Raw genomic sequence first — 128,992 nt, forward strand, 5'->3', positions numbered from 1 at the left:
GGATGTGTGTCCATCCCAAATTCAACATTAACCGCAGCACCAAGACCACATGCAGTAAGCAGTTTGTATATGCTCCGATCAGATACAATAGTGACAGAGTACGAAGGGTCATTAACCGGTGTACTCGACACAGAAACAATCAGAAACAATATAACTCATAATGTTTCATACATTGGAAACGTTCATAATAAAATTAACGTTTCTTTCTTCAAAATCGTTCCAGGTTCGTCAGGGAACTCATGTAGTGAGTCCTTGCTTACCATGCTTTAGGAAATCGTTAAACACAACGGACAGTTTTCTGCACAAAAATATAAAATATTCAACGAATCAAAACTTTCAGTACGTGACATTATAGCAGTCAAAACACCCGTCGTGTCAAAACACCAATCTGAGTCAAAACACTCATCGTGTCGCAACATCTATCGTGTCAAAACATACATCCCTTTATAAACGTGCATAAAGTCAAAACGTCCATAGAATCAGAATATTCATACGAGTCACAACGTCCAACGCATCAATTAATCCATCGAGAGAGAACATCCACGAATGAATGTTTTGACTCGATGGATGTTTTGACACGTTGGATGCTGTGATTCGAAATAGTACAGGAAGTGCATCGTGGCAGTGCAATTTTTCTCAGTATGAATGTGTTTGCGTGTCTTTGAGTCTCCAACGGCGCTATGACTTGCGATAAAGCCAATTGTGGAAATGCCGCCTCCTGTTATGAGAGGATGATAATGGCGGCGGATGCGAAATGGCGAAAACTAAGGTTTAAACGTATGTCTTCCAGATGGGCAAGGCGTATGTCTTATTTATTATTTAATATTTCCTTTCTTGTCATGAACATTTCTCAATCACGCAGCTTTAGCTCAAGTACGTATCTTAATTTTAGGTATATTCAAACGATTTTAATCTTTTTTACCCAATTACTTGAGAGTTGAAATTAAAGTCATCCTTTAGCATCTGAAGAACAAATTTAGTCATATGGGAAAAGAAAAAAAAACAAACAAATCAGTTGGAAACAGAACAACCACATTGACACCTTTATTATTCGTGATGAGTTCCATTATCTTTTTAACTTGAAACAGGTCGATTTATAGCGTGACGCATATTGCAGATAGGCACACCTGAAAAAATATAAAAATAAGTAGTCAATTTCTATCACAAAGGCCTTAGAATGAGGCATAATCAGACATGCGCGTAAGGCGTTACTAGAAACGAGTCACCTCAGGCTACTTACGTTTTTCTCTAACGAGTAAAGAATTGAGTTACCTTGTTTAGAAAAAAAAAACGAGTAACGTATTTAATTACTTTCAAGGTGAACTACCCATTAACGGTTATTTCGTTACTCTTGAGAAGTCACGTTTTCAACCCTTTTAAACAGCCTCGTTTTAATTCTAACCTGAGCATGCTTCTCTTGTGTCGGTAGACAGATGGTCAACCTGAGAGGCAGCTAAACGGTATGGCAGTAGACACATATTATCGGTGAACATGTCAGTTGATCTCTACAAATGGAAATGTCCTTCACCCAGCGAACACAATAAGCCTCGTTCGTTGAAATTTCTAGAATTGTGTACAGACCGAATGTAAACCCGGAGGTTACCATTACTGGACGTCACGGAACCCACTGTCAATTTCAAACTTTAGAGTCAAAGAAAACAAAAAAGGGGGCATTTCCTTATTTACTAGCTCTTCCAAAAGCACAGCAGCGCAGGTCCTTGGAGCGGTTCAGTGGAGCGACTGTTTAGCGTCGCCGGGGATGTATTCTCAAGCAATCGGGGAAACATAACTGATGAAAACTTGGAGAGGCAGCTGCTGCTTGAGTGCAACGACAACATTAAAGAAGACAATAAATTATAAAACAAACGCAGTTGTGTATTCGATCGCCAAAGTAACGAGAAAGGTAGCTCGTTACATTTGAGGTGAAGTAACTTGTTCTTCTTGAGGATCAGAAACGAGTAACGTATTTTGTTACTTTATGACCGCGTAACGGGTAATGGTATTAAATTACTTTTTGTTCTGGTAACGTGTACATATAGTGGATTAGTTAACTCTGTCATATTGCTATTTATATAATATGTAATAAAATTGTTCCAACCAACACAGCTCAAATATTAGTCCCACTTTCGTTTCTCTTTGTGACATATATTTTCTACAATATTACGGTTGGTTGGCAGCATGAGTTTAGTGATTCGTCTTTAATATTTGTATTTAGGTTTGGTTCGAAGGACTTCTATTTTCTAGTTTTAGCGGCGTCAAATACGCACGAATTAAAACACAGCGAAAGACGAGAGATAGGATGAAGAAAAAGAGAGACACTGGCGCTGAGTCAAAACTAATTTTATTGATCGTTAGTCCGCAATTTATGCTTGAGCTGTCAAGCACACTCTTGAAGGTAAAAATCACCCTAAGAATAGAGAGCTTAATATCCAATACATTTTCTCTTACATAAAGTTCCCACAAGACAAGCAAGTAAGTAATCAAGAATATAATACTCTTGGCCTGACGAGGCAATCGAATGACTGCTGGCGCAAACTGCGCCTAATCTTGCTATATCTTAGACCTGAAGAATTTCACGTGTGAGCTGAAAACATGTCGCCGGGACCGGCTGACCTATTAAATTTTTGAGGCCTTAGAAATACCAAGGATAGGCGCTGCCTGTGTCAGCAGTCCTTCGATTGTCTTGTCAAGCAAATGGATTGATTGCCTTTCTTTACGACTGTCTTCGTTTGTGCGAGGGCGGTGTGTAAGGCTGTTTGTGGGCGTTTCTTAAAGTTGTTTTTTTAGTCTGATCTTTAATTTTTTTTTGTTCTTGACTCCGCAATCATATATTGTTTTGTTTATATCAATAAACAATTCTTGTGTCAGCACTGCGCCTGTGTCTTGCTTCACCCGGTTTCTCGTCAGTTTCGATGTTTTATTTCTGAAGTCTGTAGCAACCCGCACATGCTTGCACTAAAATATGAAAGTAAATAATTCATACTAGAAATAATCTCTAGCGCTCATGTGTAGTTTTCTATGTTGTGATTGTACGCGTCTGTGTGTGTGCCAGGGTTACCCTCGTAACCCTCATGAGAGTAACTCTGGTAACCTTCGTAACCCTCGTGAGATTAACCCTCGTAACCGTCATAAACCTCACGAGGGTTACGAGGGTCACTCACACGAGGATTAAGAGGGTTACCAGGGTTACTCTCACGAGGGTTACGAGGGTTACTCTCACGAGGGTTACGAGGGTTACTCTTACGAGGGTTACCCTCACGAGCATCACGAGGGTTACCCCCGTAACCCTCGTGAGAGTAACGCTAGTCACCCACGTAAACCTCACGAGTTACGAGGGTTAGTTACCCACAAAAGGGGTTACCTTCACGAAGGTTACTCCTACGAGAGTCACGAGGGTTATAAGAGCTACCCTCACGAAGGTTGCCCTCACAAGGGTTACTAGGGTTACCCTCACAAGGGTTACCCTCACGGGGGTCACGAGCATTACCCCCACAAGGATTACTGGAGTTACCGTCACGTGGGTTACCCTCACGAGGGTCACGAGGGTTACCTTCTCGGGGCTCACGAGAGTTACCCTCACAAGGGTCATGAAGGTTACCCCTGAGGTCACGTGACCACCTGATGTCAGCTGACCCCCTGAGGTCACATGATCGCCCCTGATGTCACGTGTCCCCCCCTGAGTTCACGTGACCTCAGGGAGTCACCTATCCCTCAGTACCCTTCCATTCTATCTTTCAGTACCCTTCCAACCTTCTTTTCAAGAGCTGCACTTTAATCCGGCGTTACAAGGAGCTGTAAACGGCTTTTATTCTTTTTTTTCTTCATATCAGACAGGCGTGATGTGTTTTTACCAGTGCAAAATTCTTCAAGTTCATAAAGGACATACAAAATTTACGGGCTGAAACGTTTAGAAGCAAGGTGCTATCGCATGCAGATCCACTCATTTCACTGTTTCGCTAACGAACGACTGCATTGGTCCGCAGTTGGTGGTAAGCCGTCCCAGAAGTCTTAAAAACGGGCATAACGAAAATAAACCCTGATGACGAAGAACAAGGGGGCTAAAGGAAGAACACAAACCTCCAAACAGAGCTATGTGAATGGTGCGCAACTTAAAAAAAAACAAAAAAACACTGCCTCCGTGTGATAATGCGAAAGCATTCGTATACGTAGCCTATTCCTACAAGCTGCGCGCCGCGCTTAGCCCGGCCAAGCGCCCTCTGCGGAGGCTGCCCTGGCGGGCTCTGACGCCGGCCGCCAAGGCCGCTCTGCAGAGCCCGGCCTCCTCCTCCCTCTTACCGGTGGCCGGGCCGCTGCGCAACTTAGAAGACTTCACTGTGGGGTGGCGTTCCTTGGAACTATGCCGCGCGCCAGCCAAAGGAAGGTTATGCACCAATTCGGTGCTACGTACTACAGGCTTCGCTCCTTGAGGCAGGGGAATTCAGGTGCTGTTTGACCTGGCTTTAAGAGATGATAACGATTGTTTGCTCCATGGTACAGTAAAAGTTTTGAGATTAAAAATCGCCCTGGTCTTGGTATCGAGCCAGCAACCTCTCCAATTCCAGTGGTGCTTAATACCAAATGAGCTGCCCAGGAGTAAGACGCCAGCAGAGGAAACGGGTTTTAACAGCTGCCACCGGTCTAACCGCTCGTTCACACTGGAAGCGGATTCGCTTTCGCAAAGCGGCTGCGAACGCGGTTGTATAAAGATACAGTACAATTGCACGCGCACTCGATGACATCAAGTGCGCGTGCAATTGTACTGGATCTTTATACAACCGTGTTCGCAACCGCTTTGCGAACGAGGATCCGCTTCCAGTGAGAATAAGCGGTAACACCAACAAGGGTTCACGGCCTGCATTTTAAAGCTATGATGATAATCCAATTCATACAATGGTGAAAGCGAGCTGGAGAAGAATACAAAAATAATCCCTGGAGAAGGAATACCGCGGGGACAAACGACAAACAGAAATCTTCGAACACAGCTATGTGGCCGGTGCGCGACTGAAAAAAATTGTCTGGTCTTGGAACCAGTGACCTCTCCATTTCTCGTACAGCGCTTTACTAATTGAGCTAACCAGGAGTTCGACGTCAGTAAAGTAAACGGGTTTGAACAGCTGTCACGAATCTAACACCAACAACGGATAATGATTTTGTATTTTAAGGTTATACTGATAATCCAAATAATGCAAAGGTGCAAGCGAGCTGGCGAAGAATAACGAAATTGATTTCTGGAGAAAGGGAAAAAAGGGGCCGGCCTTGCATCATGGGTCGTGGTGAAGCGTTAATGGGCGCGCAGGTTCGGTTGCTCTGCAGCAACCATACCCGCGCGCACATTTACGTGCAGCACATACACGCTTCGTGTGTGCTTCTTTGTAAACAGCACGTTGGTCTCTACACTAGGGCACGCTCTTTAGCTCATGAGTACGTTTTTGAAAGTCATAGACGCCACTTTTACAAGGGCGCAGCCATTTTAAATTCCGTCACTTTTGTTGTGAGTTCAAGCACCGTTTTGATATTTCTACGCCGGTGGAAGGTGTTCACAAAAAATGCGTGATTATCACACATTCTTGTTTTATCTCCACTATATTTTCTCGCCTATTACTGGTTGAAATGTTTCATTATTTTTCGTCCCACATACCAGATAGGGAACACATGTGACTGAGAATGACAGGAAACGAAACAGATCAATAGACCGGTCTCACCAAATGTTCGGTGCATGCGTGCCGCCATAACTTTAGTTTGTGGTAGGCAGGCGGTAGTAAAGTGCCACTTGTGAAGAAATACTAAAGTTACCTTGGATGCGATGGGGCAGCTTCGTCGTATACAAAAGGGCTTGTAGGATCGGTATATTCTTTACAGGAATACACCTTATCCACGGTATAAGGCAGCCTTTGCTACCAGGGTAGAAACAGGACGCAAAACGACCCAGATGGACAGCGTCAAAATTGTCAATTGCAATCTTCATGTCTGGCCTGGAGGTTACCATGGTATCCGAGCTTCTGGCGGCTTCTTGCAACCTCTTTATTAGTATGGCTCATATCATCTCTTTATTTGTTCATTAAGCGTGGTAAATGTCGTAAAAAGTGAGTTAACGACACGGAAAAAACGGGGTTGGCATAGCTGCATGATCATATTTAAAGTTATGAGCGCCTCATCCACCGTTTGTCGTGCTTCGCGCTATTCGAGAAGCAAGAGAAACAAACAATATGTACGCCGGCGGCGCTTCGAGATATCCGAACGCTACATTTCCCAACGACGGCCGTATTCGCCCCTTTCGGTTGTCATGGAAATCGAGCCTGGCCAGCCCGTTGCTATGGTAACGCGCGAAATGAATCCAGCAGAGAGGCAGCACGGGGAAAAACATAGGGCTACACTGGGAGATAAAACTGCTACATAAAGTGGCTGTACATTCTGCTACATAGCTTGCACGTGACGTTTTTTGCGGCCATGCCACTATTTTACGTGCCCCGAGCATTCGGTTCACCGCGATTTTTTCACACTGCATAAGTGGTAGTTCAAAAAAACCTGTAGGTATAAAATAACCGCCCGTAGCCACCAACGGTGACTTCTTGCAAGCTATGCATTGGGAGTGTTCACTGTCGAACATAGCTGTGTCAATTAAACGTGTTAAATGTCGTAAAAAGTGAGTTAACGATACGGAAAAAAGCGGGGTTGGCATAGCGGCATGATCATATTTAAAGTTATGAGCGCCTCATCCACCGTTTGTCGTGCTTCGCGCTATTCGAGAAGCAAGAGAAACAAACAATATGTACGCCGGTGGCGCTTCGAGATATCCGAACGCTACATTTCCCAACGACGTCCGTATTCGCCCCTTTCGGGTATCATGAAAATCGAGCCTGGCCAGCCCGTTGCTATGGTAACGCGCGAAATGAATCCAGCAGAGAGGCAGCACGGGGAAAAACATAGGGCTACACTGGGAGCTAAAACTGCTACATAAAGTGGCTGTACATTCTGCTACATAGCTTGCGCGTGAAGTTTTTTTGCGGCCATGCCGCTATTTTACGTGCCCCGAGCATTCGGTTCACCGCGTTTTTTTTCACACTGCATAAGTGGTAGTTCGAAAAAGCTGTAGGTATAAAATAACCGCCCGTAGCCACCAACGGTGACACTTGCAAGCTATGCATTGGGAGTGTTCACTGTCGAACATAGCTGTGTGCACGACTGCTAAGTACATTCTGACGCCAAGATTCGATAGTTTTTTTCGGTTGTTGTTTTTCATCGTGCATTCCGCACCATTACGATTTCCGGTCTTCTCAGCCTATAATTGCAAACTCTTTCTGAAAATACGTTGTGAAATGTGCAATCAATTATGGCGTCTATTGCATGCTCGTCGTACATCAGTCTCAATGGCCAGTTTGGCAATTCAACGGTTACCTCAATGCATGGAGTGAACTTCAGTCTTTCTGCCACCGTGCTTTCTGCGCCGAGAACCTCGGTAATATTTGCGCGTTAGAAGCACGAGACGGCAGGAGCCGACTTGTGCACTTCCATCACTACACTCTACGTGCTACCTGCCTCGTGTGAGCTAAAGTTAGGGGGGGGGGGGGGGGGGGGGGGTGTCACGCAAGCGCCGAATACGGGACGATATTATTGTTGTCAACCGGCTCTCACTAGCCGCGTATGTCGCTAACTATACTCTGTTTCACCTTGTGTCGTACTGCAGGAAAGGCTACAAGCGCGAGCTCCTTGCTCTAGGGCACACCTCGGCGACACACGCTCTCGTGCACCAAGGGCAGGTGCCGCCGCTATGAGCTCGCGCTTCTAGCCTTCGCTGCGGTACAACGTAGGGTGAAACGGAGTATAGAGAAATCAAAACCAATGACAATATATAGAAATTTGCCAGCGCTGGGGACCAGTAGAACGTCACTGAGACCGTGGTTCGTCACAACGAACCACGGTCTCAGGAAAGTACCAAAACAGTTTCACGCACTAAAATATTTTGGCCTCACAGGTTTATAAGCGAATATAAAAAAAACGTGAAAAATATTTAAAAATATAGGGGATAATCTGAAGCATCGAACGGGCGTCTCAACTGCTTTACCTCACCTTTTCGCCATCTCCACCTGTGCAATTCGTGCCATCGGGTGATGAACGGTAGGGTCCTCTGTAAGTTGTATCGTTCTTGCAACATGGAAGCTTGCAGACCGGAGCAGATTGCCACTTCGTATGATTAGCCTTAAAAAAAAAAAAAAAAAAAAAAGATAGTTTCAAAAATTAGTGACCTCTAAAATGCCCAATGCAAGGTAAGGCCAGTCAAAGCCTGCAATTAATAATATAGTTGGGTCGAGTTACAAATAGGGTCCGGTGTGATCGCTGAAAAGCGGTCGATCAAGAAAGTAACCACCAAGCCTGTTTAATCAAAACCGCTAAAAAAACAAAACAAAAAACTCAATATAGAGTTTAAGCTTAAGCTTACGCTCAAAATCGAGAGAAAAACGTAGGTTTCACGCATAGATTTATTTCGTTACAGCTTTATTTTGCGTGGACTCAAAACAGAGCCCGCAAGGATGCAGATTTTTTTGGGGACCAGATTATTGAATTTGTTTCCCTCTAGCATCGGCATCGGGACGATTTCCCAGTCTTCAGATCACGCGCATGTTCAGTGGAGGGAGGGAAATCCTACATACGTGCTTCTTCAGCGTAAGACCTGAAAAACTACCATTTATATTCTCAAACCGAAAATTTAAACTCTAAGACAGCAACATATGCGTAAGAAAATAAACTTTGTGGGCGCCCAGCGGGTCACCACGCGTCAGGTGCCGCATTCTGCGGCAGGGCTTGCCATAGGGTTGCGGGACGTCGACACAAAAACAGCTATAGAAGAAGTGGGCATAGGCTGCCCGGACACTTCGTCAACTGGCGCCCAACCGTGAGACGGTAATAAGTCTATAAAAGGGTATATGGGGCTTACCAATTTTTAATATTTTTTGACGTAAAGTATGAAATTTGAGAAATCAGGTATGTTTTTTTTAAGTTTTCTAAGCGCCATGGCGTACCACATAAGAATTCCTAAAGGGTGTAAGAGACTCGTAATAGTTCCTTAGATGCCTGTGGGATATCTACCAATCTTCTTGTTAGAGAACGGAACCAATCAAAAAACGTTTTAAAGGCTCTGTGGGAGAAACCACTTGACCCTTCAGGATAGATGCGTCGGGGAAGACGCTTCCCCATTGTTGGGCAATCGCAAAGAACGGACACTCGGTGTCGACTACCCGCAACATGCATTGGACCTTTATTTTGGAGAAGGCCAGTTTGTGGATCAAGGATTTGTCTCAGTGCACTGTTTGTTGGGCATCTTTGTCCGCTCGGCTTTAGAAGTTCATCCAGCGTGTGGAAAAGCCTCCTGACTTGAAATCGCGATGGCACCGGAGACGACACCTTGACCGTGCTAACGACTTCTCAACGCCGCAAACGTTGGTTTTGCGTTTGTGGTTTTTGCTAAACGTGCTACTGAGAGGGTGCCTGTCTGCGTGTGATGCACAAGGTGAGTTTTATCAGTTACGCTACAGCACACCTCATAAATTTACACAGCAGCATTGTGAGTACAACGAAATATAGATTTTATCGTCAAAAAACACGCTTGTCACTATTTGGTCTGTCAGATTTGAAAACTGCTGCTTGCGCCCGGGTTTGAGTACATGTTGGTTCTTATGGCCTTTTTGAATTACAACATGCATGTAAAACTCAATATCTAAATTAATCATGCAATAACGTTTAAAACTGTATCTTTCGTTCATGGTTCACAGACATTTGGGCCTGTCAGGGGTTGAAGGTCTGAGGGGGTCAGAGAAAATAGAGGTCTAAAGGGCTGATGGGCTGAAGGAATTTCTAATGCTGAAGGGGTTTGGATGGTTGAAGGGTTTGATGGGATAAGAATTTACATGGGTTGAAGTACTGAGGGATTATTGATACGTTGTTTCTCCTGGAACAAGTGAGGTCGTCCTCTGGATCACCACGGCCGGCGGAGGGAGGGGGGCAAAGCCCTTAACCCTGAAACAGCAGTCCCAATTCGGAAGAAAAGAAACCCCCAAAACAAGAGATTCTAGCTAAAACAATGAACTTTTTAGTCTATAACTTTGATGAATACAGTCTCGGCGAATTCCACAGACAATTCTCGTTGCAGGAGCTGAACCTCACTGTCTTTCAACGTTCTTCACCAGTTCACCAGGCTCCGCATTTTATTGCACGCTACTCCTTCTCCCTGAGCATTCGTGCAATTGTGATTTAGATTCTGCGTGATGTAAGACACTTTATTAAACTTGCTACCGAAATCAGAGGGAAGTGAGAAAACGCAGTATATGTATTTTTTTCTAAACTTAGTTAATTTAGAATCGTAGCAATATTTATGATGTTGAGTAATTTAGCAGTGCAATATTTTCTAAATATATTTGTTTAGAGTTATAATTAATGCTCCACGAGATTGTGCTGGGTAGCTGCATAGAAAGCGTTGGCCGATTTTTGGTCGAGCGCATGCATTAAAATAACGCATTTTTAGGAGCACAAGGAAATTTCTTTCTATTAAATACTTATCGAATCCACGGGACGTTCGTAATGTTGAGGATAAAGTTCTTCATTTTAAATAAAAGGCACCAGTTAAGTATTTTTTCAGTTGTACCAGAATGCAATACATAAACAAACTTATGAGTTCGTATGATTTGTGTGTTTGCTTTCCCGTGCTTATTATTTGCCCAATATGTCGCGCGATCAATACCCTCGTAAGTAGGAGTGTTTCATTATTTTGCCATATAGCTAAAATAAGGTCATTGTAATTTTTTTTTCTTGCAATGCAATGTTAATTTGGTTGAGTGTTACACGCATCACTGAAATAACCGAATACACATTTTTGTATAAACTCAAGAAAAGCCAACTGCGGCAGTCTGTGTGCTTTCTAGAGTCCCATCGATATTCATTGAAGAGCCACCTGCGCGACGGTTCACGTTTCAGAGGGCACATAGCGGTCGAGAACAGAAAAACAAACTTGAGCATGCTACTTCTTCCCAAAACTTGTGCTTTTTCATGCACATTGGCTGTCGGCACTTGTTTGCCTAAGCAGGGCGGGGCTTTTGAGAGATTGAGCAAAACATAAAAAAGTCGGCTGAATTTTTTGGGGCGAATTAGTTTCTCGGTATCTACATTTGCGGCAGACTTTCACTTTGTGCGTAGCACGAGAAAGGAGATTCAAGACCCTTCCAAACAATTTATTTGCAAGGACCTTAAACCCTTCCAAATACATTATAATAACATAAGACAGTGAGATTTAACAAGTTAGATTTTAAAAGATTTAAAATTTTTCCAATTCTAACTTATATTCTATTTTAATGATACTTGAGTCTGGTTGCTAGTAACGAATGACCTCTACCTGTAAAATTAAAAGTATGTGGTAATAGAGACGATTTTTTGTTACATATTGGTGGCTAACACGTTTACATTTTGAATTTGAAATGAAGGCCGGTTGACAAAGTAATTAATGAAAATACGCGTGTGTGGCTCGGGATGTCATACGTCTTTGTTATCATCCACATTTTCATCATGATTATGATTAGTGGGAAATAAACCAGATCATAATGAGGACGAGTGTATTGCTTCGTAATACTAAAATGCTCTTCATACCATCCTCAGGCTACCTGCAAATCACCTAAAAAGTAACCTGTCAAGACAGAAAAGGTAAGCAAATATCCTGGATTTTAAGCTCAAGATTATGTGGTAGAAATTAAAAAAAAATTGCTGGCCACGGTTTAAAGTGATCTTTAATAAAAGATTCAAGTGATTCGTTATATCAGCTTAACGATTCAAGCGATCCGCTCTATCATTTTTATCGCATTTTAGCTTACGTGCGACAGACCTATCAAGCGTCACAAAATTGGTGAAAATGTATACTCACTGGGCAATATGTATCGTAAGGAAAGATAGGACGATTCGCCTTGCAGAAGTCCTCTAGACCAAAATAGTCTACCGGTAACTCTTTCGTTCTCTCTATAATCGGGGTTGGTGTGTCCATCCAGCATTGCTCGGTATCTCTGGAAAGCATATAAATAATAAATAAATATATCTATGGGTTATCAATCAGAAAATACGTTTATGAAGCGTCATAATATATGCCTCAATATCATTGTATGGTTGGTTGGTTGGTGGCATATTTGGTTCAGTGATATCATACTTCGTATCACGAAATTTCAGTGTCAGTGAAACGGCACGCCCTGACAGTTGTCATGAGACGAAAGTCGGAAAACTGGTAATTCTTTGAAAGTAATAAAGCAAGGCGCTTCCTGTCGGCATCTACATGAGGTTAGCCGACATTCATCAATGCTTGGTCAAACCAGAAGAAAATCTGGAATTGTAGTAAGTTCGGCAAGGCATTCTCAGGCAACTTCTCCATGGGTTTTATCCAATCACATTTTTTAATATAGAAAGAAAACTAAAAATATATATTTTGATCACTCTCTGTGCGCTTTCAAAGTCTTCAGAACTTTTCGCTACAAACATTGATAGTACTCGTCTTAAAGGAGGATTTGTAAACTCTAATATTTTGACCACCTTCCAGTCTTTTTACGCGGATGGTTTTGTATATCAAAGTTCCCAGACTTCTAGACAGTTTCAAAACATCATGCATAAGTATATATGGGCATTTTGTTGTAACACAGAAAACTCAATCTGATCATATTTTCTTAGATGAACAGATTATGATGTATCTACGATAAGCTTATGCGAAAACCTCAAAATAATATACATTTTTTAAGACATTTCAAATATTCAGAAAAAAATTGGAAGCCATGAATGCCATTTTAACATCCCCTAAAATTAAGATAGAATATACTAATTCAAAATTTTAAGAAAACAAGAAGATATGAAAATAAACAAAGCTTTGAAACATATCCAAACGAGCATACGAAAAGTTTCCAAATGCTCGGGAGCGGTTTTATCAAAACAATTTCAGTGGTCACTTGGACGCTACGGTGTTATATGAAGAAAACTATATTTGGCTTTGAAGGACAATTAATATCAAGACTAATAAGAAAAGGCAAATATTAACTGCAAAAAAATTCGAAATAAGGCTAGAAACATTTAAGAAACATTTTGTAAATTTAGTAATACTATCTTGTAAAAGTGGCTCGTATGTTGGTGCATTATACAAAAAAAATTGAATAACATCTATTTGCATCCTGTAAGTGATTCCGGGGTATTTATGGTCTTTAATAAACTTTGATGACTTAATAAAATAAAGGAATCAACGGAAACAATTCTTTCTCGCGAGCCGTTGCGAAAAGCACTTTTTGAATCAATCCTGGACCTCAGCAAAATTACTGGCGATGTTTCTTAATTTCTTTAATTAAGCACCTACTTCAAGGTGAGCCATTATGGTGCACTAAGTTGAAGACAGCATTTCCTTTCTACTCATTTTCACACGTGTGCGTCGATAGCGACTTGGATGAAGTGATGCACAAACTTAATGTCGGGCCCGAGGGTCGCATCTTCCATGAGTTTTTCTGAAAATTGAATAACTTTCGAGCATTGCGGCTGAACATTCTCAAAATGAACAGAGTATTAAGATCTTACTGTCCAAGCACGCGCGGTCTGCGAACTCAGACTGACGAATTCCTGTGTAACGTTTTTAATTCTGGTGTGCTTAAAAGGATTTGCTTAACAAAAACGTATCTTTTAAATGGAATCTTGAGCAAAAAATATTTTACTCTTTCTTACACTATTTATCGGAAAGATGGAATTGCGGTTGACGACCCTGTGTCCAGCTGTGGGAGACACGACCTACAAACGTACTGCACGGACAAAACGGCGCTTTCTCCGTGCACTTCTTTCACCCTTCCTTTGTTCAATTTTTTGCGCTGTTTTCACGTTTGACTACAAACGTACTCGGAATGTGTTTGGATTGAGCTTTTATAAAGTATTGGTTTAAGCCATTCAATTTGAAAATACAAGTTTTCACCTCTTTCAAATGAAATAAAGTTTAATCGTTATAATAAAAGCGTGGAGGAGGAGATTGATTTCTTGAAGTTTAGTGTCCAGGTTTAGGTCGAATCTAACCAGCCTGGTGTAGACTGATCCTTTGGACAAATTGTGGATGATCAGAAGCAAGTAACACAGTACATTTTTTACCTGCTTTTTTCTAATCTTAGAGGTCTTGTTGACGTAGACACGCTAGAAAACCGAGCCGCGAACGTACTTGATATTTTTTCTCAAAACTGTGTTATTGATGATCTAACTGTAGTTAGAGATACGGTTGTTCGTGTTGATGATTTTTACTTGTCTTTGCATTATCTTTCCCTTTCCTAAAAAGGATGTGTGCTCGGGAGAGATTCGCCCGGTTGTTTTCTGAATAACGGTTGACTACCGAGGCTTCTATAAATATTTTCAATCTTTCGATTGGTCGACGGTTCTAAATGGCAACTGTGCTTACACTGCTACTGAAAATGTTTATTTGGTTGTCAGAAAAGATATTGATATTTTAAACATCAGCGTAATATTAAGTAAGAGGTACCCGAGGTGGTCTACGAAGCAATTACGTTCTTTTTTTTTCTGCACAGAATGGCGCAGTTCTAAAAACCTTTTAAAGCTACAGCCGCAAATTTACGTAACATAAAGTTCAAAATTTATAGAAAGCTCGTGAAACAGCTGTAAGCTCGTGACAAGCGTGCTCATTAACTACAAGTAAAAAAGAGCCTTTTCCGGACACCAGACGAGCTCTATCGATTAGTTAAACAGCTTACGAAAGGCCGAAGAAACTGAGGACATAGCCTTTAGAAGTTGCAGATGCTTTCTCAGATCACTTTCGTGAATGTTATTGCAGATATATTTTTCAAGTCACTTCCTCGTACGATAGCTTTGATGTACAATACTTTCTATTTAGCTTACCCTATAGATACAATCAAACTTCGGAGGCGAAAAAAAAAGCAACTAAAACCGGTATTATCGGCGGACTTTGATTGCGTACCAAGTTTCATCGTCAAGGGCAGTGCCGAATTATTTTGCCGGTTCGGAAACACATTGTTACTCTTTCTCTGCGACTGGGTGCCTTCCGTTTTCTTGGAAAACGTCTGTCTAGTACCTCTAAACAAATGCGGGGTTTCTTGTGCGGTTGACATGATTAGACTAGTTTCTAACAGTGTGTGTTAATCTTGAACTGCTCCTCACGACCCTTTGTTTCCTCGCCCAGTGACCCCAGTGTTCTAATTTAGGTAACTAGTGTTTATTATTTGATTAAAGACATTAAAATATGTCTTCAAAGTTCCAAGTTATTAGTTATTCGTTGATAATTTCAAGCTGCCTTTAGGCGTCCAGTCACTCGCTCACTGAGCATGCTTAGAGGACGATGTGCCACGTGTGCATGCGTGATGTTCGTTCAATCATTTAATAATCAATCCTAATAAAACCAAGGTGTTATCAATATATTTAGCACGGCAACCAATTTTTAACGACTACGTTATTGATACAAGCGTGGTCTTACGCATCTTCACAGTTCGTGACCTTGGTTGTTGATTTTGCAAGCGATCTTCATTTTTTTTCCATGTATCGCAAGTGTTTAGGTCTGCTTTTAAATTGTTGCGCATGATTTATTATTTTACAATGTAGTTTAGGAATTGTTGTTGTATTATTCGTTGAGTTGTAGCTTCATTAGTTCAAGGATTGAGTTCGCCAGTACTGTTTGGAACCAGAGGCTCGTATGTATAATTTATGACGGGTATTTTCATAGAAAGTGCCTTTATGATTATGCCTATATTCTTAGAAATATAAACCTACAAACACTATCAACGAGAAGAGTAGTGCTAAACGTACTATTTTTATATATTATAATTAACGCTCAACTTGATCATCGTGTTATATTCCGTGATTTCCCACGCACCTATCCATGTTAGAGACATTCCTCTCCATTTTTTTATTGTGATAACATATGTCTAATTACCCGCATTTAACTTCGGCTAATGACATGTCCACCAACTCTGTGGATAGTTTTGTTAATTAAGAACAGTTAAAGCGTGAATTTCAGTAGCTTTTGTACATGCATCTACTATGCCGCTTGGAAATCTTTTCTATAAAATTGTATGCGTGTTTGTATGCATGTTTTTATGGACGTAGAGCTATTTCTGAGCATGATATATTTTGTAATTAAGTGCCTTAAACAGACTTCGATCGGTATGAAGCACGAGGAAACAAATAAATAAAGAAAAAATATACGGCATGTAAAATAGTAGGGCATAGTAAAACTTATAAATATGAATAAAATTTGCTTTGACCCCACACGCGATTTCGATGAATTTACGGTATTTACAAAACCGAATAACAGTTGTAGTGGGCATATAGACGACATCCAGATTCGATCAGTAAAATGTTTAAACTTAGTTATACCCTGTATAGCTATCATATTTAACTGGTGCATGCCATAGCTAAACCATATCTTTAAGCGCATGAATATGGCTCAAATGTTTCTACTTTGTTCCCCGCAGCAGACGAGGTCTGGCGATTTGTTAAACAGCATACTAAATCCAGCTTCAGAAAGAGCAGGGAATGCCCATCTAGCCAGTCAGTGAGAAACGCATTGAGCAAAACTAAAACTCCCTCTCTCATTTTACGTTTTGAAATTGATCACGGCACGCATCACTCCCTCTTTCTAGGACACCCTACCCACCCTGTTGTTACCCATTTTATACCGTTGTTACACGGGCAGACTTAACTGTAGTTACATTACGTCACACTCAGCGCACAATACTTGCGGACAATAACCTGTGGCTATTTATTTATTTATTTATTTATTCTTATTTTCAGTGACCCACCAACAGCTTAACTCCTCCTTAGTGGTGCACATATTCCTTCAGAAATCCAACGTTAAACAGGATACAAGCGAAACATTAAGCATTCCTTCAGAAATGCAGTTAAAGCTCTGGGCGAACGTGCGCTGGAGCATCTCGAGCATCCTTCAAAGCAGTGCACGCGCGCTCTTCACTTCTGAAATAGCTCTCCGTGAGTATATTGCTGCAACTGTGGTGCGGCATAGCAGTAGTTAAAGCTGAGTTAACCGCCGTTGAGGGCATCGGCGTAACAGGGGTGTTAACATACTCCGACCCAGACAACTCTAGTCAGGAGGGCTTAATGTAACTGTCTGCCACAACCATTTGTTGTTTGATCGATTTCACTCGTGTTCTTCCACGTGCCAGTACATCATCAATTGGAGGTGCCATTTTCGAATGACACATCACAGTTTATGCTATTATCTCACCAAATATGCTGTATTTCACGAATACGTTTCTCAACGTAAGGGCCCGCTTCTACATGTCTTGTTTCAATCATGTTAGGAACAATTTATAGAGAGAGAAATATAGTCGATTTAATTACATGTCTTTTTGGAAGAAGCAGACAAAATGGAGGACGCTGAAGCTTCGCCTTTAAGAGTGGAATAGGATAGCGTTATCGGGTACCGTTTGCAAAGCCTTCATATTGCCGCGCGCAGGGTCACGGACTTGTAGAAAGTTCTCGTTTATTCTTGCTGCGGGCATAACTACCGTTTATCCCTGCTTTTGTTGTTCTAGAAAGTGCTTGTTCATTCTCGCCCCGAGCGCGCTACGCTCGAACCTTCTCCGCCGAATGTTCGAGATAGTGACTCACTCTAGATAAGAGGCCGCCCGCGACCTTGTCGAGTCAGTCTCGCCCCTGCGCTCGATACTGCGGTTTCGCCGACATCGATGCCCACGATGCTCTGCTGTTTTCTTTTGTACCCTTTTATTTTTGGCACAAGTTCGCCTCATTAAACGTTTATTTTTTCCTATTTCTTTATTGTTTTTTTTGGTCACCACCTGTGACAATATAAACTCGTCCTCGTTCCCAAGCAATGCAGATGTGTGTGCTTGGTCTAGTCGGTAGCGTCACGTGTCACGTGACGTCACACGTAGCTTTGACGTTCTTATCTTTCGCTAAATATGGCGAGACATGTTTCCTCTAAGTTTTGGCGGGAAACGTTTCAGCTAGATTTGGTGGAAAACATTTTAGCAAAACTTGGCGGGAAACTTTGCCTGACAAATTTAGCGGGTAAACCTTATAATGCAACGCGCGCAGCCATATGTCACGTAACTTATGACATACGTAGCTGCGTGCATTCCATTATGGAACTTTTTGATCCCAGAGATGCTGACGACGGTGCCGACGCCGGATTTTTCGCGACACGAGCTGCTACACGCGATCGCGTTAAAAATTGTGAGCAGTAGCACAGGCGTTATTGTCTACATTTCGAGCGGAACCTGCTCTGCTCGTAAGAGCAGGCTCTGCTCGGTGCGTCGAAAATATAAACACGCCGAAGACGCTCACGATTGCATGCGTGTAGGAATGCGAAAACATTATAGCATCGTGTGTGAAATGTTCTCAAGTAATAGTAATATTAAAATAATAATAATAATAATAATATTAATAACAGTCTTGTTTCTACACGTATTAAGTTATTTTTGTCGGTATTGCATTCGTTGTGTGTTTGCGCATGCTGCCGATGTCGAGGCCGTAGATGAAGACGCAGTCGCCTCACAGTCCATCGCACGCAGCACACAAGGAGCACACATGAAGACCCAAGCGCTACTGAGGCACCGGAGATAGCACGCCACATCATCATTTTGCACACGGCGCTCCGGTGGTGATATCACGCTCCTCAACCAGGCATAACGAAGCATCTGCGTTGCTGTGCTTTTCTTTGTTTTATTCCTGAGGCTCGTCCGCTTTTGCCTTAAGCGGCGCTTGCTTGATGACATATTTGTATGGCCATCTTTCGGGTACGACGCTCCCGCCACCTTTTCCCGCAATGGGACATATAAAGGCCCGTTCACACTCTTGCAACCGAGTACGACCGAGAGAGACGAGACCTGTTGAAGCGTCTTAAATTTTTTTAGGACGAGAGAACACACTGGCGCTCTGGCGCCATCTGTGCGGTGATCCTGGAGCTACATTACACAAGAGCGAACGTTTTGCGGGATTTCCGAGGTCAAATGGGCGTAATACATATAAGAAAGGCTCGTTTATAACATTGACAAAAGTTTTTCGAGCCAAGAAATAAAAGATAATGCGCCAGAGAAATAGAAAATATGCCGTACCGCCAAGTTTACACTGCTACCCAATAGATGGCGCCAGTTTGTCCTCTTGTTGTAAGAAGTTTCAAGGCACCCAGTTCTAAGAGGTCGCAAGAGTGCGAACGGGCTTTAAGTCTTTAGTCTTAAGAGGCTCGGCTGCTGATCACAATAGACCGATTTCACAAGGCAGCTTCACCACGCCACCGCTGACGCAATGCATCGAGGGAACTTTAATATTTCTGCAAGCGCGAAAATCTCGCTTTAGCTCTGAGCGTGTTGAACATGAGACGGCACGAGCCTTCACATAAACGGCCGTCTGCCTCCAGTGAACTAAAGTTTTGGCGGCGTCACGCATGCGCCGAATGCTTACTGAGACCGGTCTATTCTTTCTACGTCTGAAACTCTCTCGTTGAAAAATTGTTTAACACATTGGCTCTTTTGGAAAGTGAAGGGCAGCCCGCTCAACGTCACAGGTCTGCAGATGTCTTTGACCGCTATCCTCTGTGCGAGCAAATAAAGGACCAATATAGCACTTTCTTCACGCCCATTGAACACAGCCTAATACCCTTGAGATATAGTTTATGATTTAACAAGTTGCTACTTTAATACACATATACCGTCGTCTGTGGCTTCATTATTACAAGGCTGGAAATACCGGATCAAACATAATAATAGAATAGACACAAAATCTCGGAAAAATCGGGATAAATCGGGGCTCTATCCAGGTCAAGGTGCGCAACCGCACATATGCTTGAAGTGCATTTATTAGCCTTCGATAGAATGGTCGTCTTATAAAAAATACTAACACGATCAATTGGCACCGATTATTTGATTAATGAATGGATTTATTGGGCACGTGCATTTTCATACAAAATTTTGTATTTTCACTCGTGTTCCTGGCTCCGCCGTTTTTTGACTTTCGGCGGGTTCCTGGAAACTTGGATTCTTTAATTCATTGGACTAAGTACGGTTCATTCATCTGCACAAATTCGTTTATATCCTCCTCGGAGACCACGTACGATGGTGTGAAGTGCCCGTGTTGTATATTCAATAACGTGGCTCTTGATTCTCGCAGATGATGATAATACTGTGTCTCTAAAAGCTCATAAACAAAGAGTACTACATGTACACGGGGCGAGACAAACAGTGGGAGGATTTCTGGAGCACAAACGAGCACGTACCACGTGACACTAAGCGTCGTACCGCGTTCCACGCGGCGGCGTGTGTTTCCAGAACACCTCCGATTGGATACATTTCGTTTCTTGTGCATTAATAAGACAGGTAGGAAACGCCAGAAAGCCAAGGTGGAGTGGTGTAGTGGTTAGCACACCCGACCGGACATTGGGAGGCCCAGAGTTCATATCCTGGCTCCGCCGTTTTTTGGCTTTCGGCGGGTTCCTGGAAACTTGGATTCTTTAATTCATTGGATTAAGTACGGTTCATTCATCTGCACAAATTCGCTTATATATATATATATGTATATATATATATATATACGGTTCATTCATCTGCACATAATCGTTTATATATATATATATAGATTGTTTTTTTTGTTTTGTTTTGTTTTCTTTCGCTCAATACCCGGAACGGTGCAATATACAATTTTTGGATTGAATTAGCCTTGAAAATTTTTAACCTAAAGTCCTTCTCGTTCCACTCGCACCCGCACTACTTTCGGCATTCACACTGCCTGTAAACCGTCTCCTCTGTCACAGATGCAATTTCTGTTTCTCAATGTTGAAAATGCCGAACTTGATATATACAGTGACATTAAGGTGTTCAGGAACCAAGTGAAAGTGCTTGTTGCCGAACTTCAAATATTGTGTTTTTTGCTTTGTGTTTGAAACCTACAATTATGTTTTCATTTTTTTCTGTTCATATTTATATTTTTACGCACCAGAGAGGGGAGGGGGGAGACCTGCATGGGAGTTTTTGGGCACGTAAAATAAAATAAATAAATAAATAAATAAATAAGTAAAACCCTTCATTCATTAATCGGTAGGTTAATTGATCGACTGCACATCATCACCATTAACATATCAAGCTGCTTTATCGCCTAAACGCGTATTTAAATATTTCAGCGTTGAAGACGCCAGTCAGGAGCACCTCAAGTGTGTTTATTTTTAGGCTGTATCTTTTCTCTGTGAACAAATATTTAATTTCGGGGAACGATTGCTTCAATTCTACCGAGACGATGGGCCCAAAATTGTGAGCGCCATTTTGAGTTCTGGGAATGGTGCCCACATTAGTATGTTAGGATTTTGTATTGGGACGGGGGGGGGGGGGGGGGGAGGAGGGAGGAGAGCTTTTAAGCTTTGTCTTTTGCTGGAGAGTACTACCAGAAATCCAATAATTTCAATAAAACGAATTTTTTCACAAAGAAAATACAATCAATCGTTGAAAGTCTACTGTGTACAGGCGTGCCACTTAAATAACGCGTCACTTATTAAGATCTCTGGACAATCCAGACAATCGCGACTATCTACGGTCCTCCGAGGAAACTGAACGTAAATTTGGGCAAATTCGAGGCAATTAATTTGATGAAAACATAAAGGAAAATGCTTAGGATAAATATTTGTCTTCTTGTTCCAGAAACTGATATTGCGACTCTTTTCAAGATCTGGACTTGGCCAAAAAGAGGTTCCAGCCCTCAGCATAAATAACTCAGAGCGCAGTCAAATGTCCGAAAAAAAATATTGAATGACATACTAAAAGTGGAAGGGTATATTGGATTCGCTGCACCACGGCCAGGCTACACAGCGGCATTGCATACGGCCTTCGCTTCTCCATATAGGAACAAGGAAAGTTTTTCTACCACGGGAGAGGGGGGGGGGGGGGGGAGGGGGGCGTGAGAACGTTACCGTTTCTAAAGCCCTTTGATGAGTTTGAGTTTGTCTTGGATGTAGTGTCAAATGCGCCAGTGCACGAGGCCCGTGTCTCCAGCGTTCCTTAGAAGCAAATCCCTAGCAAAAATAACGGTTTGAAATCAGTCCGGAAAGTGAAATCAGGACTAAGATCAAACCGGAGTCACACCGGAGAGGCGGCTTCCGGTTCGCACAAACCGTGAATTTTCAAATCCGGTTCAAAGTCAAATTGGAGGAATTCCGGAGAGGCGAATCCCGGTTCGCTCATACCGTGATTTTCCTAATCCGGTTCAAAGTCAAAGTGGAGGAATTCCAGACAGGCAAATTCCGGTTCGCTCTAACCGTGAATTTCCTAATCCGGTTCAAAGTCAAATTGGAGGAATTCCGGACAGACAGATTCCAGTTCGCACAAAGTGTGATTTTCCCAAACCGCTTCAAAGTCAAATTGGAGGAATTCCAGATCGTCAAATTCCGGTTCACACAAACCGTGATTTTCCTAATAGGTTCGAAAAAACCGTGATTTTTGGAGTCCGGTTCAAAGTACAATTGAAGGAATTCCAGACACACAATATGCGGTTCGAACAAACCATTCCTTGTCAAATTCAGTTAAAAGGCAAATTGGACAAAGTGTAGACTGTAAATATTCGCTTTGCACAAACCATACTTTGCCATATCTTGTTCGAAAGAAAATCTGATCAGCCGCCTGATGCCGAAGACTTTCAAGCGTATGGTTGAAATATCAAGTTGCAAACAATCCATCCCGATACCGTACGTACGGACTACTGCGTCGATCAAAGCTCAGACCGCAGAAGACAGCCAGCTGATATGCGGCGCCAAAAAGGCGACATTACGGCGATTTTTGTGCAAGTCATCGCCATCTGATTCCATCTAGCATTTTTATGCATTCTGCAATACTTGTTCATTATTATGCTTAAACTACGTTTTGTTATTTTTTAATTATTTTTTAAATAATTGCTTGATAACTGTCAAATAACCTTTTTTATATAATTTTTTCCACATAAAAACAAACAAAAACAAGAACTAATTCGATGCCACAGCTAGATGTACACACAATCGGAAAGTGTCATTTCAGTATCTTTGAGAGCTTTCCTGCGCTCTCCTTGTTTATGCCTGCATGCTGAACATTCTATTATGGTGCACATGCAGGTAATTTCAGGGGCTTTTATCAATATAGGTACGCAAAGCAGGGATTTAAACCGTAACCGAAACCGAAAACCATTTAGGAACGAAAATTGTCAGTAGCCGTAACATTAACGAAATAGTTATTTGAAATTAAAAAAAAACAAAAAAAAACGTAACCGTAGGCGTAACCGTAAAGTATTTACCGGTAACTGGTTTTAACCAATATTAGCCGAAAAATAAAAAGAAATTTTTTCTCAGGTATGACTTGGAGGACGGATCTTGAAATATTGTGGCAATTTGACAGAGTTACTTTCAGCGAGTGGTGCATCTGGTAATACAATTTCCGTTCAATCTAACTTTAGGATTAAGGGTACTTGGTTGGAATCAGTGGTCGTACTTATAATAAAAAAGTATATTTCTAAATCTATCACACTCCTTCATCGCTACATGTGTCAGTACGTGTCGCCTTCAATGTAATAACTATTAAGTTAGAATTCTCAGATGTCCATCCAATTCGGTTCTATCAAAACCACCAATGTTCCTGACATGCAGTAGCCAGTATGAAGAAACGAGGTAAATTGACTGTCATGCAGAGGTGGCGGAAAATAAAACCTGGTATTCATTTAGTCTGAAACGTCGCCAGTGACGATTTTGAGACAACACAGAAAGAAAAAACAATGTCACAGGTTTGACATTGGCGTTAGGTGTATGTTTCATATTAACCGTGATCCAGAATTTATCTGAACAGAAAACAATCACAAAAATTAAAATTATTTTGTGAAGTGAAAGCTAATATTGTCACGGGTGGTGACCAATAAACAAGAAATAAACAGAAATAAATAAACGTTTAATGTGGCGAACTTGTGCCAAAAATAAAGAAGGAAACAGAAGAAAGCAGAGCGTCGCGGGCGTCGAAGTCGGCGTGTCAGCAGAATCGAGCGCTGGGGCGAGACTGACTCGACTAGGTCGTGGGCGGCCTCTTATCAAGAGTGATTCACTATCTCGAAGATTCGGCGGAGAAGGTTCGAGTGTAGCGCACTCAGGGCGAGAATGAACACGCAATTTCTAGAAAAAGAAAGCAGGAATAAAGGATGGAAGTTGCACCTGGAACAAGAATTAACGAGAACGTTCTAGAGCTCCGTGACCGAGCGTTGATTTCCCGGCACCAGCGCGCGGCATTATCCCCCCCTTTAAAAGTGCATCGTCCCGATGCAGCACAAACGGAAACAAACAAAAAACAAAAGGACAGCAGAATTGCGAGCCGCAGTTCACAGTTCACAGTTCACTCGTCGACGAGAATGGAAAGCTCTATCGTTCGTAATACGGCTTCAGCCGGACGACGTGCACCACCTCGGGTCTCGGCTGACGTCTTGCAGATGGGCGCGTTCCGTCGGGTAGAACTTCGTAGTTCAGATCGCCGAGGCGTCGGATGATCTTGTAGGGTTCGAAATAGCGTTTCAGAAGCTTCTCGCTGAGACCGCGGCGCCGTATTGGTGTCCAAACCCATACCCGGTCTCCGGGTTGAAAGTGGACGTCTCGGTGACGAAGGTTATACCGGCGAGCGTCGACTCGCTGTTGGTCTTGAATCTTGATTCTTGCCAGCTGACGAGCTTCCTCCGCGCGCTGGGAGATCAGTTGAGCTTCGTCGTTGCCATCGTCGGCTGGCACGTGAGGCAGCATGGCGTCGAGCATTGTGGTAACCGTCCGGCCGTGCACCAGTTGGAACGGTGTCATTCCCGTGGTTTCTTGAGCCGCTGTGTTGTACGCAAACGTGACGTACGGCAACACCTCGTCCCATGTCTTGTGCTCTACGTCGACGTACACGGAGATCATGTCGGCGATGGTCTTGTTGAGCCGCTCCGTTAGCCCGTTGGTCTGTGGGTGATAAGCGGTTGTTCGTCGATGGCTGGTGTGACTGAGCCGAAGAACTTCTTGGGTCAGCTGTGCCATGAAGGATGACCCGCGATCTGTGATCAGCACTTCCGGGGTGCCGTGTCGAAGGAGAATGGATTCGACGAAAAACTTGGCGACTTCGACTGCTGTTCCCGATGGCAGGGCTTTCGTCTCGGCGTATCGTGTAAGATAATCGGTCGCGACGATAATCCACCGATTTCCTTGAGTCGATGTTGGAAACGGCCCAAGTAAATCCATCCCGATCTGCTGGAAGGGCGTAGTCGGGGCAGGTATCGGCTGTAGGAGTCCTGCTGGCTTCGTCGGAGGCCTCTTACGACGTTGGCACTCATGGCATGACCGTGTGTACAGGTGGACTGCTTTCGGGAGTCTCGGCCAGTAGTACTTGTCACGAATCCGGGCGAGCGTCCTGCTGTATCCAAGGTGTCCAGCCGTCGGGTCGTCATGGCATGCTTGAAAGATTTCCTCTCGCAGACTGGCCGGAACAACTAGCAGCCAGGCAGTGTTGCTCGTTCCGAAGATCTTCTTGAAGAGCACGCCTCGCCGCAGAACGAAGCTTTGCAGGTCTCGGGCCAAGACTCGCGGAACTGAACTTCCTTGACCTTCGAGGTGGTCCATCACGGCGCGAAGTTCGGGGTCGTCTCGTTGAAGTGCTCCCATGTGTCCAAACCCATACCCGGTCTCCATCCGTAAGTGCTCCGAGAAAACGGGCGTCATCGTCGTCGTCGGTGCTGTCGGGTGGAGATTCGATTGGGGCCGTAGACAAACAATCGGCGTCATTATGCTTGCGGCCAGACTTATGCGCAATGGTTACGTCAAATTCTTGCAGTCGAAGGCTCCAGCGAGCGAGGCGTCCTGACGGGTCCTTAAGGTTGGCGAGCCAACAGAGAGCGTGGTGGTCCGTAACAACGCGGAACGGGATCCCGTACAGGTACGAACGGAACTTGGTTAACGCCCAGACGACAGCGAGACATTCCTTGTCGGTTGTTGAGTAATTTTTCTCTGCCTTGGACAGTGCCCGGATTGCGTAAGCGATCACCCTCTCTGCTCCGTCTTGTCTTTGGACGAGTACCGCGCCGAGTCCGGCGTTGCTGGCGTCCGTGTGAACTTGCGTTTCCGCTGATGGATCGAAGTGTCCGAGAATGGGGGGAGACTGGAGTCTTTCCTTCAGTTCGTTGAATGCCTGTTCTTGCTCCTCCCCCCACTGGAAGTTCACGTCGTCCTTCGTCAGATGTGTGAGCGGTGCCGAAATCTTGGCGAAATCGCGAACGAAACGCCTGTAGTATGCGCACAGCCCAAGAAATCTTCGCGCGGCCTTCTTGTCTGATGGCTTCGGAAATTCGGCGACAGCGGATGTCTTTGCAGGGTCAGGATTTACACCTTGAGCACTCACGACATGGCCCAGGAATTTGAGCTCGCCGTAAGCGAACCGACATTTTGACGGCTTCAGTGTCAGTCCGGCATTCTGAATAGCCTGTAGCACGGCTAGCAGGCGTCTCAGATGCTCGTAAAAGTTGGTGGCGAATACCACGACGTCGTCGAGATAGACGAGACAACTTTGCTACGTCAAGCCGGAAAGAACGGTGTCCATTACGCGCTGGAACATCGCCGGTGCTGTGCATAGTCCGAACGGCATAACTTTAAATTTGTACAGCCCGTCCGGCGTGACGAAGGCAGTCTTTTCACGATCTCGTTCGTCCACCTCGATCTGCCAGTACCCACTCTTCAGGTCCATCGACGAAAAGTATCGGGCGTGGCGCAGCCGGTCCAAGGTGTCGTCGATGCGTGGCAGCGGGTAGACGTCCTTTTTTGTTACGGCGTTAAGTCGGCGATAGTCCACGCAGAACCGAAGGGTCCCGTCTTTCTTTTTCACCAGGACTACCGGGGAAGCCCACGGACTCCTTGAGGGCTGAACAATGTCGTCATCGAGCATTCCTTGGACCTGCTTCTGGATGACTTCTCTCTCTTTGACAGAGACACGGTACGGCGACCGATGAACAGGAAGCGCGTTGTCTTCAGTGGCAATTCGGTGTTTCGCAACGGTCGTTTGGCGCACCTTTGACGACGTGGAGAAGCACTCGTTGAACTCGGCGAGTAGGTCACTGAGTTGTCGTCGTTGTGGGGTAGGCAGGGTTGGATCGATGTCAAACTGCGAAGGCGGCGTTGTCTTGGGTGGCCACGAAGAGAGGTCTTCTGATATTCTGGCGATTGCGGCTGAGTCCGGGAGTTCCTCCGCGTGACCCACGGCGGTGCCTCTCGTAAGGTGCTGGGCCTCCCGTCGGAAGTTCGTTACGAGTGCGACAGTGTGTCCGTCTTGGAGCTCCGTGACGCCTCTTGCGATGCCGATCCATCTTCCTAGAAGCAACTGGAGGCTTCCTTCAAGCAAAACGTCGCCGCAGAAAGTCTCATCGACCCCGACGGGTACGAAAACACTTGACCGCGGTGGTAGGTTCACGTGGTTTGCGAGGACTCGTACCGGGGATGACGTCGCTTTGGGGTCATCCTGTGGTGGAGCAGGTTTTCGTAGCGTCAGCCGGTTTGCTCCGAGGTCGATGACGGCGCCATACTCGCAGAGAAAGTCAATTCCGAGGATAATGTCCCTCGAACAGTCTTGCAGAACGACGAACTTGACAGGGCACGTCTCACCGTGGATCTCGACGCGAGCAGTGCATCTCCCAACCAGCGTGATAAGGTGCCCTTCGGCGGTTCGTATTTGAGGTCCATCCCACGGCGTCGTGACTTTTCGAAGACGGCGGGAGAGCCTCCCACTCCAGACTGAGTAGTCTGCTCCGGTGTCCACGAGTGCTGATGCGTCATGGCCGTCGATAACAACGTTTAGGTTGTTAGACACCGATGCAGAAGCTTCGTTGCGATGCGTGGCGTCGGGAGAGTGGTAGAGCTCCGTCGTTCTTGGAGGCTCTTTACGTCGGTCGTCTTCGGCAACTCCACCTCCAGGGGTTGCCGCGCCTAGTTTCCCCGGCGAGGAGCGAGGGGTGACAGGCTTTCACGTCGGGGTCGGTGCATCGGCGAAGCCGGACGTCGTGGCGATGGCGACCGGAACTCTCGGCGGGAGGCAGGCTCGGTAGACTGAGGTCGTCCAAGGTACTCGTCGATCTCCCGAGGGCGCTCACCGTAACGGGGGCGTGGGTCATTCGGGTGGAACCCCCGCAGCCCGAGTCGCCGGTATGGGCATTGGCGGTAGGTGTGGTTCGCTTCCCCGCAGTGGAAACACAAAGGCCGTCGGTCGGGTGTCCGCCACACGTCGGTCTTCCGAGGTGCGCGGGGCTCCTGGCCGGCGTACTGGACCTGGTCGTCGCGGTGGCGGTCGTGCTGCGGCGCAGGAGATCGACGTCGGGGCGGAGCGACATAGGCTCGAGGAGGAGGTGGTGGCCTTCGGGCCACTGCGGCGTAGGTCAGGCTGGGCTCCTCGGGTGCTGCTACGATGACAGGAGTCTCCGCCTGGAAGGCTCGGTGGACGTCCTCTCGTACGACTTCGGCGAGTGAGAGAGAAGACGGGCTATCTGCAGCAGGTAGGATCTTGCGGAGCTCTACCCGGACGATATCCCGGACGATCTCCCGGAGGTCGTCGACACCGTTGGTATTCGGGTCCAGTAGGGAAGCTGTGACGGTTGGAGCTGTAGGCGCGCCGGCGAGTCGGTGGTAGTGGCTTGCTCGGGCCGTCAGTGCGCGCTCGATGTTGGTGGCTTCACTGACAAATGCATCGACGGTCGTCGGGGGATTCCGAACCAGGCCTCCGAAAATTTCTGCCTTGACGCCTCGCATGAGGATTCGAAGTTTCTTTTCCTCTGTGGCCTCCGGGTCGGCTCGGGCGCTTAGACGCAGGACATCCTCCACGAAGCCGGTGATGCTCTCGTTGGGGCCTTGAGTCCTGGCACGCAGTAAGTCTTCGGCTCTCTCTCGGCGGTGCTGGTTGACAAATGTTGCCTTCAGCTTGCTCTTGAAAATGTCCCAGGATGTCAATGAAGACTCGTGATTTTCGTACCAGCTTCTGGCAGTCTCCTCGAGCGAGAAATACACGGTTTGCAGCCGTTGCTCGTTGGTCCAGCTATCGTGGCGGGCGACGCGTTCGAATTGGTCGATCCAATCTTCAACGTCTTCGTGGAGTTCGCCGTGGAACGGAGCCGGTGTCCGAGGAGCGACGGGTAGGTAGACGACGGCAGGAGCGGCGGGGGTCTGCGACTGGTTGGCCATCGTCGGCTGCCTGATCCTGGGTGGTAAAAGTCCGTATTCCGGGTGTAGCCCTTGGGTGCGGCGACTTGATCGAGTCTCGATCTGGTCTTCGTTGGGTCCTCGGGAGCTTGGGTTCGGACTCGTACTGCGGGAACTCGGAGGGCTGCGCTGCACGGACATGCGGTACCCCGCTCGTCCACCAGAATGTCACGGGTGGTGACCAATTAACAAGAAATAAACAGAAATAAATGAACGTTTAATGTGGCGAACTTGTGCCAAAAATAAAGAAGGAAACAGAAGAAAGCAGAGCGTCGCGGGCGTCGAAGTCGGCGTGTCAGCAGAATCGAGCGCTGGGGCGAGACTGACTCGACTAGGTCGAGTCAGTCACTATCTCGAAGATTCGGCGGAGAAGGTTGGAGTGTAGCGCGCTCAGGGCGAGAATGAACACACACTTTCTAGAACAAGAAAGCAGGAATAAAGGATGGAGGTTGCACCTGGAACAAGAATAAACGAGAACGTTCTAGAGCTCCGTGACCGAGCGTTGATTTCCCGGCACCAGCGCGCGGCAATATGTCCTTTGATGGCCAGTGTTTACATGGAAGTTCAGTGACTGGCCAGCATCGGCGCTTTGCTGTTCAAGCTGGCGAGCCCCGTCATGGAAGATTCGTTTACTGACCGGCATCGTTTTATTTTTTTCGCCTTTTCCCTATGAAGTCAAGTCATTGAGATTCTGACAAACTGTGGCAATTCATGGATAGCGAGTGGAAATGTTTGCGTTGATCAATCCTTCATAAATGACTGCCGACGCTAGGGTATTTTATCCCACCATGGCAAGGCTGCAGAGAATTTGAGAATATGACCGCCTACGCCACGAAAAATAAATTTTACGACGCCGAACATTACTTTTTTCAGGAAGCTAGTTTAATTTGATGCACTATACTTAAGGTCCGGTGGTATACGCAGGTGTTTGGCCCGGATAAAAATAAAAATGGTATAACGGAGCCCAAAAATGAAGAAAAAAAAAAGTGGTATGATTGGGCACGCGCTTTAAGTTACAAAAACAATAATAAACATTACTTTCCAGAGACGAGAAAATAAGAGATGTGTTTATTGCTGATGACGCTACGAAATTGAGTGCGAAAATATGCTATTTCAGGCAGGAATCAACTGCTTTCTGTGGTAGTTACGATTATCTAACAGAAATATTTCGAATGTTCCCATAGCCAAACGATACCTGTCGCTTTCATAACTTATGTTATACGACATACCGTTCCAGAGGAACGCGAATATAAAAACTTTTTTAACGCAAAAAAAGCGAGAAACACCACTGCGTTGTGGATGTTCACACTGCCGGGTTTGTGAATGTGACCCCTTGACGCTACGAAAAATAATTGTTACAACGTTGAACGATGCCATTTCTGAAAGATAGTTTAATTATCCGTGCTGCACTTGAATCTCAGGAATAAAAACGTGTCTGGGCCTAATAAAAAAGTAAAACTGCGGATCGCAACCTGTATATATATAAATAAAACCTGGCGGCACACGGGGGATAGCACTGATCTACCAAAACAAATTAAATACTACTTTCCGGAAGTCAGAATATTAAGAGATGTGCTTAATACGTAGCGCGCTATGAGCTCAGCTAAATTACTTCCTTAAAATGACGATATTTTTTATTCGACAGTGGGTGAAGATGGCCGCTTTCAGACAAACTTCGGCTGCATTACTGTGTCAGTTTTACCACTTACACATTTTCCCATTTCGCTCGCAATATGCTCATTATTATTACATTTCTTTCTTCTTTGAAAGAACTTGTACTGTTTGCCTACGGTTATGAATTAGCCCGGCAAAACAAGAGGGCCACGGTTTGTGCTTTGCACCGATTCGAACTTAGGCTCGCACTTTTTGTTTTCACCTTCTCCGTGATTATTACCCTAAGGAACGGTGCCGACGACTGCAAAAACATAGAAAATATTTAAAATAATAAAATCTACTACAGAAAGGTAAGAAAAAATATTAAAAAAATATAAAAACTAATACAAGAAGGGGAGAAAAAATATTTTAAATAATAAAAACTAATACAAAAAGGCGAGAAGAAAATATTAGAAATATTAAAAACTTACACAAGTAGGCGAGAAAAAAATATTTAAAGTAATAAAAACTAATACAAAAGGTAAAAAAAATATTTAAAATAATAAAAACTAATACAAAAAAAACATAAGAAAAGAGTGTTTCCCGGGGATTCGAACCGATGGCCGCAAGCTCAGCAAAATAGCGCGTTAGCAAACTAGGCTAAAGTCGCCCATTTTTCCCAGTGTGTTTTCTGGAAGGATACATGTCTGCTGAATTCTTTTCGAACCGTTGTAAACTTAGTTTCGTATTTAATATTTTGCTACGTATTCAGGACTTATTCATAATATTATGGAAATAATGACGTCTGCAATAATTTATTATTGCTGTGTCTTTTATGAGTTTTATAATGCGGTTTGCTTATCCTTTTATTTGAAACGTTTTGAAGATACGAAAACAATCTCATCAAATCAACAGCCTATGTTTCGCACGGTTTGCCGGCCGTATCGGCCGTGTGCGTTTGAATGCTTACGTTCACGACCGGCTAACGGTTAAATTTCCCGATTATTCGTGATGCGTGGAGTAGGCCTGAGTTTCAAACGTGTCCGAAAAAGACGGAAGCGACTGTGAGACGTGGAACTTTGTCAAATCGGCTCAACAGCCAAGATCATGGCACGGGAACCGAAGTAAGTTTGTTTCTTTGTTCGTTAGGGCTAGCTTATTTCCTGCGTTCAGAAAGCTTGTTATTGTCTGTAGATCGCTTGCTTTTACCAGTATTACTAATTGTGCGCGAATGGTGTTATGCGAGGCTGTTTTTCTTCTTTTTTCCCCGATGCAGAGACTGTACTCGCTCAAGGTTCATCAGTAGCGGCGGAACTCTTTGGGAGACGGGGGGTGCGGGGGTGGGGGTCAAAGCGGATGGGGGAGGATTGCCTCTCCAAAGACCTCCCTCTGCCGTATTGTCTACTGGTAAACTGGAATGTCTGGAAGCGCGCGGTGCGGTGCCCCTCCATCGCCGACGCCATTGCATGCGGAGAGCTGGACCCGACAAAAAGCAGCGATTGATTGATCGAACAAGCCCGTAGCTTCCACCGCCCAGTCGTCTCTAAACGATTTCATTTTCGCGATTCGTAATCAAAAAAGAATTGCCAAAAATCGGTGCCGCAATGAATTCACCCCATGGTTATTAATGCATAGCATACCACTTCCGATCGCAAAAATGTGTGCCCGCGAACTAATTTTTGACGCCGGCACTTATTCCTCGCGAAATGTTGAGCTCTAAATATCATTTGCTGTACACGTGTTTTGTATGATCCAAGGCACGTGCAACGAATTTCACAGCTCCAGAAACACTCAGCTAGGCTGCTTTAAATGGTGAAGCATTGCCTTTAGCGGACGGTGCAAGTTGTAATAGTTTTTAGTTGTTGCATCATTGTAGTAATGGAACATCTTGAAAAATAGTTCGCAAAAAAATCAAGGAGACAGGGAAAGTAACACATAGACCTCATGGAAGCGCAAACTGAACTCGCATAAATCAGAGAAGGGAGAAATATAAATGCGGAAGGGCTCGAGCACAGGCCCAAGTGGAACGCGCTGATTTACCTGTTAGCAAGAGCCGATTAAAAAACAAAAAAACACATAATTTTCATGTCATTGAAGGTAACAGATAGATGGCTAGTACATAAAGAGAGCTCAATCTCTCTCTAAAATCTACGATGGATTGTCACATACCTATGCACTGTTTACACTACTCGTGTATGTCATTCTTAGGAAAAACGTCAATAATTAGCAGATACTATAAAAACATAGAATATAATTATTTTAGGCCTTTCTTATTCGTAGTATGGGCAACCAATGGTGTCCGCACATTCGTCGGTTACCTGAGCTGCCGAGGAAATTGTTTTTACAGTATTATGCATATGGGTGGAATTAGCACGGCCCACTTGGACCTGTTCGAACTTTTGTTAAAGCTCCTAACGCATTCTTTTTTTTTCTTTTCTAATGTATGTGTGTTGGGAGTCTGCACTCGTATGTAGTGTATGTATTCCTAGCCTTTATTCCTTGTTTTTTGGGTACTATATTTCAAGATGTTCAATCAGAATGAACTCACCACTTTACTACATGGAAAGGCTGTTCTAGTTCTAGAGTGTCTGTAAAACAATCTACCTGACATCTTTGCCTCACATCCCGGTTCCTGAAGCTCACATTCTCCGAGTACAGCCTTTCTGATTTCTCTCATCCTCTTATTTTCTTTTGTGTACAATCAATCGAGTTGCGAATGTACACCAGTCTGCGTCTTACGTATTCCTGTCTTTTTGTCCTTGTCTTTTTGTGCACCTTTTTCAAGTTGGTCCATGATATTTTTTATCATATATTCTAATCTGTGTTTTCATCTTTGTACTTACTGCTGCCTTTCCCAATTAGATGTTGGCATTCACTTTCGCCATCCTGATGTGAGTGACCTGAGACGACACGAAATGACAGTCCCCCCTGCTGAAGTCCTGGCTTCATGGAAGACTGCCAAGGCCGTTCATGGTAAGGTGCTCTATATATTTATCAATATAATAGCAACTTATTGCTGCTAGGATTGTTTTTGACACAGACTGCATTTATGGGCTGGCCTTTAGCAATTCCGTTGCCACTCACGTGGAATGAAAGCCTTTAGGGAAACTGCGCATTTCATTCGTAAGCGGAATGCTGAGTTTACAACAGAACTGCATTGCGTTGCCTTGCGTTGGGGGATCGGTGGCCTACTGAGCTAGCGCACACCAGCTCGGAGCACGTGGAGCGAAAGCTTGCGCTGCAGAACCCTGGGATCCTGGGTTCAGTCCGAACCCCTGCCCATTTCGATCTAGAAAGCATCGTACTGGCTTGCGTATCACTACGGCGTGGTGCAGGTTGTAGATTCCAGGCTAGCAGTCATACTGCACTGGCTAAATTGCTCGCCTACAGCGAGCAACTCATCGCAACTTTGAAATGGCTCACCAACTACACGCTGTAAATATATCCACAGAACCCCAACAGAAGTGCGTCAATAATTGCATCCAGTATTGCTGTGTGTTGTATCTGTATTTTGTATTTGTTTATTTAGTGTTCCCAATAATGGCTGAAGCCTTCCCATTGGTGCGCTTGTTAGTAGCAACACACAAAAACAAACAAACGGCGAGAGTGGTGAACACCACCACTTTTACCGCTCGCCGCCGCGCCCATTGGTTTTCGGAGAAGTTTGCAGTGTTAGTCCTTGTGGTATTTGGTCATATACCGCACATGGACACAACCAGGGCACTGTACCTACAACTCAACACTTGCAAGACTTGCGTGAATACACCCTGTAGGTTCTCGCACTTTCAGAGTCATTTTAATGTTGCAGAAAGGATAGAATGGATGCTTGGGCGAGTTGATGAACCATATTCTATGGAGACAGTGCAGAAAAACATTCGCACACCAGATACTCAGGAAGACAAGCACACGGGCTGTACTTACAACTCTCGTGTATTCGACTACTTCGTTCTTCTCTTCAACGTCTAGATTGACTTTTCAGAGTGTGATAAGGAGAATAGCACAAATACAAGGAAAGAAGCAAAGAACAGAAAGAAAAAAGAAACGGAGGAAAAACAAAAATAGGAAGCCCTTACAAGTCATCCCTCTCCCTCACTACTATTCTTAAGATAGAAATTGGAGCTTTTTGGTCGACAACACAATAGAAGGACTACTTACACACTTGTTCTTCAGATGCTCTATTCTTTGCGCTTCCATTATTTCTCTTGGCAAGAAATAATGAAACGCAAAGAATAGAGCATCTGAAGGACAAGTGTGTAAGTAGTCCTTCTATAGCGCTGTCGACCGAAGAGCTTCAATTTCTATCTAAACAATAGCGGTGAGAGAGAATGATGATTTGTAAGGTTTTTTTTCTTCTTTTGTCTTGTCTTCTGCATTTTTCCTTGTATTTTGTGCTATTCCTTCTGCTTATCACGTTCTGGAAAGTCAATCCCGACGTTGAAGAGAAGATTGAAGTAGTCGAATACACAAGAGCTATAAGTTTAGCGCGTGTGCTTGTCTTTCTTAGTATCTGTTGTGTGATTGTTTCCCTTCACCTGTCACCGTAGAATATACAAAAATGAATAATGCCATTGGCATATTTGTCATGCCAAAGCCCGTCAAACTTGTTCCGAACTTTGATCTCCACGAGATCACAATACCATCGTTTCTGTTGTAGTGACACTGCAGACTCTATGCTTGTTTTGCTTCAGTCTTTGTAAGGGGGACGCTGTAGTCCGATTCTACACATCTATGGTGTACTAGACAGCACCATATTTGCAGAGCTAGCCTTCGGTTTTTGTAGTTCCATCGAAATATATTTCAGCTAAGTTATTTGTTATTTGGCATGTAAATTTACAAGCTTATCTAGATTGAAGGCAGCAAATATTTTGCCAGCAGTCATGGTACGCGTTTGAAGTATATCGCGTTAGCATAATTGACCCAACCTCTGACTTTTATTTGTCAGTGCCTCTAGCGAATTATGCATGCTAGGATTGCTTTTGTTTCTTTGTTTCACATAATCTACGGCACATTTTTCACCTTTCTACTCAGTGCAGCCCTCGCCGAACAGAAGCTAGCATCGACCAGGCCGAGGTTGAGTCCACGGCAGTGTGCAAAAGTTGTTGATGGGTAAACTGCCTTATATATACAACTGTGTAAGAGCAGCTTGTCTTGGGTGACAATTTGAAATGCATTTTTATGTTCTAGAAAGTGAAATTTGCATGGGTATACTTATGTCGAACCTTACCGAGCCTGTTCTGAACTTTCATCCTCTTGAGATTTCAATACAGCCGTTTGTGCTGCACACACACTGGCTACTTCGGCCAGACAGAGACTTGATCCATATGAAGGTAAACAGGCGAGTATCAACGGCTCAGTTCCGTGTGTGGTGACGTTCTCTCCTTATCAGACGACTTACCACACTTGGTTCGCAAGGCATTTGAAAAGGACAGCAAGTAAGCGGCTGCATGATGCTCCCAGTACTGAGCAGTCGACGATTGCTTGTTCACCTTTGTATAGATCACGACTGTACTTCAAGCTCGGCAAGTGTGACACTTATCTGATTCAGCCTAGCAGTGGTGTGCTGAGCGGTATGTGTAGAGCTAGTTGACTTGTGTATAGACAGTGGCTGTGCGGTATAAAACAGACCCAATTGGGAACTTTAATGCAATTTTTTGTACTCCCATTGATGTTATGATTATGAGTAGACAACGTTTTATCGTGCAAAAAAAAACGCGATGTAATCGTTTTTTGAGACTGCGTGTGCGACCTCCAAGCTTGTGTTTGTACGTTCGGTGCGGTGAAATGCCCTGTATAAGCAAAATTATAGAATCCTTGAGCTATATGCTGCAAGGAGTGAAAACAGCAGTCCGCCCGCATTCTTCCCTCTTCTGTATACTGTGCAAATGCAGACGGACGGGCACTTTGGATGCTTTGCTCTTAAAGGCCCCACATAAAGCACACTGCTTAATACGCATCAATTATTGTGAAGTGTTCGCGGATTTGGCCTTTAAATGTCATGCACATAGGAAGCACAATGGTGATGTAAAGTATGCCGAAATCGTAATGGTGCACTTTAAGGTTTTACAGGGTATGTTGTGCAAAATGCGGGCCAAATTGTTTGTGTCAAAACTTTACATCGCCCAAAAAGAGGTCTTGTGTTGTCCTAGGCCAGGGGCCTATTTAGAAAAATTATTACAAAACAATGTAGCTAATAATGTGTATATCTGCTGATTATTTTTTTTTCTCTTCCAATTACAGCATACACGGAGGGTATCTCCAAGGAGAAGGGGTCGGATTATGTAGAGAAGCTAGTGCTTCTCTCTATGGGTACAAAGCTGTCCGAAATAAAGTCGGAATGGAAAAAGCACCACCAAGTACTGCCTGGTCCTAGCAGCCACAATAATGAACACAGAATTCAGAAAAACCTAGGCAGGCAGCTACACGTTTTGAGTTCGCAGTGACATTTGATTATGATCACAAATATTCCTGCTTTGCTCAAAGTCGCATAGTTTACACACCATATTGGTTATGGTTAGCGCAGCAGGAATATTTTTTTATCATACTTAAACGTCATTGTTAATTGAACAAATGTGGCTTTCTGTGTAAGTCCTTTGTGTTTTTACTCTTCTTTATTTGTGTGTTCGTTATTTCATTTTTTTCTTATGATTTAGTCCGGGTTTCTGTTACTTATGTGTTCATTATTTATTTATTTTCTCTTTTATTAAGTTTTAGTTAAAAATATGATGCCCTCGTCATTTTCCAGTCCGGGAAACGGTGGTGACCTCGTCGTGTTCAAGGAGCAGTAATGAACTTTTCATCTTGTATTGCTTCCGGCGAACAATGGTGTCTGTGCGTGTGTGTTGGTCACAAGGGATGATTTCGGGACTGAACGGAAAAACAAGGCCAGCGAGGAGCGACTGGGGGACTTTGAACATCGCACGGTGCAAGGAAGGACTTCAACGACGAGGCTAGCAAGCAAGCCCATGTCAAAACTGCTGTGCTCGACCGGAGAGTTGAATCAGAACTTTACCCTGTGAGTAAGGATCAACGACTTTGGAACTTTCGTATAGTTTACAGCTTAATTGTCGCCTTCCTTTTGTTTTATTTTAATAGGAGTCTGTGTGGTATTACATTTTTAGTTTATTTTAATGGTTTTTAGTGTGAAAGGCGGAAACGGCGGAAGTGCTTGTTTAGAATTTTTGCGCTTTTATGTATAAAACTTTTTTTGCAAACCATATTATCTGTCTGCTCCCTCGACAACCAATCCCGCCAAAGGGCTGTGACTTTCAGACGTCGAATGATATGTTACAATGTTTGCTAACTAGCGATCGCCTGCATTTTATTTTTGTAGCATACATACTTGTCGGAATTACAAATTTCGAACCAGGCCAATAAAGATTGGTCAGTGGCCCATTCTGCCGATGTATCTACGTAAACACAGGTTTGGCAGTGTGGGATAGCAGTAAAATGTATATTTTGTAGATATTCATAGAAATGCATTATATGATCCCATGTCTGGACCTGAAAGTATGGTACCTGCCCCATGGCAATAATTTTAATGTGATGCTAGGAGCCTCACATGAAAATTGCTTTATATGAGGTGGGTACCCTATTTGCCAGGCCCAAAGACGGAATCATATAAAGCAGTCTATATATGGTATAAAAGGAATTGGGCAGATATGGCTATATCTATCCATATACGGCCTGATTATGCATATGTGGGCATATCTGCCCAATTCCTTATATATCAATATCTGTATTTTCATTATAACTCTAGATATGACATTTTTGTAAGGGATGGCTCGTAGCATCAGCTGCAGTACATCGGAAGGTGAAACAGTAGGTGTGTCACTCTATTAAACTATTTCTATTATATTCAGGTGTTGCCTGATACGGTTTAATATACGGTTGGACCCACTCCGGTGAAGCTCTACGGATTGGCCGGATACGGTTCAGCTTCCGCTTCGACCAATTACGGTTGGGTTTCCGGACTGGGTATTTCCGGATCATTTACGGTTTCTAGAAATCCGGTTTGCTTAGGGGCCCATATGACGAATTAAAATTCCGGATTCATTCCGGTTTATTTTTAAACCGTTTTTTTTTTTGTAGGGATGATGGCAGAGCACCGTTTTTACTCGAGTAAGAGCCGCACTATTTATGAACAGGGCTTTTCGTGTCTGCTATCTCACATGACACAAATACAGCCCATCATTGCGTTGCGCATAAATAACATAACGAATAACCAGATCGAGAACACGATTCTCCATACAGATGCAATCTATACAAATGGTATCTTCGCACGAAAACATTATCTCTGTCTTGTAAACAGCTGAACTCATGCTGTAGATGGCGGTGATTGGCTATCTGCGTGCTCCGCGGAAAGGCGAACACTCGGGTTTTCTCCTTAAACAGTGCGGCTACTACTCGAGTAAATACGGAACTGACATGAGCGGCCCTTGGGAGCTAATCGCGATAGACTACCAGCTCGTGGCACGTATCTTGAGCGTTTTCACAACCGTGTTTGCCTGCACTTCTAAGCATGAACTTAATCAAGGGAATTGAACCCCTCTGTGTACTGCCTTAACCACCCTGAACAAGCGTTACGACCACTGTCATTGAAACTGCGTGCCAATGTACCAATATGGAACCACTGCGGTTCGCTGATTTAAAAACGTTTAGCTTACGATAAGTAGACGCTTGCTTATAGAAATGTGTTTCTTGAGAAGACAAAGAAGTTTTCTGCGTAAGTCCCTGAAGGCAGGGGACTTCAAGTCTTCTAGTTCCAACTAACCTGGAAATTGCTGAACTCCAGTTTAGAAGGGCGGTGAGTTGAGCCAGTTGCTACGGGTTCAGCATGATTAAAATCAGCTTTTCAGCTACTTTCCTGTCTTCTGTTTTCTTCAACAGTTTTGTTACGTTGTTCGCTGATTTTAATCATGTTGAATACTTAAATTCAACCCCGAAGCCAACAGGTCAACGCGGTCATATTCTTGCTAAAACGAGTAAAAACGCTGTAGGAGGGTTGAGGTTGCAGCAACTCCACCGAGCTGAGATGGAAGAGAGAAACTACAGCCTAATGTGAAGGCCGTGAGAACGCGCACCTTTTCTTTCTAGCTTGGCCGTGGCTGCTATTTATCGGTTTTGTCAATGATAACACACGCAGATATAGGTAAGGAACTCCATGAGTTCGCTCTCGTGAGACCTATTGAGTGACCCTCTTGGACCTTAGTCTGGGCTGCGCTTTGACTTAAATTTAAAACAAATTATAGCTGAAAAAAATATGAGCGAAGAAAAGCACAGTCAGCATTTTATGTAATTGAAAGGCTCATTTGGTACAAGGTTATAGTTCGAAGAACCATTTAAAACAATAAAGTGTACTGCTTTTGAATGCAATGCTTGAGTTATTAGCGAAAGAGCACCGATTCCTTTTTGTTGCTAACTCTTTCGGGCAGTAGGCATCTATTCCTTTTTCTGTCATTGAATTTTGCCCTGTCTTAGCATCGTATGTTGGTTCGTGCAATTATTACGAATTTGATTGCGTAGAGGTCAAGTTGACCCAATTTTTTTATTTTTTTCTGGCAGGATTAAATTTGTAATGTTGCATCATCATGAAAGCACATCATCAAACCTACATATCGTTGAGCGCCTCATTCACACTGGACGAATCGCATGATTAGGAGTATTTCGAATTTAGTTCCTTTTGTGAATCCTTCCTATTGTTATTACTAGGCTAAAAAGTTTAACTGCCATTACTTCCCAGAAACGTTTATGTTATGTGAAGCCTTCTTGTCTTCGTTGTTTTAATGACGCAAGTTCCTGTTCTGCTGTACTTTACCTCGGTCGTCGAAGTTTTCAAAGCTGCCCAATGTTACATAAATATTTCGGATAATTCTTTAACGTGCCTGTATTAAGCAATCCCAATGCACATGACAGGCTACGTGTTGTTTTAAACACAAAAGGAAGCGCCACACGTAGTGTTCTCTCGCGACTAGTACAAGTTCGTCAAACGAAAATTGACGACAGAAGCGAAAACTCAATCAGCTGAGGAAGACAATCTCTGCCTTGTTGAGATATTTACTATTTGATCCCTGGTTTTGCATAAGACCGTGCTTTCATGTATTAGGAATTCAGCTGGTAGGTTAAAATATTGCGCATTTTTACGTCCATTGTGATTCCGATTTTACCAGATTAATCCATACATAAACAGTGAGTTACCACGAGTGTTAAAACAAACCGCTTACAAGTTGTCTTGGTACTTGTCGAAAATATAGTCTTTTGTGCAGTTCGAAAGCATGGGAAGAGGCTTCTCTGAAGTGTCAAGGCTCACGAGATATCCATCTTCGCCAAGACATTGTGGTGCTTCGTGACCCTCGTCCCAGGGTGTGCCTAGACTGAATAAAAATGACCTTTTTGAAGAAAATGCAACACCACATCGACTATACAAGACGGAAAGCGAACTTGATTACTTTTTATAAATCAACTGTGCAGAGACTTTCGTGCCCTCAATCACTGCTCCCGATTGGAGTTTCGGTTAAATTGAGTTATGGTTAGAATCACCAAGAAAGCGCGTGTTCGTTTCAAACAAAACAGAAAGTAACAAAAACATAAAACCTATGTTCTAAATATCAACGGTTAGTACCGCCATCCTTGTAAACCTTTTCCGAATCACCGATTGACTCTCTCGGAATCGCTACCTCTGTTAGCGAAAAATCATTAAAAAATAACAGAAACTTCATTGAACATCACATAAAGCGCGAGACTGCAGGTTAACCCTGATCACAATGTTTTGTCTGCGTAGTAGGGTGGCTTCATTTTAATTCGACCAACCTTATCAGGCTGGGTCTTCAAAATTATGTGTAAAAAAATAATTGTGAAATGCCCAACACTGTGATTAACAAAACGCTTTAAAAAATTAAAAATATGCAGTTTGAGAAAAACAAAATATGGAATGCTGCCGGGTGGAGTCCGTGAAATTCGCGATTGTATTTTTGGTCGTGTTTAGAGGGTCTTTGCAAAATGCTGAATTTTCACTTGATCATAATACTTTTTACACTATAGGTATGCAATGCGGGTTGTTTTTTAAAGAATAAAGTGTTTCTTTTACAGTTTTTATTAAGCAAACATGCCACCCAGAGAAATTTTGACTAACATTGGGATAACTATACCGAACGAACGGTATGAAGCTACGTATCGATATATGTCATGAGACATATATCGATACGTACCTATTTAGTTGAGCTATCGATTGATATGCGCTTCTTTTTATTAATATTATTGTAAAAATTCGATTTTGTCCCAAATATGTACAAAAATTTAAAATATGGAAATTTTGAGATTAATTTACTCAAAAAGATCAAGTTTTTTTCTTTGATTTTTTGTACTTTATAGCCCATAAGCTTTAGGAGTACTGTAGATAAGCCTTGGGTGTAATATTTTAGTTGTATTTTGGTGAAAACTAGTTAAATCATTCAATTTTAAGCCTGTCACTGAATCCTTGGTTCAAGTATTCTGGCTTCACCACAATACTACTGGTGGTCTCAGTAGTAACATATGGTTTTAGACGCCAGTTAATCAAGATCAGTTTGCCGTTATACATGCTCACGACAACCCCTGGACCATATGAGACAATTTACGGGGGGGGGGGGGGGAGGGGCAAAATGAATTATTCATGTTAACAGTAATGCCTCCTGAAATATGTTCGGGGACGAGCTGACATGTCCCAAGTTGTGGCAGGTGAACGTTCTTATCTTAGAAATTGCTGTCGCGCAGTGTGACATAAAGACGTGTAATTCAAATATAAACAGTAAAGAATCACTTCTGATGCAGCTCATAATCTATATTCTGAAATCATGAAAATTATGTTTTCCACTTATGAACGCACGGACATTGTTTTTGCACAAACTTGAACTGTTTGAGCTATGCAGATAACTTTATTTTGCTTATAAACTTACATACGTAAAGCAAAGTTCAGCTGAAAAAATGAAAAAAAAACACGCTGGTATCAGGAGACAAAGAAACACTTGATTTAACTACTTATGAATTCACGTCAATAAAATACACATACACACGTTGATCATTGTGCTCAACGCTCCCCCGTGTGTCCATGGAGAAGATCTGACAAAACGTCTGCAATTTGCCGAGAGAGTTAACAAAGTTGCACAGTGTGAAACATCGTGTAGGCGCTAAAATACCGGCTATGCAGTTCGCTGAAGACGCACTTAACCTTCTTCGAGTCGCCTCAGGTGTGAGAAGCGGATTGCCTTTTGAGCCGGTATGGATCCCTATTCGGCTCTCTTGGTTTTGAAGAAATCACTGGCGTCGTCTCTTTTAATTCAGGCGAGCAACTTTTTGAGTTTTTTTTAGACATTTTCCCACCTTGTGCACAAAGTCCATTGAAGTGTGTATGGCCTCATCTACAGGCGAACGGAGGTGTGCACCATCGCCTGATGCTTCAGTAGCCCCCCTACTTTATTACAGGCGTTCTTGCCGTGTCCTGGGGCAGAAAAAACCTACTTCACCATCGGAAGACCGGCTCGTCGGAACTCGTAGAGCTGAAATCGATGCTTAAATTGAGCTGGTGCACCGTCAGATATATACGTTAATAACATATAAACTGGAGTGTAGCTCTCCGGCCTGTCCTCATTTCACTTCAGAGCGAGTACCGCGCGGGCAGTTTCATGGCACAGGTCTTCAGACACGACACCAAAACATTTGGGACCTTGCGAGGTCAACGCAACAGATGTTAACGCTGAGATTTGGCACTTGTGCCATTGATGTTCTTCTATTTCATGTGGCAGGGTCACCGTCCAGTTCTCCGCAAAATATATAATTCATGAAAATATGTCTAGTGGTCAACTTGCTCTTCTCAATCCAAACAGCTTCCCGTCGACTTTTACGGATGAAGTCGCGAGTCGAAAATACTTGTGGCTCATTTTTGCACCTCTTTCAAGAAGACGTTCTATTCCGCCAGTTCCATTCACAAAATTAAAAACCTCCTACGTGAAGAATCTAATCTCCTGCTCTGAAACATTTGTTATTTTTTTGCCGTGAGGAGAGTCGATCAATGCTAGGGCATTTCTTGCATCTACCCTGTAAACAATTGGGCATTGAGTCTGGGCAACGGCAGAAAGCGAAAATATCCTCAGCCATTATTTTTTCTTCCCACACGCTGTCGAGGCAAATTAAGCACAAGCCACAATTTGTGCAGCACACGCGTGCACACACGGTTTGCTCAGGGTTCAGCTTAACCAATTTTTGTCACAGCGAATGAAATTTGGTCAGTCCTAATTTAGAGTCCGGGTTAGTTTTCTTAAACAAATGGTAGGCTACTCAAATGGACCTCGTCATGTAGAGCTTGACAACGGCTTGTTGTTCCCAATCCTTTATAACGTTTTCAACGCCATTTTTGTTGGGGCTCTGGCTGAAACAGTCGAAATCATCGTCAGTGTAAAACCGTGTTGCTGACTGTACGATGTCTTCGCATATCTTAGCGCCTTCTTATGACTCGAAACGATCCCATACGCCAAAGCGTTCACGAAGTCGCTTGGCCTTTTCTAGTATACAGCTGAATGCCTCCTGGAATAAACGTGCGCCCTCGTTAACAGTTACCGTTTCAGGAACAAGCGTGAGCAGCTGGAATATCTCCTGGTAACATGGTGCTATGACAAATGCTTCTCTTACGTTTGCCCACCACTCGTCACAGTTAAGGCAGGAGGGTTCAGTGCCAGAGTTTGATTCACTCGTTGCCAGGCTATACGCTGTAACCAACTTCTTATGTACCTGTCTGCTTTACGACCCTTCCATTGCCCGCTGTTTTCTTGCCGAATAGGAGCGACGGCTTTTTGTCTTTACGACAAACGGCATCCGTAAGGGAGTTGTCTCAAGCCTTTTAGCAGATATTTCTTCGTTAATGTTATCTAGTACTTCACGTTCTTCAATGAAGCCTACCGAAGTGCTTGAAGATGAATCACTCAGCGTACAAGCTGAATGTGGCTCACCGGTGCGTAGAAAACCGTCCTGGCAGAGCTTATCCGTCGACAGGACAATAAAAGCTTTGGTTGGAGGCAGGATTATTTTCAAAGCATCTACGTTGAGGTCGGCTGCAGGCCGAAAATATCGGTTGCGGTATATCACTCGCATATGTTCTCAAAGTAGTCGGCCCAGGACTTCCTTCTAATGCTGAAAACTGCAACCATGACTGAAATGTGGACGTGCGAAATACGAGTATCCACCTACTTCGAAGTTCAAACCCGCGTCTTATTCCTTGCCCCGTTCTTTTGCGTGTATATTATCTCTCTCCTTCTAGTTTTCGTCTTTTTATTGCTTTAGAATCGAAGATTAGGTGAATATCATTGATGAATAGCATCATCGAGAAAGAGCGCGCTCTATCTAATTTCATTTAAAGGGAAAGGAAGTAAAAAATGCAGAAAAGGGGACGATAATAAAATCGGGATGAACGAGGAAAGCAGACTTTAGGGTACACGTACAAAATCAGACAGACAAACTTAAAAGAGATAGACGCCGACAAACAGTTCCTCTTTTGTGTGGTGCTTGCCTACCCGAGACAGTGGACTTGCCGGCATCTGTCAATAATTACAGCGGTCATAACGAGAGATGCACTGTAACCCCTGCATAAATAAGGTCCCGCGCGTTCGGATGACCGGCCTTATAAAGGCAAAAGTCTCCTCTGTATGTCTCGTCCTCTAGATGACCTCGACTAAACAGAGACAGACAAGTTTGCGCAGTGAGGTCCTCTGGTGAGAGGAGGATAGTAGAGGACAGCAAACTGGTCCGATACACAGCCTCGGTCGGAGGCACGACGTCAAGAAAGCATATCAGTGATTGTCTCAGATGTATCGTCTGAGACAATAACTGTTCTCGCTTGCGCTGATCAAGAAGGACCGGTGTTTGATTCAGTTCATTGAACAACAGAGTGCTTCTAACGTCAATAGCCGGTTTTATGCGAGAAAAAAAGACTGTTTTAGTATTTTTAGGTTGAAGACGATTCTCTTCAAAGGAACCTCTACGTGGCTGTCAGAAATATTTTGTTTGTGATTTATTAAACGGCGTAAATAAATTACAACCAGATGTCCAACTCTTTTGGTGAAACGTCGGCTGCCGCTTTCAAAAGTTCTACGTCCTTCCTACCAGCTTCGCTCCAGTCCATATTTTGTAGTAAAGGGGATCGCAAGAACCCTTCTCTAGCCGTGATATTTTAAGGCCAAATTACAAAGCAATACGAACAGTTTAATCATTGTTCTTTCTACCTATAACGGCTTTTGAAATAATAGTAAGGGGTTTAATTTATCCCAAAAACCGGACTATCGTATGTAACATAGGTTACATATTCAAGTTCACTTAACAGCACTTCGCTTTAGCGATTTAATCGTTAAGAACACTCGCCCGCCAGATCTCTAAATATAATGTCTAGTTCGCCCCGCTCTCAAACTGCATCTGCCAATAATGTTAACATGAATGGTTATTTTTGAAATCTGTAACGCGAGTCAGATGTTCCAGGATTTGTCATGAGCATATATAACGGCCAATTGATCATAAAAAACTGGTTTTAAAACCATCTGTTAGTAATGATGCCGCCACTCACATTGTGGTGAAGCCAGAATAATGGAACCAAGGACTGAGTGACAGGCTTCAAATTGGTTTATTCAACTAGTTTTCACCAAAATACAACAAAAATATTACACCCAAGACTTGTATGCACTATATCTACAACTTCTGGGCCATAAAGTTACAAAGTTAAAAAAAAATTGACTGTTTAAAAATTGTTTCAAATTTTGCATATCTTAAATTTTTTTTCATTTTTGGGACGAAATAAAATATGTCTAATAAATTTAATGAAAAAGAAACATAAACCAATCGATAGCTAATATAAATATCTACATATCGACAGATGCCTTATGACATAGCTTCATACCGTTCGATTGAGATAGCCATCCCTATTTTTTTTTAAATTGCTCTGGGGGGTGTGTGCGCGATTTTATGTAAAAATAAATAAAAATGGTACAAAAATACAATACGCCTCTAAAAATAGCGCGCATTGCATACTTTGAGTATAAAAGAATATTATTACTAAGTGAGGAGCCAAAATTTTGTAAATACCGTCTAAACGTGAGCAGAAATCGTATCGCGATTTTCGCGCATTTCACCCTGTAGCGTTTCATATTTTTTTTTTTTTTTTTCAGAACCCCATATTTTTAATTTTCTCAAAAGGCAGCTTTGCTCATCACAGGAATTGGGATTTCACATATATTTTTATAGATAATTTTGAGGACCCACCCGGACAAGGTTCGTTGAATTAAAATTAAACCACCCAGTAAGGTTTTAGAAAATTCGTGTCATATAGCCATGGGGTAGACGTCAAACGCTTCGGAAATATTGTGGATAGCTTTAAATATATTACTGTTTTTTTTTACATTTTATTTGTGCTTCTTTTGAAATAATGTAGACATAAAATACATGTGTATGAAACTAGCAGCACTTAAATGATTCATATTAATGATCACGTCTTTATTGTCTTCTCATCCTGCTTCTAAATGTCCTAAATAAAACTTTTTTTCTGTGTAGAGTGCCCACTAAAACAAGACATCGCGCGTTAGCTGTAAAAACAGATAACTAGAGGTTTTCCCGCTCATTTTAATTAAATTGATGGTCAATTTAATCCAAGTGTCATTGGATATAATTCAAACGTCATTGAATTTAATCGCAGCACCACCCGATTTAATCCCGGGGATAGTAAATTTAATCCACAATATATATATATGCACGTTCTTTTTCGTCTTCAGTGGTCTTGTTTCGCTTACACATTCATTAAATTAGAGTAATTGTTTATAGAATTACGTATTGTTATAGAATACTAATATATTGGTATCTATTTCAATCACTTGGAGTTCCTAATTGCACGACCAATATGTAGATTGTTGTTGTGGCATCCTCGAGATATTAGTGGTGCATTCAACTTTTCTTTAGCTGAATTGACATTTCGTTTCCTATTTCGCACTACCTCGACTAATTACTGCTACAGTTCAGATGATATATGTACAATTGCAATTTGTGATTACTCTCTTTATAACTTCTCGCTATTATTGACAAGGATGACTTTAAATCACTTCAACTCCTCAATTACTTCGACCTATGAACATCGCAATTTACATAATAAAAGTTCCGCAAACAGCTGTTATTCTCTCCAGTACTTCGAGGAATTATTGACAAAAATATATTTTTCATAAAATCTCATTTGACATTCTGATTACTTTTTGGTGCTATAGCTGTTATTGACACAAACAACTTAATACAAGAAAACATTTCATTACTCACTTGATTCCTTTAAATAAATTTGACAAATTCGACCTCACATAAGTTCAGCTAAGAGTTTTGATTGCGCCTTTAATTGATCAGAGTAAATATTCACCCATGTGACTTTAAATTACCTCAATTATGTTGCTGGATATTTTTTATCTTTTTTCTTATATTAGTCGCATAACTGAGTTTATAGCAGCATTATTGACATCTTGAATACTTGGTGTAACGAGTGACATCTCTGACTTTATATAGTGGTCTTATTTACGAAATTCTATCATTATTCTTTTGAACTTTTATGAAACCAGGTAATTTATTCGTAGTTCAGTTACCTTTTTGATCACTCCTTTGACTAACTTGGCTTACAATTGACCAAATGAAGCTTAATCTTCCCAATTGATATTATGATTACTCTTGACATTGTGGTACTTATCTTGATTAATTCGAGTTGTTATACAATGAGTTGATCTATTATTAGCTCAATTCAAAATGTTATTACTCATCTTCCTACTTCGTGTTAGTTTTCACACAAAAATTTGAATGCGGTCCAATTGGTATTATGATGACTCTTGATTATTTTGAGGTAATATTCAAATAGACTATTCATTATGAGCTCTATTGACATTATGATTGCTATTTCTACCCCTTTGAGTTACTATTGACCAAATAAATTTTAATTCCACCTAATTGACATTTTGGGGACTCTCTTGATTACTTTAAGTTACTATAGCAAACGTGCATTTTTTTATGAGCACAATTAACATTTTTATTCTTACTCTTTTGATTACTTTGCGGTAAATTTCACACAGTTGATTTGAATTTGGCCTAATTTACATTCTGATGACCATTTTGATTACTTTGAGCTAAAACTCAACTAACTGATTATTAAGAGTCTAATAGATTTGGCAATCACACATTTGATTACTTCGAGTTACTATTTACCCAATGAACTTTAATTCAATTAAATGAGATTGTGATGACCGTTTAGATTACATTGAGCTAATATTGAAACAAATTATTGTTATGGGCCCAAAAGGCATAATGATTGCTCTTTTGATTAGTTTGAGTTTCTATTGATGCAATGAACATTAATTCGCCATAATTTATATTTTGTCGACTCTCCTGATTACTTTGACTTATGACATCGCCAATCAACCTATTATGAGCTGAAATCACTTTAATATTAAGCTTTTGATTACTTCGAGTTACTTTTGATACAACGAATTACAGCAGATTTTAATTTGGACTACTTGACATTTTGATGGCCTTTTGATTACTATGAGCTAATATTCAACCAACTGATTTAATATAGGCCTAGTAGACGTTACGATATTTAATTTGATTACTTTGAGCTACTATTGACTTAATGGGCATTAATTCGGAGCAAAATATATCTTAGTGACTATTTGGATTGCTTTGAATTGCACCACCAATTGACATGTTCTGAGCGGAATTCAAAGCAATATTACTTTTTTGTTACTTCAAGTTAATGTTGACCAGGTGGACTTTAATATGCCCTATGAAACATTGTAATGACTCTTTTTATAATTTTGATATGATATTTATTCAATTAATTTATTATGAATCTAGTTGACATTATGGTAACAATTTTCATTACTTTTGAGTTTCTATTCACCCAGTCGATTTTAATTCGGCATAAAGGTTATTTTGCTGAATATCTTGATTACTTCGAGGTGTTATACCCCCAATTGATCTATTATGAGCTGAAATCACAATACTATTACTCCTTGACTGCTTCGAGTTACATTTGACACCATAAACTTTAATGCGGATCAATTGATATTGCGATAACCTTTAAAATTACTTTGAGCTAATATTAAACCAATTGAAATATTATTAGTCTGATTTACATTATTGCTACTCTATTGATTTCTCTGAGTTAGGATTAAACAATGGACCTTAGTAACGCCACATTAACACTTTCGTGACTTTTGATTTTTTCGGCTTATTTTACTATCAATTGATCTACTATGAGCTTAGTTCACAATATTATTATTTTTGTTATTTCTAATCTGTTTCGACACTATTAATTTTCATTCGGCCTAATTGACATTGCGATGAATCTTTTCATTAGTTTGAGCTAGTATTCAGCCAAAATGTTTGTCATTAGCTCATTTCACATCAGGATTGCTCTTTTGATTACAATGACCCATTACATTTTAACTCCGCCTAATTGACATTTGTGTGACTCTCTTGATTGCGTCGAGTTATTATACTATCATTTGATCTATTATGAGCACATTTCACACTATGACTACACTTTTCACTACTTCGAGGTTTCTTTGACCCACTGGTCTTTAATTCGATCTAATTCACATTGTAATGATTATTTTGATTACGTTGAGCAAATAGGCACTCTAAAACATCAATTGGCTGAATATTAGCTCAAAGTAATAAAAATGTATCAAAATATGAGTCAGGGCACATTAAAATATATTGGTTCAAAGAAAACTTGAAGTAATCAAAAGAGTAATAGTAATGTGGTTTGACTGATATCGTAATAGGTCATTTGGTCATATAACAGCTCGAAGTAATGAAGAGTATCACCAAAATGCCACTTACGCCAAACAACTCTATCAAGATATCAATAACGCTGATATAAACTCAGTTATGTGACTAATATATCGGCGAAGGATAAAAAGTACCCACCCTACTTAATTTGAAGTCAATTAGGTTAATTAATCAAGAATTAACCAAGAATTAATCCAGGAGTAATCAAACTGATGTTATATGAGGTCGCATAAACTGATGTTATATGAGGTCGCATCTTTGGTCGCATCTTTCAATATTAATTCATTGTAATCAACTGAGTAACACAAAGTTTGCTTCTGCAAAGTTTTTGTGTCAATAATAACCATACAACGAAAAAGTAATCACAATAATAAATGAGCTTCTACGAAGTTTATTTTCGTCCCTAATTCTTTGAAGTCATCAAGAGAGCAATAAAATTATAAATTTAGCTAAAGTTGTGTGTGCCGCTAATATTTCGACGTTACCGAAGCAGTAATCCACCTGTCGATCATGCGACTAGTAGCCCGAAGTGATTGAAATAGCTAACAATATTACAGTAGGCCCCAACAAAATATTGTATAAACAACCCAAGCAGCACGGATTTTGGCCATGCAATGGCCAATGTCTGGCGATGGTCTTTTGGTCAGGGGCCAGAGAGTGGCCATTCATTGGCCAATGCTTGGCTAATGGCTGATGGCCAGTAGCCATTTGCCAATGGCCAGATAAAGGCCAGTCACCGGCCAGTCTCTGGCCGCTGTCTGGCCACTTGGCCAAGGACCATTGCCAGCCATTGGCCGATGACTGGCCCACTCTGTGCTGCTTGGGAATTACTCTAATGAATGAAGTGTGTAAGCGAAACAGATCACAAGAGACAACAACGTGCATGAATATAAGGTGTATTAAATTGATTGACCCTAGAATTATATCGGTCGCGCTGGGAATAAATCAAAATGGTACTTGAATTACATTGATTGTAACTTGGACTGAATTGACCACTCCTTGCAATAAAATGAGCCGGAAAAACTGGTCAGCCATTATAAGAAACGGTGTGGTAGCCATGTACTTACAGATGTGCGATCTGGCTGACTAGCGATCTAAGTCCATCAAAATAACGACCCTTGTCTTCGACGACACCAACACGGAGATGAGTGCAGATTCCATCCTTGTATGAAATACCTGCCAGGGGTTTAGCATTAGGTATCAGTAGTTTTAATGTTAATCCGTATCTGTAGTGCATGAGAGTCTATAAAGAACAATTTTCATTCACAGTTAGCCATCCCTTACAAAAATGATTATTGAGTTTCAATTGAGTTTCTATTCAGTGTAATGACTCTTAATTGAAACTCGTTTTATTTTTTGTAAGGGATTACGGGGAGAAGAAGAAGAAAATTAGGTGTTTAATGGCACAGCGGCAACTAAGGCCATAGTGTGCCAAACACAAGGTAAGTTAAAGGCTATACTGAAAAGACCTATAGTAGATAGTTCCATTTTAAAACTATGGGGAATGAATTTTTAAAACATTACAAGATACAGGTCAATTAAGGCCTCCAAAAAGTTTTAACCGATGCTCCACAAACCAGAGGCACTCTAAAGGAATTTCATTCACACTAGAAAGTATGAGAAGATGTGCCGACGATAGAAGATCGCTGGGACTCTGCCACCGCTAATCTTCAGGCAAATGTTAAAGAAATGAAAACAAACTAAAATTCATAGCTGATGTAGGATGTCAATGCTATATAAAAACTTAAAAACTTAACGGTGCGGCACAAGAGGTTCGTCACCCAATAATAATGCCGGGTGAAAAGGGACGTGATTGCGGAAAAAGGTAGAGAAAAAATTGGTGCGTTCATGATGGTACTTAGAACATGTGATGAGGATATGCATGTCACTCAACGACTCGTTCCAGCGTTCACATTTCGGAGCTGCCTCTGCCCGTAGGAGGTACCCATGCGTGAGATGGGTGTGTCCCATTCTCGGACGACAGAGCACAACCTCAAAGAAGCGCTCCCTGTGTCGGCAACTTGCCCATTCCCGCAGGGTAGGTTGCACGCAATGGAGCTTGTTGTGTATTTCCGTGTCCCATTCTAACTGCCTGTTTTTCTGGATTGCTCTTTTAAGACTGTGTTTGTAATCAGTGTACGGAATGTCCTTGATATCCACTTGCCTCTCAATGCACGTACTGGCAGCTCTATCAGTATCCTCATTTCCCTGAATACCGACGTGACTAGGCATCCAACAGAAATTGATGCGTAGGTGTGATTTCGCTGCAGTGTGCACAATGTTCCGGAGCCTAGTAACGAAGGTATTCTTTGGTACTTCCAAAGAAGCAAGTGCATTTAATGTGCTGAGAGAGTCAGAGTAGATAACAGAATACTGCAGTAAAGATTGAGGCTCTGGCATCAAGACGTCTAACAACCTTCCATGTCTCGCTTATAACAGCAGAACCAACAACAGAGTCACATCTGTGAAGAAGCTCCTACAGTTGCGGTATGTATAAGCAACCTGGAAAAACTCCTGCTGTAGGGCAGCAACAGGAGTTTGCCGCTTATTATATTTAATCAGAGTAAAATTGATTATGGGTGCTATGCACTCACAAGGAGCTACTGCAGCTGGGAGTTGAGCAACTAGGCTGCAACTGTCAAGGTTGTACGCCTGTGAATACGCTTTAATGCTCTGCGTAAAAGGGGGTACGACAGATGGCTTGTTCTGGAATGTGGTTTCGTAGCGAGAATCCTGGATTGCTTCTTTGATTGGATGAGAAGAAATAGAGCGAATTCTTAATACATACTGGAACCCTAAATAAAATCGCCTCTTTGCAAATGAATATTCACTACACTCAGCATACAAACTCCGTATAGGGTACGTCCGAAAAGCACCAGGCGAAAGCCTCAGGCCTTGATGGTGGATCGGGTCCAACACGTGAAGGGTAGATTGGCGTGCGGACCTATACACTACGCATCCGTAATCTAATTTCGAACGAACCAAGCTGTGGTAGAGACGAAGGAGGCATTCCCGATCGCTACCCCAAGACTTATGGGAAAGCACCTTTAGGAGGTTCATTGACCTTGAGTACTTATTTTTCAGGTAAAGTACATGAGTACGGAAATTCAACATTTATCAAATATCACCCTTAGACACTTGTGTTTATTACGAACAGGAATTGCCTGCCCCCTTAAGGTCAGACTAGGCTTTAGGATGATGCCCCTACGTAATGAGAAGTTGACACATACTGACTTCTCTGGTGAAAAACTAAACCCATTGGCGTCAGCCCACCTCATCAGACTATTAACTCCCAGCTGAAGTTGTCTCTCGCAGACCGAAATGTTACACGAACAGCAAGAGATCAGCAAGTCATCCACGTAAAGAGAACAGGAAAGTGATTGTGGGATAGACTTTGCAATAGAGTTCATTTTTATTAAAAATGGTGTTACGCTAAGGACACCACCTTGTGGAACTCCATTCTCTTGGACAAAACTACGAGAGAAGATTGTACCAAGCTTGACATGGAAGTATCTGTCTTCCAAGAAGCTTTTGATAAGTGAGAGCATTCGGCCACGAATTCCATACGAGACAAGATCGTTCAAGTTTCCATACCTCCATGTTGTGTCATCAGCCTTCTCTATATATAGAAAGACAGAAACACAATGGTGTCTATTCGCAAAAGCCTCACGAATAGTTTTCTCGAGTCTGACTAGGTGGTCTACTGTTGATCTCTGGGCACGAAAACCGCACTGAAACTTATCGAGCAGGTTATTTTCCGCTAGAATATAGACCAATCTCTAGTTTACAATCCGTTCAAAGGTTTTCCCCAAGGAACTGGTGAGGGCTATGGGCCGGTAACTTGAGGGTAATTATGGATATTTTCCTTGCTTGAGAAGCGGGATAACCTCGGCTCTTTTCCAGGACACTGGGAGGACACCTTCTCGCCAGATTTGGTTAAAAAAGTTTAAAAGCGCTTGCAGGGTATCAAAATGCAAATGCTTGAGCATACAGTAATGAATCCGGTCTGATCCTGGGGAGGTATTTTTACTTTTATTTAAAGCTGCCTGTAACTCTCGAAAAGTAAATGGTCTATTATAGGGTTCTCGTAGTCCCCCAGAGGTATTTACTCTCTTCGTCTCTATAACACTTTTATGCTTTAAAAATGCAGCCGAGTAATGTGATGAACCCGATACAGATGCAAAGTGCTCTCCTAGAATATTGGCCTGCTGCTCAAGACTAGGCAGTACACCACCTGGCAGAAGAAAAAGTGGTATAGAAAAGGCTTGATAATCCCCATTGATCTTATGCACTTTTACCCAGACCATTTTTACATTGGTGTGACTATTTACGGAGGAGGTGTATTTCTTCCATGTCGTCTTTTTGGATTGACGACGAACATATCGAGCCTTCGCCCGAGCCTGTTTGAAGGCTAAGACATTTAGAGGCGTCGGGTACCGGCGTAGCATATCCCATGAACAATTTTGTTTTCTCCAAGTCTCGCTGCACTCCTCAGTCCACCAAGGTTTCGGTTTAACAGGAAGGCGTGTAGAAGTCTGCGAGATAGCTTTATGAGCTGCCTCAACTATAGACGCAGTAAGGAATTTGCAGGCATCATTCATATCCAAGTCAACTAAGGTTTCAGGGTTAACCTCACATAAACTTTCAAACATGACCCAGTCTGCCTGGTCTACTTTCCAGCGTGGTGAACGTGTCATGAGAGAGGATGAAGGAGCAGTGCACTTTAAAATAATGGGAAAATGGTCGCTACCATATGGGTTAGGATCAACATGCCATGAAAAGTTGGGAAAGTGTGTGGCAGTCCCAATGGAAAGATCAATGCATGACGAAGAAAGGTGTTGAAAGCTAAAAAAAGGTAGGCTCACCAGTAACAAAAAGACAAAGTGTTCGCGAGAATAAGACAGTCTCAATGATTTTCCCTCGGATGTCACGACGTGTGCTCCCCCATAGTGGTTTGTGAGAATTAAAATCGTCAATCAAAAGGAATGGCTCAGGAAGCTGGTCTGAAAACGAATTAAAATCTGAGGATTTCAAAGTAAAGGATGGTCGTAAGTACAAAGAGCACACGGTCAGAGCTTTGTGAAGCACAAACCGTACAGCCACTGCTTCCAGTGAGGTAGGCAGTGGAACCTGTACACAGGGCACTTCTCTCGGGAGAACCACCGCAACTCCTCCAGAAGAACTGACTGAGCACGGACGATCCTTCCGGAATACCTGGTACCGTCTGAGGAAGTTGGTATGGCTGGAGTTTAAATGAGTTTCCTGCAAACATAGCACACGTGGCTTGTGTTCCTCCAGCAAAAACTCCACATCATCTAGGTCACTTAAGAGCCCTCGACAGTTCCACTGCATTAGCACTGAATCCATTATAAAGATATAAAATTACGAGCACACGGGTGAAGAGCGAAATAAATGTAATCACTTCGGAGGGATCACGGGTTTTTTAGTTTTTTGTTTGGTCTTCGGATATTGCCACTCCATCTCCTACTGGTCAGACCCAGGGGTAGATGGGGAGGTGGACGGGGCAGGAGCACCGCTCTCCTGAGCTCCGCAAGCAGGCTTGCTTGCCGACTTGGGAGGGTCGGAGCTGCAAAATTCTAACCTGCGGCCGCGACCAGAACTTGAGGGCAGGGTGGCAGATGTACTTGGGAGAGGTTCAACCCCGTCCATCTGCTCCGCCTCCTTTTGTGTTGAAGAAGCTGCGTGAGGACCATGCAGCTCCTTGGTTGCTGGCGGTCTCTCCAGGGAGTGAGGCCGAGAGCCTCGCTTTTTCTCCCTGGTAGGAGACCCTGCGGACTGTACAGGCGCAGCAGGCGCTGGCCTGTCTTGGGATGTGGGAGCAGCTGGCGAACCCTCTCCGCGAAGAGAGGGAGCCCGCTGCCCCTGGGCAGGCTTTGGTGTCGTGAGGGCGGCAGCCAGACCTTCGAGCAAGACCTGGGTTGCCCTCGACTCCATACGTGGCGCAGGACCCCGGCGCGCCACGTCGGCGTACGAGCCTTGTCCAAGAAAGGACCAGCGTTTCTTGGCCTCAAGATATGAAACGTTCTCTTTAGCCTTCAAACTCAAGATCTCTTTCTCCTGCTTCCACAGGGGACAAACACGGGAGTACGCTGCATGGGTGCCCTTGCAGTTGTAGCAGCACACAGTGTTTTCACAGATGTCTCCGACTTGTTCGTTGCTGCCACACTTGGGGCAGATCTCTCTTCCACGGCAGCTCCTAGACCCAAGCCCGAAACGTTGGCACCTGAAACACCTTTGGGGGTTCTGCACATAAGGGCGGACACGGCAGTTCAGATAGCCTGCCTTCACTGTTGCTGGAAGACTATGCCGTTCAAAATAAAGAATAAAATGTTTTGAGGGTATCTCCTGACCCTCGCAGCGAACTATAATCCGCTTTACTGCATTGACACCCGAGTTTTGTAGGCCTTCAAGGATCTCATTCTCGCTTACACCTAGGAGGTCTTCTTCAGAGATGACACCACGCACAGTGTTCAACGTCCTGTGCGGTGTTACCGTGACGGAGGTATCGACGATACTTTTCATATTTTGAATGGCCTCACTTGGCACTTGTGTGGTGACCTCTACAAGAAGGTCACCAGAATGCAGCTTTTTTGCTTGGTAGGGGTGTCCGATCAAGTGCTCGAGAACTTTTGCAACAATGAACGGAGACAGCTTGGCGACAGGGCGTTGATCCTCTTCAGAATGAACTACAAAAAACTTGACAAAGTGTTCTACTTCTGGTGCTTTGGCAGTGACTTAGTCCGGGCAGTGCCGTTTGAATGGCTGCCTGGAACCGGGTTTAGACAGGGAGGGAGCCATAAGAGACGGAAAGTGTTCAGAACCCGCGGTGCACCGCCCACCACCAAGCCCAACAAGGAGTTAGGTAACGCACCATAACAAGAAGGGCTTTGCTGGAGACGTTACGCTAACAGTGCTGCCGGGAAACTATAACCAAGTGTGGATCTGGACGAGGGTATCTGTCACCACCCAAGGTTAGCCCTTTCCGCCAAAGAAGGTGAAATAAGAAGGAAGAGGAGAAGAAGAAGAAATGTATAGAAAGGAGAGGTGGAGAAAGGCGACTGGGACTGAATCATCCTGGTCGGGCCAAGCCAGGACACCCGTCTACGAGAAGCAGGGGCCGAAACGGTGAATTGCCTCGCCCGGGGAGCCCCGAAGGGTTCAAACATACCCCGGGCTCAGCTCAACCACCAAGGTTCCCTTTTCCCCGGACACGGGCACGCCACGCACAGCCAGACGTTTGTGGGCGAACCCACATGGCTCGGGGTTCGTAGTGACGCCACTCACCAAGCACCTACAAAAGTAGGTGCCCCCTGCGTGCGGGTATGGTGGCCCACGTGGCTGGGGTCCGTGGTGACGGTACTCACCAAGCACCTAGCACCTAAGGTGCAGGTGCCCCCTGCGGGGCTCGGGGTCCGTGGAGACGCCACTCTCCAAACACCTGCTTTCACAGGTGCCCCCTGCGGGGAGCCATTACGGGGAAATAACGAGAGGTTGTACTATACAGATGGTACAGTGCAAAGCTGCTATATAATTGTTTTTTTTTTTCAAATAAACAAAATGAGATATGGTTTACTGGAGAATTGCTGAAGCAGCGAATGAAACAGAATGTTTTCAGACGTTTAGAGCCTCAACAGCTACCAAAGACGTATACAAATTACTGCATGCTACTAAAGATTTTGGCTGTTTTCATCAGTCGAAAGCGTCTAGTTCGATAGCGTGTGTCAGAAAAGCATGGTAGAAACTTGAAGTTTTCGCATTCTTAAGCCAACACTCCCGACGTTGATAGTCTTACATTGTTGTTAACTCCGTCAATGAGATCAAATTTTATTTTCAGATGTACGGTGTACCGACTTTTATTTTAAATATATTTAAATTTAAATGAACTTCGTGGCACTTAAGTAACGGGATCCTGAGAAAGCAGCGTCAAGTTCTCAGTATGTGTAGTGATGTGTAAAAGAGGAAGATACGTGACAGCACACCACGCGAGATGACAGATTGGCTGACAGCTGACATTGTTCTGAAATAAATAAAAGGCGAGCGATTCGGCCGATCCCTCGAGGACGCGTTCAGGTCACGAAAATAACAAACGTGTCTGCTGGCTTCGTTCTGCGGGAGCAGATGTCTTAAGCGGGAACTCCGCTTCGAAATGACCGGCCGTTTCCTGGAACTCACACGGCTGCCCGGTGAGACGGAGCTCACACATCCAGCGATGTCCCGGCGAACCGACCTTTAGGTCACACCACTTCGTTTTGCTAAACTCCGTAGACTAGTCGGCCCGGGCGGGGTCTTATACTACTACAGTGTTGACACCACTTTGGTTGATAACATGACCAGTTCCTCTCTGACCTCTTCATTCTTGATGAGCCGACATAAATTCGCTGGTGACGGGTATATTTATAGATAAGTTTCTTGTACACTAAGATTTGACTATCCACACACCGGCGAAAGAACCGTGCATGTTTGTATGGTCACCATACGTGGTGTCAGTGCTTGGAGGCATTCAACATATTTTATTGCAATAAATACAAGAGAAGAACAATGTAATATTAAGCGACCCCTGAAGGTGGACACGATTGATAAGTTGATTGCATACAGAGTGCCAAAGAGGCGTGTATGTGGGAGGTACACATTGAGCAGGATGATGCGCTATGGGGATCTCTGCAGGACCAGTTTAAAACGGCTCTCTCGAAACTTCGAAGATTTGAATGAACCAAAATGGCGATTGACACGGCAACGGAGGCCGATCAGACAATCTCCTTGTGAGGGTTTGGTGGTTTTTATGTTAGTATATGTTTGCGACCGGCTAGCATGCAGGAAAGACAAGGGCGCTAATTCACCAGGATCCAGTGACTTTAAGTGCAGTAGTCGGATCAAAATATAGAACTTTTTCGCATAACCTTATACCAGTGCGTAACTGATGTACCGTCAACCCGGTCTACCCTTGAACCGCTAAGGGTATGCGTGAAAATGCTCAGAGACGGATGTCGTGCGTGAGTTAGTTAGGAGTGTTTATTTTTAGTGAGTTTTAATTTCCCAAACTCTACAATTATCAGACTATTAGTGCGTCATCACCAGGTCCACACGTGAATTTAATAGGGATTAGAACAATCGCGGAAAGGTTGTGATGAGTACAAGAAACTGCAGACCTTCAGCGCGTGTGGCTGCAACGTTACTGAGGGGAGGGTTATTGGGAAGTCTCGGGATAATACAATTGTGAAGCTAAACGCGAGTATGGACGAGTGAAGGGCCGTGAATATTAGGAGCTTTGCCGTAGCCTTCAGAAGTTTTTATGTGGAGGAATCAGTTAGCTTGAAGCGACTCACTAAGGCTCTCTTTTCGCAGTCCAGAACAATTTGCGCGCGTGTGTAGTGGCGCCTGCGAATAATTCAGTGCTGAATCGTTTGCATCAAACACCTTACTAAAACTTCATCTCGACAAGCACTCGCGTAGTGGTTCGTGTTGAATCGCCGTGATGACGACAATAGCCGAAACCCAACACACTCTGGAACTCAGTGCGTGTCCTGTGATTTTTTCAACCCGAGTGCGGGGCTGACAAACATTTGTTGTATTTAATAGACCATATGCGAAACCGCTTGTTAGTCTGGCAGCATTGTACACGCGGCCATTTTAGTTGCGTCAAGCATATGAGTTTTGATTTTTCAGCATTTCAAGAACATGAACGCTCTGCCAGTAAGTGCGATACGGAAACTTTATCGCTTTCTTACTTCCGATCACCCAACGTGGACAAAGGACTTGGCCGCCAAGCCTTTCATCACTGAGGACACTTTCAATTATTTTTTCGACGCTAATACTCATTAAGTCGTGCTGTTTAGCGGTAGACTGGTCCACGCCAATACATGCGACTGGAGGTTATTTTTAGTTTATTGTTTCTTTTTTTCAGTTTTTTTTTTTATTGTTAAAGGCGAAAGATTTTTTTTTTTGTGGGAAGCCTTATGCTTCCCACAAAGCTTCCCACGAAGCTTCCCACATCTACCTTGACTGCGACAACCACACAAAAAAGAGTGTGAAATGAAGTTGGCACCGCCCGTGTTGCTCCACTCGACGTCCGCAACGCAAGTTTTCGCTGCCGATGACATCAGACTTTGTCGAAGTGGCGTTCGACAAAAAAGACAGGAAAATTCCGTCTCTCTGAGTGTTGAGCAAACAGACACATCACTCGTGTCAGTTGTGTTTTCTAATCTACTTGAGTTCGCTTTAAATATTCAAGTATATTATACAAACAAACTCTCTTGTTTAGCTTTAAATATGTTTGACAAACCTCGTTTACCGAAGCCACATCAAGTGCATAGATATCGAGGCAAAGCAAAGAGATTGTTTTCTAGCTTTTTAAAGTAATAACTTTTTTGAATATATGACCTAAAAGACGAGGGCTCTCTGGTGCATTCAGCGTTTTTTTACTTACTGTTAACCATACTTATCTTCAATTATGGTTGGTGGCGTAGATTACTAGAACTGTCATCTTATGCCTCGCTTAACAACCTTGGTCTCGTCCGCATACATTGAACGGTTTGCGCATTCAGAAAAACGTGATGCCGAGATTGTGTAATGAAGACAGCTAACTTGTATAAAATTAAATTACAAATGAAAAACAAAATAATGCCCGAAAATGAGCAGCGCCTTAGATTTACGAGCTTGCTAATAACAACAAGGAAGTTTTTTTAATTTTTTTTCAAGGGCCGTGTACATGTAACAAATACGGTATTATTTCTTAAACGATGTAATAAGGAACTCCCCAAGGATGCAGTGCTTCCCAAAGCATATGTTTAAGAACACGAATCTCAAACTGCACTCCTAATTTTAAACGGTTTGTTAATATATACACATATATATTTATGGATATCGTGCGCAGGAAGGTGTCGCGGTTAATTTTTCATTTTAATTTAGATGTGGGTTATACGTGGGGTTCCGTGTCTTCCTATAAATCCCAAAGCATCCGAAAAACACTAGCCGGTAAACCTTTCTTCAATCCAGATTTAACTCAAAACTCGAATTTCGGAGGTCACGATGGACAAAACAAAAAATGAACAGAAGCTAAGTTTGCTGCAAATAAGCTTGGTAAGAGCACAGGTTCAGCGGTCATCAGGAGAGGCCTTCGCAGAATCATTCAAAAACTCGTAGTAGTGACCGAAGAAGGTTGACCGTTTATCAAGTGAAGGTCGTTTTTTGTTACCAGATTGAACTTCTTAGAGGAAGGTAGGGTTGTGTTTTGATAACCGCGAAAGCTATGAACTCTTATTTTAATAGTAGACGTAGCGGACGCTTCTATCTCTCTACTCCGCTCCACGAAGCCACAAAGAATGATGGTCGAATAGGATAAAAAGCAAAGTTTTCGAACGTCTGCGTGAAGGAGATTATGCTATTAAGGTGACTTTTTCAAGTTTTCTTGTTATACAATTAGTAATACTAAAGGCAAGTACGCGAATGTCGCGAGGTTCACTTCCGCTTTTACAAAGTTAAGGCAGGGTCATTCTCGACAGATAGTATATATATTTATATTTGATCCTAAAAATGTTGAAACATAACAAAAAGAAACTTCATAATTTAAATAATTGGGACTTTAGCAACAACCAAAAAAGAACTCCGATAAACGCCGCAAAAAGAAAAACATTTTGACTTACGCGAAAAATACACATCGAAATCACTGAATCTTAGTCTATGGCATAAAACATGATCTTAATGCATCCGGGTTTCGGTAAAGCTTTGGGCTGGGCAGTTTCTTTGGAACTCCAAAAACTAGCCTTCATGCAGCACTCCTGTTCACCCGGCATTGGCTGCAGAGTTGGCGCTATGCGTGTTCTAGTCCACACGTGTCTCCGGTTAGTATTTCGTTACTAACACCTAAAAGCTCTTTATAAGGCAGAACACGGCACCTGCCTGAAGGTCACTGGTTTGTATGCCAGGCAGATAGCATCCATTGCACAATCAACTTCGGGACGAACATGCAAGAGCATACAATACGAGCCTTTCAACAGCGCACCCCCATTCTGCCATTAAGGTGCGCCTGCTTTCCTACTCCTCTTTCTATCTTTAAGCTGAGAAATGGTAAAAGGTACTCGCTTGCCAGACCAATCAACCATGTGATTTTCATTCCTTAGCTCCGCTTTCTGCGCGAGGGTAAGGCGAGGAGTGTGATAACGTAGTACAATATTGACGGAAGGCGTGGTAGCGTTTCCCAATCCCGGAATGCCTGCTTGCTGACCAAGATTCATGTGTGCTGTGACCTTCGGGCCGCCATGGATTTTTGTAAGAACTGGTATTTCATTTCATTTCCTTTTATTTATTTTCTCTCAAGGCTTGAAGGCATTAAAGAAGGAAGTGAGTTTTACCACGCAATTTTTTTAACAGCACTCAAAGCACAAGTCGGAACAATGTCAAAACATCAAACAAAAAATTAGAAATCTCTTTTTAAGTTATCAGCTTCAGTTACTGAGATTCTGTGCATTACAAGACCAAACTTAATCGATAATCGCGGCTGAATTTGACGTAGTCGGTGCATATCCGTAACGTTTGTTACTAGAACAATAAATAATAGAGCAAGAAGATATGAGAATGTTAGGCTGCTTCATTCGCTGAGCTATTGTTTTTTGACGAAAGTTAAATTTGACTTCTGCGAACCGGATCTAGCTAAGAGAATGTATTTCATCCATAATGTATTTGAACATATTAAGCGGTGAAATATGATGCAGTCTTTGACATATTTTTTTTTTTTTTGTGGTTGGCGATCAGATGTACAATTGGCACAAAACACTGAATACTCACCGCCGTCTATACGACCTTGTTTGGAGGACCAAAAGTAGTCATAAAGAAGGCAACTGCAGAAAGGGTTTTTAAAGAGTTAAGCTCACGGCGAGCCTTAAAAGTCAAAAGTGGCGCACCGAGTGAGGCTTACCTCGTGAGCAGGATTACGATATCGCTTTCGTTGAATTTTCCGCTTTTTTCAACCCACTCTTGAAACAAAGCGAGGGTGAATGGACCATCCATGAAGGTGGTACTATATACTTTATTGGTGACCTCGAATGTCTCTTCTTCTTCTCGCTTGAAAGTGCGATTAACGAAATTAAAACTTTCATACACTTGATGACCCTTTACGGCGGGGATCTTAACATCAGTTCCATCGAATGACGTATAAGCGATCGGCCAATGAGCGCCGCAACTCCTGGTGTTGTAACGGACGACAGAAGGAGTGCTGATTGGCCGATCGCATTTACGTTTTTCGATAGAATGATATATTATTTGTTTGTGTAAGTAAGGAAACGGGACTGCGTAGAGTTTCGAAGTTTGCATGACGACGTCTTTTTATGAAGCAGATATCTTAGCAGATGGCTTGCTCTAACGTAACATCCGCTGACATTGTGAGGGAAACATGCGATATCATTACAACTTATAACGTACTTCTTAAATATTTATTTTGAATCGTCAAAGTTGTTTTCCTTGGCGTGAACAAGTAAAAATAGCCAATTACATATTGCGAGTTTGGCCATATGATGACGTCACGCGCAAACCACTCTATCCACAGTCTGAGTCTGACAATAAAATACTGCGACGTGTTTTACTTATGATAACCACTGAGATCACCAGAGGAGGCATTTTTTGTAGGTTACTTCCTGGCTATATATTTTCTGTCTGCGAAAATCACGTCGCCTCTGCACATGTGAGCCGCTAGTATCGTATGCGGAGTTTCGGACTTTGTACCGGTTTGCGAGGAGCGTTGCTGGGCGGCAAAAATGGCTTTTGAAAAAAGACCCGCGTATCTTAGCCTATGCGCCATTCTTCTAGAATGGCCCAAACCTGCAATATCAGCTACCCAAGGATAAAGCGGCGACAGGAGACAATAATAACCGAACAGGAAGTGAAATCAATTCATAACTAGTATAACAGAATTACTGGCACCGATCATTTCTGTTACAGTGGAAGGGGAGCTTGGTTCACATTTTTAAGTTTGCCCCACTACCTTTATGGAAACTCTTAAATAAAATAGTAAATTAAATTTACTTGCCTATACTTTGTTCCAGCTTAAGCCGGAACGCAGCCGATGTTACATGCAAGGCGGACCAACCGAACGCCGGCGTTAGCTGACATGACACCGCCTCCACTCTGTACGTCACTAATCGCGGTGCTCGAGCGGAAAGGCAGAGAGAGGTGCTTTTGTCTGCTATGAAAAATCGACAGTATTGTCTGCTACATCTCAACAACTGACATTTCGCGTCCTGAAATTTTATCAAGAGCGTCGATGTTGAGTATATTTACTAATATTACATCAACATATCCTGATTCAAATCACGTTTCGTAATATCACATATTTTTGCTACATGCTGGTATGAACTGAGCGCTCTGTTTCCAAATCCACGTTTGAATCAGCTCCACACTCTTACTTTTCATTTACTTTATAACCTTCGTTGTCTACGTAGCTATCATTAAAATACTTTTTCTTGTGAGAGTTACTGAGGCACCCTGAAATCCAGAGTAGGGTGTTGAGTATGCTAGTTGCTGGGGAATATGTGCAGAGTGCACTTAATCAATTCGCCCATCTTAACAAACCAGTTTTCGTTATGAAGTTTTGCGAGCCAAACGCTCGAAGAAAATGACATCAATAAAGCCATCGAGGTTGTTTCGGAGAATACGCATCATGTTTCATGCAAACGAAACGAGGAAAGAATGGAGGGAAACTTCACATCTTGTTTACAGGTACGCGCATTTTGATTCTAAAATTGATAAAGTTAAGCACTATAGATATTTTGCCGTTTATGCAGACCTCACGCGATACGTCTTGGTTACATCGAATTTGCAGATCACCATGCAACGTGTATGCGGCAGAATGGTTTGTAGGCATGGCACGTAATGGGTTAAATGATTTTTGTATTTTGATCAGATTTTCAATATGTTTGCAAGTTATTAAATTATTGCTCGCTGACTTATATGACCAAGGTGACGGCTAGACTGGCAACCGTTTGCTAGATCCGATTTGAAGATGCACACAATAATTATGGTACTGAAACAAAATCATACAGAGCTATGTTAAAACTTTGTACGAAAACTTAACACAATCGCTCAGCAGATCTATGATTGCGCTTAAATAGCCTTGGACACCATTTCACATATATTCAAAGATTGGAAGCAGTATTATTATTTTGTCTTTGTTTTCTCGTTGTCCCAGTCTCTATCATAAGATACTGAACACTATAACCTGGATGACTCCAAACCACTGCTTCAGGATGTGGTCTTTGTGGCACACGTTTGCAGGGTTCATGAACTTTCATGGTAGGAAAACTCTGCGGATTACTCTCTGCACTTTCTAACATTTCATGGTGCATAAAAAACATACCTAAAATATACGATGCGACTGGACCACTTCAGCGTTTTCTGTTAGATTTAGCACATAATAGAAGTTATTGGTTACCCCCCAAACATGTGAAAAAGAATTTTTATTGTGTCCAATGGACAGCAGAGTGTTACATCACTTCGGAAGACGAACCAAAGCTATGACTTGCGATGTGAAGCAAGAAATAAAACCGAGAGTGCAGTGAGGCATCCTCGCTTCACACGTTTCACCAACGAGCATCTCTTGCCTGTCGTGTAGACTGCGAGGTGAGCCAGTCCCTGTCTTTCATTCCAGCCAGCCTTCTCTTTTTTGTCTAGACCCAAGCCACACTTAAGATTCCTCTCTTAGCACGGTTCATCAACGAAGGTCTCTTGCCCGTTGTGAAGACTGCCGCGATCATCCAGTGTCTGTCTGTTAGCCAGTCTTTGTCTTATAATCTAGCCAGCTGCCGAATTTTTTTGCTGGGTTGAAGTTGCGCAGGAAATTCCTTTTTGCTTGTTGTACCAACAAATACCTCTTGTCTCCTTGTCTCTAGCCTCATCACCTGTCGGCTAGTCCCCGGCTGGGTCACAAGTCGAGTTCCTGAAGACCCATGTTCTCGTTGTTTTCGTAGTCAGAGTCATCGTCGGCAGGGCTACCATCGGTTGCCATGATGAAGCGGTCGTAGGCAAGGTCCATGAGCTTTTATTTTGTCTATATTCTCTTTTCCACTAAGATGACGTGACGTGCGGGGCTTGACCAGTTCTCAGCAGTCACTTGCTGGAGGGCTGCTGGGGTCAGGGCTACCACATCTGCAAGCTTGAAACACGTGCTTTGACTTGCAATATAACCCTCTTCCTGGGTCCACATGAGCTCAATATGATTTAACTCACAGTGATATTCAACTAGACGAGTAACTACATCGCCATGTTGCTGTGCTTCAGCGCCCACCCGGCACTTTTCTAGGTCAGGTCGTTCCGCTTCCGCAATGTTCACTAGGCTCAACAGCTCGGCCCTGAGCACTGTGTGGTCCCAATAATCTCCATAAGTCTTTTTCCAGTCTTGCATTGTCTTTTAAATTGAGTTGCTAGTCGGAGTGGCATGGACATTGACTGAGTGATAAATAGAGTCGGCGGAAAACACAATGCATGGAAGCAATTTTTACCATTATGATATTAAGTCTCACATCCACCGCATATAAAAGAGTGAATCGCTCGCGCAATATAATGAGTGTCCACATCAAATTTAGTTGCGCTGCAATTATTTCTTTGCTCCATTGAACCTTTCTTTGAGTCCAGTGTATACATAATACTATTCTTACCTACATAGCTAAACCGTATATTGCAAACCAGATGCGTTTTGGCCTTCCAATGAATAATACGTTGAGCGCACAGTCAACGAACTTGAAAGACAAATAGAAAACTTCGTAGATATATGATGGCAAACGACCCTTACGGTCATTAAAGCAGGACTTTCTAAAGTAGTCGTACACAATTCTTCCCACTGCTTTAAGATAAAAGGAGTCGAGAGCTTCCGGAACTGCCCGAGATGCTATATTCCTTGACCGCTTCGTCAACGGCTCGGAGAAGATACCATCAGTTCTTGATGGCATCGACAAGGCAACCAGTTTCCATTTGAACATCGAACATTTTCTCATACCTGTCAGTTCAGATTTTCGCTGAACAATCTCGCGATACGATGCACTTGGCAAATCCTGGCGAAGTGTACAGCACACATTCAGCACAACTTGTGCGCCTGACTCCAAAACGAGCCTCTGGCGAAGACCGTCTTGACGCGGTTTGAAGAAAGCTTCAGAGCAGATGAGTCGGCCGTTGTCGAGAAGAAATCATTCAAAAAACATGATGGCACAAACTCGGTCGAGTAAGCACGGACGCGCGCCGAAGATTCAAAAGCTCCAATGTTGCCGGCAGGGATACGTTTCTTCAGAAAACGATCAAACAAACAAGTATTGCAGGTATGAAAAATAAATTTGAACGAATATAATTTTTTTTGTTTAGTCATACTTAATGCTCACCATGACAGGAATAAAATATTGCGGATCGTTTATTTAAAAAATATACTTTTGGAACTCTATTTTCTTTAACTAATTTCTGCTGCGTAGGAAAGACCGTTTGGAAAGTGTGTACCATCTCTAGCTTTTGCCTGAGCTCACGCTTAAGCTGAAACGAAGTGTAGATGGTGTAGTGTCGTTTATTTGTTGCCGAGGGAAGCGACCAGGTAACGAACCAAAACTCATTACTTTATTTCACATCGTAAGCCTCTCGCGTCTGTCCTCCGACGCACCACCATACATTATCCCGCTCCGTCACCCCCTCGCCTTTGGGACTCTTCTAACGCATACCAGACAGTGGGGATGTGGCGCCATCAGGTTTTTTGACACCACATTTTCTTTCCTGCTTTTAAAAAAAAAAAAAAAGCTCAGCGAAAGTTTACAGCGTACTCCTTTAACTGGGGTGGTCTCGTGTTTCTTGTTGATCGGGCCGGGCCGACAACTGTCTCTCTGGAGCTTGAGGGGTTGCTTCAAGCGGACCAATGGAGTCGCCAGGAGCGTTCTTGTCAGCGTGTCGATCGCCTTGATCTGTGGGCATATAGTCTCTAATTGAATTGTCAAAGTCATCGCCAGTTGCAACTTCAGAAGTCTTCTCGATATTCTTGAACAATGATGAGTTTCGAATCGTTCCCTTGCCACGTCTTTGTGTAGTTATAGCTGTCCCTTGCACACGTGTAGTAGTATTGGGGTCTGGGTCATATAGGAACTCATGTGTTAGAGTCACGTGCTGTTTCAGTAGCACGAGATCTTCATTTTGAAGGTTATAAGGCACAGCGTGGCGTTTCCTGTCGGCATACAGTTTCATCTGTGCCTTCTTGAGCTAATCTCTTTCTCGCACTTGGCCATCATTCGTTGTGGCGGTGACTTCAGGGAGCTTCGTTTTCATTTTCCGCCCGTAGAGTAGTTTTGCTGGAGAGAGACCTGTCGCCCCTTGTGGCGTCCCCTGTAGTTCAACAGGTACTCTTGCAGTTCAGTTTCCCACTCTTTTCCCTCTACTGTTGCTGCCTTGACATTCTTCTTGATGTTTTGGTGAAGCTTTCCGCTTTCCCGTTAGCCTGTGGCAACAGTGGTGTCACCCTATGGTGTTTTATTCCGTTTTCGGCCATGAAATTGGCAAAATCTTGACTGAAGAACGGCGGTCCATTGTCAGTCTTGATGCTCAGCGGCAGGCCGTGGACGGAAAACATTTCTTGCATTGTTGACGTTACTCCTTCAGTGTTCAGAGGTGGCAGCGTCGTCACCAGAGGAAACCGCGAGTATTCATCCACTACGACCAGGAGACACTCTCCTCTTTGAAAGGGACCTGCAAAGTCTGCTGCCAACGCCTGCCAAGGACTAGCAGGAAGACTTGTCATTTTGAGTGATGGTGGCTTCTCTTTGGACACTGTGTTCTGACAGGCTCGGCAGTTCTTCACCACAGATTCTACTCTTTTATCCAACCCAAGGAACCAGTTTTTCTCTCGAATGAGCTGCTTAGTCTTCACGACACCTTGGTGTCTTCTGTGAGCGAATTTTATCGCTTCCAGATGTAGAGCGTCTGGGAGTATTAGTCTCGTGCCCCTCAGGAAGACATCATTGTCAGTGACAGTGAGCTCTTGACGGATGTGAACGCAATGCCTCAGCGTCTCTTCTCCCCACATCTTGTCTGACGCCCTTTTATCCTCTTCTAGGATGGCGTTCTGCAGTTTCTGCATGAGTGGGTCTCCATCATAGGCCTTCTCCACCTCCTCCATTGTCATCGCTTTTGGCACAGCCGTGTTGCACACGTAGCAAACATTCTCGAGTTGCTCTGCTTTCTTTGGACTCGAAGTCAGAGTCTTGGACGTGTCTTGACAAGTAGTTTGTGGGGTTGTCCTTTCCAGGGATGTGTTCCACCTTGTAGGTGTACTGCTGCAATCTCAGATTCAGTCCTTCCAACCTGGCTGACAGTTTCGCATTTGGATTCTGGAGGATGGAGACTAGGGCCTTGTGGTCTGTCTTGATTGTGAAGACTCCTCCTGCTAGGTACATCCTGAAATGTTCCACTGGTGATACTATTGCCAACATCTCTTTGTCAATCTGGGGATATCGTTGTTCTGTCGGCGTGAGTGCTCGGCTATAGTAGGCCAAAATGCTGAGCTTACCCTTTCTTGATTCTTGAGTAAGCACGGCACCCAGTCCATTGGGACCGGCATCTGTGATGAGATGTGTCTCTTTGGTGTCGTCATAGTAGTCGAGTGAATGGCTGGCAGCCATTTCCATCTTGATCCTGTCTAGAGCCTCTAGATGCTCTTTGGTCAAATCTAAAGACGTTCCTGGCATGAGTGAGCGATCGAAGAGGTTCGGCTATTTGCGCTAGTCTTGGGGTGAACCTGCTGCTGTAGTTTACCATACCTAATAGGCTTCGGACCTCAGATGGATTGCTCGGCGGGGCCATCCGAATGACTGCTTCTACCTAGGCTGGGTCCACAGTAATGCCCGAAGGTGAAAACACGTGTCCAAAGAACTTGAGAGTGCTTGCAGCGTTCAAACACTTCTTTCCATTGAGGGTCAGTCCGGCATCCTGGAGGGCCTTTAGAACCAGGCGAAGTCTGTTGTCGTGTTCTTCTACTGTCCGCCTTGCCACCAAAATTTCATCACTGATGTTGATTATGCCCTCTTTATCAGGAAGAACTTGTCGGACGACGTCTTGAAAGATCTGTGCTGCAGAGTTTACTCCGAAGGGAAGTCTCTTGTATCTTCTGAGTCCTTTGTGTGTTGAAAACATGGTTATCTGCCTTGATGGTTCATCGAGCTCCAGCTAATGGTAGCCCTCATTCAGGTCAAGGTTTGGGAAGTACTTGGCTCCATTCAGGATACCAATGACATCTTCGACCGTAGGCATGCCATGCCTCTCTCGTTCTATTGCAACATTCGGCTCTCTCATGTCCACGCACATCCTCACCGCTTGGGGGTTGTTCTGCTTCGGTTCTACCACAACTGGAGAAACCCAAGGGGTCGGACCTTTGACTGGCACAATAATGTCCAGTTCTTCTAGTCTCTTTAGCTCGTCTTCAACTCCTTTTCGCACCTTGATTGGAATTCTTCTGTGTGGGCGAGCGACTGTTTTGGCATCTTCATTTATCTGGAGCTTGACCTGGAAATTCGGTAGTTTTCCCAATCCAGCGAAGAGGCTGGGGAACCCCTTAACAGGATCACCTTGGGACTTTTCTTCAATGCTATTCAGCACATGAATGAGAGACCCAAACTTGTTTCTGTCTGGTAACTCAGAAGGGATGCATGATGCGCCTTGATGACGTATACAATCGTGTGGGTGGTGTTCTTTCGAGCTTTCATATTTGCTTTGAACAGCCCAACCACTGGAAGAGGTTGCTTCATTCCATAAGGCACTAGGCGGATATCGGTCTTTTCCAAAGTGTATTTAAGCTTGTCCCTCCAAGTTGTTTCTCCCATTACGTCATCTCCAGCTCCTGAGTCCACATAGACTTCGATCTCGACTCCTTCTATTCTTACAGTCACACGGGGATCTTGGAGTGTTTCTGCTGCACGTAGTACAGTTCTTCGGAAACGTCTTCGCTCCGAGTTGCTTCCAGTTCTTGAACTGTTCTGACTTGCTCTTGTTTGCGCGTTCTGCACATTTTGGCGAAGTGGTTTCTTTTGTTGCAATTGTGGCAAGTTGATCCCCATGCTGGACACGTTTTGCCTCCGTCGTTTGGCCAACATCTCCGGCAACACGTGCATGTCGTCGTCTGGGGGACTTCTTTTTTCTGTGTTTTCCGGTGCCACGGTTTCTTCTTTGGTGATACTTTGTTCACCGGCACTGACACTTTTCTCTCTATGTCGGCGGCTTGTCTCTCGGCGTTTTCGAGGCTGCGCCCTTCGAGCAATAGCCGCTCCAGCTTCATGTCCGGTTCACGGAGGTCGTTTCTTCTCAGCTTCGTCGGCGTGGTGCCTTTTATAATTTGTGACAGGACTTCTCCGTCCACGTCGGCAAACTCACACGTTAGGGCTAGTTGCCGGAGACGCACATGAAACTGGTCGATAGTCTCTGCCGGCTCTTGGTTCGCTTGCCGAAACACATGTCTCTCAAAAACTGCGTTTTTCTTTGGCGCGAATTCAGCTTTCAGTTCCTCGACCGCGGTCTTGTAAAGAGTGCCCGTGTTCGGGAGTGTGATGAAAATGTCGTGAACTGCTTTTCCCGCGAGGTGCAGCAACAGTGCACGCTTTCTTTCGTCGTTCGTGACGTGGGAGGAAATGAGATAATTCTCGAATCTTGCATGCCATCGCATCCAGCGCCGAGACACAGAAGTTGGAGCAGCATGCGAATCGAACGGAGGAATGCTCGGGACGCGAAGGTCTATGGCGACTGCTTACCTGGATCTAGGGCAACTTCTTCGTTCAGTTCTCGACAGGCGTGGTCTTGAGGTCTTGCTCTCGGGTCTCTTTTGGCGTCTTCTCTAAACGTTCTGTCGAGCTGGATCTTGTTGCGGTCTTCCCCGGCATCCCATTCTCGTCGCCAGACTTGTAGTGTCGTTTGTGTGTTGCCGAGGGAGACGACCAGGTAACGAACGAAAACTCATTACTTTATTTCACATCGTAAGCCTCCCGCGTCTGTCCCCGGACGCACCGCCACGCATTCTCCCGTTCCGTCACCCCCTCGGCTTTGGGGCTCTTCTAACGCATACCGGACAGCGGGGATGTGGCGCCATCTGGTTTTTGGACGCCACAGATGGGATTGGTATAACACAAATAAAAAGTTTCTACCATTTCTTGCGCGATATTTACACCTCAACACTTATTTCAGGCGGAGGTCGTAACTCCCTCTAAGCCTAGTCCACAGATAGGTGGTCCTTCCCATTGCTTCTCGCTTGGCTGCTCGGGCGAACATCTTGACGATCTTAGTACCTCCAAGTCGCGACGTATGGTGCATCTAGTCTGGCGTCTGTCACCACCTCATAGTCGTACGAACAGGCGCGTGGCAGCCTCCGGCGTCCTCTGCTTTCCTGCACCCTCTGTAACTCTGTGCAACGCCCGCAAAGCGTGTTCATGAAACCTCCGCATCAGCGTCTATCATCGCGGGCGTCCGCCTGATATTCCGCCCTCGTCTACTACCGTCTGGGATGCCCACAAGACGCGACTATAAAAGCGGCGTTCTGGCGTTCCATCATGCATGATCCAGAGTTCAATACTAGCGTCTGTCAGTGTCTGTACACGTTTGCTAAACAACGACAGAAAGGACAAAAAAAAAAAAAAACTGAAAGACCTTTACAACTTGTTGTAATTCGAAATTGGAACGCAGCTCTTGAGGAGGAGGAGGGGGTGTATGCCTCTTCGACCCCTCCGTACCCACTCCTTCTCCTGATCTCCTCTCCTCCTGGCTTCCCATTTAGTGGGAAATTTCCGCAAAATTTCCCCGCTAGATTTAGTGGGAAAACCTAACTCGCTAAATTTGGCGTTGAATTTCAACCGCTAAGTTTAGCGGGTAATTTTTTGCTAAGTTTCCCGCTAAGTTTAGAGGGGAAATTTGCCTCGCTACATTTAGCGAGTTAAGTTATTCCGCTAATTTGAAAGGAGAAACTGTGATGTCCCATAATGCAACGCGCGCGGTTACACCGACGGCGACGCCGCTCAACACGGAAAGCGGTGCCTGAGAGCTGCGGTCTAAAATAAATCGGCAAAATAAATATGCGATCCTTTAAACTTCTTTCTGATCGTTGTTTTCGTGCACAGCGTTCGCGAGAAAGGTTGGTGAGTGTCAAAACGAGCAATAGTCCGATTTCACCAACCAGTTTGTGTACGTCACCGTGGCCGCAATGCCTCGAGGGAACCTTAGTCTTTCTCCACGTGCCACAACCTCGCTGTAGCTCTGTGCGTGCGGAGCATGAGATATCTCGGGTTCTGCCGCCTGTCTCCTGTAAACTGAAGTTATGCCGGCTTCACGCATGTGCCGAACGCTTCGTGAGATCGGTCTATTAAGAGATTACCTCAAATATTTGCACTAGCAAGTAGTGTGCACATTTCAGAATCAAAGAGCTATAGGTCTTGTCAAGCGAAATTACGAAGACGTACCTGGAAAAACCTAAAGCGACGCGAATACCCAACTGCTTCCGGCAACATGACTTGCAAAGTACTTTCTTTGTAGCCTAGCTCTAAGTTATCAAATCTTAATATCAACCACAGCGTTTCCATGATTCTCAAATCAGGGAGGTCGATTTTACAGGAACCGACACCCTTATTCAGCATCAAAACACGCGAATGAACAAATAATTCCAGGTGGAGAAAATTGTTTATCATGAGTCGCAAAGCTTACGCCAGCCCCACTACGAAAATGAGCACGCGTATAACGCCTTCGAAGGCGCGTATTGCGACAGTTTTTTGCTCCAAGCTACGTCTGTTGAGACCTTCTTAACATCTCAGTGAACGCGAAACAACCTATATTCATAAACATAGATATCAGCCGAACTAGTTGCGCACTGTATCAACTGCGTACCGCGAAAGCCTTAAGCCATCTTTGTTATCGTAAAAAACCGAGGTGGAGAACGTTAAGTCATGATCATTTGGAAACTATAAAATATATGTCCCTGTATTGTTTCTTACTCTATAATAAAAATACCATGAAATAATCATTTCCACGACAGAGAAAAATAATGTTACGGCGAACATTCCACAAGACTATCGTCTCACCAGCGAATGAGACTAAAAAAGCGTAGAGTAGCTACCAAAGTAGCACACTTGCTCAGCTCAGGCTAGGGCTGAGCAAGTGGCGCGAGCTAGAGCCAAATTGGCTCAAGCCTGTCCGAAGCTTGCGCCAAACTGGCTCGAGTATAAGCCGGGGAATTGTGTGACTATTGTAGCTGCTTTACTTCCCGTATCGGCGGGTCCTAGGGCAGGGCTAACTCCCTATAAATTGCCTCTACCGGCTTAAATATGGCGCAAATTATTTTAGAGCGCAGCTCTTAGGCACCCGTTGCGGCTTGAGCGGCATCGCCATCGCCGTCTGCGCAACCCCTACGGTACAGTCTGGAAAACGTCCCATAATGCACCGCGGTGACGTTTCGCATGGTGCCAAAACGTCACCGTACCTAAGCGTCACCAAGATGTGTTATGGGATGTTTCCCATAATGCACCGTGCGGATGTTTCGGCACGGTGCCGAAACATCACCCTGCCGAAACGTCACCACGGTGCATTATAGGACATTTCTCATAATGCACTGCGGTGACGTTCCGGCACCGCACCGAAACGTCGCGTGACGACGCTCGTTTCGTGCGAGAAAAAAGAGATAGGGGAGAAGGAGAGGGTACGGATGAGGAGTAGGGGTATACCCTCCCCTCGGTTCTTTCCCCTCATCCTCCTCAAGAGCTCCGCTATAAATCGGCGATACAGGAAGTTGTAAACGTCTTTCATTTTTTACTGGAATTTTTTATTGTTTTTTGTTTATCTCAGTGCTTTTTAAGTGAACAATTGCTTTTCAGAATGACCTTGTCGAAGAACATACAGCGCGTCGAAGGTAATCAACACCAAAATTGCAATTAGAGCAAGGCTATAAGAGTACGGTAAACATTTCCTGGAAAGTTATGATGTTTACCACCTGCATTCTAGCAATAAGAATATATGCCAATTTTGACCTTACTAATCATTTACCAACGTTAGGTGCGAATGACATACTCGTCCCTAAACAAGTCACGTCTCGTGCAAAATGTCAGTAGCGACTGTAGGCATTCGGTACATTTTGTTTATTAGATGATGCTTTTCTTTATTGGTTGTGACGTTAACCGGTAGACCTGCCTTGCGTTAACTTTGAGCTAAGAATTGTGCAGGACTTTAGAAAACAATAAATCAATAGGGAATACGAAAGCTAATGAGCTAATCTAAATTACCGCCCCCCCCCCCCCCCCCCCCCCGCGGGCAATTAGAGCTGAAACACCCGATACGGACGTTTTCTGCGTCAGCGAACCCCACAAGCTTAACATTTTCTGAACTTGTTGAATAACCCGAAGGTTAATAATTCAACTTCGCATTGTATGCCTGGTTTCAACCACAGCTTTCAAAAGTGGGCAGATAAACCAAAAAGCATTAAACGACTGTTTCAGCTCACATTACGCGTGGTGGTAGCTGGTCACTTAAAGAAATGCAAGAATATACATTTGAAAATATATTTGAATATCATTTGAAACCGACACCACATACCGTCGTATTGTACACATCGACAAGGTAGAGTTCTATCTTGGGGCACTCAAGTTCCCTGAAATATACTTCCGCCTGCAAAAGATTCAACGCAGATGTATTATTGTTCAGATAAATTAGTGTCTCAGGCTTAAATTTTATGGGAGCCAGCTTTAGGATGCTTTATTTTTATTCACTAATTTTAACTCTGCAAAATCTGTTTGAAATTTTATATTGTTAATATAGGCGTCGCGGTATGAGGGTGTATGCTTGCCCAATTAGAACAAATAGAGCGTAATTTTGAAGTTTATCTCAATGTTTACCTTTTTAATCGGGATTTTCCACCTTTTGTAAAATATTGTTTTTAAATCGGGAAACTAGATCACGTTCAAATTAACTGAAGAGCGTGTTGGTGAAATTGCCTGACCACAGAAAGTATAAAACAAACTCGGGACGAAGGACGACGAACATTTCTTTCGACTAGCAGCGACATGAATTAACTTAAAAGCACTTCCGGCAATTCAGGACCCTCAAAAAAAAGGAGAAAAAGGGAGACAGGTAGAGAGAAAAGAAAGTGTAACGATAAAATTGTAAAGAAGGAAATAGGATAAAATGTAAAGTAAGAGCCCGAGCACGACAATATTCTGGTAGGGTGGGGAGCGGTTATAATCTACGCTAAGTCCGGACTTAAGAAGATTATTTCCTCTTTAGAAGGACTAAGAAAAGGCGCGGACACAATATTGTCAACAGTGATGAATGACTCAATGCTTTCCTTGCCAAAATTGTTGATTTTTGTTTTCAGCACACCACCCATGATTGGGCTCGCAAACCAATGTGCCTACGTTGAACAGACAGTATAGAACATAGAAATCACGATCGCGGATTTCGCAACCTTCATAAATCTTACCACCTTTGATTTTTGCACAGGAATCGCGAACCCAATCATAGGTATGTACGTTTGGAGCTTGAATTTTCGAAGGTGTACCAAGTGAGCTGGTTCTTACTGTCACCCCCTTACTAAATTAAAAAAAAAGCATGTTTCCAGACTTTACGGCATGGTTTATTAGGGAGTTCTAGAATAACGTACACAATTTTAGCGCACGCTAGCGCTGAACTTAGCGTTTGTATTAGCGCAGGCAACGCGAGAGAGTTTTAGAATAGCGTTTCTCCGTCGCGACGCAAAAGCCCGAGCATCTCGCGCTTGCGACGCCATCAAGATACAGTCACAATTTTTATTTCACACACGAAATGCTGTAACCTTAAAAAAAGCAAGTTTTTTGGTCCAGAGTACCATTTTAGATTTGTTTAAACATGAGATTGCGACGCGAGCGGTTGACCGGTCGTGTCCGCTTCCGTCGCCTCGGCAAGAGAGGTCTCGTGTACTGACCTTAGCACATCGTACCTCCGCCGGCAAATGTTCGCGCGTTGCCAGCATCAAGTTTCCGGTGATCGTCGCCAAACTGAGTACAACGTCGTCCCGTATTGAAAATTGCAGTCGCGGGGACGCCGCCGACGTCGCACTCACGACGCCGTTTAAACAGCCGCCGACATAATCCTCGAAGCCGCCATTCTTTTAACTCTGCTCGTCTTGGCTTCAGCCAACTTTACATCCCGAATACTCCTTGGAGAAGCGCAAGGACTTTTTGCGTACGCACGCTATTTCCGACAAATAGCGCACGCTAAAATTGCACTCACAAAGCGCAAAACCTGGTTTGCGTTCGGAGCGTGCGCAGTGCCGACGGCGCTTTTCATTGCGTAAGCAAAGCTTTAGCGTGCGCTATTCTAAAACTCCCTATTATTTGTTATTGTTGTCACCCGTGCCCAGCGATGTGCCAAGATTTTTTTTTGGTCTAAAGTCGATAACAAAAATTCTCTATTAATAAACGTTGCGGAATAATATTCACTGAAACGTTTTTGACACAATGTATGTATATGTTCCCTCCTCTGAAGATTGATTGCAATCTGCGGAGGTACCTTCTATAAATAACAAGAGCGCGGTGTGGAAAAATATTAATAAAATGCAGCCTCATCCTAGAAATGACTATCATCATCAGAAACATTTGATTATTTTGCTGTGAAGTGAGGACGGAATATTAAGGGACAGTGGAAAAGACGACTAGTTTTCACCTTTCCTGAGATAACTCCCCAGTCCCCGTTTCTCTAAAATAGACCTCTTGACACCATATTTAGAACAATAAAAGAACAAACTTTTAAACACACCCCTCTCTCTCTCTCTCTCTCAATAAATATGTTTAAAACCTCCTATCGGACGAACGCTACGATTCTAGACCAAAGCGGACTTAGCATTTTGCCGTTTTAAGCAGTTGCTAAAAGGTCCTGAGCAATTTTACTTATGTCGGATACGCGACTGTGGTCGGAGTTTACTCTGAAAAATATGTGATTTTCCCAGGCGTATTTCAAAACCGCACGGGTACACCTTTGATACATCTTATTTTAAACTGGAAGTACAGTTTTTAGTATGTTCAATTCATTCATTGAAAGCCAAATGGTACTTTGAGGCTAACAGAAAGATATCTGTGAAGCTCGCATAAATTCTGAGTACCAGAAAGTGGTGTTATATGACACATATCTGTAATGAAGTCCTCATTCAATAGAAGTACTAGTGTGACAAAGGCTGAAAAGGTGGGCGTAACTCTAACCAACCTCCAAAATTTGGCTCCCCCAAACTAGCGTTACCCTTGGCAGCTGCATGCTTTGCCTTTAGTCAAGTCCGCCCCTTATTCTATGCTATTTTTTCTAGCTCACTATAACAAGTAATACCTCATAACTTTATATATATCAATACAATTCCATCAACTTCCGACGAAATTTCTTCGGTGGCTAAATTAATTGCCGTGGAGGTTATCTCCCGATAAAAGAATCGAGTAATTTAATAATAACACAATCTCTTGCGCTTGGAGGAATGCGGTGGGGTGTCTTGATTGTATATACATTCAGATAATTTACTTCGCGACTTTCTAATACTTTTATGGCTTCAGTTGAGTCTTTCAGATACTGATTCCCGCATCGATGATCAAACTTATTCCCGTCATGTTTCAGCCAATGTTGCTTCTTTTATTTTTAAGCCGGCCTGCGTCATAGTATTTGCTGATTAAAAAATATAACATGGTACATACCGCGTGCAACATCACGTTTAGATATCTTAAAACGGAAGACTTTGGAGCAGGCTCTTTCATCCTCGAAGTCAGAAACGACGTGTCGCAGAGAATGGTTACACCCACTTTCATACTTGGTCGGTTCTCTGTATCTGTAGCTCCTAAAAGGTTTGAACGTAGAAATAAACGTTAGTCATAAAGAAATTCCCTTATTTAAATAAAAACAAACTCTGGCGATACATTGATATGCAGGGTGTTTGATTTTATGTCGAACAGGTTTTAAAGATGTCGTGAGTTAGAAGAGCGCCGTCTTTACCATGTTTTCATCAGACTGGGAGGACAATAAACGAAGTATAATCATCATGCTAAGTTGAATAATTAACTAGAATTTGTTGATTAACAATTTTGTTGTTTGTTTTAGGGATCACAATAGAAATGCAGTGTTCATTGCCATTACGTTTAGCTGTCAAACCAATTTACAAAAACAAAATGCAAAAAGGTAATGGTCTTTTAGATATCAATTGATACATTTTCGTGGTTTATGGATCATTTAAGAAAATCCGGGTCAAAGGAGCGCACAAAGCTCTGCCCACACTAATGCTTGTAAGAGTGACGCAGTAGTTTAGGTCACATTGTCACTTGTGTCGTCAGGGCACTCAACAAGGATGCGCTGCCGAGATATACTCCGTTTCCCCATAACTAGCTGAACTGTGGAAGCTACGGCGCCCGTGACTCAATAAAATCGACAAAAATGAAGCGCGCGACCACACGTCACGCGAGCGTTTCAGTTGATCATGGACTCGTCACGTGCCTTCGCCCGACACTGTTATTCATTCCTGAAGAACGCAGCCTCCACAGTTCGCCTGAAACAGTGTATAATGAGGACATGCGGACGTATTCTGGACTTCAACATTCGCCTAAAGCGCGTCATTGTTTGCACTCGGGGAACTTTAGGAAGGCGGACAGTTAAGCATCTGCTCAAACTACAAAACACGTTCTAAAATAATCACACAATTCCTTGCATATCGAGAATGGCTTTAAGGAATATCGGGACTCTGCAGCTGTTGTTACCATCGCCCTTTAATGTTCTAAATTAAGACACTACTATTTGATATTCAGGTTAACCATTAGGAACACCATGGTGAGTCGGGCCAGTTGGTTTATTATGGGAACAGACAAGCGCCGAAAAAACTTGGACAAGGTAATGAGACGACAACACAAGGCGCGCTCGCAACTGAAGTTTTATTTCTGGAAAAACATAGTCTTATATGCACTTTAATACACCCCACGTCACATTCCGCGTGCCCACTCTTTATCTAAGAATAAACGCCCTTTATTTGACAGAGTCACGGAAGGTTTGCTTATGCATGTTTCTGCACCCTTCCTTATTGCATACGCCTCATGAATTTTCCTTGTAATCTTTTTGCTGTATCGCCCCAGGATTCCCATGTCATTGAAAACTGGTGTGCACCCACTTCAGTTGCGAGTGCGCCTTGTGTCGTCGTTTCCTTACATTGTCCTAGTTTTTTCGGCGCTTGTCTTTTCCCATAACCATTAGGACATATGGCAAAGCCTACAGTATATTGCAAAGGATTTTGTTTGTCCTTTGACCCTCTTGTTCACCTGCTCCAGGAATTATTTTCGTCACAATATATTTTTGTTTGTTTATTTACAGCTAAATTTTGCGAGAACTTATTTTCACAAAAAAGATCAGTCACGCGTGAAAAGTGCCTTTGGCTTCAGCTGGCCAAGGCATATAGTTACTGATAGTCTCCGCTCTCAGTGTGAAGAGTGCAAACACGGAATGCTTAGAGCTGTCCTAAAATTTAAGATGACTCACCGTAAATTGATACATCAACCTCTGCCAACACTTTGTGTGGTGAGCGTTAGGGTACAACCAAACGTGCAGTTAATATGAACAATGATACAATGTGTATTCCAAAGACATATCTGAGCTTTAAAGCCCCCGTTCTGTATCAGCATGAATCGAAATTAAAATGTTCAATGCATATATTTCAAACTGTAGCTGAAATAAATAATGAATGATACATTGACTCTTTATTTAGACACTCCTGTCTGAGAGACTGGATCAGGGGAAGGTCTAAGTCACATGACAGGGCTCCATCCCCCTTTATTCCGCAACAAAATTTCAGCGCACATCACTATTAGTAAATGATGCACTTAAGTGATTATATTAAAACCACCTACTCCACCGAAGGATTACAAAACAAAATAAATTTAAACATTAATTCAACAAAAAATGGGAGGATTTAAATATTGTACAAAAGAGAGACCAAAAGGACAGAAGAGAGAGCACACTCTTAGAAAAAAGGGTATGGATAGTCCTCCCTTAGGGGAGGAACGGTCTTGTAACCTATGTTTCTTTAGAAAGGGAGAAACGTTCGTCCCTGAAGCAGGGGAGCAAAGTTCCTCCGTCGCTTGCATCTCAATATGGCGGCCCCGAATCGAGCAAATCGAGCCCAATAAGGCTTGACGAGGACGCTACGTCTCTTGCACGGGACGAGAGCTGCAGCAAATAAAAGCGTAACACGAGCTCTCCGGAAACTGTGTTTATTTCCGAAGCCAGATTCCCCCCCACAGGTACAGAAACTTACGTTTCTAAAGCAGTTACTCGGTCTTCTCGTCGACAGCACTGCGATGTTAAACGGAGACAACCGATACCCAATTACTTCGCGCACTTTGCGTCTTACCTTTGGTGTTCCTCGAGTCACAATTCCTTCGTCAACCGCACATCACGGAGAAGGGCATACTCAATCCGCGAAACCAAAAGCCGCTCTCGAAAGAACAAACTCGAAGCCGCTGTTTATCGCGTAGCGTGAAAGAAGGTTAAATCGCTAGCCACCAGATGGCGGGGTCAAGCAAAGTAATTGCAAGTAGCCAGGCTAGGTGGCGCTAACTAACACCCAATTCATGTTCTACAAAAAAATAATTTGCTTTTTCAGGCCACTACTTTGCTTGGGGATCCACTGCTATACAGACATTACGCTTACTAAAAGCATCAGGTGAACATACATTGAGCACATCCACAGCACACACAAATATCAATACAACGGAACACCACACTAACCCGAACACTAAACCCGTGCTCTGCGTTTTCGTTTTTTATATTGGTCGTTTTGAACGTACGGAACTTTTCGGTGACTCCCTAAGCAATAAAACATATTCCCAGCATGTTGATTTTTTCCCAGCAATGTCATACCTCTGAGAGTATTTTGAATGGCTCAGGGGATGAATTTCTTATTAAAAAGTAAACACTCGAGCATGCCGTTATTATTTGAAAGCCAATAAATCAAGCCGCTCCAATGCGGTTCGAAGCCATGAGTTTGTTTCTCCACACGGCACATCGTAGCCTGTATTTCTATTGTTTTTTTTTTTTTTATTTGTGCTGTTCGCGCAAAGCTGCACTTGCTGTCTTGAATTATAGCGAGTTCGTTTCACGGCACTCGTGCCCCCGCGTGCCCACTCGCAGCGTGGAACGGGTTCGTTTCGGCCGGCGCTCCACGAGTGGTTGCGCTCCACGAGTGGTTGCGCTCTCCGAGTTCGTTTTAGCGCTGACACCCCACGCGTGCATGCACTCGCTGCACCGAGAAAATCGGGAGTGCGCCAAAATGCAATCCCGTCATGCCTCGCTCCGGCGGGGCCGGCGAGGAGCGGGAGCAGACGACGAGGGTTCGTCTGCTACGATGTGTCGCGGAACCGAACGGAAAAAAAAGTAGATTTTCTGATAGAAATCGCGTCCCGCGGGCGACGAAATCAAGCGCGAGCTTGAATTGTGAGCGTCTGCTATTTCACGAAGGAAGCAATTGACAACCAGTGATTTATTTGCAGGTTTTAAATCGCTCTGTTGCCGTACAAACGCTGAAATATACCAGTGTGTAAAGAAATGCTCAGAACCAACGCAACAGCGGCCCCCGAGATGTTTATCACCATCCGTGTGCGGGTGAAAAATTTAACATTTGTCGATAAAACTCCTCCAGCAGAAACCTCTGACTGCCCAATAAGCATCAGAGAAAGCTAAAGATGCTGACTTTACCCGAGGATTGGGCAACATCATCATGTTTAACATTTACCTACGCAGCGAACTTGCCCCGTCGTATTTTGTTCGAGAAAGCTCTCGTTCTCGACACCCTCACCGAGGCTAATATCTAATCCACCTATAATGACGATCCAAATCGAAAGTCCCAGTTTTGCTGGATATTCCAACAGGCTAGTTTTAAGCCGTACCCTTTCAGTGGTTCACGCATAATACCATGCTCAAACGGATCAAGCTTCTGCTCGGACAGCATCATCAGTTTTCTTCAGTGTAAACGGTTATAAGGATTGAAAGATCGCAACCAGCTGCTTTGGTTGCGGAAATTTACGCCGTCTGTAAATATCTCTACGGCAGCTGAGCTGCTTGAAGGCATCGCAACTATAAACTACAGGTTGCAGTTGCCAACGTTTGTAGGTAAACGTTGGTAGCGACTGCATTCTTGCATGCACGCATCACTCGGAACAGAAAGGCGCTAGTTTCGGTTTGAAGTCGGTACCTTTTCTACAACATAGATGGCGGCAGCATCAGTATTCTGCACTCGGTGCATTTGGCGAGTTCGTTTGAGTCCAGTTTTCCGTGCAACACTCTGTGAGTGAGATGCATTCTGGGAGAGAACTCGAACGGTGCCAGTGCGTGTGAAACGAACTCGCTATTAATCTCTGTAGAGCGGATATTCGCTCCGCTGGAAGTGCTGCTTCACGGGCTGAGAAATCGCTTTTCGATCAACTTGAATGCAGTCAAAGCCGCGACTTGCTGCAGGTGTTAAGTGTACGGAGATACGCCGTGGCGAGCCCGAAAACTTCTCGCGCTCATCCCAGCGCGCCAAATGGAGGGCTGTTTCTCCAGGAAGCGTATAGTATATCTAAACAGCGAAATAAAGGGTAGCTTTTTTTTTCGATTTTACCTACTATTGTTTTTAATGACAAAATTTCATCCTGTAAATATATGTACTTTCCGTCACGATTTCGTACTGCTCAGTCCTTGCCCCAGAGCGCAATCACTATCGAGGACGAGACAATTCCGCCAGTCACATTGGCCACTGTACGATAGGAGCTTCTACTGTTCGGACCAGCGTTCCAACATGACTATCCGCACGTTGATCGATTGCACGTAATCCATCAAGTGGTATTAAAGTTTTTAATGTAAAGCGGAATGTCAACCGGCAACACCCCGCCCCCTCCGATCACGGCCCGACCAGCGGCCTCGATGCCCAACAGTTTACGATCTCATCTTCTTGTTACACCACTGATACGCGAACACACAGTCACATCGGCGATAATTCCAGACTTCTGTTCACAACCCACAACACTGCCATCACGATGTTGCAGCTATGTTGCTGACACGAACAAATAGAGAACCACGTTGAACGCCGGTGGCACTCGGCATCGGAAAACAGAACCGAACTCAGCACGGAAGGCACCCAGGCAGCCGGCAGCAAAACCTGCCTGTCTTGGACGCAGTTCCTGCGGTTTCCATAACGTCGAAAACGTCGACACAGTTCCGTGTGGTGTGGCTACTGTAGTGGCTGTAGTGACTGTAGTTCCGTGCCGCGCGATTCCCGCAATCCGGAGACGGCCATCCCCCAGTGTACGTGGCGCTGCTGGCACTGCTCCGGAACTTCGCTGTTTCTAGCGGCTTCGTTTACTCGTTTGATAAAATTAGTGATAAAAATGTCAATGCAACCGAAATGTTCTGCACGTTTAGACTACAACACGGAATTACAGGCGGCCTTCGCTGCCGCTGAAGCTCAATCAACTCAACAGCTATTTATTAAACAACGTGCGCGACCTGCTCGAAAAACGAAACCGAAAGAAGATGAGTCGGGAGGGCGAAAGCTTATTCCCGTCTGCCGGGGTCGCTAAACTCGGAAAACGCAAAGTTGGAGCCGAAGTTGACGGAGCGTACCGATTGGCCTATCATGACGATGACTTCGCACTTTTTGCGCTGAGGTCCAATCGGCGCGCTCCGCAAACTTTTGGCTCCAACTTTGTGTTTCACGAGTTTAGGGCCCCTGGAAAAGGAGAAAAACGTTTCGTTCCTCCCCTTTTCTCGTGTCCGCTTCGGGGCGCGTCAGTAGAAGGGAGGAAGACGCGCCGTTGCTACTTTTTTCCTCCATTTTTTCTTAGAGTGCACGGACGTGCATGAATTAAATTCATAATTCAGGTAGTATAATGTGCGGACTTATTCTACGTTTAAAAATTTGCAAAGAATGGCAGCCTTTAACACATTTTCGAACTTTTATTTTAATATTCAAAATTATAATTACTGCTATTCACAAGCTATTCAAATGATATTTTTGTAATATTTTTGATGCAGGAACAATGTTTTTTTTTTTTCAATGGTGTATTTTAAAACGTGCTCGTCAGATTTTTTTTTTTTCAGTGCAAAAAAATATAGCCACTTTCAAGTCATAATGCTGTTAGACCGTAATCAATTTATGGGTTAAGAAAAAGATCCGTCGTGCCCCGAGAATTGAAATTGTATATTAACACGCGCGTTTCCGAGCGAGCGCCTGCGTCACAGAGTGTCATTCCACTTCCGGCTTTCGAGCGCATCGGACGTGTTATCGATGAGCTCCCCCGGAGCGGTGATAACGGCCCCCCAGGCCGCGGTGACTCGGTTGCCTCGGGATCTGAGGATTATCGGATGATACTGCCTTCGCTGCCATCAGGTGAGGCGATGAAGCGTGCGGTCGTACTGCACGGCGACATCGCTTGTCGTCCGTACCGTATAGAAGATTTTCGCCAATCGCTGTTTGATGCAGGTGTGCTCAGGGAAGTGGCCAGGCTTGGGGCTTATCAGATGTCCCATGTCTGGCTGCTTGATTTTCGGACTGAGGTGGCCAAGCAGAAGCTGCTCGAGACGGGGCGACTCACCGTCAAGGGACGCACGAGCGTCATCGTGGACCCTTTCCGCCAGGAGCTCAAGATCAAGCTGCACTGGGTGTCTTTTGGCGTCACAAACGACGCCATTCACCGAGCTTTCTCCGCCTTCGGAGACGTTAAAGGGCTGGCACACGAGCGGTGGAGGGTGCCAGGCTTCGAAGGCGTCGACTCCACCACCGGGATTGTGCGCTTTGTCCTGCGGAAGGGGCTTGGCATCGACCGTCTGCCCCATCAGCTTCGGCTCGGCGGTGGCACGGTGCTGGTGGTCGTGCCTGGGCGGGCACCGATCTGTCTGCGGTGCGGCATGAAGGGCCACATTCGTCGGGACTGCCGGGCACCCAGGAGCAGCGAGTGCCGTGCCTATGGGCACGAGCGGGACGACTGCGCCCGCTCGTACGCCCGGGTCGCGGGACGTGGTGTGAGCGGCGAGACGGATGAACACCGGATGGACGAAGAGGAGTCGGAGAGAGCGGCAGCGCCTGCGGAAACTGCGGTCGTCCAGCCAAGGGGAACGGTTCGCGGGACCGGTGCCGGCCCCGCGGTGGTGAGCGCCTCGTCACCGGAGCGGCCTCCCACTGTGATTTCGGGTCTTGCACCAGAGGTTGCACAGCAGTCAGCGACCCCACCAGAGAACAACGAGGTAGGCACCACTCCGGTTCCTGAAGAGGGCTCCACTAGCAATGAAATGGACGTCGAGGCGGGTACTGCAAAGCGCCCACTCGAAGATGTCACGGAGGCCTCCCAGGAACGAAGGCTACGCCAGCTGGAGCGCAAGTGGAGGACGGTGGCGGGAGGGAAGGGCTCTAATGTAGGTAAGAGCCTATGTAGGTAAGAGCCGGACGCTTGGTCTGGTCCCGCTAGATAATGGGCTCTATTGAAAGACCTGTAAGACTGGCGACCATCGACGTTCGAGGGCTCGCAGACCATATAAGGCAACGGCAGTTCTATCGCCTTGTCGTAGATCAGGACCTTGACATTGTAGCCTTGCAAGAGACCAAGGTAGAGTGCGCGGAACAGACCGAGCGTATGGTGAAGCCTTTCAGGGCACGCTACGATGTCTGCGTCAGCCACGCTGTAGGAACGTCGGCCGGGTGTCTTTTGCTTTTACGGCAGAGTTTGGGAGCAGCGGTTCGAACAGTTACGACCTGTGACTCCGGCCGGTTGATTATCTGTGACCTTTTTTTTTCGAGTGTAGCGTGGCGCATCATTTGTGCTTATGCGCATAACAAAGCAGAAGAAAGAAAACTGTTTTTTGAGTTCATTCGTACCTATCGTGATAGTGACGGTATAATAATACTTCTCAGCGATTTCAACTGTGTATGTTCTGCGCGAGACAAAGCAAGCGCTACGCCTTTCAGAGATACGAGTACGAGTATTTTAAATGAAATCGTTAACGAGTATGGGTTGGAAGATATAGGTGAGGTTTTGGGGGACACGGTAAAAGTCCGATTCACCCACTTTCAGGACATAGCCATGCCCGTTTGGATAGGTTTTATATTTCATCAGAGTTGATGTCTGTTTGCTGTGACTACTCTGCCATGCCTGTTTCCTTTAATGACCATTGTCTAGTGTCTTTCACGCTGGGAAGAGTGAAGGAAAAGAGAAAAGCTCTTCGTGGAGCTGTGGAAGCTAAATAGTAATATTTTAAATGATCAAACGTTCGTTGAACCAGCCAAGGATTGCTTGGAAAAGTTGAATGAATGTGATGAACATAGCTATGCTTCAAAATGGGACCTTTTTAAGCAGGGTGTTAAAATGAGAGCGATGGAAAGGGGAAGCGCGATCCAGAATTTCGAAAGAAAACGAGAAGAAATGCTGCGAAACACTCTTAAGAATTTGCTTGGCGAAGAAAGCCGGACGCCTGAGTTGATTAAAGATGATATCTGCTCCGTAAAAGCGCCACTTGAAGCCATCGACAAAGAACGGTATCACGGAGCACCGATACGGGCGCGAGCAGGAGAGATGTTGAGGGGTGAAGCGCCAACAAAAAGGGCACTCGGAATGAAAAGAAGTATGCTAGCCGCAACGTGCTAGGGGAAATTGAATATTGCGGGGCAGTGGCTAGTGACCAAGCGGAAATAGAAAGTGTTTTTTGTGATTTTTATAAAGCTCTTTCTTCTCATCGGCCTGTCGACCTTGATAAGTTTAGAAGTGAGTATCTGGGTTTATTGCCGCGTTTAGAAGACAACGTAGTATTAGGTTTAGAAGCAGAAATCACCGTTGGTGAGGTCGAGCGGGCAATCGACGAATTGAATCCAGGGAAGTCGCCGGGCCCAGATGGTCTAAGTGCGGCCTTCTATAAGGCTTTTAAGAGTGAGATCAGCCCCCTGCTGTGCCAGCTATTTTGCGAAGCTTATGAACAGGAAATTCTTCCCCTATCCTTTTCCCGTTCACATGCAGTTTTAATTCCGAAAGCCGATGACGTATTTAAAAAGAGGCAAGTATCAGCCTCCCGACCCATTTGTTTGACAAATGTAGATTATAAAATATTTATGAAAATATTGGCCAGGCGTTTGCAGTTGGTTATAAAAGATATATTTGGACCCCACCAGACGTGCGGAATAAAAGGGCGTTCAATCTTGACGAATATTCATGTCGCTAGGTGTGTGCTCGAGTGCTGTGATTGTATGCAACGTGTCGTGGCGCTACTCCAGATAGACCTGGAGAAAGCTTTTGACCAGGTGTCACACGAACTTCTTTTTGCCATCTTGGAGCATGTGAAGGCCGGTTCTGTTATTCTAAAGGGTGTACGCATGGCGTACAAAGGGAGCACCACTAATCTGATTATTAACAAATCTGTATCTAAACGTATTTCTGTCCATCGTGCGGTGCGCCAAGGGTGCCCTTGGTCACCCCTTCTGTTCTGTATTTTCATTGAATCATTTTGTATGAGTATACTAAAGAGCCAACTCATTCGTGGTTTTCAACTACAATCGTGTGAAGTACGTTGTCTGGCGTATGCTAGTGACAATGCCATTTTCTGTGCGGATAAGAATGGCATCAGTGAGGCAGTCAAGGCAGTAAAACGTTTTTGCAAATATAGTTTCAGTTCGGTAAACTGACAAAAATGTCTCGGTTTCTGGCATGGAAAGTGGGACTCTGTGCCTAGTGTATTTGAAAATATCAGCTGGGTCACAACGCCTACAAAGTACCTAGGATTTCCACTTGCCAACTACTGTGATAGCAACCCTTATTGGAGAAGGCAGGCAGTGGAGCTGCGCGACAAAGCTCAGAGATTGAAAGGTAGGAACTTGTCGATATTTGCACGTGCCACGGTTTGTAATTTATTTTTTGTCAGCAAGCTCTGGTACGTCCTGCAGGTTTTGCACTGTTCGCGCGTTAATCTAAAAAAACTGCATCGAATTTTTGCTGTTTTTATCTGGGGGTCGACCTGGGAGCGGACCAGCCGAATGAATCTCTTTCGGCCTGTCCGTTCCGGAGGACTGTCTTTAGCTCATTTATTTCTGTGGTAGGTTGGAAACAGGTTTATTTTTGTGCGCGAGGTGAACGATGATTTTCTTCGCACCATGTGTCAGCTGCACTTAAGTAGAGCCTTGCCTCAGTTTGTTCCCCGCAGGGGGCACCTGTGAAAGCAGGTGTTTGGTGAGTGGCGTCACCACGGACCCCGAGCCATGCAGGTTCGCCCGCCCACGTCTGGCTGTGCGTGGCTTTCCCGTGTCCGAGGAAAAGGGCATCCTGGTGGTTGAGCCGAGCCCGGGGTAGGTTTGGACCCTTCGGCGCCCCCTGGGTGAGGCAATACACCACTTCGGCCCCCGCTTCTCGTAGACGGGAGTCCTGGTAAGGCCCGGCCAGGATGATTCAGTCTAGTCGCTTTTTCTTCTACTATCCCCTCCAATCTTTCACCTTTACCTTTCCTGTTTCTTTTACTTCTCTCTCATTCCTCTTACTCCTTTTTCACCCCTCTTTGGCGGCAAGGGCTAACCTTGGGTGGCAATAGACCTCTGTCTTGACCCACACTTGGGTATAGTTTCCCGGCAGCACTGTTAGTGTAACGTCTCCAGCCAAGCTCATCTTGTTATGGTGCGTTACCTAAACCCTTGTTGGGCTCGGTGGTGGGCGGTGCACCGCGGATTCCGAACACTCTTTGCCCTTTCTATGGCGCCCCACCCCTCTAAACCCCGTTCAGGGCACGCCCTTAAAAGGCATTGCCTTGAACACAAAACCATTGACAAAGATCCCGAAATAGAATCCTTCACAAAGTTTTCTGTTGTTCACTCTCTTGATGAACACAAGACAGTTGCAAAGATGTCACCGTTCATTGTAGCCAAAGTTCTAGAGCACCTTGTAGGGTTTTCCTACAAGGCAAAAAAAACTGTACTCTGGAGACCTCCATGTGTAGGTAAACACAAAAAAAAAAAGCGAAGCACTCCTCAACCTGACCACCATTGTTGACGTAAAGGTGTCGGTGAGTCCTCACCGCACACTTAACACCATTCGTGTAGTCGTCTCTGAAGACGACTTTCTGGACACAAGGGAAGAAGAACTCCTTGAGGGACTCAAAAGTTCTGGCGTTGTCGCTGTTAAACGCATAATGTTTTGGAAAAATGGTGAACAGGTTCCTTCTAAACATGTTATTCTTAATTTTGAAAAGCTCACACTCCCAGAGACCGTCAAGGCAGGATACCTGAACTGCCGCATTCGCCCTTACGTCCCCAACCCCCCGCGGTGCTTCCGTCGCCAACGTTTTGGTCACGGAGCACGCAGCTGCCGAGGGAAGGAGACATGTGCAAAGTGTGGCAGTCAGGGCCATGTTTCTGACATTTGTGAGGAGGCTGTGGCCCACTGTGTTAATTGCGGTGGACCACACCCCGCTTACTATCGTACCTGTCCCTCGTGGAAACAAGAGAAAGACACCCTTACCATTAAAGTGAAGGAGAACATTTCGTATTCGGAAGCAAAAAAACGATTCTCCTTTGTGTCAAAGGGGAGTTTTGCCGACGTGGTGCGCAGGGGCCCTGCACCACGCTCGGAGTCGAAAGCCACGCAGGTCTCTCCCGAGACCTTGGCGGCCGACCTCAGGGCCCCAGCTCCCCGACAGGGGCGGCAGCAGCTTTCCCCAGCCCCTGGTGCTGGCACGCGTGCTGCCCCTCCATCCAAGGACAAGCCGGCAGCAGCCGCGCCTTCCCCCTCTCCTAGGTCCCCTCCTAGGGAGGAGCGAGCTTCTCGCTCCTGCTCGGTGGAGAGGGTCCCCCTGCTGAAGGAGCAGCATGGTACCCATGCAGCTCCTGTGAAAGGAGGTGTCAAGACGAGCTTGGGTGACCCCTCGCCCAGTTCGTCCGCCACTCCTCCATCCGGTCGTGGCCGGGGTTTTCCCCCGCGCGTGCCAGGCCGGACCAGCTCCGTCATACTCCATCCATCGGACACTTCCGAGGACATGGAGATACCAACTGATGCTGACAGTCAGTCTACTCCTGGGTCCGACCAGGATGGTATGGAATGGGAGACAGCTTCTCGTAAATCTAAAAAGAAGCAACCTGTAGTAGCGCCCAAGTGATGACCCCAATAACTGCCGTATTGTGGTCACATATTCCACCTAGCTCGAGTTGGCTCTCCATAGCTTTATTTATTTTTCTAGGTTTTATCTTCTTATATTTACATATTTACACGCTTTTTTAATAGATGACGAAGTTACATTTTATGCAATGGAACTGTCGCGGTATTTTAAGAAATATTGATGATGTCAATCATTTCATGGATGGGCTTCGACCCATCGCTCTTGCCTTGCAAGAAACCCATCTTCACTCTAATTCTTTTAACATTTTAAGGCGCCATCAGGTTTTCAGGAAAGACCGTCCCGCTTCCACTCCTTCAGGTGGCGTTGCAGTAGTTGTGCAGAGTGGAGTCGCTTGCTCTCAAGTCCCACTCCGCACACCTCTGGAGGCAGTTGCAGTGCGTCTCCTCGTGGACCGCCTTGTAACGCTTGTTTCTTTATACTTACCACCAAATGTTCCTTTAAATCTTCAAGAGCTGCAGGGACTTGTTGGACAGCTTCCTCAACCGTTTTTAATTTTAGGTGATTTTAACGCTCATCATCCCATGTGGGGTAGTACCCGTCAGGACTCCCGTGATGGTGTAATTGAGCGTCTTTTATTGTCTTCTGGGCTGTGCCTTCTTAACGGGAGAGAGCCAACTTTTTTTAGTGCGGCACACAACACATTCACATCCATTGACCTTTCAATTGCTTCACCTTCATTACTTCCTTGCTTCTCCTGGAAGGTTCTTCATAACGCTTTTGGAAGTGATCATTATCCAGTTGTTTTAGAAAGTACCGTTCCATTGCCTAATCTTTTAAAGCGGGTTCCTAGGTGGAAGTTAGACAAGGCAGACTGGGCACTTTTTAATCTTCACTCCACTTTAGATCCTTCGCTTCTTTCTTCTATGTCCTCCGAGAACGCTACACTTTATGTTACTGAGCAGATACTAAAGGCTGCTCAGCAGTCCAATCCACAGACATCTGGTAATATACCCAAAAAATATAAACCTTGGTGGAATAAGGAGTGTGCCACAACCCAATCGGACCAAAATAGGGCGTGGGGCAGATTTCGCAGAAACCCCACTTCAAGCAACCTTGTTGAGTTCAAGCGACGAAAAGCCAAGGCTCGTTGGACTAGGAAGCAGGCAAATCGCAAGTCGTGGATGAAGTATCTCTCTTCTTTAACCAGCTTTGTCCCAGCCAAGGAGGCCTAGGACAGATACAGGAAAGTAAATGGGGATTACAGGTGCTTTGCCATTCCAACATTTAATGCTCCTTCGTCTCTAAAAGATATTGGTAACATACTCGGGGAACATTTTTATAATTCATCTAGTTCGGCCAACTACAGTGTTACCTTCGGACAGTTAAAAGCTCGTGCGGAACGACAAAAACTTGTCATGTCAGGAGGAAACTCGGCATCGTATAACCAACCATTTACGCGATGCGAGCTTGAGATGGCTCTTAATGTGGCAAAGCTCTCTGCCCCTGGTCCTGATGGAATTCATTATGAAATGCTGCGCCACTTTTCTCCAGAATCCCCTGAAAACCTTCTCCTGTTTTTTAATCTTTTGTGGGAAAAGGCATGTTTCCCTCAGTCTTGGAAACACGCACATATCATCCCTCTCCTAAAGCCTAACAAAGACCCCTCACAACCATCAAGCTATCGCCCAATTGCACTCACAAGCTGCCTTGGGAAAACATATGGAAGGCTTATAAACAGGCGACTGGTCTACATGTTAGAAAGCCAGAGGGTCTTTGATAACAATCAATGTGGATTTCGCCAAGGTCGATCTACCCTTGACCACTTAGTTCGCCTGGAGACTGTGATATGTGAGGCATTTGTAAACAGGCAGCACTGTGTTGCGGTTTTTTTCGACTTAGAAAGGGCATATGACACAGCGTGGAGGTATGGGATTCTCCGAAACCTGTATACCTGTAATATCCGGGGCCGTATGTTGCGAAGCATAAAGGAATATCTGACAGACAGGACTTTCCAAGCACGTCTCGGCTCAGCCCTATCTGATTCCTTTGTTCAAGAAATTGGAGTGCCTCAAGGGGGTGTTTTAAGTGTGACTTTGTTTTTGCTAACAATGAATTCACTCGCACGACTGCTGCCACCCTCTATTTCATATTCTCTTTATGCTGATGATATACATATTTCATCATCGTCTTGTAAACTGTCTAGTTGTGAGCGCCAGTTGCAGTTAGCCATAAACAAATTGTCCAAGTGGGCCGACGAAAATGGGTTCAAGTTCTCTGCTTCAAAAACGGTCTGTGTTCCTTTTTCTTTGCGACGCGGGCTGTCTTTGGATCCCTCCCTGAAATTAAATGGAACACCTATTCCAGTCAGAAAGGAGCACCGATTTCTTGGTGTAATATTTGATAAAAAGCTTAACTTTATTTCCCACCTTAAAGCTCTGAAGCAAAAATGCCTTCAGTCCACAAACCTTTTGAAAGTTTTATCTCACAAGTCTTGGGGGTCTCATAGAAAATGTATCCTGCAGTTATACAACGCCCTTGTGCGATCCCGTCTTGACTACGGTGCATTAGTGTATGGATCGGCTCGGCCGTCTGCCCTTAAAATGTTGGACCCAGTTCACCATCTCGGCTTGCGACTGGCAACAGGAGCCATCCGGACGTCTGCCGTCCTCAGTTTGTATGCAGAATCCAATGAGCTGTCCCTGAACAAACGACGTACATATCTTAGTCTAACATATGCTTATAAGATTCTGGCCGACCCCCAGCATCCGACATACTCTTCACTTACAAGGTCAAGGTTCTTTCGCCTTTTTGAAAATAAACCAAGCATTCTGACTCCGTTAAGCTTCCGTATTGAACATCTTCGCACTTCTCTGCACCTTCCTCTGAGCAAGGTCGGCCTCGTTAGGAAAGTCAACGGTATTCCACCTTGGAAAGCACAGCGAGTTGAATCTGACTGGTCTCTTGCGAAGTTCAACAAGCACGGCATTTCCCATGTTGTAATTATGCAAGAGTTTGGAGAACTGCAAACTAAGTATGACGGTTATCTTCATGTTTATACAAATGGTGCCAAGACTTCTTCTTTTGTCGGTTGCGCTGTGTATTCAGAACGCTTCTCCAAGGTTCAACGACTCGATTGTGTTGCCAGCATTTTTACGGCGGAACTCTATGCGGTATCAATGGCGATCGAATGCATTATCAATAGGAAAATACTGAGGGCGGTCCTGTTTGTTGACACTCAAAGTGTGATTCTTGCAGTTTGCTCTCTTAAAGATACTAAAAATATGCTTGTACAACAGATTCAATATAAACTTAACACTGCTTTGCATGGAGGTAAAAATATAAAATTTTGTTGGGTACCCAGTCACATTGGCATACAAGGCAACGAAGAAGCCGACAAGCTTGCAGGGTCTGCCGGTAACCTTCCACAATCTCTGTCCTGTTTACCCTATCAAGATATTAAGCCCTTGGTGAAATCCGCGATTCTTCATTCTTGGCAATTGGAATGGGACATGGAGTGCGGTAACGAGCTTCATGTTACCAAACCGGCTTTGGGAGTTTGGGAAAGCTCTTCATGCAAGAGCCGACTTCATTAAACGTTGTTGTGCCGTATGAGAATCGGACACTCTTTTGTAACCCATAGGCATCTGCTTTCGGGAGAAGATCCACCAGTCTGCGATCAGTGTGGTGATAGGCTCACTGTTTTGCATATCTTGTGGTTTTGCCCTGGTCTTGAGCCCAAGCGCCGCATTCATTTTCCTGAATTTTTTCAACATCATATCCCATTTCATCCTGCTCTCCTTCTGGGAGAGAATCCTCTGGTCTCTTTCGAACGAGTAATAGAATTTCTTGGTAGTATTGGCCTTTTACACTGATTATAGCTTTTTGGTTACCCGTTTTGTAAAACCTGTTTTATAGTACAAACCTTCAATTAGTTTGGCGCAGATGGCCTCGTAGTTATTGCGCCATAAACCCCCAAAATCTCTCTCTCTCTCGCCTCAGTTTGTTGTTTCTTCCGAGCATGTCCCCACCGGTGGCATTCACGGCTACTGGCACGAGGTTGTTCAAGCGACACGCTTCTTGTGCACTCATTTTTCTTTTTCTTTAGAATATCTTAGCGTAGTCCCGCGGAAACATTTGTATAAGGACCTTCTTGATGTTGTCCTTCCTGTACAGGCATTTGTACAGGTCATTGTATAGTGTGGGCCTGGGCCAGGATGTGCTTCAGCGCGTGAAAAGAATGTCAATACCGCCATGTGTGAAAACGTTTTTCTTCCACCCGCATACCGGGGTCTTACCGGTTAAAACATGGTTGAATGAAAAGGGTTTATTTGTAGCGTGGGGTGGTGAACTGCTTTCTGTGCAAGAAACCAGAGACGGTAGAGCATGTTTTATTTGCAGTGCTGGGATGGGGTTTCCTTTTGGGACATTCTACAACGTACATTGAAAAAGGCGCTCCCATTGGATTCACATGGTATTAGGTACCTAGCCGTTGGCAATGATGAAAGTGTGCCGTACGACTTGATAATGCTTTTGGGGCTCCATAGTATTTGGAAATCCCGCATGGCCGTGCGACACGCAGACGTTAATGTAAGACAGGTGCGCGAATATTATTTTGAAATAACGCAGGAAGTGGTAGAGGTGTGGAAGGCCCAGACCTGTGTGCCTGATTGGGTAACTGTGCTGGAAAGAGCGGCGCAATTAAAACACTTTTAGCCATGTTATGTTCGCTGTTGAACGGCGGACATGAATGTTTTAACATTTTGTAGAGCTTTGTTTTGTGATTGTACCAAACCGGCAATAAAGAGAAAAAAAACAAAAAAACCTGCGTGACCGAGTGGTTACCGTGCTTGACTGTCGCCCGAATGATCTGGGTTTGATTCCAGGGAGCGGAATCTCCTTTTATTTATTCTTTCTACATGGCGTTCTCGTAAGTTCGAGAACCTTCTCGTCCGATCTAGTTACGAATGTTCTACGAGCCGAACGTTCTAGGCCGAACGTTCCAGAATCCCACCCGTGTACAGAAGGGGCTCCGCGTGGCATGCCGCAGTCAATCTCGCCCCAGCGTTCGACTCTGCTGTTGCGCCGACTTCGACGCCCGCGACGCTGTCTTATTATCTTTTGTACCCTTGTATTTTTGGCACAAGTTCGCCACATTAAACGTTTATTTCTTCCTGCTGATTCATTGTTTTTGTGGTCACCACCCGTGACAATATTAATTCAAGAGCCCTTGTGTTTTGAAAAAGAGTCACCTCTCAGAAATACAAGGACGTGAGAAGAGTACACTACACATCTAAATACCACACAAAATTTAGGGGATATACTCACCTCAATCACATACTCTTAAACTTACAAACTTTATAAATTTTTAAATCGTCTCCTGAGGACTGTAAATAGTTTTCTAAGGTTTTTTTTACCAACTTATCCGAACCAACGCGGAACATATCTTCTGCAGTTTTTTGCAACTTGTTTGGGACCACAACCTTCATGAAAAATTGCTCGAACAATCCTAATGGACACAATCAACCGTGCGACCCAACTTGTTATGTTCACTCTATTTGTTTTTTTTTTGTTTTTTTTTCTCTAGCGAGCGAAAGTTTTACGTTCTTGTTTCCACATTCGAAAATATTATGGAGCAACCACCGACTGAACGCGTTAACTCTTGGCGTGCCGTCGGACATGATTCATGACAGCCACAATCATTATTGCAACGATAGCCCAGTAGCGTCTAAACCTGGGCAAAAACAACACTCCTTTCTCTCACAGTATTGGCATACTTCCAAAGGAATACCTGCTCGTTGGTTCACGCCTGCGCATGCTGCGTCGAAGCACCGCTATGTCCGTTGTGCAGTCCCAGGTGTGGACCCTCTATGCTACGGTGCTTCTTCCGGCATGCCTTTGTCTGGAACATCTTGTTCCGTATCAAGGAAATCAAGGACGCCGCTTTTTGAACTACAGCTAGTGATTTAAAATTACTTGAAATTCCATCCCTTGACACGGTGACAACTTCTTACTGAAGGTTGTTTTGAATCATGCTCTGCTGAGCAAACAAATATTGTTTTGCCAAATGAACGTCATCCGTTTGCACAAAACGATACTTATTTCGCTCCTTTATGGTGTAGGTTCCTTACCTCAGTTTGTGTAACACTTCACCGGACAATCATGCTGTGGTGGTGGGACGTGATACCCGGACGAGAATTCGATTGCCTTTTTGAAAATTTCGCAAATATCATTTTTGTTTCTTTTCGGAACTGATCTTAGCTTGTCGTCTCTCAATGCCTGCATATAGGACGCTGAGACGTGTCATAGGTTTTAACTGAAGTATGATATCGGCTGGAGTCGAATCGGTTTATTTAATTGGAGCGTTTACGAATGCACAAAAAATCGGTTGATCCGATTTTACATGGATCTTTGCACACCATGCACTGGACGTCGACTGCCTTTCATATGACTCTGCAAACTCTGCTGCCAAAAATTTGTGGAAGCTAGGTTTTATTCTTTGTTACCACCACATTTCTAGACCAGACGCGGCGACATCACTTCGCAGCTTCTGGTTTCTAACATTTGTAGTAAAAGCACTCTTGGCAAAAAACGTCTACCCAGTTTGAGAAAGCATCTCCAAGAATCAAAAAGCAGTGGTGATACCGATAAGGAAAATCAATCTGAATTTTAAGAAATTTGCGGGTTGGCCAACCCCACTTGAATGAAGACCATTTGCTTGTGCGCTTGCGTTGGCTCAGAAGCGCTGCACTACTTACATCACTCGAAACATCGTATGTTATCCAAGGTCACCCGACATGACTGCGTGAAATCATAATAATCCTTCTAATATTTGGCTTTTTTGTTGTGACCACGGGAAATCTTGCGTTTATTAATATATATATGTATATATATATATATATATATATATATATATATATATATATATATATATATATATATATATATATATATATATATTTGCAGTGTTTTTGTAACTATAGCCATCTGCTCGTTAGGTTCTTCTTAAACGGTTACCAGGCCTTCTTGAGGATGCTCTGCTCGTGGTCAGCCAGAGCCGGCAAGTAGGCTTCGTCGAAAGCCGGTGCTGTAACGAGTCACTCTCCATCGGAGAGGGGTTGGAAGGTTGCGGGAATAGGAAAGAGCGGATTTGGCTGACTGGTAGGTTGATTTGGAGTTTAGGGCGCAAAAGCTACTAAGGCCATAGAGCGCCAAAAACAAGACTATTCTTGGAAAAGAGTTAGAGAGAAAAAAGAGGCTTTAGTAGCCAGGGATTAGATAAAAGATGGTAATGGGCTACCAAAAGGTAGAGGGGTGATGGGCGTGATCTTTAGACTAAGAATGCTACAATCGTTGTCGAAGGCCGATACTGTCGAAAAATTTGGAAACATTCGCGTGTGTCACAAGAGAATCATCACTTAAGAGCAGAGCTGGGTGTAGTGGGATCGGTTGTTGATACAGTGGCGAAAAATACAAAGGACGTTCTTCATGATAAGCTGGACATTCAACTAGAATATGTCGAATGCTTAAAGCATGGTCACACTGCTCACTCCCGGGGGGGGGGGGGGGGGGGGGGGGGGGCATCCTCCTCACGAAGAAGGTAGCCATGAGTCAGATGAGTGTGACCAATGCTGAGCCCCGGCCAAGGACATCCTCGAAAAAGCGTTCCTGGTGGCGTGCACTCTGCCATTCGTTTAAAAGGGGTTTTATCCTGTGCAACCTGTTGGTGATTTCTTTATTCCATTCAACCTGCCATTCGCACATTAAGTGACGTTTGAAAAGGGCTTTGTGGTCTGCATAAGGAATGTTATGGACATCAACTGTTTGCTTCACACAAGTACTCGCTTCGCGATCTGGTGCCTCATTGCCCGGAATGCCCACGTGGCTAGGAATAGCCAAATATAATTTCGTATCTTTGTCTTAAGATAGCAACAACCTCACTTCGCAGTTCAAGAAGCAGGAAGTGTTTGATTTCTGTTAGAGAAAACAGTACATGCAATGCATTGAGGCAGTCAGTGTATACGATGGAGGAAGACAGCTTTTTATCAAGTATATAGCTTATGGTTAGAATCAGACCATAGAGCTCTGATGTAAAAGTAGAAGCAGAGGAGTTGATTCGCCTAACAAGTTGAACTGTCGGGTCAATCATGGAACACCCAACAGAAGATTTCGTCTTTGAACCATCTGCGTAGGCGCTAATATATTCGCCAAACTGACTTTGCAGTGCAAAGGATTCCTGAAGAAACACGTCACTGGGAGTATCAGCTTTCTTTTATCGCGTGAGTGAAAGGCCACACTTAATGACAGGGTACTCCCAAGGTGCTCTCTCAACAGTAGACTACACAACGGAAGGCCTCCAATTGAGCGGCATCCCAAGCAGCACGAATTTTGGCCAAACAATGGCCAATGTCTGGCGATGGTCTTTTGGCCAGTTGCCAGAGAGTGGCCATTCATTGGCCAATGCTTGGCCGATGGCTGATGTCCAGTGGCCATTGGCCAATGGCCAGATAAAGGCCAGTCACCGGCCAGTCTCTGGCCACTGTCTGGCCACTTGGCCAAGGACCATTGCCAGCCATTGGCCAATGATTGGCCAACTCTGTGCTGCTTGGGATGTTTTTACAGGCGCGTTTTATTCTTGAAGAGAAAGAAGGCACAGTTGCGGTTTTGTTTTGAAACACCCTTTCAGAGTGCATTTCTTCCACAGCCATTCGCGCATGGTGATTAGAAAGAGGCCTGACTCTCGTGTATACGTAATGCCCAATGAAAATCTTCTCAAAAGACAGCTCGTTGGCTTCTGCATACAGACTTGGCACAGGAGACATGCGAAAGGCACCCTCCGCCAATCGCAACCCAAAATAATAGGTAAGGTCAAGCATTTTTAAAATGGAAGGCCCAGCGGAACCGTAAACAATACTGCCATAATTCAGTCGCGATCGCACTATCGAGCAATATATCCTCAAACGGCGCATCAGATCAGAACAACAGGATCAGTGGGATCAAACTTTAATAATATCAAGTGATTTGTAAGCTTTTAATTTTAGATTGTTAATATGGGCATCAAAGGTTAGCTTGTTGTAAAGCGTAAAACCTAGAAAGTTGTGCTCAGGCTTCACAGACTGTGGCATTATTTAGTGTTTGAACAGGCTCTGAAAACACTCAGCGGTTTTAAGAAAATCACACACAAACTGTTTATCTAAGGAAAAGACATTTTGATTTGCCCTCGGTGATACCTTATTGATGGTTAGCTCAATTCGTCGCTCAGACAGTGACAGACTGCAAGAGGACACAAAGATCTGAGCCGTCTACATAGAGCGAATAATGCCGCGCCCGCAGCTGGCCGAGTAGGCAGCGCGGGCGTGGCCTAACGGTTATCGCGCTTGCCTCCCACGCAGAGGGCCAGGGTTCGATTCCTGGCCGCGGCTACACATTTTTGTTGATAGTTTAATTTGATGTTCTGGTGAATTCAAGATCCGTCTTGGCTGATTCGAGGTTAGAATGTTCTACGCGCCGAACTTTCTACGTCGAACGATCCAGAAACCCACGAGGGTACAGTACATAAGGGATTGCGCAAGGCGAGCGGAGTCAGTTTCGCCCCAGCGTTCGACCCTGCTGCAACGCCGACTTCGACGCCCACGACGCTCTGTTATTTTCTTTTGTACCCTTTTATTTTTGGCACAAGTTCGCCACATTAAACGTTTATTTCTTCCTGTTTATTTCTTGTTTTTTGGTCACCACCCGTGACATTTTGGTGGAGGTGCGGGATACATTATTCTATGCCCGTTAATCGTATCCCTCCAAGGACATTCCGGCCAAGCGACGTGCTCAGCCCCGGAAGGCTACTATTCGCCGAAGACGCCGAGGTCCGAAGAAGCCGTCGTATCAGGGGCCAGTCCCCTGAAGTGGGTCTGCTGCCGGACAAGCCTAGGCGCAAGACGACGACGATGGCCAACCAGTTTCAGACACCGGCCGCTCCTGCCGTCATCTACCTGCCCGTCACACCCTGGACTTCGACGCCTTTGCACGGGGACGCCCACGAGGACATCGAGGATTGGCTGCAACACAATGAACCTGTATCCCGTCATAACGGGTGGACACCTGAACAGTGCTTGCAGAACATTTACTTCTCGCTGGAAGGTACTGCAAGGTACTGGCTGGAAAACCACGAGGCTTCTTTAACTTCGTGGGAGGTGTGCAAGCAAGAGCTAATGAACACGTTTACTAGCCAACACCGACGCGAGAGGGCCGAAGACATCCTTCGAACAAGGACCCAAGGTCCGAATGAAAGCATCACCAGCTTCGTCGAGGATGTTCTTCGCCTGAGCGCCCGCGCCGATCCTCAGGCTACAGAGGAGAAGAAGCTGCGACACCTGATGAGGGGTGTGAAAAGCGAGATATTCGGAGGTCTCATTCGCAATCCTCCGACCACTGTCGACGGGTTCGTCACGGAGGTGACGAATATGGAGCGTGCCCTACTAGCACGCGCCAGTCACTACGAGCGACACCCAGGCGTGACTACTCGGGCGACACCCGGACGACCTCGACGAGCAAAAGGGAGGACGGGCGATCCCTAGCGGCGATCGTCGTTACGGATCGCCCGTTACGGATCGTTGGAGTGCTGCCATGTTAGCGACATGGCAGCACTCCAACGAGACGACCCTGAGCTGCGAGCACTTATTGAGCACCTAGAGGGACAAGGAAGCGCCGTTCCCCGCGGTTTTGTACGAACACTGCCAACCTTCTCCATCCGACAAGGTGTGCTCTACAAGGAGAACTTCAGCGACAACAGCACGGCGTGGCTGTTGGTGGTCCCTTCCATTCTTCAAGAAGAAATTTTTCAACCCTGCCACGATGACCCGACGGCGGGACATTTTGTTTACAGCAGGACTCTTGCCAGGATACGCGAAAAGTACAACTGGCCCAAGCTTGCGAAGACAGTGCACCACTACACCCGATCTTGCCACGAGTGTCAACGACGGAAGAAGCCACACTCTAAAAACTGTCACGCTGAACCTCACGCTAACCGCGAGTTTCAAGCGTGGAATCGACGTCAATACGACGGGAATGACGTTTTAAGCACCACGTGATCGAGAATAAGCGTTTGTTTTCTGTGTCCAAGCGTTAAAGCAGTCCGAGGAATCCCGCTTAGCCTTTTTTTCGGACCTGATCAACAGCGTTAGCGTGACGACCGCAAAACACACGCTTAGATTTTCGGAGAAACGCGCGCGCCTCCATTCATCGTCACGCTAATATATATCCGAATGGGTTGGCCCTCCTGAAGATCCACTTGCGCGTGCCTTTTTGTTGACTTTTTGTTGACGTGAGCTTTTTTTTTTTTTTTTTTTTTTTTCTCCTGGAAGCACAGAGGGCGCATGCGTCCTCTTTTTGGCGGGAAAAGCGAGAAAGCCGTTACGCTGTTTCCGTTGCTCCCTGGCTTGCTCAGTCAGTTCCAGACACGCCTTGTTTGTGGCTGTGGCTGGTGGCTGGACCAGCTTGACTGACTGCGACTTGCGTGATTTAGCGAGAGACGGCGCGTGAGTTCGGGCACAGTGTTCCATGTTTACCGCGCTTGACGTGCGTGGAGTGCCGCGGGGTCGCTGCAAACATAGCGAGTGCGAGTGCCCCGAATTCATGCGGGAGACGGACCTGAATGGCCAGCCAAGGAAAGGGCTTCCCATTTGGCTGGTGCCTTTACTGCGGCCATTCGCCAGCTATTCATGGAAGACAGCAATATTTGGGTAAGAACCCTGTTTTCGTTTGTCCCCCATGTGTCTTAATCCGCTTTTTTTTTTTTTTCGTTGTGAAAGCGCAAGTATCAACTAGCACAGTCTTCATCGTGTTGCTTTTCTTGAAGCGTTGTGCTTTTCAACATAACTGCCACATCTAGGAAACAGTTTTTGCTGCTTGAGATTGAGCGCGTAATTGAAACAAATGTTGTTTATTTGGAAAGGTGAAGGAATGAACCGTGCATGTTGGGGCGTCGTTGAGGGAGTCGGGCGAGTTTGGTCTCGGCTGTAGACACTGCAGTACAGAGGTGAGCTTGATATTCCAAGTGTTGCATTGCTGTCGCAGAAACTTCGAAAGCATATTTTGCTGGAAGTCCCGCCTCTGCGTCGGTCTCCCGTGTTGAAAGTTTACGGTGTGGAATCGACGAACACCCAGAATATGGGTGAAGGACAAAATGGGTACGTGGCAATGTGGCAAGGGAAAAAGGGTGGCAGCAGGAAAGAAGGAAAAGGGTACACAACGTTGCATTGTAGGAGGAAAAGGGTCGCAGCGGTGAAGGAGACGCAAAGAATCGAAGTAACATCAGAGGCAGCCGCGTGAATCTTTGCATGTTCCGATGCTTGCAGGCATGTTTCATTTTGGTTTTGATCGGTCTCAACGCAATCGTTTCTTTGAGATAAAGCTTTGCAGAAATATCAAGTTAGTTTGAGCGGCGTCGCCGTCGGCATAACCGTACCGCGTCGGCATGACGTTTTTGTGTGACGCTCGCAAAAAAACGCATTGATTTCAGCGGCGAGTAGATCACTTTCGCAATAAAGAGAATACTTCAAGCACGCTCAAAGTACACTTAATGTTACACAGCTTTACGAACTAAGAACAGTCTCTTATGAGCGTTTCAGTTAGTGCAATGTGAACGTTCAAGTGTTTATACTCATATTTGTAATACTAAGTTTTTTTAGGCCATAATATCTTAATCTTATTGTCAACAGGTTGCACCGACGGATATTCTGGGTCCCTGCGTGATCTTCTCTCAAAGTTGCACTTTTTGCTCGCACAAAGTTTTTTTTTTTTTTTTTCGTTCTTGTTTTTGAGGAATGGTTGGAGGGGAGTTATGTACATCAAAATATTAATCGCTCTAGCAAGTGAATGAAAGGGCCGCCCTTAATAATGAAAAATCTATGATATGTAGAAAAAATGGCAAGTGCCACGTGGTCGAATGCTCCAAAACTAAATCTAGTCATTACGCGCCAATTCAATTTTTGTTAGCAAATGTTGACATTCGTAACGAAGTCAAAACTTTGCTCATTTGAACTCATATAATATTTATGCCAGTTTGACCTTTGTTAGCGAAGTGATGACGTTGTGTAAACTGGTTGTGTTTTGTTACGAACCATTTTTAGAAGGAAAAACCTCCTTCTTATTCTGTGGTTAACTTCTTTTAGAAAATCAGAGACTTGCCACAAAGCACAATTTTTCTAATATACCAATTGCTGTATGTTATAGAAAACGAACCGCAAAGAAGTATGACACCACACAATTATCACTGCGTAGCTGCAAAACATATGGCAATGATTTATATATTGATATTTTTCTAACATTTACTGAAAAAATATATCCTGATTCAAACCCGCTAAAAATGCAAAATATTGACATTCATTCATATTTGTTTCATTATACTCATAGTTGAGGCAGTTCATGGCAGTTAGTGGGCATTATACTTTTTAGTGGCTTGTTTGTACCAAAAAAAAAAAAAAAGATTTTCAAATAAAGAGTTTAGCCCCGAAGCTGAAATTCGTTTGCCTTTTTCTATTTAGTTCCTTTTGGACTGTTCCTTCTTGTAACTAGAGCCTAACAAGATCCCTCTCTCTCTCTCTCTTTCTTTGGGTTTCTAGACGCCAAAAATAAATTTCCTATAATCTTTATACAAGATGCACAGCTGTGAACAGCTTGCAGCTACTTAGCGCAATGTACCAGGCGTAACATGATTCACGACTGCCATTCGTATATCTGCGTAATTATACATAAAGCAGCACGTTTATCTTTCTTGCACTACTCAATTCGCCTAAAGGAGTACTTAGAGACATTTAGTAGATCGTTTCTGAGCTCCTATAACGATATCCGATAACAATATGATGCATGGGGGCCCGTGTGTTCATACGCTTATTACGGCGCGCGTTTTCTCCACTCTCAAATAATGACGCCTTCTAGGCGCGTGAAATGTGCGTCGTGGTTGAAACTTCTGGCCGCTGACATTGGGCTTTCTCGCATTTAGTATGTCGTCCCAATAATCTTAGTTATTGGGACGATATACTAAATGCGGCAAAGCTCAATGCCCACGGCCAGAGGTCTCCACCGCAACGCGCATTTCACACGCCTAGTAGGCGCCATTATCTAAGCGTGGAGAAAACGCACGCTGTAACAAGCGTGTAAACACAAGGGCCCCCTCACGCCTGCGAAGCGTTAAACCATAGCACAGTTCACGCTTAGGGAGCGTGAATTCTAAGCGTTGAAAAACAGCACGCTTAGAACAAGCGTGCAAAAAATCGCTTTGCGTCACGCTTGCTATGCGTGGCCATTTTTAGAGTGCACCAACGAGACCGGCAGGACTTCTTCAGCCTATTGCGCCGCCATCTGCCCCATTCCAGCAAATCGGTATGGATTTACTCGGACCTTTCCCACCGTCGACGCAAGAAACCGATGGATCATCGTCGCAAACGATTATCTCACGCGGTACGCCGAGACAAAAGCCCTTCCATCAGGAACGGCTGTTGAAGTCGCGAAGTTTTTCATCGAGTCCATCGTCCTCCGGCACGGCGCTCCGGAAGTCCTGATCTCAGACCGTGGATCATTATTCATGGCCCAGCTGACGCAAGAAGTCCTTCATCTGAGCCACACCAGCCATCGCCGCACCACGGCGTACCACCAGCAGACCAACGGGCTAACGGAGAGACTCAACAAGACCATCGCCGACATGATCTCCATGTACGTCAACGTGGAGCACAAGACATGGGACGAGGTGCTGCCGTACGTCACATTTGCCTACAACACGGCCGTACGAGATACCACCGGAGTGACACAATTTCAACTGGTGCATGGGCGCAAGGTAACGACAATGCTTGACGCTATGTTACCCCACGAACCGGCTGTCGACACAAGCGACGACGCCCAGGTAGTTGCCCGAAGGGCAGAAGAAGTCCGTCAGCTCGCCAGACTCCGGATTAAGGCTCAACAACGTGTCGACACTGGCCGCTACAACCTTCGTCGTCGGGACGTCCACTTCCAGCCCGGAGACAGGGTGTGGGTGTGGACACCGATTCGCCGCCGCGGTCTCAGCGAGAAACTCCTGAAACGTTACTTTGGACCTTACAAAGTGCTTTGTCGACTCGGGGATCTGAACTACGAGGTGATGCCCGACGGAACACGGGCTTCGTCACGCCGCCCTCCACGACCGGAAGTCGTCCACGTCGTGCGACTGAAGCCGTACTACGCTCGATAGGACTGTGGACCCTATGTGTTCCAAATGACCCCTTAGTTTGCCGTTCTGTTTTATTTGCTTCGTTTTGTTTTTGGGTTGCGTCGGGACGATGCACTTTTTAAAGGGAGGAGTAATACCGCGCGCGCAGCTGGCCACGTTGGCAGCGCGCGCGTGGCCTAACGGTTATCGTGCTTGCCTCCCACGCAGAAGGCCAGGGTTCGATTCGTGGCCGCGGCTGCACATTTTTCTTGACAGTGTTCTGGTGAATTCCAAAAACCGTCTTCCTGATTCGAGGTTAGAATATTCTACGCGCCGAACGTTCTACGCCGAACGATCCAGAAGCCCACGAGGGTACATAAGGGATTCCGCAAGGCGAGGGGAGTCATTTTCGCCCCAGCGTTGACTCCGCTGCAACGCCGACTTCGACGCCCGGGACGCTCTGTTATTATCTTTTGTACTCTTTTATTTTTGGCACAAGTTCGCCACATTAAACGCTTATTTCTTCCCGTTTATTTTTTGTTTTTGGTCACCACCCGTGACAATATGGCACCTATGAGGGATAGCCAATGCAAGGGAGTTAATTTTGACAATAAATAAAGTGTTACTAACATCGCCTCCCTGAGGTACACCATTTTCCTCGACGAACACTCTGGAAGAAGTTGTTCCTATTTGAACAACAAAGGTGCACCTGCTGAGGTAACTCTCAATGGTACGAAGCATTCGACCGCGAATACCCAGATCATACAAGTCCCTCAGTGTACCGAAACGCCAGACTGTATCTGAGGCCCTTTCGAGGTCAAAACACACAGAGACAATGTTGTCTATGAATGAAAGCCTCACGCCTCCAGCCGTACTAAATGGTCAAGATTCGACCGAGACGAACGACACCCGCACTGGTTCACATCTAGATGTGTTTAGTTTCAGGAAATACATCAATCTTCTATTAATTATTCGTTCACGAGTTTTCCCCAAGTAGCTAGTCAAAGTGATAGGCTCATAACTGGCTGCACAAGGTGGCTCCCTACCGGGCTTCACTGTGGGTATGACTGTTGCCATTCTCCACTCCAATAGAAAGTATCTCTCAAACTAAATATGATTAACAAGGTATAATACAATATCAAGAGTAGAAGGATGAAGATGTTGAAGCATATGATAATGAATACTATCTGGACTAGGAGGCGATGACTTAAAGTTTTGGAAAACTATGTTCAGTTCGTGCAAGGTAAGCGGGGCATTATAAGCTCGCGTTCACCACCGGATGTTTTCAATACCATACCTTAACCCTTCCTTTTATGTTGCAGAAATGCAGGCGGATAGTGCTTCGAGCTGGAAATAATTTCAAAGTGCTTGCCAAGGATGTTGCCTTGCTCTTCAAGATTGCATGGGCATTTTTCATTTCTGGAAAAAAGTGGAATGGTGAAAGCTTGATATGGGGGGAGCCGTTTACTTTATGAATGCTGTCCCATACTTCCTTGGGAGAGGTACTGCTATTGATAGAGTATTCATAATCTTGCCAGCTCCCGCGTTTAACTTTGAGACGAATGCACCTTGCACGAGTTTTCATTTTTTGAAAAGATATCTGGTTATTCTGAGCTGGATAGCGTCTTAGAACACCCCAAGCTTTGTTTTGGTGTATGCGACTATTTTTGCAGTCTTCAGTCCACATGGCTTCGGTCGTCTAGAAAGCAAGCTGTCCAGATGATCGAGGTATTGAAAGTGACGCTGCAGTGAGAATATGGGAAGATAAAAGATGGTTAAGCTCATCAACCGAAAGCTGATTAAGGCGAAAACAGGCCGGGAGTGACGACTGCTTAAAATGCTCCAGAAAGACTGCGGAGTTTTGTTTTTGTTCTTTTTTTTTAATTTTAAAATATTGGGAAGTGGTCACTTCCATGGGGATTCTGATCAGCCGTCTATGAAAAGTCAGGTAGCTCATTTGCACTGCCGATATAACGATCAATGCATGTAGATGACAAGAATGATAAACTAAAATAAGTAGGCTCGCCAGTATTAAGAATGCATAGTGAATGTGAAAATATTAAGAACTGAATTATCTTTTCGCTTGTAGGTATGTGATCACTACCCCAAAGAGTACTATCGGCGTTAAAATCACCGAGTAAAAGAAAGGGCTCTGGAAGCTGGCTTAAAGAGAGTCGAGATTTTGTCGCTTCAGAGAAAGAGAAGGTGGAAAGTGCACTGAACACAGACAAGTGAAACAAGAGACGAACAGCGATAGGCTCCAGTGACGTCTGAAGCGGGACCCCTGCACACGGAATATGTTTTGGAAGCATCATTGCAACGCCGCCACAAGAAATGGATGTGCTATGGCGGTCCTTACGAAACACACTGTAGCGTCACAGAAAATGAATGTGAGATGCACTCAAGTGTGTTTCCTGCAAGCATAAGGCAGATGATGCCTTATACTCTCCTAAAAAAACTCAACATCTGCAAGGTTAGTGAATAAGCCACGGCAGTTCCACTGAAGAATTACGGAGCCCATTTTTAAGGATAAAATATTTTATAAATGAAATTAAACAATTCCGCATGTGCTACACCCTAAATAGGAACCACCAGTTTTTTCCCTTTCTGTCTTGATTTAGAGGTTTGCCATTTCATGTCCTCCTGCTCCGAGAGCGGACCCGGAGAGTCGGCAATGTCAACAGCTCCCACTGCATCCTGTAACTTGGACGCATGTTTGCCAGTTCCAACGTGGTCGGAGACCTGAGCCATGAGTTTCCGGCCACGGCAAGACCCTGCCGATGAAGGCTTCGACGTACCAGGCCGGGACCCTCCCCCATTCACGCTTTCAGCGTGTTTTGGGGTTGATAGAGCAGCAGGTGGGCCCTTTTGCTCCGTAACAAGGCGGGCCGCCTCTCAGGAAGTGGAACGACGACCTCGCTCCCCATCTTGGGACAAACCACTGGCACAAGGCTGCCCGTCACCCCGAGGTCCTGCCTGAATCAACGGGGGCGTCTGTGTCCCCCAGTGTTACGTACCTGGGGCACACAGCTTCCCCGCAAGTTCTTTTGGGCCTCAAAGGGGCCTGCCGAGTCCTCAAGTAAGAACTGAGTGGCCCTGGATTTTGTACGTGGCGCAGGGTCCTTTAAACGCGTCATTGTAAGGGCCTTTAGAAATGAAAGAGAGCCTTTTTTTTGTTTCACGATACGATCAGTTCTCTTTGGCTCGTAAGGTAAAGACTTCCTCTTGTTTTCGCCGCAGTGGACATTACCTAGAGTAAGCAGGGTGATGACCCCTGGATTTCGCTCAGGCAACTGACCCTTCACAGACTTCGGCCACATGATCGCGGCTCCCGCACTTTGCACACGTCTCCGTCCCCCGGCAGCTGCGCAACCCGTGACCAAAACGCTGGCAACGGAAGGATTGCTGTGGGCTCGAAACGTACGGTCTGACACGGAAATTCAAGTAGCCAGCTTTGTCGAGTGCAGGAAGCATGTGCCGTTCAAACGTCAGGGTAAGGTGTTTAGTTTTCACCTCTGCACCGTCACGCCTCGTGATAATACGTTTCACTTCCACTGCTCCAAAAGCCCGCAGGCCTTCCAACATATCGTCTTCACTACTGAAAAGAAGATCACCACCTAAAATCACCCCTCGAACGGTGTTGAGGATTTGCCGCCCAGATAGGTTGCGGAAATGGAGCTGCAGCGCTTCCTGAAATCGGAGTTGCTCGACTTCGTGAATGCTTAGGGTTGAGGCGGGCACATCAATGAAAACATGGAGCTTGTTCACGCTATCCCGGCTATTCATCCTGGCAACAACGAAATTGAGGTTATGTGGAAACAAATCAGAAACCGAAACGAAGACGAAGAAACATTTAAAGAACTGGAACTTGAAACACTTCGCCTAGAGGTTAACTGAGGAAGACGAACGGAGGACCAGAGATGGATGCAGCAGGCAGCCGAAATCTCTATGACATGTCCAAGCTGATACAACCTTTTAAGGTAGGACAGGACTTGGGGACCTGGTAAACTTCGAGAGGGCATGTGAAAGGGCCCGTTTTAACCGGGACTCTTGGCCCAGCAGGTTGATAGGCGTACTGCCCTGTGTGGCAGCGCGGGTAATCGCCAGGCTAATTGCGGAGGAGGCGGACGATTACGAGTGTGTGAAGGGCTGCTTGCTCAAGAAATACCGCCTGTCGGCGGAAGCGTTTCAACAGAAGCTCCAAAGCGTGAGCAAACATTCAGAGGCGAGCTACGCGGAGTTCACGTATGAACTGAGGTCGTATTTGATCGAATGGATGAAGGTAGCCAAGTCGTAGGACGACAAGAAAAAAAAAAAAAAGAAAGAGATTTTGGAGGCGTTCGCACTGGAACAGTTTTATAAGACACTAAGTGAACCCATGCGGAATTGGATCCAAGACAAAACGGATGTAGACTCCACATACAAGGGCGCGGATCTCGCGGAGATTATAGCTCACGCTGAAACAGCAAAGAAGGAACGGGGAAACCCTTCGAAAAAACAAACTCGGACGAGCGACGCGGGAAAAGATGTAAAGGGCGACAGCCTAGGGGAAGGAACACTGAGGAAAATCAGGGGGATAAGGAAACAAAAGCATCCCAGGCCAGTGAAGCGGACGGTAGGCAAAAGAAGAGAGCATTCGAGGCAAGGAAGCCTATAACGTGCTTCAACTGCCATGAGACGGGGCACATTGCCGCATGGTGCACTAAACCAAGGGTGGTTTTCGCCTATGCTAGTCAGTGCGTGAAGAATGATGAGCTCCTGAGCTCGTACCTGTTCGACATGACGGTAAACGGGAAGGCATGCCGCGCGTTGCGCGACAGTGGAACCACCATTGACCTTGTTCACCCTGCTTATTTCACCGAAGCCAACTACAATGAAAACTGCAGTTAAATCAAGTCGGTGCTAGACGAGGGGAGCGTCTGCTTTCCCGTGGCGGATGTCCTCGTTTGTGGCCCGTTCGGTAAGTTCGCGCTGAGGCGGCGGTTTCGGACAAACAGCCGCCGCAGTACCCCTACGTGTTTTGTAACCTAACGGAGAAGGTTCTAAGAGAGCAGGGCAAAAGCCTCGGGGAAGGTTTCGTTCAAGCACTCAGAAGAGCTAAAGCTCGCGTGCTGTTCAAGCGGCTTGCTTATGACGATGCTAGACCTGGGCCGGTTTGCTGATCTTGCGGCCGCGGTTGCGGCTGCGGCCAAGAGGGATTTTTTTGTCCCGTGACCAGCTCCATGGGGCAAGGAAGTACTTAGCGTCCCTGCCTAATGGCGCAGAAATCCGCATCGCTTCAAGCACAAAAGCCTAATTTCGCTATCAGAAACTGACTGCAGGGACTTTCAACTGGAGTCCAATTGACCGCCCCCTTATACTGTAGGAGCGGCTGATAAAGTTACGGCCAGGTAGGGTAAAAATGAGACAAAATAAAAAAGAAACCACTCAAGATGAAAGCGGTGGCATAATATTTATATTATGCCACCGCTTTCATCTTAAGGTTAAAGCGCCGGTACTTTTCGTCACGGCGTGAAAGTCCGGGGTTCAAATCACGCTAGGAATTTTTTTTTTGTATTTTTTGCGTGTCTTACTTTTTAACTGTGATTCTTTTTAGGAATCATCCACTTGCACTCTTGCGCCTTACATGGTGTTTACTGTTTGTCCCACCTGTTCAATCGAAACACAGGTAAGAAAAAAACAATCGAGGCAGTAATTTTCTTTTTATTTTCTATTTGACTGCACTCTTACCAAGAATGTAGACATGGCCATATGAGCTCTATAAAATCATTGGGCGGGTACTTCTGACTCACCAGTTCGTTGTTCATTACTTCGGAAGAGCGCATACATATCTCTGGCTTCCTTTACCAACTTCCGCCACACCTCCTGCATTTGCCGTACACTCCGCGGAAAGTTGACAATATCTTCCCACGCCCGTCTCTTCATTCCCCAGGTAACTGTGCTGCTGAATATATCTAGAATTTGTTGTTTCCGTTTTCCAACTGCTCTAATTATTTTCATTTGTTTATCCAAAGTCATTTTAGGTATTTGCGTTAGAGAGAGGTTTTGCGATGTCGACGCCCGATTCATTTTTGCCTTTGGTTGCGATCGTCTGCTATTCTAACTAAAATTCAACAAGTAATGTGCTAATATTACAACACGATTGCCACAACAAAATGTAAAGGGTAAAAACATACCTTTTATCACATTCCATGCAAGTAAAAGTATGATCAATTTTATTTCAGTTTTACTACTTTCTCAGACGTTTGACTTGCTGCCTTGCCTGTAGGATTTCGCTCAATCAATGCATTCACAGCTGCTAGTCTTTTTTTCTTTTTGCTTATTTTGTTAAAGTCTTTTTTTTAATTGTCACAACTGCAGTTTTTATTAGTAATAAACGGGCGTCTCCTGTTATTGAAAGGAGTCGTAGCAAGAGCGTTGTATATTTAAAAACACATAAAAGTAGTTGCTGGGGAAAGGATGATTGTTTCGGCTCCGTTTGTGTGAAAGCCATACCGGTGCTGTTACCTTGGTTTCCTTTTAATGAACATTATGAAATGATTGCATTAGCGCGTTAACTTACCTCGATCTTTTTTCTTTTTTTTTCTTACCGGTGTTTTGATTGAACAGGTGGGTCTAACAGTAAACACCGTGTAAGGCGCAGTAGTGCAAGTGGATGATTCTTAAAAAGGGTCACAGTTAAAAAGTAAGACACGCGAAAAATACAAAAAAAAAGTTCCTAGCGCGATTTGAACCCGGGACTTTCACGCCGTGACGATAAATACCGGCTGTTATGAGTCGACGCCCAGCCTGGTTTCTCGGGTAGCATGGCCATCTCGCTGGCGTCCAACCTTTCTCGCGAACAACGTCCCAGCCAGACAGTCGGGAAACAGATCGGGAAAACATAACAGGACAGAAAACTAATTTATTTACATGAGTATATTGTTTAGCATATTAGCAGAAGGAGCGCGCCGTATGGGCAGCGAACAGGTCCCTATATAATGAAATCGGGGTTCTGGAGCTGCCGTACCATTGGTTCGTTAGTGCCGCATTCCAAAGTTGGCCTCGACGTCAGCCTCCTCCTCTCGGCCCCGATGTTCGGTCGTTTTTCTTCTCCGAATCGAGGGCGACTAGTAGGCGATTGTCTTACATGCGGTAGACGCAGACACAACATACTGCCCATCTTTTCAAGGTGGGATTCTGTCTGGCGTTCCCGTGGAATGCAGACGCCTTAGACAGAACACACCGACGACAACGTCGGTTCTGATGCCCTTGAGCCGAGGCCCGAGAGAAACGCTTCTCGGGTTTCGCTCGAACGTGCAAAAAGGGTTCGGATCGTACGCCAACCGTCTCGACGTTCGCTTGGTCGTCGTCCGGACAAGAATCCAAGGTCAATCCTCACAAACACAGGGAGATGAAGACGGGTCCTAACACTGCGCTCTAACCCCTCGACCACAGTAGAAGGCGCGAAACCTCGGCGCTGGCGGAGGTATATAAATAGTCTGCCACCGCTTTCATATTGAGTGGTTTTTCCTTTATTTTGGCTCATTTTTACCCTTCCTAGCCGTAACTTTATCTGCCGCTCCTACAGTACAAGTGGCCGGTCAATTGGACTCCATTTGAAATTCCCTGCAGTCAGTTCCTGCTACTGAAATTAGGCTTTTGTGCTTGAAGCGATACGGATTTCTCCGCCATTAGGCAGGGACGCTAGGTATTTCCTTATCCCCATGGAGCTGGTCACGTGCCAGAAAAATCCCTCTTGGCCGCAGCCGCAGCCGCGGCCAAGAGGCAAGATCAGCAAACCGGCCCAGGGGATCTCAAGGACTCTCCAGTGACGGTTTCAGAGCAGAGTAGCCTTAAAGAGACGAGGAAAGGGGAAAAAAAATTAGAAAACCCCCGCGATAGAGAGGGAAACCCCTGACGGGCAGCTGACGCAGACAGAGGGGCTGCTATTAGCACCTACAACAAAAAGCTTCGAACAGCTCGTCTCAGTAACAAAAGAAGTGCTCATAGAAGAACAGAGGGTCGATCGCAGTCTGACCAAGCTTTAGGAAACATGCAAGGATGGCGTGGCGCGAAAAAAACGTCACCTTTCCTGGCTGTGATGGCGTGCTGTACCGGCATTACAAGGACAGGTCGGGTCGAATGTTCGACCAGCTCGTGGTTCCAGAGAAGTCTCGACCAGACGGGCTGCGTCTGTGTCATAAAGCGGATTGGTCCGGCCACTCGTAAAACAACGACAACAAAAAAATATAGGCTCTTTTTTTAACTTTATTGGCCGGGATGTTTTCGAGAGGCAGAGGCTCAGGTTTGGGTATGTGACGTGTGCCAGAGGGTGGGAAAGCCCAACGAAAAAGGTAAAGCGCCCTTGAGACCGGTGCCCTTGATATCCGAACCCTTCAAACGGATAGTCATAGACGTAGTGGGCCCCTTCCAGTGACCCAGTCCGGTTACCGTTACGCATTAACGGGCATGTGCGCGGCTACCAAGTTCCCGGACGCGGTTACAATGAAAGAACAGAGTTCGGTGGAGGTGGTGAGCGCGCTTCTGTCAATTTTCGCCCGGGTAGGATTTTCCCAAGAAATTCAGTATGACCAAGGAAGTGTTTTTGCCAGCGCCTTAACTACCGGATTCTCGGAAAAGTGCGGGGTCAAGCTGACATACAGTTCTGTCTATCATCCCCTGTTGAATAGCGTCGAAAGCTGTCACTCACTCATGAACCGGGTTTTGAGAGAGTTGACTTAGGAGAGTAAAAGCGAGTGGGACACCTACCTTCCAGCGATGTTATTCACGCTTCGCTCAGTTACGCATGATGCAAGAGGTTTCAGTCCTGCCGAACTAGCGTATGGGTGTTGTCTGCGGTCGCCGTTGTGGCTGCTCCGCAAACGTGGGAAACCCAAGGCTCGGATCCGGGCGTAGTGGAGTATATCCTTAATCTGCTGGAGAGATTCCGGAGCTTGAAGCAAATCGCGGAGCTTAACATGCGTGAGGCCCAGATTAGGTTCAAGCGTTATTACGATCGAAACGCCCGTCTCTGAGAGTACAACGAGGGCGACCAAGTTTTGCTGCTTCGCCCCTCGCGCTAAAGCAAGTTGCAGGTACAGTGGGAAGAGCCCTTCAGGGTCGCTCAGTAACAGTCGTAAACAAACTACGCAATTAAAAAAAGAGGCAAAAGAATGGATATTCCAATCTACCTCTGCAATTTGATGAAGCGCTACATGAGCCAAACCGAGGTGGTGAACCTCCCTTTAGACGTACCGGAGGAAGGGCAGACAGTTATTCCGCTGCCATGGAAGGCCGCAACGCCGTTCGGGGTGGAGGAAGTAATGGCGCAGACAGTTTATTTCGAGGACCTCTCTGTATCACAGCTTGCCCGATTCAAGAGAGCTTCTTTAAAATACTAGACATTTCTCTCTGTGTCCCGTGGCCGAGCCTCCCTGGCCACGGACAATATAGAACTCACGTCAAACGTCGCGGTGCGTTCTCGTCCTTATCTCATGTCGCCTAGGCAGCGGACTATCTGGAAAGAAGTTTAGCGTATGCTGAGCTTGGGGATAATCGATCCCTGTAAAAGCGATTACTCCTCTCCAATGATAATCGTTGAAGCCACGACACAGCAAAAAGGGTAGAACCCCTAACGTATAGGCCTGCTGCGACGTTAAAACTTGTTTGACAATGTATGCATTTGAGAGGTTTATGCCTATGATGATCAGAATGGACGTTTTAAGATGAGAGTAAGTAAAAAATGAAAGCCGTTTACAACTCCCTGTAAAGCCGAATTAGAGCGCAGCTCTCGAGGAGGGGGGAAGGCGCGGAGGGGGGGCTTACGTGACCAGGGGCGTTACGTGACCTGGGGGGCCACGTGACCTGGGGGGTTACGTGACCTCGGAGGGAGTTCATGTGGCCGGGGGTCACGTGACCTTGGGGGGTCACGTGACCTGAGGGAGTCGCGTGACCTCGGGGGGTCACGTGACCTGGGGGTTACGTGACCTCAGAGGGAGGTCACGTGGCCTGGGGGTCACGTGACCTCGGGGGGTCACGTGGCCTAGGGGATCACGTGACAGGCGGGGGTCACGTGACACCGGGGAGTTACGTGACCTGGGGGCCACGTGAACTGGGGGGTCACGTGAACTGGGGGCCACGTAACCCGGGGGCCACGTGACCTCAGAGGGATGTCACGTGGCCTGGGGGTCACGTGGCCTAGGGGGTCACGTGACCTTGGGGAGGGTCACGTGACCTTGCGGTTACGCCGACGGCAACGCCGAGTCCGCTCAAGTCGGAAACGGGCGCCTAAGAGCTGCGCTCTAAAAGCAGGGGTGTTTGTTGATCACTGACAAAGCACTTGATGGACACCGGCGACGAGAGGCCAGCCCGTTGCAGGTTGCGCTCGGTTAACACCCGAAAACAAAAAGTGGTAGAAAGCTGTATCCAGTGCTTCCAAGAACAAGGACTAACATCCCGGACTTATGATCTAGCATGACAGTGGTCGTGGCAAAGAACCCAGGTGGATAACTGCTCCTTGTGGACTACCGACCCTTGAACCCCAACACCGAGGTCGAGGTCAATCTGACGCCGAGCACTGATTGGCTCCTGGCGAAGCTTAGAAGTGAGCAACGGTTCTCAAGCTCCGATTTGTCACAATAATTCTTCCAGACTCTCGTTGTCGAAGAACACGCAACGAAGACCACAGTTATTTGATATGAAGGAACTTTCGAATTTTCCAGGATGCCCTTTGAGTGGCGAGGGGACCGACGAAATTCTAGAAACTTGTGGAGAGGGTACTGCAAGGCGCCAACCTCAGCCTTTGTAAGCCGCTCTTATATGACTTGCTGGCGCTAACCTCTTAGGACTGACCCTCACATTATTATTAAAAGAAATTGAGTTGTATTATCTATACATGCGTATCTTCTGCACCCATTAATTACAATCGGCTTGGCTTTTTGAACTTTCACCGGCACAGCATACAGCCGCTTGAAAATAAATTGGGTTATGTGGACGTTTATACAGCCTAAAACTTAGTCTGCCTCAACGGGAGAGATGTCCGACATTGCCGACATTGCCGCGAATGACCTTACGAGCAAGGTATAGAGAGGCCATAGGCCCACTGTCCTAGATTGTTGCTACAGGTGAGATTGTCATGCGCTGACAACATCAAGCGGCAACGCTCCCAGCTACACCACCCTTGGCCGTGCAGGAACTCTTGACGTCACGAGCGCTATGTTCATTGGTCTTCTCGCTGACCGACCTTGAAGCGAGAGGTAAAGAGCTTGTTGTTGAGTTATTTCGTTTCCATATACCTTGAAAAGTCATTAAGAACAAACTCATTAAAACAAACTGGCAAATCATCTCGCGACCTTGTCTGTGAGCCTGCACATCGAATTTCGCCGGCTCGCTTATACTTAAGAGAATTCACTCTAAAGGCTTTTGAACTGTCTGGGAGAGAGGAGTATAATACCACGCTGTATGGACTCTCAAGAAAGACATTTTTGTTCAGAACAGGAGCCAATCTCTTGCAGCTCAGTGGCGTCTTTGTGAAATCAGCCCTACGGTCGCGCATGAAGGTCACTGGATCATTCGCGAAAAAAATTGAGAAAGTCCATACATTTAAAATCATTAAATATATTAGAGCGCAGCTCTTACGCGCCCGTTTTCCGGCTTGAGCAGCGTCGCCGTCGGCGTAACCATCGTAACACTTGTGAGGGTTACTCTCACGAGGGTTACCCTCATGAGGATAATGAGGGTTAGTAACCCTTGTTACGCTCGTAACCCTCAGGAGGGTTAAGAGGATTAGTTACCATAAAAAGGGTTATCCTCACGTGGGTCACGAGGGTTACACTCACGAGGGTCACGAGGGTTATGAGAGTTACCCTCACGAGGGTCACGAGTTTTACCCTCACAAGGGTTCCTAGGGTTACCCTCACAAGGGTCACGAGAGTTACCCTCATGATGGTTACCTTCACGAGGGTCATGAGGGCTACCCTCACGCGGGTTACCCTCACGAGGGTCACGAGGGTTACGCTCACGAGGGTCATAAGGGTTACCTCCAGAGGTCACGTTACCCCCTGGTTTCACTGACCCTCTGATGTCACGTGAACCCTGATGTAACGTGACCCCCCTTAGGTCCAGTGACACCCCTCAGGTTACGTGCCCCCCTTGAGGGCACGTAACCCCTGAGGTCACGTGACCCCCCTGAGGTCACGTGACTCCCCCCTGAGGTCACGTGACCTCAGGGAGTCACCTATCCCTCAGTACCCTTCCATCCTCCTCCTCAAGAGCTGCGCTCTTTATCCGACGTTACAGGGAGGTGTAACGTAGGCCATTTTTTTTACTCGAGATATATGAGAAACTAATATACGGACGACAGGATGAAATCATCCCTGTAGATGTCTAAAGAAAAAAATAAAATGTATAATTTTTTATTTAAAGTGTTCAAAAAAACCACAGTGGTTTTCACATTGGTGCACTTAATAAAAAAAAAGTAAAAACCAAGCAAACAAACATGGAAGATCAAAGGACGAGATAACACACAATTGACAAGTGCAAGAAATGCACGGAAAGTACGCATGCTAAAGGGTTGCCGTGTGGCATCTTGACATTTTAAGCAAAACTGAATTGTCACTGAATGTGTTCAGGCTAGACAATGCGCTTCTATTGAACGGAGTCTGAAAGCGAGACGTTGGCAACACATTTCAAATCGAATGAGCGTAAAAAAAGTGAAGTGTCTGGGAACACGGCAGGTAACGTAAAAATTAACACTGCCCATTGCAAATAGAAACGTAAGACAGCTCTTGACATTAGCAATAACGGCATTTCGTTGCATTCGCCGGACGGTAACGAATCACTATAACGCGTTCATATGTCGTGAACTAACGAGTAACGCTATTTCTTTACTTAATTTCTGTGATGCGTACGCACCACTGGTCCTGGTGCAGTAGTTTAAGGAGAGTCACAATGACGGGCGATCAAACATGCACTCCACGATAGGGGGTAAAAACGAAAGATTTCGCTTCGGCCGCTTTAATAATTCATATTTTGAAAATAAACAAGAAACCCGCAAGCTTGCCATTGGATTCTTTCGTATTTGAAGTACGCTCTCAAAATATATTGTTTTCTTACAATAATATCTTGACTCAAACTCTTGTCCAAATTGAGATGAAAGCACCCGCGCTGATAATAACTATACAGTAAACTCGTACGGGAAGGTGTACATCGGGAAATCGGGGAGATGCCTCAGAATTCTACTCCGGCAGCACCGTAGTTAGTTAACCGAAACCGCATGCTCACATTTGGCAATGCACTACCGTGACTGCGCATCAGCACCATCCCTAGAATGTGCAAGCGTGTTGTGTCACCATAGGAACCAAGAGGCTCGAGAGATTGTGGGGGCTCACAGAATAAGAATGTAAAGCCCAACCTGCGTGCGTCAGGCTTGCTTGGCCTTGTTTGACAGTACGATATAATTTTTAGATAGGGTGAAAGTGCTCATAAAATTACATGACCGATAGACCCCAATTTAGTGATGCGTAATCGCCATTCTGTTAGAATAGAGAGTCATGCTTTTCTGGCTTTTTTTTTTCGCTGTTTATTTAGGATAATCCTTACTTTTTTAGTCAGGCCTTGTATCATCTACTTCTTACCTCCGTACGTGTAACATTCGCGCTGTTTCCAAATGAACCCATACCAACAATCCCTGGTATCTGTCCCTTAAGGTCAAAAAGCTGGCTCACCTGAAATGCCATGAGTAAAGGTAAGCATAATTAAAAGGCTCTTGACACGAAGCATCATTTTTTTACTGGAAACCGGTCATGCAACGTTGGAATAAAAAAAAACTATTATACAAATCTCCCCAAACCAGATAACTACAGTTCCTCTGGAGAAATGTAGTGCACGAAATAAGTGTTTATACCCCGCTCCCGATGGGGGCTTTTATTTCTTTGCTATAGTTTCATTTATCATGCCCTCTGGATATATCATTTTTTTTATTTATTTCGCACAACTGTTCACTGTAACCTTTGGGTTCGCGAACATGAGGCACAAGGACAAATGATAGCATGCGCAGTACACTTTTTATTGAGCCAACGAACGACGCAGCAGCCACGCACACAGGATTAAACTAACGTATATTGTGCAAACACACTTCGCGGTCTATTGGTCTTTTTTTTATATTTGAGCTCCTAAGTTATGTTTTCTTTCAGACAGCTGCTCAATGCGACCTTTAAGTTCGCAAACATGAGCGGAACAATGAATGTTAGCAAGCGCGGTGCACTTTGCCAACATTTTCACATCCCTTCAACGGTCGACCAACGTAGTTTTATCGACAGAGTATCTTCAGCAAGCAACGCCGCGCGCACACGCTCACAAGGGTACGGTTAAACTAAGAGATGCAAAATTCGCATATATAATGAGGATGAGAGATGGTCATACCAGACTTATTCAATGCGCTCTCGATCGCGAAATATCGCGATAATACGTTAAGTGTGGATACTGGAAGGCGTGTCCAACTGGTGTATTTACCCCGTCCTTAAAAGTTGTCCCTCGATTTTCACCTGTTAAAGAAACGTCGTGTTGCAGGAGGCCGTGATTCTGGGTGTTCCAGAAGAGCGGTGGTGGATGTTGCGGACGCCTGTTCTAACGCAGAAATTGTCCACTAGCTTCAAAGTTAACGAAACTTTCGGCAGCCACGAGTTGCAATGCCGCGACGAGAGCGACACTTCCAATCTCTTGAATTTTTTGCTGCGAATTCTAAAACCAGCCGCCATGATCGGACTTCCGACATGACGCACTGTCTCCTGTGATGTCCTTTGTTGACATTTCGGGACTTCGTTTGATATATGAGCGGGACAGGTAGAACGCTAAGCACACCTTTCGAAGACGCGTTCGCAGGCGCCATATTGCCACCATACAGTGCCGGTGTCCATATTGGGAATTCCTCACGAGGAAAATTCATGGCGCAGCTAATATTACTTCTGTCAATCAAATTTAAACTGGACACACGTGCAAAGTTCATGGGACTGCACGTTCCGCATTCTGGTGACTGCATATATTTCTTTATCTGCAGAACTATCTAGATGTCTATAAAAAACAAAAATCAAATCCGTTTACAACTCCCTGTAACGCCGAAATAGAGCGCACCTCTTGAGGAGGGGGAGGGGAAGGTACAGAGAGGAAGCTATGCCCCTCCTCCTCACCTGCTCGCCTCCCATTTAGGGGAAAGTTTCCGCTAAATTTAGCAAGGAAATTTTCCCGCTAGATTTAGCAGGGAAATTTTCCCGCTAGATTTAGCGGGGAAATTTTTCCACTAGATTTATCGTGAAAATTTTTCCGCTACATTTAGCGGGGAAATTTACCCATAATGTACCGCGCGGTTACGCCGACGCCGATGGCGACGCCGACGCCGGCGGCGACTGCGACACCGCTCAGGCCGGACACGGGCGCCTAAGAGCTGCGCTCTTAAAGATTGAAAGACACTGTGACTCACTTCGCGCAAGTGGTCACGCCGTACTCCAGTCTTGTTTTTGAACATTTTGTAGACTCTGTGTATTAAACATAACTTAGAGACTATGTAATGCTGCAGAGGAGACTCATCAAAACTGCGTACACTATGTTGTGATAAATTAACCTTTATGAAATGGCTTAGCTCCGATGTAACGTAATCACTATTTCCAAATTCTTAGCCTGTTATCTGCCCGAATCGCATTCGCTGCGTCATACGAAAATACTCGCGGAGTGGCGCACCGACGCGCCAATTACGTGACGTACTTCCATGTCCAAATCTCGCCAGACGCCATACTAAAGGGACCATGAAACGATTCTGAAATCATCCACCGCACGTCGTAAAAGATGTGAAAAGAAACACAAGAAACACAAAAATAGGGAGCCAAAAAAGATTCTTCGCTATATAACTTTTAAAAGAAAACTGGACTCTTTTGCGCCTTTTTGCCTTCAAAAGCTCCCTGCCTGCTCACTGCGATGCATCCGCGGAATCGCAGCAGGTCAGCCGAATCCACGTCGCCTATTGCCTGAGAGCCTACCTTACCAGCACCGCGATCATAAACAATAAATAACCGCAAATGTTTTCTAAAAGCGTTGTATCATAATTAGAGATGTGACAAAAATTGCCGAATTCGATCCTACTGAGAGCAAAGCGCCATCTATCGTGTGATAAACGAGGAAATAAAAATACCCTACTGCGCCTGCGCGAAAGAGCCGACGCGTCGTTGGGCGCGACGAGGCGGTGACCAAGGAACGTTTTTTTTTCGACGTGTTCTTCTCGCGCGTCTCGACTTCAAGCAGCAAGAAAAATGTACTCAAAACAGACCACGACGAACGAGAACGCTGGATCCACAAACACCCGAGAAAAGCGGCAACGGCTACGAATCCACCGACCCCGAACAATCGAGCGGGCAGAAGATAGGCCTAGCAGGCACTCCGACTCGGCGCAGCGTTGCTTTGACGGTACTTGGCCAAGACCGTCTGCCCAAGACCGGCTCGCGTGCTGAAGGAGTATGCCCGCGCGACCCCTTGCGGACCCTTCCCATATTATAGTTTGATCGTTGACCTCAATTTTAGATTAAGAGGTGAGACCAATCTCTTCCCCTTGTCATCTCCTTGTTTTCCGAAGCATTGTTGACGAACACTGTCGTCGAAAATGGACTCTCGTCGATTCTATCTTCCTGTTTTCTGTGTTATAGAGCTCGAATAAACGCCGTATAGACCACCTTCTTAGCACGGTATGTACACTTCGTAATTAGTATGCCATTTTTATTCTGACACGACTGCACGCCATTGTCGAGCTAAAACACTTCGTGGGAGCTACGTGCTGCTGGTCCAACCTTCCTTTGCCGAGTGTCACGGAGTTGCAATCGTAAAAGATGGGTCCCGAAGCGCTTACAACACCGCGAATACAGCACCTCCATCAAACGCGCGCGTCCGCTTCGAGTGTGAACAGGTATTTACGTGGCTCTTGCTGACAGTCGTCATTCAAACGTATCGTTCTTGAAGTCGGCTGGCTCCCGCATCTCCGGTGCCGCAAAAACCGCCGCGGCAATTTGTTTCCATCTACGTCGCTTTGCAAACGACTGGCACGGGCCGCCTTTTACCGACAATGACAGTTGGGTTCACCTCTGGAATCTTCCCCGGAAGACTCGCCGCACTTCCCAACAGGCATACCGGCGTATGACACTAGTCCCATGCTGTCGCTGTAGCGCAACATATCTCATTGAGTTTCGCTCAACTGCGATGTGTCCATAACTATCGCGGCAATGAAAGGCACCGATTCAGAAAATACGTCGGTGACATCAGCGCAGTAAAACCTACCGGCGCACGCCCAACTCGCCAGTCGCCGCCACTAACACTCCCATTCTCTTACTGCCGAGAGAACTTCCGGTTCCTGTGCAAGGGTACGTCACGACCGTCAAAATTACGCTGCAACTTGTTTTGCGGTCAGTTGGAAAGAAAGAAGAAGCTGACATTTTATTAATTTTTTGTATAGAAGTTAATGAACTGAGACGAAAACAGATGCCTGTTCGGCATTCAGTGAACGTTGAAGGTTTAAAGTAAAAGTTATCTGGCAAAAGTAAAGAGGTCATTTCATGATCCCTTTAGTGAACTTTCTCACCATTCCCTTCGATGGGCGTGGAGGCAGTGTTTTTGAAATCGATCAACGTTTTTCGCGCTGTGATGGACTGCGGCGGCTATAGTTATCAGGAACACAAAAAGACACATCTGCTAGCACTTGATTTATAAACGACCTCGTCTTTATTCAGACTAACAAGGAGAGGCAAATGGTGAAGTTAATTCGTCGCAGGTCAAAAATGGTCCCGGCAACTGTCGCCGAGGCGACTCAAAAGAAAGAAAAAAAGTCGTAAGCGTGATTTTGTATTTTACAAATACCTCCCTAGTCGTACTCTGAGTTCTGCAGTGAGCGAAACCAACAGCCATGCTTGTATATTTCATAAACAACAAAATGATGCTAATAACTATTAGAAAGTAGACACAAGACTTCCAACGTGTCGGAATGCCAAAGCATTCGTGTACGTAGCGTATTCCTAGGTACTGCGCGCCGCGCTGAGCTCGGCCGTGCTGCCTCTTCGGAAGCTGCCCAGGCGGGCTCTGCTGGCTCTGCGGCCAGCCGTTCAATTTTACCGGCGGCCAGACCTCTGCGCCGCCATGGAGAGGACTTATCTGTGGGGCGGCGTTTCTTGGAACTACGGCGGGTGCCAGTAAATGGGGTGGCAGTTACAAACTACAGCTTTCGCTCCATGGGACAGGTGAATTTAGCTTCCGTTTGGCGCGGCTCCAAATGCTGATAACACCGGTTCATTCCATGCGACCCCCCAGTTAATGCTTTCGGATTAAAAAAAAGCGCCAGGAACCGGAACAGGAGAGGTGAGAAAAACGAAGTCCGACTATCAAATGAACTTTAATGTAGAAGCACGCAGAAACATGTTTAAAGTTTACTCAATGTGAAAACAAAATATACTAATATATGTTTTTTTTTGTAAGATAAAATGACAGTGAGTTATTCCATTTTCCCTCACCGGCAAGCCTGATGCTAAAGCCTCGAAAATTCATTTTTTCGGTTGTGTTTTTGAGCTTGCCTAGAACCTGTGTTCTTTTCAGCTCAGGCTGCCAGCAACCATTTTGGTCGTGCACCGCCAAGTGGCTTGAAATTGTCCGATTTGTTGAAAGGCCATTCTGTCCTGTCTCTTCGAAATAGACATCTACCGTCTTGGTAGAAGTAAACACGCCACACGTTGTAGAAATCTAATAAGCAAGCGACGTGGCGCATCCCACGTATTTGTTGGTATTCCACTTATGGCATGGTGTACTCGCCTTTGTTTTACTGATTGTGTGAATTTTATTTTCGCAAGAATGCACTAACCAGCTCACCTTCTCATCCTATTGCTAATAACTAATCGTTTGCATGCAAACACAGGAGAGGAGTGGCGAAAGATGTTCATCAACATGGCGGAACACGGCTCACCAAAAATCCTGACCTGGTCAATCTCCTTCTGACGACAAACCAGGCTGGTGCATTGGAAGGCCAGCGTCCGCTTGACGAACTTGATGATGTACTCGGGCATGCCCAACTTCGTCAGTGCGGCTACCAGGTAGTCGTCTTGGACGCTGTCCTACGCATTCTGGATATCACTTCAGGGAGTAAACAGATCGTTGTTGTGCTTTTGGTTGATTAATTTGTTGAGGAAAGCTTGGTTTTTGGCACCTTGGTAGCCTCTTCGAGTACCCATCTGGTTGGCCGAGATCACCTCGTTCCCCTCGCACAGGTCCGTCACCATGGATGTGACAACTTTGCTCAGCAGCTTGTAGATGTTCGGGACACAAGCTATGGGATGTAGCCCTTTGCCTTGGCTTCCTCGTTTCGTCTTCGCGATAACATACGTCGTGCCCACATACAGTCGCTCATCAGTCTGTTCGGGGTCATCAGCTGTTTTGACTAGAAGGTTGGTGAGACGAAAATGAAGTGCAGTCATCTTTTTAATAAAAACGCTGACTACGCCGTCGGGCTCTGCTGTTTTCTAGTTGGGCAGGAACTTGATCTTCTCCTCGATGACCCTCAAGGCTCTTTCCTCCTCCGCTTCCGTCTGAAGGTCTACTGGGTCCAATAGGTTAATCAATTCCTGGTGGTTTCCTTCTTTGTTATGGATCGCCCAGATTCCTCTCCAGAAAGCAATCACCTTTACGATATCAACGCTCTCGTCTATCTGCTTCTTGTCTTCGCCAAGTCTCCGCTAGAAGGATAATCGATCGGACTTGAGCAGCTTGTTCGTTCTCTAATACTCGGTCTGGTTAGCCACAATGACCAGTTTTGTTTTCTCTGAAGGACCACCCTTTTCTTTTCGAACTGGTCCTCAAGCTTCTTCAACTGGTGCTCGTTGTTCGAGTGGTACAGGTTGGATTTGTAAATTCGTTTAAGTGCTCTGGACGGAGCCTCGTTTTGCTTGTGACTGGTGAGGATCTGCAGCTGCTGAATAAATTATGTGACATCATATTTTTTTTCGTTGTTTTCACTCCAAGAAACAAATCCATAGTTGTGTCTATAGTTCTGCTGTCTAGTATTCTCATTCAAAATTTGTGTAAAATTCACATTAAAAGCGAGGTCTAGAATAATTACAGTATGTTTAGTATCGGTAGTTCCTGGTGCAAGGATTTTGCAACAGATTCCCAGAAGGGCAAGGTTGCCAGCTATTGCTACATTTGATTTATTTTGTATTGTCTTCCATGACTTCGCATAACGTTTTAATAAATGATATAGGTGCACCTGGTTAACAATCTACAGCGCCGACAGTCTTTGGGTGTGTTTGCCATTTAATCCGACAAAACAGATGTTTGTGGTCTCAAATTTGATTGATCACAAAGGAACGCTCAGCATGAGACTTCACTAGAACCGCCAGGCCGCAACCACGTGACCTTCGGTCTCTTCGGTGTATTCTGTAATTCACTGGAGAAATCTCATTATCATCCATATTGTTATGTAAACAAGTCTCGGTGATGACAAAAAACATTAGTGCTATGTGATAACAAAACCAGTTCAAGTTTCTGTACCTTCTTAATTAAACTACGAGCGTTCAAACTTATTTATTGTAAGTTGTAAATGACTGATCTACTAAAGGGTCGTGCAGGTCGTCAGTTTCATGTTTTAGAAATTTGTGAACGACAGATGTTTGCAGAGTCCCAGCGGTACAGTTCATCATCGATTTGTATCTTATCACTGAGGTGCCTAACCTTTAAACCATTGTTTTTTTCTGCCTTCGCTCTAGCTGGTACAAGTTTTCATATTCCTAACGTTTATTTTGAAAAGTCGTTTGATACAAATATCTTTTACCACTTTAGCTTGTAACAGTTCCCTAAAACCTCAATAGTTTTGTTGTAATTGCATAATTTCGTGATAACCGATCTATTGTTTTCAAACGTTTAGCCCCCAGCCTATGAACTTGTTCAAGAGACTCTACACATACCCCTAATCGCTCTAAAAACAGCTCCTTGACAACCTTATCTTTAATGTGTTTTTTGTGCTTGATCATTTCAGGGATACAAAATACAATTAGGATATTTATGCGAATTATCTCTTCCAAATTTTGACTTAGTGTTCTGTAAGCTACGGACAACTTCGTCGCAGAATATCACGACTTGGAAGGTATTTTCTACAGAATGTTTTCTTTCAGATAGTTTCTCAATTTTAACCTCGAGTCAAACCCGATTTTTTTTGCGTTCTAAATATCTAAGTTATTGACAACCTATCATTGCACTCTTTTTTCTAGTGACTTTTCAATAGTCATTCGTCAAATATCTTACTCCACGTCGCCCATATGCAGCAGTAAGAGCATCACACAATATTTTGATATCTCACTGACACTAACTTGAGTGCACGGCACGACAACTATAAATATATAGGCGATTTGAGGCTACCATCACAGAAGTACACACCAACCTGGTTGAAGACAAACTGAAGCTGAATATCAGCGGCGCTTTTGATGACGTTTTCCGTGCCCGCTGAAGAAACCTGTCGTGATCGTGTCCTTTATTAAGATCTAATATTAAACGCTGCAGCGTAACGTTACAACATAAGTTAATAATATAGGTTATATTGCATTATTATATGTTATAATATAATTTAAAATACAATATTATTTCACGTGTTATATATATTTCCTTTATCTGAAGAATGATTGCACAAAGTGGAAGAACTGTATTTAAAAAAAAAAAATTCTTATTATCGCGATATGCCATAATATTAGCAGGGTAGCCTCTTAGAATGACCAATGTATTGACCTATCTGAGGACAGTATCCTTCTGCTAAAAAGTGAGGACGGAAGGCTGAAGGGCTCTAGAAAAAGCGACTAGTACTCTGACCCTGTCGCAAAGTGTTGACAATTTTGTCTTCTCTATAGACGACCTCTCATTTATTATTTAAAATAATAACACGTCCGGCCACTTTTTGAAACGCACTCCTTTTCTTATATAGTTAGAAAATCTGACGGGACTAAGTTTATGAAAGTGGGCAGAGGTTGACTTGTCATTTTGACGTCCTGATCAGTTTCCAAAGGTGATGCCCCCTCCTGTTCTAGTAAACATTCAAACAGATAAATTTTAGC

At 44.8% G+C, this 128,992-nt stretch overlaps 1 protein-coding gene across 1 annotated transcript; it reads right to left on the minus strand.

The window, feature by feature from the left end:
- Nucleotides 1-1,028: 1,028 nt before the first annotated feature.
- Nucleotides 1,029-120,659, minus strand: LOC8023373. Its single transcript, XM_029984103.2, has 10 exons — nucleotides 120,605-120,659; nucleotides 79,330-79,469; nucleotides 76,217-76,288; nucleotides 63,570-63,715; nucleotides 63,440-63,492; nucleotides 51,706-51,814; nucleotides 41,035-41,184; nucleotides 11,903-12,038; nucleotides 8,068-8,196; nucleotides 1,029-1,127 (listed from the first exon to the last, which is right to left on the minus strand). Exons 1-10 carry the CDS (start codon nucleotides 120,657-120,659, stop codon nucleotides 1,095-1,097), a joined length of 1,023 nt encoding a protein of 340 aa, XP_029839963.2. The 3' UTR covers nucleotides 1,029-1,094.
- Nucleotides 120,660-128,992: the final 8,333 nt, after the last annotated feature.

Source organism: Ixodes scapularis, unplaced genomic scaffold (assembly GCF_016920785.2).
Source record: "Ixodes scapularis isolate PalLabHiFi unplaced genomic scaffold, ASM1692078v2 PGA_scaffold4__175_contigs__length_147842914, whole genome shotgun sequence".
Lineage (NCBI taxonomy): Eukaryota > Metazoa > Arthropoda > Arachnida > Ixodida > Ixodidae > Ixodes > Ixodes scapularis.

What these genes read in the sequence shown, in the direction of transcription:
- LOC8023373 (XM_029984103.2), bottom strand. Translation starts at nt 120,659, where the DNA reads ATGCTTCGTGTCAAGAGCCTTTTAATTATGCTTACCTTTACTCATGGC. An exon ending in CTTTACTCATGGCATTTCAG is followed by an intron (nt 79,470 to 120,604) that starts GTGAGCCAGCTT and finishes CAAACCTTTTAG; the next exon opens with GAGCTACAGATACAGAGAAC. An exon ending in GTCAGCCAGATCGCACATCT is followed by an intron (nt 41,185 to 51,705) that starts GTAAGTACATGG and finishes ATTTTTATTCAG; the next exon opens with TCTAGGCACACCCTGGGACG.